The sequence below is a fragment of the Myotis myotis genome, unplaced genomic scaffold (genome assembly GCF_014108235.1).
Source record: "Myotis myotis isolate mMyoMyo1 unplaced genomic scaffold, mMyoMyo1.p scaffold_m19_p_10, whole genome shotgun sequence".
Taxonomy (NCBI): domain Eukaryota; kingdom Metazoa; phylum Chordata; class Mammalia; order Chiroptera; family Vespertilionidae; genus Myotis; species Myotis myotis.
Window position 1 is genome coordinate 46,483,511 of NW_023416314.1, and position 132,237 is coordinate 46,615,747.

General features: G+C 39.8%; 2 protein-coding genes and 1 non-coding gene across 11 annotated transcripts; all 3 read left to right on the top strand.

Annotated features, from left to right (window-relative positions):
- The first annotated feature begins 19,136 nt into the window (after nucleotides 1-19,136).
- Nucleotides 19,137-82,321, top strand: IPO7 (importin 7). Of its 6 annotated transcripts, none has more exons than XM_036325333.1 (25): nucleotides 19,137-19,370; nucleotides 37,916-37,997; nucleotides 43,557-43,710; nucleotides 44,170-44,328; nucleotides 47,475-47,631; nucleotides 49,041-49,130; nucleotides 51,509-51,603; nucleotides 51,708-51,792; nucleotides 54,998-55,132; nucleotides 55,758-55,857; nucleotides 57,108-57,184; nucleotides 57,549-57,665; nucleotides 63,214-63,303; nucleotides 64,333-64,498; nucleotides 64,926-65,086; nucleotides 71,541-71,669; nucleotides 73,414-73,480; nucleotides 73,564-73,689; nucleotides 74,132-74,229; nucleotides 75,550-75,645; nucleotides 76,934-77,154; nucleotides 77,248-77,453; nucleotides 78,396-78,602; nucleotides 79,194-79,310; nucleotides 80,485-82,321. In XM_036325333.1, the coding sequence occupies exons 1-25, from the start codon at nucleotides 19,287-19,289 to the stop codon at nucleotides 80,580-80,582; spliced, it is 3,117 nt and encodes a 1,038-aa protein (XP_036181226.1). In that variant the 5' UTR covers nucleotides 19,137-19,286; the 3' UTR covers nucleotides 80,583-82,321. The 6 variants fall into 6 exon arrangements, with proteins under 6 accessions (XP_036181226.1, XP_036181228.1, XP_036181225.1 ...); XM_036325332.1 differs by lacking the exon at nucleotides 19,137-19,370 and adding an exon at nucleotides 27,690-27,836; XM_036325335.1 differs by lacking the exon at nucleotides 37,916-37,997 and having other exon boundaries at nucleotides 19,144-19,370.
- LOC118665554 lies at nucleotides 64,073-64,257 on the top strand. The gene has a single exon (XR_004970663.1). It is a non-coding gene; the product is annotated as a small nucleolar RNA SNORA23 (small nucleolar RNA).
- An 11,363-nt stretch (nucleotides 82,322-93,684) lies between the features above and the next one.
- Nucleotides 93,685-126,676, top strand: ZNF143 (zinc finger protein 143). 4 transcript variants are annotated; one of them, XM_036325338.1, is made up of 16 exons: nucleotides 93,685-94,070; nucleotides 100,165-100,283; nucleotides 100,608-100,700; nucleotides 101,834-101,917; nucleotides 102,494-102,577; nucleotides 104,421-104,617; nucleotides 105,163-105,237; nucleotides 106,508-106,627; nucleotides 108,084-108,159; nucleotides 109,243-109,368; nucleotides 112,273-112,452; nucleotides 114,844-115,071; nucleotides 117,163-117,311; nucleotides 120,599-120,760; nucleotides 125,085-125,231; nucleotides 125,940-126,676. In XM_036325338.1, exons 2-16 carry the CDS (start codon nucleotides 100,172-100,174, stop codon nucleotides 126,021-126,023), a joined length of 1,917 nt encoding a protein of 638 aa, XP_036181231.1. In that variant the 5' UTR covers nucleotides 93,685-94,070; nucleotides 100,165-100,171; the 3' UTR covers nucleotides 126,024-126,676. The 4 variants fall into 4 exon arrangements, with proteins under 4 accessions (XP_036181231.1, XP_036181233.1, XP_036181234.1 ...); XM_036325340.1 differs by having other exon boundaries at nucleotides 102,497-102,577; XM_036325339.1 differs by lacking the exon at nucleotides 93,685-94,070 and adding an exon at nucleotides 96,920-97,399.
- Nucleotides 126,677-132,237: the final 5,561 nt, after the last annotated feature.

Here is a 132,237-nt window from a genome sequence, read left to right on the forward strand (position 1 = left end):
TGGGTCACGACCCCTTTGGTGGTCGAACGACCCTTTCACAGGGATCGCCTACGACCATCCTGCATATCAGATATTTACATTACGATTCATAACAGTAGTAACATTACAGTTATGAAGTAGCAACGAAAATAATTTTATGGTTGGGTCACAACATGAGGAACTGTATTTAAAGGGCCAGAAGGTTGAGAACTACTGCTTTAGGAGATACCTTCTAGACTTTTATTTGGAGTGTACTTATTATTTACTAGTAGCCCGGTGCACAAAATTCGTGCACATTAAAAGGGAATTAATTGCCCTAACCGGTTTGGCTCAGTGGATAGAGCACCGGCCTGCAGACTCAAGGGTCCCAGGTTTGATTCTGGTCAAGGGCATGTACCTGGGTTGTGGGCACATCCCCGGTGGGGAGTGTGCAGGAGGCAGCTGATCGATGTTTCTCGCTCATCGATGTTTCTAACTCTCAATCCCTCTCCCTTCCTCTCTGTTAAAAATCAATAAAATATATTTTTTAATAAAAGGGAATTAATTAGCAGAGATATTTTAATATTGCTATTTGCCCTTTCTCTATAATAGAAGTGTGAGAGATGAAAGGAAATTAGTAAAATGTATATGAAAATAATATATAAATTTATTAATAAATAAACAGTAACAAAAGGATATAACAACAACAGAGGCATGATATAAAAACCACAAAAACATGATATGAAAACAACAAAAACATGATATAAAAACAACAGTGATGCAAACAATGACTGATAAAGTGATTAAACTTATTCTAATATCTCCCTGTACACCACATTAAGAGTGAAAACACTTTCAGAGTGCTTGACTAATTTCCCTTGTGATGAAGTATTTAAACTTTAACTGTAATGTCACACGCTCTTCAAACTCGAGAGAAAGCAACATATAACTGACCATGTGCAAAAATGGGTTCAGGTAGGAATATACCTACTTTGTCTAGAGTTTGTCCTTGTGATTTATTAACAGTCATCACAAATGCTAGCATCACGGGAAACGGCCGTCGAATCAATTTAAATGGGAGGCCAGTGTCAGATGGGGACAAATTAATTTTTGGAATCAGAACAATCTCTCCCTCTGCAGATCCTGTTAATACTTCAGCTTCCATAATGTTAGGTCATAATCTTTTGATAATAAATCTGGTACCATTACAAAGACCCCATTTACTATTGAGATTTCTCAATAGCATGATGATTGCACCCACTTTCAATTTTAATTTATGACACGGCATTCCCGAAGGAGTAATACTATTAAGAAATTTGATGGGAAAATTTTCCTTTTCAGCATCATCTGTGGAATCAATGGAATCATCACAAATATGTGTGAAAACCTCCATCGAATATATCCAAATTTTCTTCATTTAATTTTTGAACATGCTCATTTTTTGGACAAAGAATTGCATGTTTAGATATATTTTTTTTTTGTTTCTTTTTTTAGATATATTTTTAATATTATCTATAGCAGTGGTTCTGAACCTTGGCTGCACATTAGAACCACCTGGGAATCTTTTTAAAATCCTGATTCCCGCCGAAACCGGTTTGGCTCAGTGGATAGAGCATCGGCCTGCGGACTGAAAGGTCCCAGGTTCGATTCCGGTCAAGGGCATGTACCTGGGTTGCGGGCACATCTTCAGTAGGAGATGTGCAGGAGGCAGCTGATCGATGTTTCTCTCTCATCAATGTTTCTAACTCTCTATCTCTCTCCCTTCCTCTCTGTAAAAAATCAATAAAATATATTTAAAAAAAAAAAAATCCTGATTCCGACTGTCAAGGGCGGGGGGGAAAAAAGGACACATGTGTAATACCCTTTGTAATACTTTAAGCAATAAAAAAAAAAATCCTGATTCCTGGGCCTCATCTTCCGGAAATTGTTTCTTTGTTATGGGGTGGGGCCACAACTTAGTAACAAAGAAACAGAATTAAAACTTTATTGCGGGGAGCTGCTACAGTGTTTTGGACAGGTTCAAGCCTTGGACTGATGAGAGGGCACAGTCCTCTCATTGCCACGTGCAAGTCCCAGCTTGGAGGGCAGGGCCCACCCAGCACAATTATAGCCAACAGCTGTAGTTGTAAGCTTGAACCTCTGGTCAGAACATGTGGCCCCATGTGCCTGAGTGATGTGGGCTTGATAGAGTTCAGGTGCATGTAGTTGAGTAGGATTGAAACCCAGGAGAATATTGTAAACATCTTGGTCACGCCCTTACTTTGCCTCATAGCATCTGCTATAAAATAAAGGCATGGCTGTGGGCGTGGTCACTGTCTCTCAGAAAAGCAGCATCCCACCGAGACGGGGCTTTCATTCTGTTGTCTGTCTTTTCTAAGCCTTTCAGCCGCCCCCACTCAGGTTCACCCTTGGCTGTGCTGGCGAAACACACTTTAGAAAGATATGCCTCCAAGCTCCCAGGGCGGGTTCCTGCCTCAAACCCCGCCCTTACAGGAAACAGCTCCTGGAAACAGCTCGGGGGAGGGCACAGCCGTTGCCAAGACAACCGCTGCAGGACTGACTTCCTTCCACTTGGTCACAGCAGTTGAGATCCTGATGAACACCACCCATGGTTTTTATATAAGTAGATTTGTTTGTTTGTTTATTGTTAATTCTTACCCGAGGATATTTTTCCATTGATTTTTAGGAAGAGTGGAAGAGAGAGGGAAAGACAGAGAGAAACATCGATGTGAGAGAAACAAATCGATTGGTTGCCTCCTGCAGGAGCCCCAACCAGGGCCCCAGGCCGGGGAGGAGCCTGCAACTAAGGCAGCGGTTCTCAACCTGTGGGTCGTGACACCTTTGGGGGTCGAACGACCCTTTCACAGGGGTCACCTAAGACCATCGGAAAACACACATATAATTACATATTGTTTTTGTGATTAATCACTATGCTTTAATTATGTTCAATTTGTAACAATGAAATTGGAGGTCACCACAACATGAGGAACTGTATTAAAGGGTCGCGGCATTAGGAAGGTTGAGAACCACTGAACTAAGGTACATGCCCTTGACCGGAATCAATCTGGGACCCTTTGGTCCGCAGGCCGATGCTCTGTCCACTGAGCCAAACCAGCTAGGGGTGAAGTGTACTTACTATTTAAAATTTTTATTATAAAGAATGGCATATTTGGTGTAAAATTAGGAGATTACAAAAATATACAAAATATATATTTAAAAAATCACCTTTTGTTGTAGATAGAAATGCACTGGTCAGATTCCCCTTCAGGAAAGGACTTACTGCCCAGCTGCAGGGAGTATGGCCAGCTGACAACCTTCCACAGTTAATCTCTTGGCCATCCTCAGCTTTTCAGCCAAATTCACTCTCTTCTCAAAGTGGGCCCAAGGCAATGACTGTGGAAATTGGTACAAAGGCCTGGCTATTTCCATCCATACAGTAGCCAATCTTTGCTCCAAAACTCCCTGTTAAGATGGCAGAAAGTTTGTATAATGTCCGACCACTCCATCTGCCCAGTCCTGCTTCCTCTCCTTTCTTTTCAAAGATGTAACTTCCCAACAAACTTTTTTTTTATTCCTAACTTCAATTCAGCATTTGCTTCCTAGAGAACCCAACTGGCACTCTTAACTCTATCATCCTAATTCCCAGAGGGAAACACCACAGCCATTCTGAAGTACTTCTTTCCAGTCTGTTTACTATGAATATATGTACTTTGGGACTGCTTTTATTTTCACTCATTTTTAAATTAGCATTGTAATATGAAATGAAATAATTCTCAAAAATATGATTTTAAAAAGCATCATGTGGAAGCAATTTTTAAAAATTGTTGCATTGTTAGACATCTACTTCATTGCCTGTTTTTGCTTCTAAATAAATAATCCTGCAATTACTGTTGTATTTTGTCCACATCTGTAACTATCACTTTAGACTATACACATAGAAATGAAATTACTAGGCAACAGGTTGGTATGCTTTTTATTTATTTATTTTAACTCTTGTGAGTTTATTTGAGCCAAAATGTCAACAATTGTCAGGAAGCAAAATCTCAAGGGATTGAGATAATGCTCTAGTATGCTTTTATTTTTTGCCGTATAAAAATGAATGAAGTTTTAAAATATTTTATTGAAAATACTTTTTAAAATATTGAAAAATGTTTTTAATACTTCAATATCACTACAAAATGTATAATGAAAAACAGTAGTCTTCTGCCTCATTCCTCTGCATAGCCCTAAGACAACTATTTTCCATTTTTCACTGTTGCTTCGGATATTTGCCTTCATATTTCAAAATGATGTGTTTGTTTTTATGTCCTCATGTATCTGCGTTAAACATGCTCCATTGCCTTCCTGCTGTGGTCGATGCGGATGTAGCACTCTTACAAATGTACCACATTCCCAACCCATTTCTCCTTGCCCATCCTCCCAAAGTAGTTAAACCATAATTTTGGCTTATATCAATAACCAATATTTGTGAACAGTATGAATATTTTTCACAGGTGAGTTGAAAAGTGTAATCTGACTCCTTTCTTGTGAATAAGAAGCCCATTTTACTTCATCAGCACTGACCCTGGGTAACGACTTTTAAAAAGTGTTTCCTTTTCTGATATTAAAAGTAAGACATGATCACGATGGAAAATCTATTTAATTCAAAAACATAAAAAGAAAGACATAGACATTAACTGTAATCACAGTCCTTGTTTGAACTGCTGCTCTTGCCACTTCTTTGATCCCCTGTCTTCTCTCCAGATACCCATGCCAATGCTACCTGGGCCGTCTACAGAGTGTCACTGAGAAGCCCTTGACCTCTTGGAGCGTCTGCTCCCTGCTACTGATACTTTGAACCTGTCCCTGCCAACTTGCAGACCTCCACTACCCACCTCTCTCTAGTCAGTAGGCATGGCTGTTTCTCATGCACAATTCTCTTTAGCAGGGACCCTGAAGCAGTGTGTGCTGGGTTCATAATAATTCCGTTCCTTCAGTATACCACCTAGAAGAGTACCTGGGCCCCTGGTAAGTCAGTGTTTCCATTTTAGTACACAGCCTTCTCTTTTCCAGTGCAGCTTTATCAAATCCTCACAAACATTATTTTCTCTAACACTCAGACACTGTGGCCAGTGGAGATTTCTTCCTCAGTGAGGGACTTTCCCCTTTAGGAATCCATTATTCCTTCCTACAATCTGTCTTTCATCATGTTCATTTTTAAAAAAATATATGTTTTTATTGATTTCAGAGAGGAAAGGAGAGGGAGAGAGAGATAGAAACATCAATGATGAGAGAGAATCATTGATTGGCTGCCTCTTGCACATCCCCCACTGGGGATCCAGCCTCAACCTGGGCATGTGCCCTTGATTGGAATCCAACCCCGGACCCTTCAGTCCGCAGGCCGACACTCTCCACTGAGTCAAACCTGCCAGGGCTCATGTTCATTTTTAAATCCAAATTTTATCTCCCATAGTACTTCTGGACCCCCAAAAAATCAAGGGAAAGGGAAAGAAGTTCTGGCAATAGTCCAGAGCCCGCATGACCTCGGGGTTCTCCACAAACCAGAACACTGAGCTATACACCATCTATGAGAGTTCTGGTAAACTCCTACTCATCTATCAAGCCACCCACCCTCCTTTCCTCTTCCCTCTCTATTCACTTAGTTGTTCCCTCTCCTGTTCATACTTAGATCAGAGCCTGTATTACGCAGTATTATAATTATGTGCTTATGAGTTAATCTCTTCGGTATCTCCCCACCCCGTCCCCAGCTCCCAGAGGGCAGAAATCTATGTACCACAATGTAAGACGAAGAATAGGCATAAAATATTTATGGGAGGGATGGGGGTGTGGATGAGCCGGACTGTGCTGAAGTGCTTTAAATACCAGCAAAAGAACTCAAACCAAAAGACAAGAGGGAGGTGTTACATTTTGAGCAGCACGATGGCTTGAAGAACACAGTGTACAGTAAAAATGTGCCAGGTCATTGTGTGAGAGTTGGATGGGAATGCGGCTAAACCAGTTAGGAGCTCACTGCGGCGACCTGCACTGGTGTTAGGAGTACAAGCTGGTTGCAGTGGCATGGACAGGAACAACTACACCTTCTATTTGTTCAATCGAAGTAATAAAAACAGATTTGCTGTGTTCCTTCATCTCCTAAGCTGTGCCAACACCACCCAGGTGGGTATGGAATCACCCCCATTTCACCCATGGGCAGAGTGAGATTGGGCCAGAGTAAGAGACTCGCTGGGAGCCTCAGACCCGGCAAGTGGCAGGTGCTGAGTTTCCAACATCCATCTCTCCAGACCCCGGGTGCCCCAGGCCTCAGCGGTCTATCCCCTCTCGGCACTGCGGTGAGGACTATTTTCCCGAGCGGAGGCCTCAACCAATGTAAGGTGAAGGGCGGTTCAGGGGCTCTTTACGAAGCTCCCAAGCCCTTCCGAGGACCTTCCAGACCCGCACCCAAGGGCAGATGGAGGCGCGTCACGGTGGCGAGCGGAAGCCGCTGAGTCACCGCGGGGCAGGGACACAGCCTGTGAGGGAGCCGGCGGGAACCACCGCTGCCGGTGACCGGAAGGCTGAGTCAGCGCCGGCGACGCTGCGAAGGCGGACGGGGAGGGCGGACGCGCGGCTCCCGGGCCCAGGCGCACCCGGCCCCCTGCGCCGCGCCGACCCGTCAGCGCGCAGGCATTAGGCAGCTCAGCGATTAGGCGCAGTTTTGCAGGATCCCCACCGGGGACTGGAATCTGAGATTACAATGTGAAATCTTAAAGTGGCCGCAAGCAACAGGTACTGTCATGCAGGTGTCAGTGGAAGCTGCTGCTCTTGTGAAAGGAGACATGCAATGTCCCAAAGACTGGGTAGATTTTGAAGATCAAAGGGACTTGCCCTAGACCGAACTTTATTTGCCTGACTCAGTTCCAAAATGCAGTAAATAATAATTAAAACACTCACACATAGCCCTGACCCGTGGAATAGTGGTTAGAGCACCGTCCCTTACGTGTGGGAGGCAATCAGTGGATGTGTCTCTCTCAATAAATGTCTCTCTCTCTCACCCCTCCTTGCTCCCTTCCATTCTCTCTGGAAAAGCAATGTAAAAATAATATGCTCAGGTGAGGATTAACAAAAACAAACAAAACACTTATACATAATTATTGTTTAACTAGAGGCCCAATGCACGAAATTCCTGCAAGAGTAGGCCTTCGGCCCTAATCGGTTTGACTCAGTGGATAGAGCGTCAGCCTGTGGACTGAAAGGTCCCAGGTTCGATTCCGGTCAAGGGCATGTACCTTGGTTCGGGACACATCCCCATTAGGGGTGTGCAGGAGGCAGCTGATCGATGTCTCTCTCTATCCCTCTCCCTTCCTCTCTGTAAAAAAAATCAAATATATATATATATATATATATATATATATATATATATGCGCCTTCACAGCCTCAGCGGCTGCCTCCATCCCCTGGCTGCAGTACAGGCTTCCTTGGGAAGGGCCTCCGGTCTAATTAGCATACTACGCTTTTATTATTATAGATGCAAGAGCAAAACTTCTAGAACTCCAAGAGAAAATAAACCTTGGTTCTAAGATAAAGTGCTAACAAGATGGGAGCATTGCAGGGGGACTTTCTGGAGGTTCTGGATTAACTTGATTCAAAGGTGTTCTCCAGTTTCTCCCCACTCCTACACTATTGAGACCAGAACCCATTTTTGTATAGTGATGCTTTGTTGTTTTTGTTCAAGTTTCTTTTTTAGTCAAAAGAAATTTAGAGGGAGGGAGAGGACTATCACCTACTAGTAATTACAGTCCCTAAACCAGAAACCACGATTTCTTTTGCTTCTCTCCTTACAGTTTTGTTCACAAGAACTTTTTATATAAAGTTTTTATATTATAGAGCTATAATTTTCTATTTCACTGTTTTCAGGAATGTCATATAAGCATTTGCCCATGTGTCAGAGATCTTCAGGATCATGATTTTAAATAACTGCATTATGCTCACAATATAAGCTACTAAAATAGCCTTCTGTTGCTGTGCTTGTAGGTTGTTTATTGTTTGGAGTTGCTCTTGTTTCTAATTGCCAGCCCTTGTCCTCCATCAGGAGAGGTTCTCACTGGGCAAAATGGTGGAACCTTATGAGGAAAAGTGGCTGCCAACCTGGTACTACAGCAAAGCTTCTTTTCTTTTTAAGAGTTGTCATCATTTCCCCAGATATTCTTTTTTTAAAGAATATTTTTATTGATTTTAGAGAGGAAGGGAGAGGGAGAGAGATAGAAACATCAATGATTAGAGATAATCATTGATCAGCTGTCCCTGCACACCTACACTGGGAATGGAGTCTGCAAGCCAGGCATGTGCCCTGACTGGGAATCGAACCATGACCACCTGGTTCATAGGTCGACATTTAACCACTGACCCACACTAGCCAGGCTCCCCAGAAATTCTTTTGATATTTTATCCCACTTGGACAACCACAGTCTTTTTTTTTTTTTTTAATGCTATAACTGATTGTGGTAGTACACATTGAAAAGGACTAGACCTCTGTCAGGAGTCTGACAGAAGTGGCATTCAGAGTTGTGTCTGAGACACTTTCAGATTTTCATCAAGCAGTTTGTGTTCAAGTGCGTCTGTGTACTGTCTTCTCTGTGACTCAGAATAAGTTACTTAAACTAGCTCAGTTTCAGTTTTCTCATATGAAAAATGGGGATGATAATAATAGGCCACACTTAATAAACTGTGGCAAATTGAGGTCATATTTGTAAAGTGAGTGCTTAGAATGATTGCACATAGGGCTCAGTAAATGTTTACTTATAAATAAACATTATGGTATTGTTGCTATTAAAAAGAACATTAGCTCTGTACAAAGTAATGATAGCCACATCTGCCATGGCCACCAAGGCTTAAACAGTAGAAGTATTTCTTATAAACTCTCCCCATTTGAAAATTAACTTAATGTGTAATTCTGCTTACCCCGATTAGTAATTTCATAGTTAGAGAAAATGGATAAAGCTGAAAATAGATATAATGTCACAAGATCTTTTAAAAACAATGTTTTGTTTTTTTATTGATTTAGAGAAGCAAGGAGAGGGAGTGAGAGAGAGAAACATCAATGATAAGAGAGAATCATTGATCAGCTGCCTTCTGCATGACCCTTACTGGGGATTGAGCCCGTAATCTGGGTAGGGGCACTGACTGTGAATCGAACCTGGACTTCCTGGCTCATTGGTTATTGGTTGATGCTCAACCTCTGAGCCACACCAGCTGGGAAATGTCATAAGATCATTTGGAAAAGGTTTTATATTTGGAAACTTGGACCTCTCTGGGGCAATAGGAGTGAAGTGGTGGTGGGGGGGCGGCGCGGGGGGCGGGGGGACTGGGGTGGCGAGGAGGAGGAGATCAAGAAATGGTTGCTTTTCAATTTAAGCTGTTTTGCATTACTTTGTAACCATACACACATATTCTTTACTTTTGCTTTGCTTATTGTTGTTGTTTGTTTGCTTGTTGTTTTGGATGTGTAACCTGAGTAATTGCTTTTGAGTCCGCTTGCTTGATGATTCTTCAAATTGAAAACAGTCCCAGATCTGGTTCTGGTGTAATACAAACTAGAGATTTGTTTTTTCATTGTTCTGTCTTAGGCACTGTTTTCAACTGCTACTATTCATCCAATTCAACACATATGTATTAAGTGGACTATTATCTGCTAGGCATTATGCTAGGTACTGAAGACATTCTTCAAACAGCCAACCCGAATTTGAAACATGGTGTGCACCAGCTACATAGAATGGATTTTTGTTATAGACTTCTGTGATTGTGGGTCTGTGGGCATGTTAGCGAATCTTGAGATGATGTAATAGAATGCAGTTTTCTTTGCAACAGAGCTGGACCTAGAACATTCTATTTCAAATTCCAGAGGCCGGCACATGTGAAATAAAGATAGGGCTGCCTTTGGGCCCTGGGGTAAGGAAGTCTCTTCCACTAAATACTGCTTTTCTGGAGCTCTGCCTGAAGATAATGTTATACCAAAGGGCCCTGTGGGCACTTTGCTGGAGAAATTATTTGATTCAAATCAATTCAATTCAAAATTATATATTGAGTGTCTACTACTTATAAGCACTGAGGTAGGAGTGGGAGATGAGCCAAAGATGAAAACAACCCAGACCTTGAAACTCATCATCTCTTAGGAGACTTAAAATTTGTTCTTATCCAGACACTTGTCTTTTTAAAATCTTTAATGGGTCTCTTTTGCTTTCAGATTTTTTTTCATCTAAAAAAGCCCTCACTAAATTTAAATATGTACCATGCTAGGGATTGAGGATACCATTTCAAAGAATTACATTACTGATTGAAATGTCATTTATGGCATCTGACTCATCAACACAACACACTTATTAGTCTGCATTTGTGGCTGTAACATTATAATTTTGCTATGTATAGTTGCAAGCATCTGACTAATTGCTTTATACCTTCTAGTATAGTTGTCCATGAGCAATTGCATACTGAAATACATATTATTATAAATCATTTCCTTTTATTTTTTCCTTGGGTTACATTTAAAGCATTATATTGATTTTTTAAAAAATATGTGTATGTATTTAGACTATAGTATGTATGGAACTCATTTAAGAATAGTAGAGAGGCCCTGGCTGATGTTTCTCAGTGGTTAAAGCATTGGCCTGCACACCTAAGGGTCGTGGGTTCGATCCCCGTTCAAGAGCATGTATCTGGGTTGCAGGTTCCATCTCTAGCCCCAACCAGGGCCACATGTAGGAGGCGATCAATTGATTTGTCTCTTTCACATTGATGTTTCTCTCTCCCTCTCCCTCTCCCTCTCCCTCTCCCTCTCTCTCTCTCTCCCTCTCCCTCTCCCTCTCCCTCTCCCTCTCCCTCTCCCTCTCCCTCTCCCTCTCCCTCTCCCTCTTCCTCTCCCTCTCCCTCTCCCTTTCTCTTTCTCCCCTTCCCTCGCTTCCACTGTCTCTAAAAATCAATGGGAAAATATCCTTTGGTGAGGATTACTTAAAAAAAACAAAACAGTAGAGAGGGAAAAAGAAAAGGAAATAAAAAGAATAACAGAGAGGCCCTGGATGGTATGGTTCAGTTAGTTGGAGTGTTGTCCCATACACAAAGGTGGTGGGTTCAATTCTTGGTCAGGGCACATAGGCAGGTTTGGGGTTCAATCCCCAGTCAAGGTGTGTATGGGAGGCAACTGATGATATTTCTCTTGCTCGATGTTTCTCTCATTCCTCCCTCTCTCTCTCTTCCTTCCTCTCCTTAAGAACAATTTTAAAAAGAAGAAGAGCCCTGCCCATGTGGCTCAGTGGTTGAGTGTCGATCAATGAACCAGCTGGTCACAGTATGATTCCTGATCAGGGCACATGCTGGGGTTGCGTGAAGGAGGCAGCCGAGCAATGATTCTCTCTCATCATTGATGTTTCTATTTCTCTTTCCCTCTCCCTTCCTCTCTGAAATCAATAAAAACATATTTTAAAAAAGACATTTGGCTTTTAAAAAGAATAGTAGAGAGGGCTTTACAAAAAGAGGTCTGATAGGGCTGAGAACTACTAGCCTAGTCAAAGAAACAGAAATGACTTATCCTGGCATTTATGGCCATCATTGTCTTGTCTCAGGTTTATTTCTCTTTGCTATACCTAAGATTAGGCCTAGTTGTTTACTTGCTATTCCAAGTATTGGAGCAGTGCTTTCTACTCCCACAACTCTGAGGTCACCTTGTTCTATACCATAGGACTCTGTCACCTGTGACACATCTAATTGACCAATCTATTCAGAGTCTGTCAAATTGCCCAAGAGAGTTGTTCAATAGGAATGATAATAATTAACCAGGTCAATCAAATTTTCTCTTGCAAAGATTGAATTTGAGACCTAGACAGTAAAATTGTTAATAGCAGAGTCAGAAGCACACAGAGAAATGTCACTAGAAGTTATGACACAACAGAAGCCAGGAGTCTTGAGTATGCAGACACATAACAAGAAGTGGTAGTAGCATGCGCAGTAAATGCAGAAAGAGCTTCCCTATTTAGTGACAAACCATATAAAGGGATCCAGACAAAATACCTAATCCTTAAAAGCTGCCTTATATACAGTATCGCCTCCCAGTTCCCAAAATGAATTTAATCCCCCATGAGGCCTCAGCTCTACATGATTGAGATTCTTGTCTTCATTTTCCCACATAGCCCTGGAAGAAATCTTTATCACTTACAGTAATGTGATCTTTGCAACCAAAGATCCTAACTCCCACATTCTTCAAACCACGCTCTCTCATTTCTGTGCCTTTGGCATCTCCTCTACTTGCAGTGTTCTGCCTTCATAGTCTTGGAATTATCTAGAGTTCGGTTCAGACGTCACCTCCTCCATCCACCCACCCTGATATTTCAGCTGCAACTTATGACTCCCTATCTCCTCAAAGTTCATATTTCTATTTCTTTTAAGAGTGTGTCTCACTTACAACTCTGTATAATGTAAAAAGATCATCACTACTGGAGTATTAGTATCTTAAAGTAAATACAATGACAATTTCATGTTTTTTTTTTAATCTTTATTGTTGAAAGTATTACATATGTCCCCTTCCTTCCCCCATCGACCCCCTCCAGACCACCCTTACCCCACGCCCAGGCCCTCACCACCTCACTGTCTGCGTCCACGGGTTATGCTTATATGCTGTACAAGGTCTTCGGTGGTTTACCTCCCACCCACCCACCCTCCACTGCCTTACCTCTGAGATTCCACACTCTATGTCTTCTCTGTTTCCTTCATAGTAGAGCTAAGCATGGGGCCATGAACAGAATAGGTGCTTAATTATTTACTGCTACTTCTATTGATATGTTGCCTATCTTCTCCCATTTCTCAGGTATTAATTCTTTCGTGGTGCCAGTTATCTTTAAGAACATAGCATTGAGGCACTCCCCCTCCAGGGAGCACACCTGTGTCATTCCCTAACCCTTCTCCTTTCCCCACAGGCCCTTAGCCCCTAACCTCGAAGGGACCCCATGAGACTTGCAACCATGGGAGCAATGGTCCTTGTTTCACTGTCCTAAGTATGTTTTTGCTGCATTCAATAAATTCTTGCTTGTTTTTGTACCAAAAAAAAAAGAAAAAAGAACATGGCATCGAACCAAAACTGATTTGCACACAGAAGGATTTCAATACATGTTTGCTGAATGGAAGATCTAACTTTCACTTGATATCTAGGTAAGCATCATGTCCTATGCCCTGGGCATCACAAGAATATACCCAAATATTTCAAATTAAATGTTTTCAGTAGTAAACATCTCCCACTGTATTGCGTGAAGGAGGCAGCCGAGCAATGATTCTCTCTCATCATTGATGTTTCTGTTTCTCATGGCTTTACCACCCTCCAAGTCACTCAGGCTTAAAAACTTTAGGTTGTCTTGATTCCACATCTAAAATTCCCTGGTCATAGTCTGGGTTTCCCCAAAAGTAGAACCTGAGATATAATGCCAATAGTTTATCGGGAGGTATAATTCCAAAGAGCAGAAGTGAGAAGTGAAAATAGGAAGGAGAAAGTGCTAACACAAGGAAAGACTTTTAGTTGTCTACTACTACGGGAAACTGTCCTATAGAACTGAAGATTTATGAAATGTATTTCAGGGCCATCTGACCAAGAGAAGGGAGAGAAGACTCAGCAATCATTGCCCAATGGTCAAGGGTTGCCTCACGGACTATTAACTTCCACAAACTTTCAGGTTGCACATGCATAAGAGCTAAACATATTTTTTTGGGCATTCTGCATATGGCATCAGAGAAACCCTGAGGTAGAAAGTGAGAGGCCTGTGGCTCAGGCCTGAGGTGAGGCTCAGTCACAAACAGGTTGCATGGGTATATGTAAAGAACTGTAGTTGCAAGCCATAATTCATGGATGCTGACAGAAGGTATGAGACTCTTAGGTCAGAGACAAAGGACTTGTTACTCAGGAAACATCAGTTTCATGTTTGTATCAGTACTCCATTTCTTGAGTAGTTGTCAATACTAGTAAGAACTAATTGCTGCCCTCCAGGGAGAAAGGGTTTTGATATAATCAATCTGCCACTAAGTATCTGGTTGGTCTCAATGGATGGAATAATACAGAGGGCATAGCATCCATCTCTTCTACTAACAGGTTGGGCATTCATTCAGTACAGTAGCCAGATCTGTTTTGTGAGTACGCAAAATAGGGTTTCTTCTTGAATTATTATTTATTAATTATTGTATTATTTTCCATAGGAACAACTGTTCACCTACCTTTGTACTTTGTTAGTTCCTTTTCTCTCAGGGATTATAGCCTTACACTATCATTTTCTTTTCCTTTACCTGAAAATGGATACTTCATATATTTTGTCCAGTTTTATAGTTGTTTACAGTCAGGGGGGTTTTGTAGTTACTCCATTATGGTCAGAAGTAGCATGTGTATGGGTTTGTAATTTATATCAATGTCATTATGTTATAAATTTAATTAAGGTGCTTCCGTTTTCACACAACATTGTTTTCTAGATCTGTTCATATTGTTATAGGGATATAAGGGTTGTTGCTTTTAATTGTAGCACAATGTTCCAAGGTTGGAATTTGTTACTTTTATATTTCTACTAGAGGCCCAGTGCACAAAATTCGTGCACTGGTAGGGTTCCTAGTAGCTGCCAGCTGCCGGCCGGGGCCTCCCACCCTTCTCCCGGCCACCCACCCCCTAGTCGAACTCCTGGACAACTCCGGTCAAGGGGACAATTTGCATACTACGCTTTTATTATATAAGATTGCCCTAAAAATAGATATCTGGGATGCTTTCTACTTTCCTCTATAATAACAAAAAGCTATGAGCCCTAGCCAGTTTTGCTCAGTGGAGAGAGCATCGGCCCATGGACTGAAGGGTCCTGGGATCAATACCAGTCAAGGGCATGTACCTCAGTTGCAGGCTTGATCCCTGACCCTGGTTGGGGCACATGTGGGAGGCAATCAAGTGATGTGTCTCTCTCACATCGATGTTTCTCTGTCTCTCCCCCTCCCTTCCACTCTCTCTCTGAAAATCAATGGAAAAATATTCTCAGGTGAAGATTAATAACAACAAAAAAGCTATGAAGACTATACTCTGTAATACAGACCTAAAACTGGGAGTACTGTGTTACAGTGTGTAAGCATTATTTGGTTTTGCTAAGTACTTCAGATCATTTTTCAAATACTTGAATCAGTTTATACTCTTGTGAACAGTGCACAAGGGTGCTAATATTTCCAAATACTTGTAAATACTTTGTATTTTGTAACTTTATCTTTTTTTGTTACTCCAATGAAATAAAAATGGTGTTTTATTGTCTTATGCTTCATAAATTATTCATTTCATTATGTCCCACTTAGTAATTCAAGCTTTCCTTTCTATGAATGCATTATAATAATATATTTCCATTTTTATTTGGGATCTTATTTATACTGATTTGCAGAAATTCCATATATATACTTGATAATAATCCTCTGTGGTTTTTAGGTGTGGTAAACATATGTACAGAGTCTGTGTCTGTCTATTAACTCTATCTATGTTATCTTTTATTGGACAGAAACATTTTTGGTTTTCAGCTTTAAAAGCCTTTCCCTTCCTCCAAGTAAAAACAAATAAACAAACAAAACCTCTCTTACACTTCTTCTCTTCTATTTCACAACTAGCTTTATAGTTGTTCTTTTCAAAATTATATCTTTAATCTATCTGGAATCCACTTGTGTATATAGTGTGAAGTAAGGATCCAGTCTTATTTTTCTACTTATAAAGAGACAGTTTTTCCAAAACTATCCCTTAAATACCTGCATTTTCCCCATTACTTTTGGGTGTCACCTTTGTCATAAATGAAATTCCCATTTATATGAGGGTCTACTTTATAACTTTTGGTTCTGTTCCATTTTCAGAATTGTCTGTTTCTGAGCGAGTGAAAAACATGTATGTGCCCTTCACTGGAATTGAACCCAGGACCCTTCAGTTTGCAGGCCGATGCTCTATCACTGAGCCAAGCCGCTAGGGCAATAATGCTATATTATTAAATAAAGTCCATAGTCTACATTACAGATTACTCTTTGTGTTGTACATTCTATGGGTTTTGATAAAAGTATAATGACATATAGCCCTTATTACAGTATCCTGTGGAATAGTTTCATCACCTAAAAATCCTCTGTGCTCTTTTCATAATGGCTTTTTTCACTTAGCAATATGCACTTAAGGTTCCCAAGGTTTTTGTGGTTTGATAGCTCATTTCTTTTGTTGTTGTTGTTAATCGTCAATTGAGGATATTTTTCATTGATTTCTAAAGAGAGTGGAAAGGAGAGAGGGGAAGAGAGAGAGTGAACAAGCAAGAGAGAAACATCGATCTGAGAGAGACACATTACTTGGTTGCCTCCTGCACGTGCTCTGACGGGGGCCAGGAGATCAAATCTGCAATCCAGGTATGTGCCCTTGACCAGGAATCGAACCTGAGATCTTTCTGTGTGTGGGCTGACACTCTAACCACTTAGCAACACCAGCCAGGGCTCATTGAATTTTATTGCTGAGTAACATTCCATAGTATGGATGTACCATGGTTTGTTTATACATTTAGCTATTGAAAGCATATTGGTTGCTTCCAAGTTTTGTCAATTATGAAGTAACAGCTGCAGTAAACACATAGATCCCCAGTAAAGCTGCAGTAACATCCGTGTATAGATTTTAGTATGGACATTAGTTTTTAAATCATTTGGGTAACTAAATACCAAAGAGTGCAACTGCTGGATCATATGGTAAGAACTGTTTAGTTTTGTAAGAAATTGCCAAATTGCCTTCCAGAAGAGCTGTACCATTTTGCATTGTCACCAGCAGTGAGTGAGAGTTTCTGTTGTTCCACATTTTTGTGAACATTTGGTGTCAGTGTCTTGGGTTTTAGCCATTCATAATGGTATCTCATTGATTTGTGTAAATTTGTAATCCCCTAAGGCAGCGGTTCTCAACCTGTGAGTTGCGACCCCTTTGGCGGTCGAACGACCTTTCACAGGGATCGCCTAAGACAATCCTGCATATCAGATATTTACATTATGATTCATAACAGTAGCAACATTACAGTTATGAAGTAGCAACGAAAATAATTTTATGGTTGGGTCACAACATGAGGAACTGTATTTAAAGGGCCAGAAGGTTGAGAACCACTGCCCTAAAGAAATATGATGTGGAGCATTTTTTCATATGTTTATTTGCCATCTGTGCATCTTCTTTGGTGAAGTGTCTGTTCAAATGACCATTTATTGAGTTAATTGTACTCTGGGTACTATGTATGCAGGGCCTGCTTGATATACTCTACATGATTTTACATCAACCTCATCATAGGATTGCTGTTGTTTCTATTATATAGAAGAGAAAATGAAGGCCCTCAGTCTTGTCAAGTCTAGGAAGTTATGGAGTCAAGATTCAATCCACATCTGTTTGAATTTGAGGCTAATGCTCCTTCTACTAAACCATTATGGTATTGGGGATCTATGTGTTTCTGAGTCAGCTCGCAATTAGATTGCCTTCCTAGAAAAATGAAGACTACCAAATATCCACAGACCTCCTTCCTGGGAAATGGGGTAATCAGACAGATCTCAGGTTAGAATTTTTGGGATATTGTGGCCTAAAGCTACCTCATATATATTCTGACTTTTTATTCCTTTCAGATTCTGTTGCACTGACTCTGCATATTAAAAAAAACAAAACTATTAAATATATCTGACATATTAAAGGACAAAGTAAGTAGCATATCTCCTCCACATTATGAGTGGGCAGATAAAAGGAAATTTTCTGTTGTGAGTTAAAAGAATAATTCTGATATGTGATTTATTTTTTGATCCTCATGGCTACCCTGAATACTTCAGGTGATAAAGAGAGTATCTACCTGTGCATAGTAGCTAAAAATTTCAGAGTATCTTTTGATTCCACCCATGGTATAGTAACAGTGAACACCCATGTTGTAAACAAGTAGGACTTAATATGTGAAACAACTGTTTTTAGACTTCAAATAAGAAGCAGATTAGAATTGTGGTCCCTGAGAGAAAGAAAACAAGTAAACCAAATAGTTTCCTCAGTTTTGTGTCTGAAGGTACAATCTAGACCATATGGCAAGAAAGGGTTCCCATAAAAAGCACTGTGGTCTCACTGAGTCAAGGAGACAGAGTTTAGAGGGTTTAGGGAGGCCAAAATGGTTAGAGATAGCAAAGTAGGGTTCCTGTATTGTTTGACATTTCTTTCTCTCTCTTTTTTTAATTCAATGTATTTTAATTTTTATATTATTTTTTATTGATTTCAGGGAGGAAGGGAGAGGGAGAGAGAGAGATAGAAACATCAATAAGAGAGAATCATTGATCAGCTGCCTCCTGAACACCCCACACTGGGGATCGAGCCCACAACTTGGGCATGTGCCCTGACCAGGAATCCAACCATGACCTCCTGGACATGACCTCCTGGTTCATAGGTCTACACTCAATCACTGAGCCACGCAGGCCAGGTCGACATTTATCTGGAGAGGCAGAGTAATTCAATGGAATGAAAACTTTGAAAACAGAAATGTCCTAGGTTTGATATCCTAGGTGAACCTCTTAATATCTAAGTGACCTTGGGCAAGTTATTTAACCTTTCTGAAACTGTTTAACTGTTTTAAAGAAGGTGGGTTTTAATAGGAATTATGCTTTTGTTCTGAATTTAGATGTGGTTTATATAAAGTTCCTGACAAAATTTGGATGCTCAATAAAAAGCCATAATTTTAGTATTTCGTGATTATAATAAATATGCAATGTGATAAATACCTTTCACATGTAAGGCTCATTTACTCTTTTGTGTTATTTCCTTAGGAAAGTCTCATAAATGGGATTACTGGGGTCAAACTTTTTTTTTTTTACTTGGGTATAAACATTTTTATGGCATATAGAAACACTGTCTCAAAATGCTTTTGAAAAGGTTTCCTTCAATTACACAGCTACTAACAATGGATTGCATCCCTTACTGTATCAGATACATCTTATAGTCACCATAAGTATACTATAATGTGAAATATTTTTAACTGTTTTAAATTTCTTTCTGTGCAGTCTGGACATTTTTCCTTTTTGATTTGTATGAGAGACAGCTCAGGACCACGTGGGTTGCGGACTGCACTCGCGGACTACACATCCCAAGGTGCTCCGCGGCGGACTGACAGGAAATCTCCGGAGCATCTCCCGCCTCCACGCCGAGGCGAAGAGGTTCTATCCGGGGCTTTGGCGCTTCTCTTTCCTTTCGCGCCGGTTGCCGCTGCGGAGCGCGGCGGGTCCATGTGCGCAGTGAGCGGTGCTGTTCCTGGCTCAGAAGCACCCGAGCCTTGGGGTTTTAGCAAGTCCGCGCTGCGATGGACCCCAACACCATTATCGAGGCCCTGCGGGGCACCATGGATCCTGCCCTGCGGGAGGCCGCGGAGCGCCAGCTTAATGAAGTAAGGACGCCGGGCTGGCGGCGGCGGGCGGTCGGGCGGACTGTGTGGCAGGCCGATCCCGCCGGGCCTGGCTAGGGACGCGGACAGCGTCGCTTAGGGGCTCAACTGGAGAGGTGGGGCGGGGACCTGACGGCGAGTGCCACGCCGGGACACCGCGGGCTGCTGCGGTGGCGGCGGCGGCCCAGACAGCCTTTGCGTCGGGTCCCGAGCTGGGCCTCTGGCTGCGGTCGAGGCACGAGGAACCGGCTGTGGCGAGGCGGGCGTGACGGGCTGGACACATGGCTGGGTCGGGTGGCCGTCTGTCCTCTGGCTCCTTCCCCGGTCGTTCCTCGCGCCCAGGAGGGGGCGAAACTCCCTGGGAGGTTTTTCAGACGTTTCCGGGAGCAGTCTCGCTGGCGCCGGGTTCGGAGGGGCTCCTGGGAATGCAGGACGGTTCCTTTGGGAGCTGCGCCTGTCAGCATGTCACTTTCCTGGGCCGATCGGTGACCCGCACAACTTTCTCCCCCAGGTTGACCTGCTACCGAAAGCTTTCACCCGCCCCTAGCAGATTGAGGATAGTGCGGGAGTCTGATTCGCTCTACCTCTGGCGGCAGGGCGGGCAGGACGGTGTAGTGGAAAGTGTCAGGTGAAGTGCACCCTTCTAGGTAGAGCTGCAACACTAACTTCTTGACTGACCTTGGGCAAGTCGCACCTTTTGATGCAGAGTTTTTTCCATTCATAAAATTAGGCCACAAGTGAGAGTGCTTGAAACTTGCCAAATTCCCTGTCAACTCCCAGAGGATGGTGTTCTTTCCCCCCCATACTTTTTGGGGACCACTCCTTGGAAAACAGACTTAGGTGGACATTTTACTAGGTTCTATCCTTAGTTTCATTCTTTGTTTCTAAATTTCTGCAACTTTTTATATATGTGTGTATGTATATATTTATCCTCACTAGAGGATAGATGTTTATTGATTTTAAGAGAGAGAGGAAGGAAGAGAGAGAGAGAGAGAAAGAAAGAAAGAAAGAAAGAAACATGAGGGATTGTCTTTCGTACTCACCGAACTAGGGATCAAACCCGTAACCTAGGTATGTGCCCTGATTGGAATGGAACTCTTAAAAATTATGAACATTGACTTAATAGAAGCTTCAGGACTATTTCTAATTGAACATCTTAAGTGTACAATGCTGTTTTAGAGATCCCTGCCCTTAAGGGACTTCTATTTTAAGAATACCACCCACAGAGTTAGACAAATTAAGTCTAAAATTTTTTTTTTAATGAATTCTTTTTTATTTTTTAATCCTCACCCAAGGACATGTTTTTTATAGATTATTAGAAAGAGTGAAAAAAGAAGGATGCTCCAACCAACTGAGCCACCAGGTGAGGTCAAAGTAAAACTATTTTACAAGTGAGACCATCATTAGATCATACTGGGAGTGATACCCTAATTCTTAGGCTTCAAGTAACCTTGGGAGGAGCTTAGATTTCTTTTGGGTACAAAAAAATGAGCTGAAACAAATTCCCAATTTGGACCATTAGTAAACTATAGATGGGAGTTATGGATCACTTTATTTTATTAATATATTTTTACTGATTTCAGAGAGGAAGGGAGATGGGGAGAGAGAGAAACATCAATGATACAAATCATTGATCAACTGCCTCCTGCACGCTCCCTACAGGGGATGGAGCCTGCAACCTAGGCATGTGCCCTGACCAGGAATCAAACATGACCTCTTGGTTCATAGGCAATCATTGAGCGATACTGCAGGGGCTGGATCACTTTATTTTGGATTTGTTTTATGATAGGTTAAAATGAACATTTTGATTATGACAATGTATTTATAAGCCTACACACTCTAAAAGTTGTCATAGTTATATCTACCATGACGTTACTCTAATAACATTAACATACTTGCATATAATTATTAATTTTATTTTTATTTTTTAAAATATATTTTTATTGATTTCAGAGGGGAAGGGAGAGGAAGATAGAAATATCAATGATGAGAGGGAATCGTTGATTGGCTGCCTCCTGCACGCCTCCTACTGGGGACTGAGCCCGCAACTTGGGCATATGCCCTTGACCGGAATCAAACCTGGGACCCTTGAGTCCGCAGGCCGACACTCTATACACTGAGCCAAACTGGCTAGGACTAATAATTAATTTTAAAAAGTGTTATTTGGAAGAAAAAGTTGGTTCCCTTGTAGAAAATTGGATAAATACTACTTCCTGCAAATTTGAAATTTATCCCTCAAACAGGTATTGAATGTCTAGTTCTGTGTTCTAACATCTTGTAATAGAGACCTGGGTTAAGTATTTCACAGCTAGTTTTTGGAAGATAAATAATCAAAACAGTATTCAAAGCATTTTTTTTTTTTTAATTGAACTGCTAAGTTGCTGTTAGGGTTTTGGAATACTGTGGAACAGCCAATTCTGTTTATCCTGTCAAAGAAAATTTGGTATCTGGCCTGCATTTTTGTGATAGCTAGCTATTTATGTTTTGTAAATTTCTTTCAGTTACTATACCTAGATTTTTTAGCATTTTCTTAAGATAACCTCTCAGAATATTTATTCTCATCTCCAATCTTCACTTTAATGAAGTGCTTTCATTTGAATCCTTTTTTGATTAATTTTCTGTGGCAGAACTTTGATTTAGGAAATAGATTCCAGATAAATCTTGAAGAAGCTTGACTAGTAAAAATGAGGAAGTCATATTTTATTTCTGGCAGGCTCTTCTTGCTGGGCTAAGATAGGATGAACCAATCATTCCATGATGTCTCAACTAAAGCTATATTTTGGTTCATTTAGTTAAAAGAAAAAGATCGTTGACATTTGAATGAATCTCTTCAGCTAAGTGAAGTAATCACTAACTGTAAAAATTATAAATGTTATCAAAGTATTATAGTGCAAATAGTTATTTTTAAAAAGTGCTCCTGCCTCAGAAAGATTGCACTTAATGATTCCATCTGCTTGGAGCCCCTATTACTCAGTTATCTCCTAGACTTGTTCTCTCAATTCACTTTATCACTGTTCAACTGTCTCCATGTCACTAAGGAGTTCTCAGACTACCATACTCCCTATCTCCCTTCGCCTGTTTATTTTCTCTATAGAACTGATTTATCATATATCATAAAATTTTTTAGTTTCCTGAGGTCTGAAATTTTTCTTTTGTTACTGCAGTTCTTTGTTAATGTTAAGCTTTATTGACTTATTATAATAACAACATAGGTTTTAGTATGTTAAACCACCTCTTCCTCAAGGATTTTTGAGGTATTTATAAATTTTTTTATATTACATACAGATTAAATTAAGAAAGCCATTAGACTGTTAGAGGCCATAGTAAGAATTGTTTGGCAGATATTTTTAAGATATTTAGTATTCCCCACTGACTTACTCTACAGTATGTTATATAATTTTTTTTGAGCTGCTATTATAATTATAACAAACTTGGCTTCAAAGATTGGAGAAAACCATTTGTACAAATAATATTGTAAATATAATTAAAAACCACCTTATCTTTAAGAATAAAACCTGAAGAATTCTGTACTAGCTGGGGTATCCTGGGAAAGTTATTTAATCTCAAAGTGTCGTTTTCCCAGTTTATGAAATGAAAGAAGTTAGAGTATGTATGTCATTGTGTTATGTGGGTTGAGTGAGATGATGGCATGTAAAAAATTGCAGAAAGTGTTCAGCATTTACTAAGTTCTCCAGATTATTTGAACTGCCAGTTGATTAACCAATCCAACATACCATACTTTTTATTTCCTATTTTACTCTTAACTAAGTAATACATCTCATTGGAAAATCATCAGCACTAATCTCAAAAAAAGACAAGTAAATGTTCTTTGGACACTGAGATCACTAAGTAGATAGCATTACTGTAACATGAAAATTGGCACAATTATAAGCACGCTGCCCTGGCACATTATAGTCTCTCAGTAAGTATTTCTCTTGCATTCAGCAAATAAGAACTTGAATAATAGTCAGAAATGTTAAGAGCACTCATCTTTGAATCTTTAAAGTAGATTTGTGTTACCGGGACCTGTTGCTTCTCATTTAAATTCTGAACTTTGAGGGCAATCTGCTTGGATCCCCTCTCTGTAACAGGGAGCTTTTATATAATAAAATTCTGCTTTTGCAAAACAAACAAACAAACAAAAAAACCATGACACTTTGAGATTAATTGACTTCTGTATACCTAGAAGTGCAACTTTTAAAAACTTGTATCTAAAATATGACATTTGCTGAAACCAGTTTGGCTCAGTGGATAGAGCATCGGCCTGCGGACTGAAAGGTCCCAGGTTCGATTCCGGTCAAGGGCATGAACCTGGGTTGCGGGCACATCCCCAGTGGGAGATGTGCAGGAGGCAGCTGAACGATGTTTCTCTCTCATCATGTTTCTAACTCTATCTCTCTCCCTTCCTCTCTGTGAAAAATCAATAAAATATATTTTAAAAAAATAAAATAAAATACGACATTTGATATTCATCCAGCATTGTTTATTATGTTCCAGAGACTATTTGCTCTGGGTGATACAGAGACTCTTCTTTATGTACATACACACACACACACGTATATATTATACAGGCCCTGACAAAAACTTGGTTCTTCACTTAAGAGACATATGAAACATCTCTGAAGGTTTTTGACAGATTATTTTAATAAACAGCACTCTTTGCTCTCTTCCTGCCAGTGTTCTTTAGTGAAAGACTTTCTAAGCCTTTACTTACGCAGCTCATCCCTCCTGTTAAGCTCTTATCACCCAAAACTAAAATGTTTCCCATCCATAAGTCTGATGAATCTCATTTTATTTTTTTTTAAATATATTTTATTGATTTTTTACAGAGAGGAAGGGAGAGGGATAGAGAGCTAGAAACATCTGTGAGAAACATTGATCAGCTGCCTCCTGCACGCCCCCTACTGGGGATGTGCCCACAACCAAGGTACAGTGGGGCCTTGACTTACGAGTTTAATTCGTTCAGAGACCGAGCTCGTTAAGGAGTTTGACTCAAATTACTCTATCAACTCAATGCAAAAAATCGGCCGAGGGACACTCGTAAGTCAAGGCCCCACTGTACATGCCCTTGACCGGAATTGAACCCGGGACCCTTCAGTCCTCAGGCCGACGCTCTATCCACTGAGCCAAACCAGTCAGGGCATGAATCTCATTTTAAATGCCATCTTTCCCCACTCTGATCTTTTGTGCTAGTGTAAACTAGAAATTTGTCTTTGTTTAACACTAGAAAGACGGAAATTTAGTATATACCTATATTGCCCAAAAGCAGTCAAAATGACTGCATTGTGAAAGAATAATATCGGAGCACTCTTCACTTATGTTCCTTAGCTTTTCCAATAACTCACTTCTGTTCGACATTTCTTTCATGAATTTAGGGCGCAAAAGAAATAAAATAAACAACTTATTAGAACAAGTATCACTGCGTAAAGATTCGAATAACAAGTACTAGTTTAGCTTATTGAGCAACTGCAGCTTATCAAGTATCGACAATTTATCATGTACGGTAATCGAAAAAAAATGAAAACTGTTATTTCAATACAGAGCCGAACTGGTCATATAAGAAATTTACTCAATTCAATAATAAGAGTCATTTGATTATTTAAAATTTCCCAAGCAGTCAAAATGACTGCTTTTGGGCAATATAGGTATAACATATATATATATATATATATATATATATATATATATATATATACCGGAAATGAAGGAGGGGGAGGTAACTATAATTATTAATAAACGCATTTATATGTTGTACAAAAAGTCACAAAATTCTAAGACATTGTGTCCTTATATACATAATTGTTTTTCTAACTGAAATTAAAAAGCAGTCAAAATGACTTCCTTGGGCAATCTAGTGTTAAACATCTAATTTTGTATATTCTTCCTTATATTTTAATTTTATTTAAACTAGGTGATTGCTGTCCCTTCTACTATAAAGTTCATTGGCCTGCAGATTCAAGGGTCCCAGGTTCGATTCCGGTCAAGGGCATGTACCTTGGTTGCGGGCACATTCCCAGTGGGGAGTGTGCAGGAGGCAGCGGATCGATGTTTCTCTCTCATCGATGTTTCTAATTCTCTATCCCTCTCCCTTCCTCTCTGTAAAAAATCAATAATATATATATATATATATATATATATATATATAAAAATTTTATCTCCAGTAGGAATTAAATCTTTAGGTAAAAAAATAATTTTTTTAGATCCTAAAGTATTAGATGAGAGTAGATACTCAACAAATAATTGTTTCTGTTATTTAACATATATTTGAGTGCCTGTCATGTGGCAAATACTGTCTTTGGTGTTGGTGATCCAATAATGTACATAAAGTCATGGTTGTCATGTAGCTCACATTTGAACTGAAGTGGTTTTTTTTTTAATATATTTTTATTGATTTCAGAGAGGAAGGAAGAGGGAGAGAGAGATAGAAACATCAGTGATGAGCGAGAATCATTGATTGGCTGCCTCTTGCACGCCCCCCACTGGGGATTAATCCTGCAACCCGGGCATGTGCCCTTGACTGGAATCGAACCTGGGACCCTTCAGTCCACAGGCTGACGCTCTATCCATCGAGTCAAATGGGCTAGGGCTGAACTGAAGGTTTAAAAAAATACATTTGTATTGATTTCAGAGAGGAAGGAAGAGAGAGAGATAGAAACATCAATGATGCTCTAGCCCCGTGGTCGTCAAACTGCGGCTCGAGAGCCACATGCGACTCTTTCGCCCCTTGAGTGTGGCTCTTCCACAAAATACCACGTGTGGGTGCGCATGCGGTGCGATTGAAACTTCGTGGCCCATGCGCAGAAGTCGGTTTTCTGCCTGGGTGAGTCTATTTTGAAGAAGTACTGTTGATATTTAGCTCTGTTGACTAATGAGTTTGCCGACCACTGCAGAGTCCAGCCAGTTTGGCTCAGTGGTAGAACGTCGGCCTGCAGACTGAAAGGTCCCAGGTTCTATTCCAGTCAAGGGCACATCCCCAAGTTGTGGGCTGATTCCCAGTAAGGGGCCTACAGGAGGCAGCCAATCAGTGATTCTCATCATTGATGCTTCTCTCACTCTCTCTCTCTCTCTCATTTCCTCTCTGAAATAAAAAAATATATGTATTTAAAAAAAGAAAAGAAACATCAGTGAGAGAATCATTGAGTGGCTACCTCCTACACACCTGACATTGGTGATCGAGCCCACAACCCGGGCATTTTCCCTGACTAGGAATCGAACCATGACCTCCTGGTTCGTAAGGCAACTCTCAACACTGAGCCACACCAGCTGGGCTGAACTGAAGCTTTAAATGTAATGTTAGGAAACAATTTTTTGAAATATTTATTTTGAATGACAATTTCCAGTCTGGTTCATTTAATAGCAATGTCTCTGTACTAAGCACTGAGCTAAGTTGTAGATATAAAGAAATTCATGATTCCTGCCTTTCTGGAGCTCCATAGTCAACACAGCCCTCATATGTGGTCAGGGTTATAATAGAGCTATGTGTAAGTTTTAGATGAGGAGGATATTAAATTTGACTTTGGTTAAGGCAGATATGATCTCAGCATCAATATTCCCTCATACTTGCAGCCAAGAAAAATGCCCTAAGTGGAATTAGAAGGCTTACCCAGGAGCCTTTTAAACCATCTATTTCTAAAGCTTAGTGTTCTAAAAAATGATTATGTAGGCAGAAATCTTCTTTTTCACATTCTTTATGTGAAAAAGTAAGTGGCTTAGCTTTGATTAGTTTCTTGGTATTTTATGTTTATTATTAAATTTATAAACTACCCTGAGTCTCTTCTGGGATCTTCACACATGGTGACTATTATTACTGTAAGTTATATATTTTATTTATAAACTAGAGGCCCAGTGCACGAATTTGTGCACCATTGGGGCCCCTCGGCCTGGCCTATGGGGTCGGGCTGAAACTGGCTCTCTGACATCCCTGAGGGGTCCCGGATTGTGAGAGGGTGCAGGCCAGGCCGAGGGACCCCACTGATGCACGATCGGGTCTGGCCCATCTCGCTCAGTCCCAATTTAATTTAATTTTCCACAAAAGTGCAAAAGGTATATATAATTTTGAAGACAGTATGTAGTCTGAGCAGGTAACATTCTTTAATTAAGAATATTGCTAAGACCTGGCCAGGTGACTCAGTGGATTGGAGCATCCTCCTGTATACCAAAAGGTGGCAGGTTCGATTCCTGGTCAGGACACATATCCAGGTTGTGGGTTTGATCCCTGGTTGGGAAGCAACTGATTAATGTTTCTCTCTCACCTCCCTCTCTCTCTGTCTCTCTCTTCCTCTCTCTCTTAAAATCAATACACATTGTTGGGTGAAGATTTAAACAACAAGAAGAAGAATGTTGCTAAGTGGATACTGTTTTGAATTTGGGAGAGACAATGTCCCTGGATACTTTGGCTGTTGGACTGGAAGTTATTCAGTGACACAGCACATTAAAGATCTGAAAGAAGAAAGTACTATATTAATATTTGTAAGAAAATAATTTTATTTTTCAGATATATTAGGTGTATATATCATTTTACTTATTATTTGTTCCTGTCAGTGGGACATTAATGATAAGTTTGGTTTAAAATGGGATTTTCTTTTGGTCACTAATATAATGTAAAAGTTTTTAAAAACTCTTTAGTTGGAAAGCATTTGAGTATCACTATTTAATGAAAGACAGGAGGACACAGTAAAGAACCTTAGACTTGATTTACCACTATGATGATTTAACCTCACTGTGTCTCATATTTCATCTAGGCAAGATAAAGTATTTGCCTTTGTCAAATTCTTCAGTAAAGCAGAAAGGTTAGAAATCCCCCCACTGTTGAAATTATCTGGTTGTATTTATTTTATGTAAATTCCTATGTCACAGCGCCCTTAAAGCCTCTCTCTCTGCCCTAACCGGTTTGGCTCAGTGGATAGGGCATTGGCCTGCGGACTGAAGGGTCCCGGGTTCGATTCCCGTCAAGGGCATGTACCTTGGTTGCGGGCATATCCCCAGTAGGGGGTGTGCAGGAGGCAGCTGATGGATGTTTATAACTCCTTATCCCTCTCTCTTCCTTTCTGTAAAAAATCAATAGCATATATTTTTTTAAAAAAGTGCAAATTGCAAAAATCTATTAAAAAAAAAAGCCTCTCTTATATTTTATTGTTTTTTTACAGAGAGGAAGGGAGAGGGATAGAGAGTTAGAAACATCCATGAGAGAGAAACATCGATCAACTGCCTCCTGCACACTCCCTGCTGGGGATGTGCCCGCAGCCAAGGTGCATGCCTGTGATCGGAATCGAACCTGGGACCCTTCAGTCCGTAGGCCGACGCTCTATCCACTGAGCCAACCAAACCAGGGCGCCTCTCTCTCTTACACATTAAAGCCTCTCTCGCTCTCATACATGGGTGTTAAAGTATAGTAGCTAATTGAAGGCCTGTTTGATTGCATTCCAATGGAGAGAAATAATTAAAAGTAATCGCTTCAAGAGTAAGCATTAAAAGAGCGATAGTCCTGGCCAGTGTGGCTCAGTCGGTTGGGCATTATCCCGTGCACAGAGAAGTGGTTCTGCTGCCAGTTGAATTCTGGCCAGGGCACATGCCTGGGTTTGGGACTCAATCCTCATTAAGGGGCGTGCAGGAGGCAGCTGACCCATGCTTCAATATCACATTGATGTTTCTATCCCTTCCTCTCTCTCTCTAAAATTCAATTAAAATATTTTTTAAAAAAATAGCGACATTAGGTGTGCATTGGAAAATGTGGGTCTAGAGGGGAAACTGATATTGGAGAAAACAAGACTTAATTTTTAAGTCTAGTTTGATGTGCTGGTAATCATCCAGGATAAAATGTCTGGTAGGTAGTTAGAAATGTGGGATTGAAGTTTAGGCGAGAAAGCATCAGTGGAAAATTAAATTTTTTTCTGCAGGTGAATTGAGAGAAAGGAAGTATGATCCAGAGATGTGGGGTGGACTGAAGGGCTATACTTTGGGCCCTGCCCATTTTGGGGACTTTGAGAGACATAGGAAAAAGGAGACTGGAGAATTGTGCATAAAAGTAGAAGAAAGCCAATAAAAGGAATTTTAAATAAGAAGGTTGGTTGTGGGCAATTTAGTTTCCTTTTTCCTTAAACGAATTTCATAAATTTTCTGCCAGTAAACATGAATTACTTTAGTAATAAGTAAAAGGCTATTAGGGGAAGGAAAGGGTTGTTGACATTTCAGACAGAGAGGTTAAAGTAAAATGACTTTTCAGGGAGAAAGCTTTTAAAATACATATTGTAAACTTGGAAAAAGCAAGTAACCCTGATTACAGGGTTACTGAGTAGAATGTTAGCAAGGGAGTAGGGAAAAGATTGTAGGTTAAAAGGGTTGTAGGGTCAGGGGAGTGATTATGTGGATAGATGTGTTTTTCCATATATTTTTTTCTTTTGTAAAGTTAGACTTTATATGGGGAGGGGGAGCAGGGAAAGCTGCCTGTGGAGTAGTTTTTCAGGCCTATTATGGCCTGTTATAACAATAATAGTGTCCTACCTGTAATGTTTTATAGTCACCTATCTTATTACATTCTTTACACTGCTTCAAGACCTTATCTTCCTACAGCATAGATCTGATCATGTAAAAACTTTCCCCAAAAAATTCACACTTACTAGATCTTGATGTGGGTATAATTTGCCCATTCATTTTTGCCGTTCACTATTCTCTTTTGTTCTCCTAATAATCTCTTTAACACAACCCATACTTCTTTTCCTTTTAAAAATCCTTTTGCCTGTTTCTATGGGTTTAAGTCCTTTAGCGTCTAACTCAAAATTTTACCTGGTAGTCCAATTGGAATTTATTTCCCAACCTACCTTGTAGTGATCTTTTATCTCTGTGGTGTCTTGCACTTAAGTACAAGTAGATGGAGTGGAGTTCAAAGAGATGGAGTTGGAACCCTTGGAGAATTTTGATTAGATGAATTGAGGGTGAATGTTGAATTATCTGGGCGGATGATAAATAATGACAAGATAAGAAATTGTCTAGAAAGGTTTTTGTGTTATGATTAGTAGCTTTTAAGCTTGAGTGTTGGTAGTTTTAGCTCTGTTTAATGATGTTTAATGGCCAATTTGTTTCTATAGTTCTGGAGTCTGTAATTAGTGCCAGCACTCAGAAGTTACATTCATACATTGACACAATATGTTTATTGTAGCATTTTCTGAGGACTATATCAAAGTTTGCCAAGCAGTTGAGAATAATACCATAATTATTCAAATTTTAAAGAGTTTTTTGTGATATTGATGCTAGTGATATTTTACTTATTTTTTTATATTACCATAAAAAATAAAGATTTTTTAATATATGATAATACATATAATAATAGTTAATATGTGATAGAAATTCTTTTAAATATGTGATAGTTTGCTATACCCAATAATGCCAGAAAGTTGTTGATCATCCAATGACTAGAAAAATGATTTTTCGCCGAAACCGGTTTGGCTCAGTGGATAGAGCGTCGGCCTGCGGACTGAGGGGTCCCGGGTTCGATTCCGGTCAAGGGCATGTACCTGGGTTGCGGGCACATCCCCGGTGGGGGATGTGCAGGAGGCGGCTGGTCGATGTTTCTCTCTCATCGATGTTTCTGACTCTCTATCTCTCTCCCTTCCTCTCTGTAAAAAAATCAATAAAATATATTTTAAAAAAAAGAAGAAAAAAAAAAGAAAAATGATTTTTCTAAATTTGAACATTTAATGTATGACTTACTTGATTTGTGTTTTATAATGGTCTTTTTATTTTTTAAGTTTTATTGAGGTATAATTTACATTTCATAAAATTCACCTGTTTTAAATGTTGAAAATTAGTGAGTTTAGTAGACTTACAACTATTAACCACAATCCAGTTTTGGAACATTTTCATTACCCCAATAATTACTTAATCCCCTATCCCAGTCCCAGACAGTTGCTATCTATTTTCTGTCTCAATTTTCTTGGAAATCTGGTGTCTGATATTCAGTTTTACATTAAGTACATTTATTACCTTCTTTGGGAAAATTACAAGACTTCCTGCGTTAGGCATTTCAACGGCATGGAAATGAATATGGGACAGGTAAGTAGATGTCCCAGGTTGAGTTTGTTAAATTGTGCCATTCTCCCTGACTGAAATAATCCTTTCTTTCTTAACCTTAGTCTATTTAAGCTCAGTTGTCTGAAAGAAATACTTTTTGTCAGTTTCATTTTTAGATTTATCCTGTATTTTGAAGGCAAAGTAACAAAAATAAAGTAATTAAATTATTTTCATAGTTTAGTTGTAAAAAATAATTTTATTGAGTTCAGCCACATAAAGGATCCAGTTTAGTGGGTTTTAATATATTCAGAGTTATGCAGTCATCACCACAAACTTCAAACTGTTTTTTCCTATACCTTCTGTTCTTGGCTATTTTCTGTCTGTATAGATTTATCTTTTCTATACATTTCATATAAATGAAATCATATGATACGTCTTTGGTGACTGGCTTCCTTCATATAGCATAATGGTTTTAAGGTTCATACATGTTGTTTCATGTATCAGTATCTCATTTATTCTTTTTACTGCCAAATGATATTCCATTCTATACACACGTATGCCATATCTTGCTTACTTATTCATCAATTGATGAACATGTGGGTTGTTTCCATTTTTGGGCTATTATGAATAACTAGAGGCCCAGTGCACAAAAATTTGTGCACTCGGGGTGGGGAGAGGAGGTCCCTCAGCCCGGCCTGTGCCCTCTCACAGTCTGGGACCCATCGGGAGATAACAACCTCCTGGCTTAGGCCTGCTCCCGGGTGGCAGAGGGCATGCCTAATCCCTAGGTGCAGCCCCTGGTCGGGCTCAGAGCAGGGCCGATTGGGGAGTTGGGGCACCACCCCCTGTCCTGCACAGAGCAGGGCAGATCGGGAGGTTGCGATGCCACCCTCAGTCACGCTCAGGGTAGGGCCGATTGGGGGGTTGGGGCACTGCCCCCTGTCACACTCAAGGCAGGGTCAATGGGGAGGTTGCAGCGCCACCCCCTGTCACACACAGAGCAGGGCCCATCAGGGGGGTTGGGGCTCTGCACCCTGTCACACCCAGAGCCCGCAGGGCGATCAAGGGTTTGGTCGCTGCCCCCTGTCACACTGATCCCGGTGCTGGGAGGCCTCGCTGCTCCGCTGATCCCAGGACTGGGAGGCCTCTCGGCTCCTCTGATCCTGGGCCAGGAGGCCTCTCAGCTCTGCTGATCCGGGGGCCGGGAGGCCTCTCGGCTCCGCTGATCCCGGGCCAGGAGGCCTCTCGGCTCCGCTGATCCCGGGCCGGGAGGCCTCTCAGCTCCGCTGATAACCGTGGCCGGGAGGCCTCTCGGCTCCGCTGATCCCAGGGTCCTGAGGCCTCTCGGCTCCGCTGATCGCGGGGCTGGGTCGCCTCTCGGCTCCGCTGATCCGGGGGCCGGGAGGCCTCTTGGCTCTGCTGATCCCGGGGCCGGGATGCCTCGCTGCTCCGCTGATCCAGGGGCCAGGACGCCTCTCGGCTCCGCTGATCCCGGGGCCAGGACACCTCTCGGCTCCGCTGATCCCAGGGTCCTGAGGCCTGTCGGCTCTGCTGATCCCGGCCGGGAGGCCTCTCGGCTCCACTGAGCCCAGGGTCCTGAGGCCTCTTGGCTCCGCTGATAACGGGGCGGGGAGGCCTCTCGGTTCCGCTGATCCCAGGGTCCTGAGGCCTCTTGGCTCCGCTGATCCCAGGGTCCTGAGGCCTCTCTGCCCTGCTGCTTCAGGGCTCTTTGGCTTCCCTCTGCTTGGAGCCTGAGTATGCAAATTAACCGCCATCTTTTAGCTTCTATAATTGAAACATTGTATCTTTTGGAGTTGTTGCTTCAGGAGCTCAGAGCCCCGCAGCTGCAGACGGGGAACCTTGGCTTCCTCCATCGCTGGGGCAACCAAGCCTCCTGTTCTCAGCTGCCTGGCTGCCGGCCGCCATCTTGGCTGACAGTTAATTTGCATATCTCGCTGATTAGCCAATGGGAAGGGTAGCGGTCGTACGCCAATTATCATGTTTCTCTTTTATTAGTGTAAATACTGCTGTGAATGTTCAGGCAAAGGCAGTTCTGTTGAAATTTTTTTAATTGAGGGATAATTTACATGTAGTACAAAGCTCAAAAATATATACAGCTTTGTCAATTTTTACCTAGATAACCACCATCCAGATCAAGATATATATAAACATATATATATAAAATATTAAAATAAAAAATAAAATGAAAAGAAAAAGATGTGTGTGTGTGAGAGAGAGAGAGAGAGAGAGAGAGAGTGAGATTTCTATTTCCTTTAGACTCTTCTCAATCAGTACCTTTCCTCCTTTAGGTTACCATTATTCTGACTTTTGTTAGCTATAGATTAGATTTGCCTGTCATTGATCTTCATGTACATATAAGAGAATGCCATTGTACCCAGGTAGATTGACTTCATAATATGTTTTTTTGTTTTAGAACTGTATGGCTTAATTCTGTAGGTTGGTTTTATTTTTTTAAGTTGTATAGTATTTCCTTGTATGGATTGTGCCACAGTTTGTTTATAAATTCACCTGTCAATGGACAGGTATTATTGTGGGCATAAGCACTTATTTCTCTTGGATACATAAAGTTGAAATTGCTTGGTTATAAAGTAGATGCATGTTAGAAACTGCCAGTTTTCCAGTATGGTTAATATATATATATATATATTGCAAATTAGCTGGGCATCATGACTGGCTCAGGGGGAGGCTGCATCACGACCGCTCAGGAGGAGCTGCACACGCAGATGGGCAGGAGGGGACTGCGTGCCACCCCCAGCCCCAGCAGACACACCAGGGATGGGAGCGTGCTCCGAGCGGCTGCAGTGCGACTCAGAGCACGCCCCCAGTGGGTGGCGGCAGCGGCCGGAGCGAAGCAGCCCCAGTCCCAGATGCCTGCAGAGGCTGGAGCAAAGCAGTCTGGGCCCCGAGTGCCTGGCAGTGGCAGGAGCAAAGCAGCCTGAGTTCTGGTGGGTGACAGTGTCAGCTGGAGTGAAGCAGCCCAGGTACCGGAGGGAAGCTGGTGCTGGCAGCCAGGGGAAGGAAGGCTTTTTATTGCACGAATCTTTGTGCATCGGGCCTCTAGTCCTATATAATAAAGAGCTAATATGCAAATGGCCGTCACACCATAATGGCTCAGACACAACCTTAGGGAGAGAGGAATGGGACTAGCCAGGCTGTGGCCCGGGAGAGGGACAAGCCTCCCGCCCTGCAGTCCCAGGCGCCAGCGACTGTGCCTGCAGCCCGGGATAGGGACAAGCCACCTGCCCCGCAGTCCTGGGCGGCTGTGGCTGTGGCTGGGACGAAGCCTCCTGCCCATGGTCCCCTGCGGCTGCAGCGGGCCAGAGGGAGGGAATCCTGGGTCCCAGGTGCGGGGCGAGGCAGAGGCAGTTAGGCCAGCAGGAGAGCAGTTAGGGGCTATCAGGCAGGCAGGCAAAAGGGTTAGGGGTGATCAGCCAGGCAGGCAGGCAAGTGGTTAGAAGCCAGCGGTCCCAGATTGTGAGAGGCAGTCAGACATCCCCAAAGGGGTCCCAGATTGGAGAGGGTGCAGGCCAGGCTGAGGGGACCCCCCCCCCTCCTTTGCACAAATTTCGTGCACCGGGCCTCTAGTTTTATACATCTACCAACACTATGAGTTCCATTTTTTTTTACATGCTCATCAGCACTTTGGTGTATTGCATATATTGTTTTGAGGTAGGGCTTCCCTGTCCACTTATACTAAATCTTTTGTAATTTGCTGGTATATATTTGCTTAATCTTTTTTTCTTTTTGGAGTGATTAACTCTTGCTCTGATGTTCCAGATGTTTTCATTTCCTTTTACATTGTTTATACTCGTGGGGGAGGGGCATATGGCTCAGTTGGTGGCATTGTCCCTTACACCAAAAGATTGTGGGTTTAATCCCTGGTTGGGGCACATATGGGAGGCAATGGATCAATGTCTCTTAAAAGTGCCATAGTCATAGTATGGATAGTAGTGTCCTTTGTGGGCTAATCTGTCTACCCCTTAAATATAAATACCCTTTTTCACTCTACAGTGCCTCTGGATGATCACAACTGCTTCCAAGGCATTTTTTGTTTATTGTTTCATATAATAATTTAAAAAATATATTTTAAATGCCAACCTTCATGAGGTACTGGGCATACAAACAGTATAGTCCCTACTGTCACTGAAGCTTAAACTCTAATTAATAGGAGAGGGAGGTGTAAAGCCAGGACTAGGTTGGTGTTGATGGGAATGGAGAAAGTGGATATATTAATTATATAAGCATTTTGGGTATTGGGTTGATAGGGCCTGATGCATTGAAGAGGGAAGTATTAAAGATGACATTCAGGTTTCAGACATGAATAACTGAGGATAGTGATGAGATAGTGCAAGGAAATAAGAGTCACAGCTTTAGGGGAAAAGATAGTTTGACATTTTGTTTAAAGATGGGTTGGATGAAATTGCCTAGGAGTGGAAAAGACTTCCTATGACTGAGTCCTGGCACCAAGTTCTAGCATTTATATATTAAATAGAATGAGAAACTAGCAAAAGCGTCTGAGAAAGGGACAGGAAAAGTGGTGTATGAATTGCATAGATTAAAGGGTGTTTCAAGAAACTAACAGTCATTAACTGTGTTCAGATCTATTTAGAGCACTGAAAGGGGCAAATACCTCACCTTCATCCACTTAATTACTCCTGTTCAGTTCTTGAATTTAAGCATTACTTCTCTGAATTAGGAGAATCTCCTTTTGATTCTTCCATTATTCCTCAACTTCTTCATTGTACTTTACTGCAATTACCTGTTTACTTTGTTTTTCTTCATTAAACTCTTAAATTTCCATGAGGTCACGGAGCCTCATTTGTTCTGTTCAAACCTATATTTACAGCTCCTGGCAATTGTGTCTTGCACCAATAACACCTACATAAATAAATTTTGGCCCGACCAGCGTGGCTCAGTGGTTGAGTGTCGACCTGTGAACCAGAAGGTCACGGTTCGATTCCTGGTCAGAGCACATGCCCAGATTGCTGGCTCAATCCCCATTGTGGGGCATGCAGGAGGCAGCCGATCAATGATGCTCTCTTATCATTAATATTTCTATCTCTCCCTCTCCCTTCATCTCTGAAATCAATAAAAATATTTAAAAAATAAAAATAAATTTTGGAGTGACTGAATAAAGTATCATTCTGTGTTCTAATGTGGAAGAAATTTTTTATATCGAAAAGAACATTTTGTTTTGAAGAATATTTGTGGGAGATAAGGATGAAGGAGGAAACAAATAAAAATTACTGTTCATGCCCTGACCGGTTTGGCTCAGTGGATAGAGCGTCGGCCTGCGGACTGAAGGGTCCCAGGTTCGATTCTGGTCAATGGCATGTACCTGAGTTGCAGGCACATGCGGGGGGTTGGGGGGGGGGTGCAGGAGGCAGCTGATTGATGTTTCTCTCTCATCGATGTTTCTGGCTCCCTATCCCTCTCCCTTCTGCTCTGTAAAGAGTCAATAAAATATATTTTTTAAAAAATCACTTCATGTAAACGTGTGCAGAAGAATACTAAACCATGGGTTGGAAGGAGGAGATGAACTTCTACGTGGTAGTTAAATCTGGGAGAGGGAGTGAAACAATACATACAAGAAGGGATTTAACTTGAAGGTTAAGTTCTTTTTTTAAAAGTTGGGAGCAAATATGACAGATTTAGGAATCATAAAGTAACTTTTTTGTACTGTTAATGAAAGTGACCCAGGTTCCCAGTATAAGATTTGGAAAACAAAATATATCAAAAATAGCTCCTTGCTCGGCTGTTTGTGGCTCAGTGGTTGAGCATCAGCCCATGAACCAGGAGGTCCTGATTCAATTCCTGGTCAGGGCACACGCCTGAGTTTTTGGGCTTGATCCCCAGTGGGGGCCATGCAGAAGACAGCCAATCAGTGATTCTCTCTCATCATTGATGTTTCTAACTCCCAGTTTCTCTCTCTGAAATCAATAAAAACGTGTTTTTTTTAAAAAGAATAGCCCCTCTATAATCCCACTATCCCAGAGATAATTAACATCTCGATGTATTTTGTTTCCTATATATGTTGCAATGCATATGCTTATAAAATATTTATTAAATTATTGTCATAGTTTGTATTCTACTTTTATTGAATGTTCAAAATGTTTTTTAATTTTTCTATTGAAATATAACATGCATATAGAAAAGTGATCATTAGGATACTGTTGATTGATTTTTACAAGCTGAACATAACAACGTTTCTATGGAGAAATTATTACTGAATTGGGGAAATAGGTGTCATAGAGGATATTGATTTTGAGCTGCTGACACCAGTGTAGGCTAAGAATGCTAACTGGGGTAAATGGGAAATGCAGTAGAATGCAGGCAAATGCAAACACCTCAAATGTTTTAGGAGTTAGGATGTTAATTTTTTTTTTGAGTTATTATAGGTGAGTGGCAGAAAATAACACTGGAACCAGTTTACAGAGAGCCTTTTGTGACAGCCAAACAGTGGGATAGAGTACTGAGAATATTTGTTTGCTGAAATTTAAAATGTATGTTTTTGTTTATAGGCACACAAGTCTCTGAATTTTGTTTCGACACTGCTTCAGATTACTATGTCAGAACAACTGGATTTACCTGTGAGACAAGCAGGCAAGTTTCCTGAATTATTTTCTTGAGTGTATGTAAATATCTTGTTTAAAAGGTTTACAGTTGAATAGCAGAAATGTCCTGGATGGCCCATCAGTGATTTTCTTCCCTGAAAATTGGTTTACCCTTATGTGTTTACTACAAACAGCAGGTGCTTTGATATTTGGTGGCAGAGTTTAATTTAAAGGAATGTAGTATTTCATTGCATTAAAAGAGAAGTGGGAAAGAGAAATGGATGGGGTTTATTAAAAGACTATTTGCTGCCTTAGCTGGTTTGGCTCAGTGGATAGAGCATCAGCCTGTGGACTAAAGGAACCCTGGTTCGATTCTGGTTAAGGGCACCTTGTTTGCAGGCTCCATCCCCAACCAATTGATGTGTCTCTCTCATATTGATATTTCTCTGTCTCCCCTCTCCCAGTCTCTCTAAAAACACCAATGGAGAAAATATCCTCAGGTGAGGATTAACAACAACACAAAAAGAGTCTTTGTTTATGTGATTGTACCTTACAGCTACTTGCTTTTACTGTTTATTACAACATTTAAAAAAGTACTATTTCTTAGCTCAGATTTTAGCGAGATATTGAGCAATTCCTTCAGTATCAAAGTCTGAAAATGTGGCACACTACTTCTGATATTATCTGTTAGTCTGCAAAATAATGGATTTGTATGTTCATGTTTTATTTACTTGCAGATATATAAATGTCATAGGAAATATAAAATACCAATAATTTTGTCATTCTAGAAAAACAATTTATAATTTATATTCTGGTGTTATTTCTTACCGTTTTTCCATTACACCAATTGTGGTTTTTTTAAAAAAAAGGGTGCTTTTTTTCTTTCTTTAGTGCAGGGGTGGGAAACCTTTTTTCTGCCAAGGGATGTTTAGATATTTATAACATCATTCATACAGGCTATACAGAATTACCAACTTAAAAATTAGCCTGCTATATTTGGTCAAAAATTTAATTAACTCACCCCTAATGCCTTGACAGGGCCAGACCAAATGATTTCTCGGCCTTTTATGGCTCGATGGCCAGACATCCCACACCCCTGCTTTAAGTGTATAGTAAGCATTTGCCTTTTCTTACATAATGTTAGTCTTAAAAGTTGTATTCACCGTAATGTGCTATATGCAGTAAACTATTTCTCAATTTATAGGATTTGATCTCAGGTCTGTTCATTAACAGATGAATTTCCAGTGCCTAAAATATTGCCTGACACATTGAGGATACTCAGTAAATAAATGAATGAATATAATGTAATTGCTTTATGGTTAAAAAAAAATAAGTTGGTATATAAGTTACACAATAATGGAACCTTTTTTAAAATATATTTTTATTGATTTCAGAGAGGAAGGGGGAGGGGGAGAGAGAAATAGAAACATCAGTGATGAGAGAGAATCATTGCTTGGCTGCTTCCTGCATGCCCCCTACTGGAGATCGAACCTGCAACCCTGGTATGTGCCCTTGACTGGAATCGAACCTGCGGCCCTTCAGTCTGCAGGCCGACGCTCTATTCACTGAGCCAAACCAGCTAGGGCAATGGAACCTTTTTTGTACCTAGAAAATATAGTAATTAACTGGGTCCTGATCAGCAATGAATCTTTTTTTTTTTTAATATTTTTTATTGATTTCAGAGAGAAAGAGAGTGATAGAAATATCAGTTATGGCAGAGAATCATTGATTGGCTGCCTCCTGCACACCTCTCCACTGGGGATCCAACCTGCAACCTGGGCATGTGTCCTGACCAGGAATCGAACCAGAAACCTCCTGGTTCATAGGTTGATGCTCAACCATTGAGCAACACCAGCTGGGCCAGTGAATCTTTTTATAAATTTCTAATTAAATAGAAAAATGTTGCTTTGATTATTTTAACTGTCATTTCTTTGTTTTGCTAACAAAGTTGACATTTTTCCCATTTGGTTATTTTTTTATATAAGAATCTTTTTCTTTAAATCTCAGTTTTTATTAATATGTTGGAAGTGTTTGGCATTTAGGGGGATCTTAACACATATTAGAGACTTCATTGTGTTAGTGTGTGTTATGTGGCTTTGATTCCTGGTCACCCTATGAACAAGGGAGGTACACAATATCCCATCCTCAACAGCCCTTGCACAGTTCATATAGAATTGTGCCTATGGCTTCTTTTATGGAATCAATCCATCTCATATTTATTCTTCCTTTTTTCTTGGTGCCTCATATTTTTCCCAGCATTATTATCTTTTCCAGTGAACCATGCCTTCTTATGATGTGCCAAAAGTAGAACAGCTTCAGTTTTGTCATTTTTGTCTCCAGTGATGTTTCAGGCTTAATTTGCTCTAGGATTCACTTGTCTTTCTGGTAGTCCAGGGTATCTGTAGAATAAAATTAAATGTTACTAGGAAGGTTTTTGTTTAGTATTACAAAAACAGAAGCAACAAAACTATGGAATCGGTAAAATACATAATCATTCTTTGTTGTTGTTGTTTTTGTTTGTTTAAAGTATTACATATGTCTCATTTTTCCCCAATTGACCCTCCCCAGCCACTCCCACCCCCGAGGGCAAGCCCCCAGTGTCTGTGTCCATTGGTTATGCTAACATGCATGTGTGCAAGTCCTTTGGTTGATCTCTAAACGCCCCCCCTCCCTTGCCCCTTGTCTCTGGATCTATTTTTGTTCATCAGTTTATGTTGATCATTATATCCCACATATGCATAAGATCATGTGATATTTATCTTAGACTGGCTTATTTCGCTTAGCATAATGCTCTCCAGTTCCATCCATGCTGTCGCAAATGGTAAAAGTTCCTTCTTTTTTTATAGCAGTGTAGTATTCCATTGTGTCGATCTTCCACAGTTTTTTTAATCCATTCATCTGCTGATGGGCACTTAGGCTGTTTCCAGATCTTAGCTATTGTAAATTGTGCTGCTATGATCAGAGGGGTGCATATATCCTTTCTGATTGGTGTTTCTGTTTTCTTGGGATATATTCCTAGAAGTGGGATCACAGGGTCAAATGGGAGTTCCATTTTTAACCGTTTGAGGAAACTCCATACTGTCTTCCATAGTGGCTGCACCAGTCTGCATTCCCACCAGCAGTGCATGAGTGTTCCTTTTTCTCCGCATCCTCCCCAGCACTTGTCGTTTGTTGATTTGTTGATGATAGCCATTCTGACAGGTGTGAGATGGTACTTCATTGTTGTTTTGATTTGCATCTCTTGGGTGATGAGTGACTTTGAGCTCGTTTTCATATGTGTTGGCCTTTTGTATGTCCTCTTTCGAAAAGTGTCTATTTAGGTCCTTTGCCCATTTTTATTGGATTGTTCATAGGCATTCTTTTAAAAGTTACATCATTGTAATAATTGAATAATACTCTGTAGTGTGTGGTACTTTGTAGTTTCATCTACTAGACTTTGAAAGATTCTGTCTTTATAGTTGTAGTGTAGTTCTTACATTCTGGATGGAGTAGCCCAGTGGTTCTCAACCTTCTGACCCTTTAAATACAGTTCCTCATGTTGTGACCCAACCATAAAATTATTTTCATTGCTACTGTTATGAATCTTAATGTAAATATCTGATATGCAGGATGGTCTTAGGCGACCCCTATGAAAGGGTCGTTCGACCGCCAAAAGGGTCGCAACCCACAGGTTGAGAACCGCTGGAGTGGACTGAATCATGAGATTTTTTGCAGTGCAGTTCTCACTTGTTGGACCAGTCAACTTTTAATATACCAAATCAACACGTTTTACAAATAAGTATCTATACCCCATTCCTTTGTGCATAACAGTAGAAGGAAATATTGTATCAAACTCTTATTTTGGTCTGTGTTCTGTTTTGGAGCTAAAGAATCAAAATTCTAGTAGTAGTATTAATCTGAAATATATCAGTACCAAATACTGAGTCAGTGTTTACTGTAGATGTATTTTACCTTATAACTTTTGTTGAAGGGTATTTTAATATGTATTCTTAAACTTTTTAAAAATATTATAACGTGTATTTTAATTTCCTTTTCCTATACATTTGTGATTGAGGGTTCCTTCTCCCTGTTCATCCACTCTACTCCCTTCATTTCGGGGGGGGGGGGGGATAAAAAGAGTGCTGGATAAAAAGCATTGTTAGCGGTCTAGTTTATTCAAGTTAATTAGCAATGAACATTATAGCAGTTTGCTAGCTGACAGAAATAATATGTAATTTTGAACACAGCAAATTCTCCCATAAAAGTAACATGAATTTGAAGCAGTGTGATTGTGGTGTGTGATTGAAGTGCTTAGATTTGTAGACTAAGATTCTTTACATACTATAATTTTTCTATGATAAAAATAACCTTTGTGTGTGTCTTAGTTGGGCTGCTGTAACAGAATACCATACACAGGGTGGCTTATAAATGGAAATTTCTTTCTCACAGTTCTGCAGGCTGAGAAGTCCGAAGATTAAGGCACTGGCATATTTGGTGTCTGCTGAGGATCCACTTTCTGGTTCATAGAACCTCAGATAGTAGGAGAGGGGAGCAAGTTCTCTAGGGTCTCTATTATTAAGAGCATTAATCTCATTCATGAGGACAGAGCCCCCAGTCATGTACCAAAGTGCTGGGGTCCAACTCCAGCAGGTCCAGGGGACCAAAGACCTTAATGGCATCACATTGGGGATTAGGATTTCAATCTGAATTTTGGGGGCCACAAACATTAACTCTGTAGCAGTGATACTAGTTGTAGAAGCGCTATTGGTGTGTATAGGTGGTTTTATCTTTAGAGACTTCAATTATCAAACTAATTTGTTAAAATTAATCTAAATAGCTTTCCTACAGAAATTAGGATAAAAATTGTTATGAATAAATGTGATGTAAAAGGTCTTAACAGTTTAATTTATATTGTGTTTACTTGCAAAGTTATCTTAGTCTTTGTTTGATAAAAACATAGATGACTACTGTAGCTAATTATTAAATTTGTGTTTATTATCAACTTTTAAAATAAATGTGTTTTATTTTTGAAAGGATAGTGTTACAACAATGGTTGGTCTGAAAGAAAAAAATGGAAGTGTGGACATTTATAAGGGATATTCTCAGTGCTTTCATAGTAAATACTCCTTTGTCAAATTAATCTCTACCCCTGGCTAGATAACTCGGTTGATTAGAACATTGTCCTGATACACCAAGATTGTGGGTTCAGTCCCTGACCAGGGAACATACAAGAATTAACCAGTGAATGCACAGATAAGTGGGAAAAGAAATCATTGTTTTTCTCTTCTCTCTCTCTCTCTCTCTCTCTCTCTCTCTCTCTCTCTCTCTCTCTAATAATTTTTATTATTTTGTTGTTGTTGTTAATCCTCACCTAAGGATTTCCATTGAATTTTTAGAGAGAGTGGAAGAGAGTGGGAAAGACAGAGAGAAACATCAATGTGAGAGAAATACATCTATTGGTTGCCTCTTGCACAAACCCTGACCAGGTCCTGGGCCGGGGAGGAGCCTGCAACCAGGTACATGCCCTTGACCGGAATCGAACACGGGACCCTTCGGTCTGCAGTGTTCTATCCACTGAGCCAAACCGGCTAGGGCTCAAATCATTTTAAAAAATTAATCTATATTTTAGGTGTTATCTATTTGAAGAATATGATAACGCAGTATTGGCCAGATCGCGAGACAGCACCACGGGATATATCCCCTTATACTATTCCAGAAGAAGATCGACATTGTATTCGAGAAAATATTGTAGAGGCCATTATCCACTCTCCTGAGCTCATCAGGTATTTATCTATCTATCTACCTATCTATCTATATATACATATACATACATTTGTATTTTTTAAAGCTTATCCATTTTTGCAGGTATATAATTTGTGGGGTTTTGGCAGGGGGAAGAAGGTAGGGGAGTCATTTCAGAAAACTTTAACAAATGTTATTACAGGAGAATTTGTTTTATTTTTGTATTGCGATTAAATTTTATATTTATAAGATCAATAACTTAAACTTCATGTAAAACTTGAAACACGTGATCAGATGAAAGGAGGTAAAGAAAACTATAGAATGTTGTCATGTAATTTATATCATAGTCTTTTGATCTTTGAAATAGTAGGAACTGTTAAGTTTTTGCTCAGTAACTAATTTTTGTCTAAACAGACAAAAAGTTGTGGGGGTTTTTTAGTTAATAAAATTTTATCTAGGTAGCATTTCTTCCTTCTTATTGTTTATTTTTTGACTTTTAGGGTACAGCTTACTACGTGCATTCATCATATCATCAAACATGATTACCCAAGCCGCTGGACTGCCATTGTGGACAAAATTGGCTTTTATCTTCAGTCTGATAACAGTGCTTGTTGGCTAGGAATTCTTCTTTGCCTTTATCAGCTTGTGAAAAATTATGAGTAAGTGTCTCTTTCAATTCCTATATAGTTTTGAGAAGTGGGCAGGTTTGGAAATTTTATACATTAAAATTAGTGAATTATGTTATTTGAATTCAGTATTTTCTTTTTGAAATAGCATTCTTATTTTATTTCTGTAGTATCCTCTGTTCGTTCAACTAATAAACTACTTGTGCCCTTTTTTCTTAATCATATGTCTCCTTGTTCATTTTTTAAAATATGTTTTTATTTCAGAGAAGGGAGAGGGAGAGATAGAAACATCAATAATGAGGGAGAATCATTGATTGGCTGCCTCCTGCATGCCCCTGACTGGGGATCGAGCCTGCAACCTGGGCATGTGCCCTGGCCAGGAATTGAACTGGGACCACCTGGTTCATAGGTTGATGCTCAACCACTGAGCCAAGCCAGGCGGGCTTGTTTCCTATTCAAAAACTGAGCGCTAACTCTTCAATATGGGCAGATAAAGGCTTTTTTAAAATGTGAAGTGAATCAGAGTACATTGAGCATTAGAGCTCTATTCTGGCTTTCTGTGAATCTTTATCTTAATTTAGGATCTTGATAACTTACAAGAACCTACCTCTAATTCTTTAAGAAGAATATGTTGGAATTTCATATGACTAGTTTTAATTATTGTGTTTTGAGGGAATCACAATCACCTATTTCAGTGGTTGCATATTTGAGCAAATTATAGTTCCTATCAGTATCAGTAAGACATTCTTTTAGACCAAGGAATCATCTTAGATCTGGGTTTAGGGATCAGGAAAAAAAAAGTCTAACCGTGGAAGTTGAGGTATATAGCACTAAAAGTAGTAAGTCCAATGTAAAAGGGGTTTTCTCTAGTGGTGTGGTGAAAATAATGAAATTGATAGGCACATTAAAGTTTCGACATTAGAAAATTATGAGGAAGGATTGAAGGACACTTACACCATGACGGTGGCTTTATTTCCAGTCCTAAAAGCTACACAGATGCCATTGTGAGCCCTTTAATTCTGGGGCTTGTATTTAGCCTACGATACCCTTTTGGGTCTCAATTCAAAGTAGCTCATGAACTGCTGCTTTTGTTCTGAGCAGGAGAGAAATATACCATTTACAGCATTGGTACTGGTGTTTTCTTGTGTTTCCACCAGCTACCCATCTTTCTGCTAAGGAATGTTCCAGCTGTTGCTCCAACCTCTGTCAGAGTGCCAGTTGTAGTTCTGGTAAGTGAGTGACTAAAATGAGAGAGAATAACAATAATAAGCTGTCGTTGTCTGAGGAAGTTCAAGTCTCTCCTATCCTATAATTATAGCAGGAGAGAATTTGACAGGGATTTTTAAAAATGGGAGACAGGAGGCTGCTGCAATATTGGATTTCCAGTTCATTTTCAGCTAGTGTTTGATTGTGGAGCACAAGGTGTTCACAAGGGATCTGTGTGGACTGAAGCAGTTCTAAGAAAATTCATGGAGAAATTGGAAGTTGTGGTGGCCTTCAGGAGCATAGATCCTCAGGAAAAACTTGTCAGTTGAAGGAGCACAGAAGGAGCATTTGAAGAGGAAGGCATGTCATACTATATGGAATAGTGTGAACAAAAAGAAAGGTACAGAGGTGGAAATGAGATACTGTCTTTAGTGGGTAGTTAGGAGACTACTATGGTATGGATACTTTCTGTTGAGAATTTGGGGGTAGTTTTGGACTTGTAAATTGGAACTGTGTTAAAGAGGGTTTTGAATGTCATGATGGGAAATTTGTATGTGATATTTTAGATACTGATGAACCATTGAAGGTTTTGTATTTTATTTTTTTAACAAAAGTTATGAGCTAGTATTTAAGTATTTTCTATCAACATAGCTCACCAGATGGACACACTGTAGCCTTGTAGTCGGCTTTTATTGGTGTCACATATTCAGGAACTTTGGGGTCTTATGGAAAGTGCAAATGGCTTCCTTTTATATAAATTGTTATATTGACTCAGAAATGGAGGGATAACTTTTCAATTGTGTTCTCAGCAGATAATCGGTCAGTTTTATTGTTTAACAGTCTCAGTCATTATTTGTGTGAACATTTCTCTTGGTATTTTTTATTCTTGGCAATTGACCTCAGTTCTCATTTTCCCCAATAAATAGCTAAAAAAATCTAGCCTTTTAAGAGTGTCTACCTTTACCTTTTAAAAAGGTGCTCAGATATGCAATTCTTAAATACATTTCCCTTCTTCAAAAAGTCTACCAGTAGATAAAACGATTCTGGTAAAAGAAAGCCTATTTAAAGCCTTTTAAATAACCTAATTTAAATATTCGATGTTTCAAATTTCTTTTTTGAAATAAAGCATCAAACTTTTTAACAATACAGTTAAAATGCTAAAGAATCTGTATGTGAAAATATCTTAGTTAGGTCAGCAATGCTTTACACATGATCTTGGGAGCAAAAAGTGATTCAGAATTCAGGATTTTTTTGGATTTTAGAAAGATTCACATAATAAATGTTATGTAATGTTCCTATTGAAATCTGTACTAGCACTCAATAGTATTATTAATGTATTAGCAATGAAGTATGTGAAAAGTCTCTCCAAATGGAATAAATGAAATCATAAATAGCCTGTTGAGGTCGGTTTTTGTTGCCAGATGAGTTATTTTAAAAAAATTTTTGGTTTATAACGCTTTTAGAGTATTTTTGCATTATAGATGCCACTCTGTGTTAATACTCTTGGTATATAAATTACTTAAGGATGATAATAATATGATTGCTTTTATATCTATCAACTGTTAAGTTTAAAAGCAAACCATTGTACCTCCTCAGTTATACAGTATTCAGAATTAGAAATAGCATAGTGAAGTGGTTAACAGTACAAACCCTGGTTCTTGACTGTTAAGGTTCATACCTAGATGTGTATACTGGGAAACATATCTAACTTGTCTATGCCTCAGTTTCTTCAGCTATAGAAAAGAGGATACTAATGGGGCCTTAAAGATTAGACCTCATGATAATGCTGAGTAAATTTTAGATATCCTATTATTATTTGAGGTTTTTCTAAAGTTGCTTTTGGTTGCATAGTAAGTTTTTCTTCTATTTGCTTATATTTGTGTGAACAAACCAGTAGTTTAAATTGATATGTTATCTATAAATAAAATTGTAAAATAAATTCTTATAGAAATAGTTTGTATTCTTACCTAAAGGTACAAGAAACCAGAGGAACGGACTCCATTGGTAGCAGCAATGCAGCATTTCCTGCCAGTGCTAAAGGACCGTTTTATTCAGCTTCTTTCTGATCAGTCTGATCAGTCTGTTCTCATTCAGAAACAAATTTTTAAGATCTTCTATGCTCTTGTTCAGGTAATTTTTATAAAGCAGTTTTTAACTATAAAAAGTCAGTGTATCTAGATTAAGAGAATGATTTGCTAGTCAAATATAAGTTGCCAAAATTATAAATATGTTAAAAGTTCTAACCAAGCATACTTACCCAAATATACAAACAAATCTAATAAATCTTAAATTATAAGTGATCAATCTTAAGTTGTCTTAAACCATCCAACACTATTTACAAAATTAGTAAATTTTTCTTGTACCTTTTACAAGTTTGAAAATAAGTTACTTGATTATAGTTTACATCTAACAAGTACTCTGATAATCCACATATACATAGATTGTCCCAATAACTACAAAATCTATTCTTAAGCTTATGTTACACAAAAATACTAACTGTGGGCTTGACTGGCACATAATGAGCCTCATTATTTTTGTATTTTGTCCTAATAAATCTTTTTGGGACAATGTTATAAGCTAAGGAAATGGTTGTGTCTGTATTCTCAGTGGCGGGTAATTAGTTAAGAAACAGTTTTTATCAGGATTAAAATTCTTGTTCTTTTTATGCCATATAGCCATAAAAGGATTCATTTCATCTACCAGGACTTTTTGTTCAATTCATGCCTTCCTTACTTTTTAAATTGCATTTAAATATACCTATGACTTTACCTTCACTGAAATTATAACTGTCTCATTCCATTGTTTGGTTGGATTTTGCACGTCTTTGCGAGATCTTTAAAGACAATATCTAAAACCTAAGGGCACTTTAATACCACCATTCCATTTGACTCCTTATGCAATTTTTTTTAAGTGATTTAAATAGACAATGTTAGTACTGCTTCTATTCCCCATCTTTTAGATTAAAAATAAGTTCTTTTTGTAAATTATTTTAGGGCATAGGACAGAATGTTTATCATTGCAATGAATTTTTTGAGATTTAGCATACCATGTATAGAAGTTGAGCCCCTTCTTACTTTGGAAAATGTCCTAAAATCCTAAATAGGATATTGATTTTATAAGCCTATTAAGAGAGAGGATTTATTCCAGGAATGCAAGAATGTATTAACAGTAAGAAATCAATTTTGTGGTTAATTCTTATATGGAAAGAGGATGTCATTCCTGGTTTAAGTAAAATTCTAAGAATCCTGGAATCAAAATTTCCTTGACTTGATGAAAAAATGTTCACTAGAAATCCACAATAAATATCATACCTTATGGTGAAAATAGAATATATTCCCAGTAATTTGGCAGTAAGACAAGGATGCCACTGTCATTGCCACAATTTCCCAGCGTAGGTAACTAATCAAATTTGCCTATGTACAAAAAACAAGAAATATGTATTGAAGGAAATACTTTTTGTAGGTTTTGTGAAGAATAAAAGGAAGTGAAATTCTCTTTTGTAAGGATTTTAAATATAATTAATTTTGATTTTAATTTAGTATACACTACCACTGGAGCTGATAAACCAACAGAACCTGACAGAATGGATAGAAATTTTAAAGACTGTTGTAAACAGAGATGTACCTAATGTAAGTCTGTGTCCTCTTATATTACTAAAAATAAATATTTAGTTATCTTTTGAGAATTTTAACTGCCATTTCCTGTAACATTCTTTATAAGCTTACATAATTGACTATGCAAATTTTTCGAGATAGACAAAACTTAATTGTTTACATATGTGCATATACAAAGTAAAAATTTGTAAAGGGTTATTTTATATATTGTTTAAATGTTTATATACCTGTTAATTTCATCCTAATTCTTCTGTTTCTTATCTTCTCGGTCTTGAATTAAGAGCTTATAACATGTATCACCTCACATAGTTATAAATTTTTTATGTAAACTTTTAAGATCTCTGCTCTTAGCAACCTTCACATATATAATACAATATTGTTAACTATCATCATCATGCTATACATTACATTTCCAGAACTTATAACTGGAAATTTGTGCCTTTTGACCACCTTCCTAATGATTACTGTGGTAATCGTTTCACAATATATACATACATGGTGTCCCCCCAAAATGTATATACACTGAATGATTATAAAATCAGTGTTTATTGACATACAGTTCATTTTCAAACTTCAAAAAGAATCTACAGAAATGAATAATTTTTTTGGTTAGTGCCTCTTTTCAAACTGATGATCATTCATTGGTCCAGGCACTGCTAATACTGTGAAGCAGTGGAATCTCAGACTTGAAGATTCCTTTAGTTGGGCATTTGTGCACCCTTAATTTTTATATATATATATATTTATTGATTTTTACAGAGAGGAAGGGAGAGAGATAGAGAGTTAGAAACATCGATGAGAGAGAAACATCGATCAGCTGCCTCCTGCACATCCCCCACTGGGGATGTGCCCGCAACCCAGGAACATGCCCTTGACCGGAATCGAACCTGGGACCCCTCAGTCCACAGGCCAATGCTCCATCCACTGAGCCAAACCGGCTCCGGTGCACCCTTAATTTTTTAACTGTTTACAGTTTTGTACCTAAACTTTATCTTTTATGTATTCCCTTAAAAGTCTAGTGGTCTTTAGGATAAATTTTCTTTGTTCAAAGCTTAGTCTGGCTTTGCCCATTATTTCAAATCAGTTATACCTGAAAAGGAGTGAAAATTGAGTTATCAGCTGTTAAAGGGTGTATACTTTTTTTGGAACAACCTATATATATATATCAAATCATTATGTTATATACCTTAAACTAATACAATGTTACATATAAATTATATATATTTTTAAAGTCCATAGCTAAATTTTTAGCTTAATAATTTGCAGACATCTGTGAACGGGGAAGAATTTATAAGCTGAAAGTAATTGTTTTGTATGTACCTTCTTTGGCTTAATTTATTTATTGTCTAAAGCAGCCGTGGGCAAACTACGGCCCGCAGGCCGGATCCGGCCCGTTTGAAATGAATAAAACTATTGGGGGAAAAAAGACCGTACCCTTTTATGTAATGATGTTTACTTTGAATTTATATTAGTTCACACAAACACTCCATCCATGCTTTTGTTCCGGCCCTCCGGTCCAGTTTAAGAACCCATTGTGGCCCTCGAGTCAAAAAGTTTGCCCACCCCTGGTCTAAAGTTTTATATATGTCTCCTTTTTCCCCAGTGGTCCCCCCGCCCCCATGTTCCTTTTTATTGCTAAGTAGTATTCCATTATATGGATGTACTATCATTTATATGCAAGTTGGATATACTAGTTGATGGACATCTTAGTGGTTTCAGAATTTTAGTATTAGTTAAAGCTGCTATGAATGGTCTTACACAAGTCTTTGCAATCACACATATATATATGTAATTATCTTTGTGTATTTATACTAATATTTCTGAAATTAGAGGTCTGAAATGGAGTTTCTTGTGCCTTTTGATTTGAACTATGCAGGTTTTGATTAAGCAACTTGTCATGACCTTGACTTTATTTGGGTCTTGACTAAAATGGACTTAAGCTTTTAAAAAACTTTTTTTCCCCACCCCAACTTATGAGAGAAAGTATGGAGGTAGTAGAAGTGAGCCATCTGGGCTGAGTAGGCTCAGGAAACAAGTTACAGAAACAAAAGAAGTTTTCTTGGAACTTAAGAGAGGGAAAGGCAAAGGTGATGCAGCGGTGGGGAGGGTGGGGGGGAAAGGAGGAGAAAGGGGTAGGCATGACCTCAAGAGGGAGGGCACCTAACAGAATTTTAAAAAGCATATCCTTCATAAATAGGTAGTTGAAGCACTGGAAGTGCCTCTTATATTTAAATAAGGGTTAGTACTTTTTCAAATCTACCTTTTTAATATGAAAGGCCAACATTAGAGGAGAATTCATGTTTTTGAGAATCTGTTCTCGCCTCATATTATTTCTCTTAGAATGTATCATCTCTTACTATAGCCATCATTAAATAAATGTCTCTTTAAATAAGGAAACACTTCAAGTTGAAGAAGATGATAGACCTGAGTTACCATGGTGGAAATGTAAGAAGTGGGCTTTACATATTTTAGCACGGCTTTTTGAAAGGTAAGCTCCCAGATACATGATGATTTATTTTTCAGGCTTTTGGTTTTATAAGTGTTGATATAAAGTATTATAAAGAAACAATCAACATTTTAATGTTCTTTTAGATATGGAAGCCCTGGCAATGTTTCCAAGGAGTATAATGAATTTGCTGAAGTATTTCTGAAAGCTTTTGCTGTTGGTGTCCAGCAAGTAAGTCTAAGATAATTTTTCTAAGTAGAAACATGTCATTATTAGATTAATTTCAGACATGCTTTTCTTTTTTTTAAAATATATTTTATTGATTTTTTTACAGAGAGGAAGGGAGAGGGATAGATAGAAACATCGATGAGAGAGAAACATCGATCAGCTGCCTCCTGCACACCTCCCACTGGGGATGTGCCCGCAACCAAGGTACATGCCCTTGACTGGAATCAAACCTGGGGTCTTTCAGTCCGTAGGCTGATGCTCTATCCACTGAGCCAAACCGGCTGGGGCCATGCTTATTTTCTTAGAAAATAAAATAAAATTATAAAGCTCTGGCCAATGTGGCTCAGTTGATTGGAGCATTGTCCCTTGCACCGAAGGGTTGAAGGTTTAATTCCCGGTCAGGGCATGTGTGGGAGGGAACCAATCAGTATCTCACATTGATGTTTCACTCTCCCCCTCTCCCTTCCTCTCTATCTAAAATCAATTAAAAAGCAAAAAGAAAAAACATGTCCTGGTGTAAGGCTTTAATAAAGAGTAAAAATGCCCTAGCTGGTTTGGCTCAGTGGATAGAGCATCAGCATGCGGACTGAAGGGTCCTGGGTTTGATTCCGGTCAAGAGCACATGCCTGGGTTGGCTCGATCCCCAGTGTGGGGTGTGCAGGAGGCTGCCTATCAATGATTCTCTCTCATCATTGATGTTTCTATATCTCTCCCCTTCTCCCTTCCTCTCTGAAATCAATGAAAATATATTTTTTTAAAAAGAGTAAAAACAATAATAAAATGATAAACCTATTAACTTTTTTTGTTGTTTTGTTAATCCTCACCCAAGGATATTTTTTCCATTGGTTTTTTTTAGAGAAAGTGGAAAGGAAGGGGGGAGAGAGTGAAAAAAACATCGATGTAAGAGAGACCCTTTGATTAGTTGCCTTGCATGAGTCCCAACCAGGGCTAGGGATCAAAACTGCAACCAAGGTGCATGCCCTGGACCAGAATTGAACCCGATCCCTTTAGTTGCGGGCCAGTGCTCTCTCCAAACCGGCTAGGACCCAAAGGTGTAGTTTCTTTTTTTCTATACTTTTAGAGGTTTGAGAGAGAGAGAAGAGAGAGAGAAACATCAGTGATGAATGAGAATCATTGATCGGCTGCCTCCTGCATCCCCCACACTGGGATCGAGTCTGCAACCCAGGGATATGCCCTGACCAGGAATTGAACCGTGACCTCCTGGTTCATAGGTCGATGCTCTACCACTGAGCCATGCTGGCTGGGCTGTTTTGTTCATTTTTTGAGAAAAAAGAAATATGCCATACACTCAGTCTAAATAACCATATTTAGTTTATTAGTTTTTCTTTCAAGTATATGATAGTATTTGATGGAAGAAGCTACTATTTCAGCTTTTCTTCTAACAATTTTTAATATTTCTTGTTCATTAAGAACTTTTTTTTAAAAGGACATTCTTAAGGAAAGCGTGTTCTGTAATTATATGGCTGTAAAGAATATGATGACTGCTAATACACTTCAGTGCCACTTCCTTTATTCATGTTAGGTACAGAAAGTTTGCTGCCAATACTTTTGTACCATGATTTAGGTTTTTTAAAAAATCCTCACTCAAGAATATGTTTTCCATTGATTCTCAAATGTAGTGGAAGAGAGGGAGGAGGAGGTGGGGGAAGGGAGAAACATTGACTTGAGAGTGACACAAAAATTAGTTGCCTCTCACACGGACCCCAAAGTGGGAGGAGGATTGAACCTTGGGTCTGCAGGCCAAATCCATCAGGGCTTGCATTCTTACCCTTTGAAAGGTTGGTGACCCAGATTTTGACAATCGCTTTTCTAAAATGTGAAGTAGAATAAAAACTATTGCCAGAAATTAAATAGGTAGGTGATTAGTTTGGGTAAGGTTTTTCTAGAGGGTGATTTTAACAATATAGGGAGGGATGTTTCACAGTATTGTGGTATGTTCATTAAGTAGCATATGGTTTTCCCTTCTTTTTTATTTAATCAGAAACTAGTCCTTTGACATATTATTACTTCAGTTTGTTTATTTAAATGCCTATAAATGTGGTTCTCCAATATATAATTTAAAAGATTGTTTTATTCACCTTGGCCGGTGTGGCTCAGTTATTTGGAGCATTATCCCGTACACCAAAAAGTGGCAGGTTTGATTCTTGGTCAGGGCACATACCCAGGTTGCTTGTTCAGTTAAAAAAATAAAATAAGAATTACTTTCTTCTTTAAATTATATGCTTACTAGAGGCCCGGTGCACAAAATTCATGTGGGGGTGGGGGAGGCTGCAGGGTGTCCCTCACCCAGCCTGCACCCTTTCCAATCTGAGACCCCTCAGGGGGATGTCTGACTGCCAATTTAGGCCCGATCTCACAGAGGGATCGGGCCTAAACTGGCAGTCAAACATCCCTCTCACAATCAGGGACTGCTGGCTCCTAACCGCTCGCCTGCCTGATTGCCCCTAACCGCTTCTGCCTACCATCCTGATCACCCCCTAACCGCTCCTCTGCCGGCCTGATTAACACCTAACTGCTCTTCTGCTGGCCTGATCTCACCCTCAATTGGCTTCCTCTGCTGCCTGATCTCGTCCCCAGCCGCCTACCCCTGCAGGCCTGATCTCCACCCCCAACTGCTCTCACCTACAGGTCTGATCTCCTCCCCAAGTGCCCTCTTCTGCTGGCCGATTTGGTTCTGATTGGTTGGTTTCTATGCCAGTCAGTGCCAAAAGCTCCACCTCTAAGGCAGCCATTGGCTCCTCACAGTTCATCTGGATTTGGTTCTGATTGGTGAGTTTGTATCCCAGTCAGCATCTCTGGGCCTATCAAGGGGGCCTGATCAGAAAAGCACGGCTGCTGGAGAGGAAGAGCAAGGCAAGTGCTGATTAACAGCTACCACAGAGGCTACGGATCAGACCCTGCTTCTCTCTTCAGGCCTCTCTCGGGCTTGATTCGCAGCACCCTCAGCAATCAGTGCTGGGTCACCGAGCCTACAGCCCTAACAGTCAGTGCTGGGTCGCCAGGGCAACCCAGCGCTGACTGCAGAAATGACTTCCGGTTAGTCGAGCCTCCGGTTGTGAGGGATCCAGGGTTTTTATGTATTAGGATGATTTTGTGATGGTTACCTGGATATTAAGGTAAGTGTCAGATGATTTTGCTGGCTTTTAAGTTGTTAATTTTCTATTTAAATTTTGTTTTTTGTTAAAAGGTTTTATTGAAGGTATTATATCAGTACAAGGAGAAGCAATATATGGCTCCTCGAGTTTTGCAACAGACATTAAATTATATTAATCAAGGAGTTTCTCATGCTCTCACCTGGAAGAACCTGAAGCCTCATATACAAGTAATAATTTTCTATCTGAAATATTTTCTAGAAAATATAATGGAAATAACATTAATTATCATAAGGGTTTAACATGCATTTTTTGTTGACTTGTGTTGCTTATTGTAATTCTGGTCATTGTTTTTAGAGTAGATTAGGAAAACGAGATAAAACACCTTGCATAAATTTATAAAAGGGATTTTGTTAATATTCATAATATCTTTTCATCTAAAACTGTTCTTACTGTTGGATTATGATTAGTTAATATTTTATATATGTAATTTGGAACAAGCAAAGGACTATTTTGCCGGGTTAATTGTGAGGATAATTGGCTTACATATTTTTATGAGTGATTTTTTTTTGCTTTAGAACTGTAGGATTTCATGGACTAAAATTTCATGTTGTATTGTCTCAGAATACTTAATTGTTATCTATATTCATGTTTTATTTCATAATTACTTGTTGCATAGAAGGAAAAATATGTACATTGATAGTTGATCTGAGAATGTAAAGTTTGATACTAAGCTTTTAAAAAACACATATTATAGATTATAAGGTTACTTTTTTTTATCACTTAACAGAAATTTGAAGGCTTAAATTTCAGTACTAACTCCAGGTTGTTACTTTCTTAACTTTTAAATTACAGGGCATTATCCAAGATGTTATTTTTCCATTGATGTGCTATACAGATGCTGATGAAGAACTTTGGCAAGAAGACCCTTATGAATATATACGCATGAAGTTTGGTAAGGAATTTTTACTTTTTTAAGAAATTAAATGTCAGTTAAGGTTGTATATAGTAAACCTAGGTGGTATCAAGGCCTCTTACCTTTTGCACTAAAAAATCTTTGGTGTTTCAGTATAATCTATTCATTGGTTAGACCAGAGATTTTCAGCTTTTCTCATCTCATGGCACACATAAATTAATTACTAAAATTATGTGGCACTCCTTAATATATATTTTTTACCGATCTGCCCAAAAAACAGGTATAATTTTGATTCATTTACACCAGATGCCTATTGTTGTGTTGGCTACTATCATTTTTTTATTTGACAATATAAGGGAAAAGAATTCGGGTATTTAATATTTCAAAAATTATTGCGGCACCGCGGTTACAAATAACTGCTTTAGACCTTTGAGAGGGGGGCTATGCATTAATTATGGCATTTGATAATTTTTAGCAGAGAAATACAGTAGTGTTAAATTACTAGATGTGCTTCTAGCACATTCCAAAACTATTAAAAATTCAAGATTATACCTTAACATTGAGTGTCTAAACCAGCAGTCTCCAACCGGTGGTCCGCAGACCACTGATGGTCCGTGAGGACTGAAAAGTTTGCCATCGCTGGTCTAAACTATACTTTTGGATCCCATGTCAGTTAATCATATATGTGCGAATTGAGAAGATGCGTACTGGAAGCTAGGGTCACAGGAAGTCTCCATGGAACTAAAGATTGTAATTTGACTAATTTGAGTATTAGTCCTTCTTCCTAGCAAAATCTTATTTTTTTGTGTTGTGTTTTTTTATTGGCTTAAAATAACACATTAATTATCTGTTTCTGGGAGTCAGGAATCTGGGCATGGCTTAGAAGAATTCTCTGCTTCCAGATCTCTTATGAAGTTGCAATCAAAGAATCTTAAGTACTTTTAGTAGTTTGTATTTTTGTGACCCTATTGTGAATTCTCATAGTAGTAGTTTGTAAAAGAAAATAATCATTAGTATAAATTGATGGATTAATATCATTTATCTTGTACAGAAATGACATGGAATTAGGCTTTCACACAATTATATTGGTAATTGGGTTCATTTTCAAGTTCACTTTGTGTCAAAATATAGCAAAATTTTAAGGTCCCCCACCCTCCTCTTGTGGGTTTTTGTTTTGTTTTGTTTTGTTTTGTTTTGTTTTGTTTTACCAACATCATTTATAAATTATGTGGCAGTGTTTGTTGAAGAAATTGAAATTACTGTTTTCTGTATTTAAATTTATTCTCTAGATGTCTTTGAAGATTTCATTTCTCCTACCACTGCTGCCCAGACACTTTTGTTTACTGCATGTAGTAAGAGAAAAGAGGTAGGTTATTTAATGTGTGGAATGCTTTTGCTTTTATGAATTTTAATATTTAAAATTTGTTCAGATACACTGCTTTTTTTATATTAATGTGTTTGGTTTTTTTAAATATGTTTAATTGGTTTTTGAGAGGAAGGGTGAGAGAGATAGAAACATCAATGATGAGAATCATTGATTGGCTGCCTCCTGCACCCTCCACACTGGGATTCAGCCAGCAACCCGAGCATGTGCCCTGATCGGAAATCGAACTGTGTGACATTCTGGTTCATAGGTTTATGCTCAAACCAGATATCCTGCTTTTAATGTTAGCCGTATATAAGTCATTTTTGTCATTAATGTTTTTTAAGATTTTCTCTTTTTAATTTAGGTACTGCAAAAGACTATGGGATTTTGCTACCAGATTCTTACAGAACCAAATGCTGATCCTCGAAAAAAAGATGGAGCCCTGCATATGATTGGCTCTTTAGCTGAAATACTTCTAAAGGTATTTCTTTTTGTGGGTGTGTACACAGTTTAATAATAGTTTTATTAAGATACAATTCACATACCATAAAATTGTCCCATTTAAAGTTTACAGTTCAGTGGTTTTCTTATATTCACAGAATTCTAAAAAGGAATCTTATTAGCAGTTACTCTCCATTTTCTCTGAGACCTCCCGACCCTAAGATACGGCTAACCTATTTTATGTCTTCTCTATGAATTTTGCCCACTCTGGACATTCATGTAAATGGAGTGATTCAACATTTGGTCCTTTATGAGTGGCTTTTTAAACTTAGCATGAATATTTTCAAAGTTCATATTGTGACAGGTCACAGTACTTCTGTTCCTTTTTATTGCCAAATAATATCCCAGGAGTTGTATTGACATACCCCATTTTACTTACTTGCTTATCGTTTGATGTACCTTTACATTGTTTCCACTTTTGACTGAACAATGGAGCTATAAACATTTGTGTACCCATTTGTGTGTGTGTGTGTGTGTGTGTGTGTGTGTGTATACATTTGTGTGTGGACGTATGTTTTTATTTCATTTGGGTAATACAAACCTAGAAGTCAAATTGCAGGTCATATTTTGAGAAATTACCACTTTTCCAAAGTGTCTGGCTATATCATTTTGTATTTTCACCAGCAGTGTATGAGGTTCCCAGTTGCTAAGTCCTCACCAATACTTATTATCTGTCCTTTTTTTTTTATAGCCATCCCAGTTGGTGTCTGATGTTTTCTCATTATGCTTTTAATTTACATTACCCTGATGGCTAATTTATAATAATAAAAGCGTAATATATTAACTGGACCGGCCGTCCTTGGGGTGAAGCTGGGGCTGATTCTGCGAAGGCTGGAGCTCGGCCCTTGGAGCCCTTTGCACGAATTTCGTGCATTGAGCCTCTAGTGAATGGTAATTGAGAATCTTTAAATATATTTCTATTGATTTCAGAGAGGAAGGGGGAGAGAGAGAGAGATAGAAATATCAATAATGAGAGAGAATCATTGATTGGCTGCTTCCTGCATACTCCACATTGGGGATCGAGCCTGCAACCCGAGCATGTGCCCTTGACCGGAATAGAACCCAGGACCCTTCAGTCCACATGCTGGCGCTCTATCCACTGAACCAAACCAGCTAGGGCATAATTGAAAATCTTGCTTATTGGCCATTGTATATCTTTGGAGAAATGTCTATATAAATCTTTTGTCTAATTTTAATTAGGTTGTTGTTGAATTATAGAGTTCTCTACCTTTTTCATATATGTGATTTGTAAATATTTTCTGCCATTTTGTGGGTTACCTTTTTCACTTTCTTGATGGTGTCCTTTGAAGTATACATTTTATATGATTTTCAAATGATGTTCAATTTATATTTTCTTTTGTTGCATGAGCTAAAAGTACTTCTTTTAATGTGAGGTTTTTTGGTTTTTTTAATGTTGCAAGGTAATTGTAAAGTAGTGGACTTTTTTCTTCTCAAATAATTGACCTTTAAGGAAATTTATATACATGAATGCATTTGCAGTCGAGGAACATCATGCTTCTGTGACAAATTTTTTAGGAATGAATGACTGACAGGATTAGATTTATCTTTAGAATCTTCAACTTAATTGTACACATTATGTCTGACTTCTTCATAAATATGATCTGAAATTTGTTTTCATTTTAAAGTTAATAAATAATACCTATTCAAATTTTAAGTAAATACTTGGTCACAGTACACCCAACTCCTAGTAGCCTTGTTCCATATGGTGCTGTATTGAATTGATTAATTTATGGGTATATTTGTATATCTTTCAGCTTTACTATACCTGTCCAGACATCCTTCTCTTAGTTCATAAAGTAATTATTTGTATAAAAGGCTGAACTCTCAGATCAGATTTTTTGTTTTAACTTTATTATTAAACTAGAGGTCCGGTGCATGAGATTTGTGCATGGGTAGGGTCCCTAAGCCTGGTTGGTGATCAGAGGCAATCTTTGGGGCGACTGGCAGGGTGATCGAAAACCCCCACTGGCACCCGCCTTGGCTGGCCTGGGGCTTGTGGGCTGGGGGCAGCTCGGGCATTGAGCATCTACCCCCTGGTGGTCTGTGCACATCATAGTGACCGTTTGTTCTGCTGTTCAATTGATTTGCATATTAGGCTTTTATTATATACTAGAGGCCCGGTGCACAAAAATTTGTGCACTCGGGGGGAAGGGGGGGTCCCTCAGCCTGGCCTGTGCCCTCTCGCAGTCTGGGACCCCTCGGGAGATAACGACCTGCTGGCTTGGCCTGCTCCCGGGTGGCAGAGGGCAGGCCCAATCCCTAGGTGCAGCCCCTGGTCGGGCTCAGAGCAGGGCCAATTGGGGAGTTGGGGCACCGCCCCCTGTCATGCACAGAGCAGGGCGGATTGGGAGGTTGCGATGCCACCCTCAGTCACGCTCAGGGTAGGGCCAATTGGGGGGTTGGGGCACCGCCCCGTCACACTCAAGGCAGGGTCTATGGGGAGGTTGCGGCGCCACCCCCTGTTACGTACAGAGCAGGGCCAATCCAGGGGTTGGGGCACTGCCCCCTGTCACACACAGAGCAGGGCCCATCAGGGGGTTGGGGCACCGTACCCTGTCACACACAGAGCCGCAGGGCGATCAGGGGGTTGGGGAGCTCCCCCGTATCAGGCACAGAGCAGGGCTGATCAGGAGGTTGGGGCGCCTTCCCATGTAACGAACAGAGCAGGGCAGATAGGGAGGTTGTGGCCCTGCCCCCTGTCACACACAGAGCCGCAGGGCGATCAGGGGATTTGGGCGCTGCCCCCTGTCACGCTGATCCCGGTGCCGGGAGGCCTCTCGGCTCCGCGGATCCTGGTGCTGGGAGGCCTCGCGGCTCCATTGATCCCGGTGCTGGGAGGCATATTACCCTTTTACTATATAGGATAGAGGCCTGGTGCATGGGTGGGGCTGGCTGGTTTGCCCTGAAGGGTGTCCTGGATCAGGGTGGGGGACCCCACTGGGGTGCCTGGCCAGCCTGGGTGAGGGGATGATGGCTGTTTGCAGCTGGTCACACACCCTTCAGGGTGGGGGTCCCCACTGGGGTGCCTGGCCAGTCTGGGTGAGGGGCTGAGGGCTGAAGCTCCCAACTGCTCCTTTTTTTCTTTTTTTTTTAAATTCTGGGCCAGCTTTAGCGCTGGCTCCAGCTCTGAGGCCTCTGCTGCTGAAAGCAGGTATCTGGTTTGTTTGGGTTCTATAATCGAAACAATGTATAACTCTAGCTTTAAGATCCCGGCTCACTGAAAGCAGGTTTCTGGGGTTTTGTTTAGCTTCTATATTTGTTACAATGTTTCAAACTGCAGGCTCAGAGGCCGGCAAGGCAGGCGGGGAACGTTGGTTTCCTCCGTCACTAAAACAAACAAGCCTCATGTTAGTTTCAAACTGCCTGGCTGCCGGCCGCCATCTTGGCTGGCAGTTAAATTTGCATATCGCCCTGATTAGCCAATGGGAAGGGTAGCGGTTGTACGCTAATTACCATGTTTCTCTTTTATTAGATAGGACTCGTGGCCCAATGCATGGAGTGGGAGAGGGTTCCCTCAGCCCATCCTGCACCCTCTCGCTATCTGGGACCACTGGCTCCTAACTGCTCACCTGTCTGCCTGCCTGATCACCCCTAACTGTGTCTGCCTGCCTGATTGCCCCTAACCTCACTGCTTGTCTGCCTGATTACCCCTAACCTCTCTGCCTGCCTGCCTGATCACCCCTAATGGCCCTCCCCTGCCGGCCTGATCTCACCCCCAACTGCCTCTGCCTGCTTGATCACCCCTAACTGATCTCCCCTGCCGGCCTGCTCTCACCCCCAAGTGCCCTCCCCTGCTGGCCTGATCTCACCCTCAATGGCCCTACCCTGCCGACCTGATCTCACCCCCAACCGCGCTCCCCTGCCAGCCTGATTGCCCCAACCCCCTGCCAATCTGATCTCACCCCCAACTGCCCTCCCCTGCTGGCCTGATTGCCCCTAACTGCCTCTGCCTGGGCCCCCACCACCATGGCTTTGTCCAGAAGTAAGTCAGACGTCCCAAAGATGGCTGGTCGACCTGGTCTAATTAGCATATTACAGTTTTCTTAGTATAGATAGATTATATACGATAGGATTGCTTAAATGGTGGTGGGGTGGCAGAAGCCTTTTTTAGCAGGAGGAGATGCTCTTGGCAGACAAAAACACATAATCCCTATATCTGGAATGATAGCCAGCCATATGCACTATACTGCCAAACCGGTCATTAAAAAATTGAACTGCTTTCTTACACCTTACACCAAACAGCTGTTGCCCTTAAAACCCCTCCTCAACCCCCACCATAGGTTCTGTCTTTGTAGTTCACCCAGATTAGGTTCTGATTGGTTGGTTTCTATGCCAGTCAGCGTCAAAAGATCTGCCTCCTAAGCAGCCATTGGCTTCTCACACTTCACCCAGATTTGGTTCTGACTGGTTGGTTTCTATGCCATTCAGGGTCTCCAGGCCTATCTCTGGGCCTGATCAAGGAGGTGGGACTGATCAGCAGCCCCCCTGCAGAGGCCAGAGTAACAGAGGCTCGGCTGCTGGCGAAGCCTGGAGAGAAAGAGAGAGGCAATGGCTGATCAACAGCTGCCACTGAGGCTGCAGATGAGACCCTGCCTCTCTCTCTGCAGGCCTGATCTGCAGCCCCCTTTGCAGTCAGTGCTGGGTCGCTCTGCTGGCACCAGCTGCAGTCAGTGCTGGGTCACCAGTGCAACCCAGCACTGACTTCCAGTGTTCAGCTGAGCCTTCAGTTGTTGTGGACATTACGGACCCTGGCTTTTTATATATATAGATAGGATAATTTTAGATTTACAAAAAAATTGTAAAAATATTTCTCATTACTCTTCACCCAGCTTCCCCTAATGTTAACATCTTAGATAGCTATGCCATAATTCTCAAAACCCGGAAATTAATATTGATATTATAAACTAATCTACAGACCCGTTTCACATTTTATAAGATTTCCCACTAATGTCCTTTTGAGTCCATGATTCATCCCAGGATCCCACATTGCATTTAGTTCTCATGTCTCATTAGTCTTCTTAGGTTTATTAGTACTTATCAGTTTTAATATTAATTTAATATGCAATTCAATGAACTCTTCTTTAAAACATCTTACTCTTTAGAAAATACAAATATCTTTTTAGATATTCAGATTATTACCTTGAAAGAAGGATGTTTCTCAATGTATGTTATGTTCATTTAGAACCTTTCCAGGGATTTTTAAAAGTTTTATAAGGTAAGGAATAAAATTAACCACGCACCATTACTCAAATACCATTGCTGCTAAGACTTGTTGCGATTGCTTTCTTTAAACAAATAATGCAAAAAGGTTAAAAAACGTATTCTGTGTGTTTTTTATGGTAAAGTTTGAAAATAAGAAAATTGGATGTGGGTTTTGGGGTTCAAAGAACCAGAGTAAATATATGTTTTAACATCAGTAGTCATTTTTAACACTGAGCGTATCTATTAGGCATTTGAGATTATTAAATTTGGAACTCTTTAAAAATAATTTTTGTTTATATTTACAGAAAAAAATATATAAAGATCAGATGGAATACATGTTGCAGAATCATGTATTCCCTCTCTTCAGCAGTGAACTAGGCTACATGAGAGCAAGAGTAAGTTTTAATGCTGTATTAATTTATATAGTTATGTCTTATAATGAATGACTGCCTATGTGGACTTTTAAATGAAAACTTTTTAATGTTCATTTTAAAAGCCATATTTCATATTTTACCTCTGTATTATGTAAATTTTTTTCTTTCTGCTTTTACTTTTATTTATTTTATGCTGAATTTACTCTTGGACCATGAGTTTTTGTTTCTTCTGGGATATTTTTCCTTCTGTGCAAACTCCTCTTCTGGTTTGGGAACAATCTGCTCTTTTTCTGTGAGGATCACTCTATGTGGCAGGGAGAGCTCATGTATGGGTTAATCTACCCATGAGCTCTGTAAGTTCTACCCCGCATCTTGGAGCTTTGTTCACCTGGATGTGCTCAATGACCAGAGAATCTGCATCTAAACCCTTAAATTCAGCATTGCTCTCTGCATTTGTAAGCATGTGCAACAAAAATTCAGCCCTTTTTTTGGGCCACCAACCCTATGTCCGCCCCACTGTTTTGCCTGGGTACACCTACCAATTCTACCATTGTAATGATGGAATGGTACACACTGTTTCTTTAAAATGACATCCTTCAGATACTTGGTGGCTTTCGAATATACATACCTTTGATGGCCTGGGCGGTTTCATGAGTGTTCTTAAAGTGAACACAGAGATTTGAGCCTCTTGATTTGCATGATATTGTGGGGTTTTCTGATTTAAGTGATGAGCAAACCATTTTCAGAGGTCACCTCTGGCGGCTTTGGGGAAGAGCTTATGTAAATGGCTGATGTAATGTGTGCATAGTTTTCATCTGTGTCTGATAGCAGTGTCTGTCTGTGTTTTGCATTCAGATCTTGCTATCCACACAAACATCATGCAGCCAAAGAGTAAGTTGGGATCATAGTACTGGTCTAGTGTTGTCTCATTGGACATAATTTACCACTGGCCAGCCTCCAAATTCCCATACAGAACTTTGGGAATAGAGATACTGTATAGCTTTTGGAAATTTAAGCTATCTATAATAACTCACTGCATTTTTTTTAAAGGCTTGCTGGGTCCTTCACTATTTCTGTGAAGTTAAGTTCAAAAGTGACCAGAACCTGAAAACAGCCTTAGAGCTGACACGAACATGTCTCATTGATGATAGGGAAATGCCTGTGAAAGTGGAAGCTGCCATTGCACTTCAGGTGTTAATCAGCAATCAAGAAAAAGGTAAAGGGTTTATATCTCAAATAATGCAGCATTTCTCCCTCGCCCACCCCCCTTCCCTCCATAACTGCACAAGGCATAATCCTAGATACTTGACACATAATCTTTCTTTTATTTTTTTTAAATATATTTTATTGATTTTTTACAGAGAGGAAGGGAGAGGGGATAGAGAGTTAGAAACATCGATGAGAGAGAAACATCGATCAGCTGCCTCCTGCACACCCCCCACTGGGGATGTGCCGGCAACCAAGGTACATGCCCTTGACCGGAATCGAACCTGGGACCCTTCAGTCGCAGGCTGACGCTCTATCCACTGAGCCAAACCGGTTAGGGCTAATCTTTCTTTTATGTGAAAGTGTCTTTTTTACCATTTGGTGCATGTTGTATCAGGTTTTATCCTAAAATATTTTTCTTTTTTCAACTCTTACAGCTAAAGAATACATCACACCATTCATCAGACCTGTAATGCAAGCTCTTCTTCATATTATAAGAGAAACAGAAAATGATGATCTTACAAATGTAATTCAGAAAATGATCTGCGAGTATAGTGAAGAAGTTACTCCTATTGCAGTAGAAATGACACAGCATTTGGTATGTTATTTGAACCAATCATTCATGCATTACTTACCTTATAGAAAGCATTTTCACAGAGCTTACTGTATGCCAGATAACACTGTAAGCCCTTGATAGGGCTTGCCCATAACTAGAATGAGCGGGGCTAAAATTCACATCTGAGCTGTATGTCTTTACATTGCACATCCCTTTTTCAAAAAAATAAATCAAAACATTTTATTGATTTCAGAGATGAAAGCAGAGAGAGAGATCAAGAAATATCAATGATGAGAGAGAATCATTGATTGGCTGCTTCCTGCCCCCTACTGGGGATCAGTCCCACAACCCAGGCATGTGCCCTTGACTGAAATCAAACCTGGGACCCTTCAGTCCACAGTCCGATGCTCTATCTGCTGAGCCAAATCGGCTAGGGCTTTTTTGTTATTGTTGTTGTTTTTATGTTTTTTATTGATTTTAGAGGGAGAGAAACCAGAGGGATAGGAAGATAGAAACATCTGTCGACTACCTCCTCCATGCCCCACACTGGGGATCGAACCCAAAACCCAGGCATGTGACCTTCTGGTTCATAGGTCAACGCTCAACCACTAAGCCACACCAGCTGGGCATGATTCACATTTAACTGCTACCTCACACTGCATTATGATTGCCTGTTTTACTGGGATATTTTGGACCAACTTAAAGATGAAGTAGACATACTAGTTTTTAAAATGAAATTTGTTGAAACAATTTATACATGGCCTGTATAGCCCCAATCTTCTGAGAAGTAAGTAAATTATTTAAGGGTAGTAATAATAAGTATGAACATATGCCCAACAATTACCCATCCCTTTTCCCTGTACAAAGGTTTATTTAATGCAGTTTATATTTCTAAGTATTAAGGTTTCAAGAATGTAACTCATGATATTTGTAGTTGATTTAAGTAAAGGAAAAGTTTTATGAATCCAGGACCCATTTATGCTTAAAAAAACAAAAATAAATTCAGCAATGTGGAAATAGAGGGAACATACCTCAACATAATAAAGGCCATATATAATAAACCCACAACCAACATCATATTCAGTGGACAAAATTAAAACCATTTTCCCAGGATCAAGATAGGGATGTCTGCTGTCACCACTCTTATTCAACATAGTACTAGAATTCCTAGCCACAGTGATCACACAAGAAGAAGAGATAAAAGGCATCCAACTTGGAAAGGAAGAAGTAAAATTGTCATTATATACAGATTACATGTTACTGCATATTGAGAAGCCTAAATATTCAGCCAAAAAACAGGAACTGGTAAATAAATTCAGTAAAGTAGCAGGATACAAAATGTCCAGAAATCGGTTTCATTTTTGTATACTAATAATGAACTATCAGAAAGGGACATTAAGAAAACAATCCCATTTACAATTGCATTAAAAACAAAAAACAAAAAACACACCTAGGAATAAATTTAACCAAGGATATAAATGGACCTGTTCTTGGAAAATTATTAGATAATGAAGAAAGAAACTGTAGAAGATGCCGTAACCGGTTTGGCTCAGTGGAAAGAGCATTGGCCTTCGGACTGAAGGGTCCCAGGTTTGATTCCGGTCAAGGGCATGTACATTGGTTGCGGGCACATCCCCAGGAGGAAGCTGATCGATGTTTCTCTCTCATCGATGCTTCTATCTCTCTATCCCTCTCCCTTCCTCTCTGTAAAAAATCAATAAAATATATCTTAAAAAAAAAAAGAAATTGTAGAAGATACGAATAAATGGAAGCATATGCTGTGTCCATAGGTAGGAAGGATTAACATTATTAAAATGTCCATATTACTGAAAGCATTCTATAGATTCAATGCAGTTCCTATCAAGATACCAATGGCATATTTTATAGAACTAGAACAAATATTCCAAAATTTTGTATGGAACCACAAAAGACCCTGAATAGTGACAGCAATCTTGAGAAAGAACAACATTGGAGAAATCATGCTACCTGATAATAAAACTATGCTATAAGGCCATAGTAATCAAAATAGCATAGTACTCGCATAAAACAACACAGATAGAGCAATAGAACAGACTAGAGAGCCCAGAAAGAAATCCACATCTTCTTTGTAATACTTTAAGCAATAAAAAAAAAAAAAAAGAAAGAAAGAAAAGAAAAGAAATCCACATCTTTATGGTCAATTAGTATATGACAAAGGAGGCAAGAACATACAATGGGGTAAAGATAAGCCTATTCAATAAATGGTGCTTGCAAAATTGGACAGATACATACAAAAAAATGAAAATTGACTACCTTCTCACACCAAGTATAACCTCAAAATGAATTAAAAACTTAAATGTAAGACTTAAAACCATAAAACTCTTAGAAGAAAACATAAGTGGTAAAGTCTCTGACATTTCTCTTAGCAATATTTTTTCTGATATATTTCTTTGGGCAAAGGAAACAAGGAGAAAAGTTTTAAAATGGGACTACATCAAACTAAAAGGTTCGTTGTTTTTTTAAATATGTTTTCATTGATTTCAGAGAGGAAGTGGAGGGGAGAGAAACATCAATGATGAGAATCATTGATTGGCTGCCTCCAGCATGCCCCCCACTGAGGATTAAGCTTGTAACCTGGGCATGTGCCCTGACTGGGAATCAAACCATGACCTCCTGGTTCATGAGGTGATGCTCAATCACCGAGCCACGCTTGCTGGGCTAGGTTTTTGCACAACAAAGGAAACCATTAACAAAAAGAAAAGGATAACGTATTTATCAATGATACATCTGATAAAGGGTTAATATACAAAATTTATAAAGAATTAATACAACTCAACACAAAAGAAACAACCCAATTAAAAAATGGGCATAGGACCTGAATAGACACTTCTTGAAAAAGGACATACAGGTGGCCAGTATACATATGAAAAGACTAGAGGCCCTCAGCCTGGCCTGTGCCCTCTCGCAATCCAGGACCCCTCGGGAGATAACGGACTGCCGGTTTCGGCCCGATCCCCAACAGTTCAGCATCCCCCAAGATGAAGTAGTGCACGAAGCGCCTGGGGAGGAGCCTGAGTTGGGCGCTGTGCCTTCCCGCTCATCCCAGCCCTGCAGGGCCTGCTGCCGCACCATGGAAGCAGGAGAGGCTGTGCTTGCCAGCCGTGAGCCTGCTAGTAGCATTGAGAGTCTACCCTCTGGTGGTCAGTGCACATCATAGCGACCGGTCATTCGGTCACTTAGGCTTTTATATATATATATATATATATATATGCTACAGGCCCGTTGCAGGAAAATTCCTGCAAGAAATAGGGCTTCCTCGGGCCTATTCCTACAAGAAAAGGGCTTCCTGAGGCCAGAGCAAAGCAGAGAAGGGAACGAAGCCCGCTGAGATGGGCTTCACTCCCTTCTCCGCTGCTTTGGCTCCCTCCCTTCTCCACCACATCGCTCCCTCCTGTCTCCGCCGCTTCCCTCCCTTCTCCACTGCTTTGCTGCCTCACTCCCTCCCGTCCGCTGCCTTGGCTCCATTCCCTTGTCCGCCACTTCGCTCCCTTCTACAGCGCTTGGCTTCCTTCTGCACTGTCTTCAGTCTTCGCTCCGTGTCTGTGTATGCAAATTAACTGCCAATTTTGTTGGGTTGATTTGCATATCGCTCTGATTGGCTGGTGGGCATAGCGGAGGGATGGTCAGTTTGCATGTTTCTCTTTTATCAGTGTAGATAGTCTAGACTCTAGAGGCCCAGTGTGTGAAATTCATGCACAGCGGGGGGGGGGGGTAACCGTCAGCCTGGCTTGCACCCTCTCCAATCCAAGACCCCTCGGGGGATGTCCGACTACCGGTTTAGGCCCATCCCTAACTGCCTGTGCCTCTGCCTCAGACCCCGCACCGTGGCTTTGTCTGGATGGATGTCCGGAATATGTCCTGTCTAATTAGCATATTACCCTTTTATTATATAGATGCTTAAGGTCACTAATCATCAGAGAAATGCAAATGAAAACCACCATGAGATATAACCTCACACTTGTCAGAATGGCTATCATCAAGTCAATAAACAAGTGTTAGCAGGGATATGGAGAAAAGTGAACCCTTGTGCACTGTTGGTGGGGATGCAGATCAGTATAGTCTCTGTGGAAAGCAGTATGGAGTTGAAAAATTGAAAATGGAACTGCCTGTGACCCAGAAATTCCACTTCTGGGAATTTATCTAAAGAAACTCAATACTAAATTGAAAGAATATATGCACCCCTATGTTCACTGCAGCTTTATTTACAATAGTTAAGATTTGGAAGTAGCCCAAGTGCCCATCAGTAAATGAGTGCATAAAAAGCTATGGTACATTTACACAGTGGAATATTACTCGGCTGTAAGAAAGAAGGAAATGGATGGACTGGGAGAAGATTATGCTAAGTGAAATAAACCAGTCAGAGAAAGACTTATGTAGAAATGTAGAATCTACTGAACAAACTAAACAAAATAGAAACAGAGTCATAGATACAGAAAACAGATTGACACACCTGTCAGGGAGGGAGTTGGAGATCTAGGTAAAAAGGGTAAAGGGATTTAGCAAAAACCATGTAAACACAGACAACACTTATTCTCCTATATAATAAAAGGGTAATATGCAAATTGACCCTAACAGCAGAGCCACTGGGAATGACTGGTTACTATGACACACACTGACCACCAGGGGGCAGACGCTTAATGCAGGAGCTGCCCCCTGGTGGTCAGTGCGCTCCCACAGGGGGACCTCTGCTCAGCCACAAGCTAGGCTGATGGCTGCCAGTACAGCGGTGGTGGTGGGAGCCTCTCCTGCCTCCTCAGCAGCGCTAAGGATGTCCAACTGCAGCATAGGCCTGCTCCCCACTGGCAAGTGGACATCCCCTGGGGAGCGGGCTAAGCCAGCAGGTGGTCATCCCCCAAGGGGTCCCAGACTGCAAGAGGGCACAGGCCGGGCTAAGGGACTGCCCCCTGAATGCACAAATTTTTGTGCACCGGGCCTCTAGTAGTGATTATAAGAGGGAAAGGGTGGTGGAGAAGAAGGTAGGCAAGGGTAAAAGGGGGATAAATTGTGATGGAAAGAGACTTGACTGACGTTGAATGGGGAACACACTACAATATACAGATGTGTATTATAGAACTGTACACCTGAAACATAATTTTATTAACCAATGTTACCCTAACAAATTCAGTAAAAACAAAATTTTAGAAATAGTTTCCTGGAAAATTGTACATTTTTAAAGTTTACCCCTTTTTTGGTTTTTAGATAGAGAGCGAGGAAGAGAGAGAGAGAGAAACATTGATAGTAGAGGGAAATATTGATTGGTTGCCTACTGCACACCCCCTACTGGGGAATAAGCCCAAAACCTGGGTATGTGGCCTAACTGGGAATCAAACTGGCAACCTTTTAGGTTCATAGACGATGCTTAACCAACTGAGCCACTTCAGGCAGGGTTGGAAAATTATATATATATTTTCCAAATATATTTTATTGATTTTTCACAGAGAAGAGAGAGAGATAGTTAGAAACATTTATGAGAGAGAAACATCGATCAGCTGCCTCTTGCACACCTCCTACTGGGGATGTGCCCACAACCAAGGCACATGCCCTTGGCCGGAATTGAACCTGGGACCTTTCAGCCCGCAGGCCAATGCTCTATCCACTGAGCCAAACCAGTCAGGGCAGAAAATTATATTCTTTTTTTTTATATATATATATTTTATTGATTTTTTACAGAGAGGAAGGGAGAGAGATAGAGAGTCAGAAACATCGATGAGAGAGAAACATCGATCAGCTGCCTCCTACACATCCCCCACTAGGGATGTGCCCGCAACCCAGGTACATGCCCTTGACCGGAATCGAACCTGGGACCCTTCAGTCCGCAGGCCGACGCTCTAACCACTGAGCCAAACCGGTTTCGGCGGAAAATTATATTCTTAACAGCTAATTTTTCCATGTATGAGGACATTTGAATAAATGTAATATCATTCATTATGTATGTATATTGCATTTATAATATGTTGGTCTTATTATTAGTTATGACTCAGAAATTTGTTTCAAATAGTTGAATATTGCAATAACAAAACCTTGATGGTTAATATACCTGATACCTGTATTTGGGCATTATCAGCAATTAGCCAGTAATATTAATAAAAATATTCATAGTAGGGGTGGGGGGCAATGGGAGCATAAGGACACATATGTAATAACTTAATCAATAAAGAAAAATATTCATAGTATTAAACAGTTTCTGTCCTTTGCCTCATTTATTTTCACAGTTTCTCTATGAAGTTCCCAAATGAGATGTCAGGAAACAGAGGTCAAATAAGTTGTTTAAGGTCCCCCAGAAATTCACAGAAAAGTACCATTTGATTATAGTGTCCAAGCTCTTAATTATTACTGATCAATTTGGAAACATTGCTTATGTTGTTCCAGTGAGAACATTTTAAAATTAAAATTTTTAGACCAAAAAATGTTTATGCTGTTTTAATGGCAAACCTAAATTATATTCTTTTTAATCTAGGCAATGACATTTAATCAAGTAATCCAGACTGGGCCAGATGAAGAAGGAAGTGATGACAAAGCTGTTACTGCTATGGGGATCTTGAATACTATTGACACACTTCTTAGTGTAGTTGAAGATCATAAAGAGGTAAGGGATTGATCTAGTGTAAAGGGTTTAGGTTATTTCAAGCCATTCCTTATCAATTATTCTATGTTTTTTGGATGGCTTTTACATAAAATTTTGGTCATTTTCTCATGCACCTTGATTCTGCCATCTTTTAAATAGTTCCCTATTATAAGCATAAGAGTACCTTGTTTTAGGTTCCTTACTACTAGAAGGAACACGATATTTATATTACCATATCTTTACCCCAAGGCTGAGGATTTTTGGCTCCCTCTTAGGTTACCTTTTCCAGATCCAAAAGTGTGGTGATTCCTAGGAAAATAATATGCTACTTGGTGTTTCTTATCGATAAAAAAAAAAATTTTTTTTACCTATGGTAGAATACACATAACATAAAATGACCATCTTAACTATTTTTACACGTATAGTTCAGTAATATATTCACATTGTTGTGCAACCATCATCATCATCTTTGTAGTTTTCATTTATTATTATCTTTTAAAAAAGGTGTGACCTGTAAATGAATTTTTTAAATGGAATTATTGAAAATATATACAGAAAAGAGAAATATACAGAGAAAAACTATACCCAAAACTCTTTAATCACCACCAAAATGTATTAGATTTTAACATTTTACAGTATATCCTTTAGATTTTATTTCTAGTAAGAAAAACAATTTCAAATTTATGTCATTAAAGTTCTTGGGTTACCATTTCCTAATCTCATTTCTTTATTTCCTTCCCTTTGAAGTAATCACTGTCCTGAACTTGCTGTTTTAATTCCAGTGTAGATATTTATATCCACAAATTGTGCTTTCAGAATATCTACAAATTGCCTTTTGCAACATCAGATTTTAATAAATTATTTTTTATTCTTGATAATAGTAGGTAGGTAGAAGCCATATAGTTAAGCTAACTTATGATTAGCAAGTCAATTGTTTACTATATTTGAAGAAAATGTATTAAGCATAATATGTATTTGAGATGGATGTTCTTTTTTTATATCTGATTAGTAAATTTTTATCTTATTTCCCCTTGCGCCTTTATAAACATCCTGATGCATTTCAGGTATTTGGGATCCAATTGAAGACCACACTAACAATAAAAAGAATTTGTATTTTCTGTCTTATATGATTAGGGGCCTGGTTCTCTATATCTACTATAATTATATAAGTGGAGGTGATTTAAGAATTATTGGAAGTGGTTAGAATAATGTTTTCTTTCAAATAATTGTTCTGTAAGTCACTGACAGTGACTTTTCAGTTATAGATATATGATATCTATAACTGAATTAATACTTATACACACAAAAATTTTTTTTTTTTTTAAAATATATTTTATTGATTTTTTACAGAGAGGAAGGGAGAGAGATAGAGAGTTAGAAACATCGATGAGAGAGGAACATCGATCAGCTGCCTCCTGAACATCTCCTACTGGGGATGTGCCCGCAACCCAGGTACATGCCCTTGACCGGAATCGAACCTGGGACCTTTCAGTCCGCAGGCCGATGCTCTATCCACTGAGCCAAACCGGTTTCGGCCACACAAAAATTTAAAGTCTGTCTACAGAATGTTTGTGGCTCCTTTAATTTTTGGGTAAACTACATATGTTATTCCTTGTGTTATGGTTCACAACATTGTAATATTATGAGTGAATCATTTCAGTGCAGAGACCTAAAATGTAATACACTGAATTACATTATACATTGCTCAGTAATTCATTCAGGTGCTGTGATTCCTCCATGTAATTTTTTTTCCCTTTTCTTTTAGATAACTCAGCAGCTTGAGGGAATCTGCTTACAGGTCATTGGAACTGTTTTACAACAGCATGTCTTAGGTATATACCTCTAGTTGTGGTAAGAATTTACTGCTATTTCACATCAGCAAGCATTATACTAATGTCTCCATGTTCTCTTTTAGAATTCTATGAGGAGATCTTCTCTTTAGCACATAGTTTGACATGTCAACAAGTGTCTCCACAGATGTGGCAGCTTCTACCTCTGGTATTTGAGGTTTTTCAACAAGATGGTTTTGATTACTTTACAGGTAAATCAGCATAGAAATACTGAAGATTTTTTTCCATTTTGATGTATATCAGTTGAACACGTACTTTTGAATATTCTAAGTGCATGATTTGTTTGGATATATTATTAGTACCAGTTAATGCTCAAGGATCCATAGCATTGATTTCCATTGTATATTTTGATTTAGTTATTTAGTGTTTTGTTTTGTTTTTCCTTTTAACACATGTTCTTACCCTCTGGCTCCCTGTCCATATTCTTTGTATAATCTTTGTGTTTTAACTACTAACTATAAAGGAATTCACTTTAATAATGGTTCACTCCTACATCTAATTATAAATATACCTTCATTAAAAGCAAATATTACAGAAAAACAACCTCAGATTTGCTTTCTTTTTCTAAGGAGATTTTTCCAAACCAAAGTATTTATATTAGTAAAGGTAATTAACTGGTGCTTTTTAATACAGATATGATGCCTCTGCTTCATAATTATGTGACAGTTGATACAGACACACTTCTATCTGATACCAAGTATCTTGAAATGATATACAGTATGTGCAAAAAGGTAGGTCATTTTTAATTAATAGAAGAACGTATGTCATGAAGCTGGTGCTATGAAAAGTATAAAATTGTTAAGTTACATCATACCACATTATGGCAAACAGATTATATGGGTCTAACAGAATAAGGCCTTTAAAAGTTTAAACTAAATAAGACCTTGATTTCTTAGATGCCACAGTAATGGCTTTGACAATTATTTTTCTTGTGTCTGCCCACTGACATTTAACTAAAGTTATAAATGTTTTTGATTTTCAGAGTGCTTGGAGCTTAACTTTAGCTTAGTTCTTTGCTAGACTTTGAGTCCATAGAAGGAAAGTATCTAAAACTTGAGATATTTTTGAAAGGATCAGGAATCATTACAGATATTTTATAAAGAAAATTCCTGGAGACAGTGGGTTTATGGAGACTATACACTAATTATTTAGTAAATAGCAAGATTGTAACATGTGAGGGTTTCTTATAAAGTCAAAAGTACTGTGCCATTTCTTGGGAAAAGTACAAGATAAATTTATGGTGAATGCTTTTTTAAAAAATGCTTTTCTTCAATTAGAGGGAATAAAATACTTGAATGGAGGCTCTTCAATATCAAAGTCACTATGATTGATAGCATTTAATTTTTTAAAAGTGCTTGTTGAGAGGCAAGCAGGCTGTTTAACATCAGGCATTTAAAAAATTATTTTGCTCCATGAAGTTTTTAGATGTGCTTGTCCTCATTTCCTTTCTGACAGCTTAGTCACAAAATAATCACCTACTTGTTATTTAATATTTATTGCCAGTACTATTATCATGTTAATACTCTGGGAATAGATATCTACACCATCATATTCCAGAACATTGTCATTAACATTTTCAGCCCTTTAGTACTAACTAGCACACCTACTCCATGTTTTTTATTATTTGTCCCAGGACATTTCTTGTCTGCCTCTTGCTTCCTCCTGTCCCACACAGTATTTTTTGAGACTTGTGTAGAGAAAAGATTTTAAACAATATCGGCTTAGTTTTTTTGTAGTTCTTTACATAAGAGCCAGATATCCCTGAGAAAGGTAGGGTCTTTTGGCATGTTTCTGTGAAAAGTAATGGTTGTCAAGGTGTTACTGTCTGGAATGGCACTATGGGGAGGTGCTTTGATTATGTAGACCAAGATCCAGATTGGTAGAATGTGACAAACAACTGCATCCTCCCAGGTGCATTAGATTATAATCTGAATATTGTAATCATTCATAGTTAGAGTATCTTAAATACTCCAGAGACTAAAGACAGGACAGAAATTCTCAGATTGGAAGGTTTCATGATGCCTCGCTTCAATTTGTATTGTGTTGATCAGGTTCTTACAGGGGTTGCAGGAGAAGATGCAGAGTGTCATGCAGCAAAATTATTAGAGGTCATCATTCTACAGTGCAAAGGGCGTGGCATTGACCAGGTCAGTAAGGCTAACTATTAATGATTTGTTTGTGAGGCTTCAGAGAGGAAATCTTCCCCTCCACTTTTTTCTTTTTGGCCATTTGTCATATATTCTGTACATTGTTGTTTATTATGACACCTAACTTGGTTTAAAATTTAGTAAATATATAATAATATTGTTTAATATACATGTGTTCAATATGACTGGCAAGTTTTATGGCTATTTGTTATCATGCAAGGTAAGTTTTGACTAGAATTTCTTATAGTATCCTATATAATAAAAGGGTAATATGCAAATTGACCCTAACAGCAGAACGGCTGGGAATGACTGGTCACTATGACACACACTGACCACCAGGGGGCAGACACTCAATGTAGGAGTTGCCCCCTGGTGGTCAGTGCACTCCCACAGGACCAGCTCTGCTCAGCCACTAGCCAGGCTGACGGCTGCCAGTACAGCGGTGGTGGTAGGAGCCTCTCCCGCCACCTCAGCAGCGCTAAGGATGTCTGACTGTAGCTTAGGCCTGCTCCCCGCTGGCAAGTGGACATCCCCCGAGGGCTCCCGGGCTGCCAGAGGGATGTCTGACTGCCAGCTTAGGCCCAATCCCCTGGCGAGGAGGCCTAAGCCAGCAGGTGGTCATCCCCCGAGAGATCCCAGACTGAGAGGGCACAGGTTGGCTGAGGCACACACACACACCCAGTGCACAAATTTTTGTGCACCAGGCCTCTAGTTGAAATAGAACATTGTATAAGTTGAAGATATACAATGTGATGAGTTGATACATGTATATATTGCAGAAATTATTGCCATGGTAAGGTTAGCCAGTTGGAGTATTGCGAATCCATGATAGCTATTGCTGGCAATGCTCTATCTTTCTTTTTTTTTTTTAAGGGGAGAATGATGATTTTGATTTTTATTTTTTAAAATATATTTTATTGATTTTTTACAGAGAGAAAGGGAGAGGGATAGAGAGTGAGAAACATCGATCAGCTGCCTCCTGCACACTCCCTACTGGGGATGTGCCCGAAACCAAGGTACTTGCCCTTGACCAGAATGGAACCTGGGACCCTTGAGTCTTCAGGCTGACACTGTATCCACTGAGCCAAACCACTTAGGGCGAGGCTCTATCTTGATGAAGACTTATCTCTCTCTAAAATTAGATTTCCCAGTGAAATGCCTCAACAAAAAGCTATTATATCATTTAATGGGGAAAGAGGGTGAAATGAGGGAACAAGTAAGTTAATATGGGTAGGATAATTAGATTGCTGTTAATTTGTAATTTTGGAATATTTTTCTTTCTTAATAGTGCATTCCCTCATTCGTGGAAGCAGCATTAGAGAGACTGACAAGAGAGGTGAAGACAAGTGAACTTCGAACAATGTGCCTGCAAGTTGCCATTGCAGCTTTGTATTATAATCCTCACCTCCTTCTTAACACCTTAGAAAATCTTCGCTTCCCTAATAACATTGAACCAGTTACAAATCATTTTATTACACAGTGGCTTAATGATGTTGATTGTTTCTTGGGGTGAGTGACATATATTGGATATTTATTTACTTAACTTTGTAAGGAACTTTACTTATTAAGAAAAAAAGAAAATATCTTTATTTTACTTTTTAGGCTACATGACAGAAAGATGTGTGTTCTGGGCCTGTGTGCTCTTATTGATATGGAACAGATACCACAAGTTTTAAATCAGGTTTCTGGACAGATTTTGCCAGCTTTTATCCTTTTATTTAACGGATTAAAAAGAGCATATGCCTGCCATGCAGAACATGAAAATGACAGTGATGATGATGATGAAGCTGATGATGATGATGAAACGGGTAAGGGATTTGGGACGGAGAAAGCCAAATTTACCTAGTTAGAAATATCACTAGACTTAACTTACTTATTAGCCCTTCTTCTAAAGTAGTGGTTCTCAACCTGTGGGTCGCGACCACTTTGGGGGTCAAATGACCCTTTCACAGGGGTTGCCTAAGACCATTGGAAAACACATATATAATTACATATTGTTTTTGTGATTAATCACTATGCTTTAATTATGTTCAATTTGTAACAATGAAATTGGGGGTCACTACAACATGAGGAACTATATTAAAGGGTCGCGGCATTAGTAAGGTTGAGAACCACTATTCTAAAAAAATGTGAAATCATAGCCAAATGTTTTCATTTCCATTATTCATAGAAAGACAGTCTTACCTTCCCATTAAGGTAAGGTCTAAGAAGGCAGGAACTCAGCTATATCTATAAAAGCACTTCTAGGCATTTATGTGTTGATCTATCATTTATTAGTGCTAAAATCTCAGCGTCCTAACTGTAAAATAAAATAAATTGGATGTTGCCTAGTATATTTCACCTACAAGACACTATAGACTATAAGAGTATAAATTAATAGAATGTTGGTTAAGAGAAATTATTATAATGGTTCCAAAATAAGGTTACAATTGCCATTTTTGTCTTTTATTAAAATGTGTGAACATTTTAATAGCCAGCCATTAAAAAGTCTTGCCAAACGAGTTCTGTGGATGTAATATAAACTACATAACTATTAGTGTTTGGTTTATTAAGAATTATAGTTGGGTTTCTTGCATTCCTTCGAGAAGTTTTTTCCTATTTATTGCTAAACACATACCTAAACACCAATTCCTGGAATTCTTCCCTGAATTTATTCAATTAGGATTTGTAGTTTACTGTTATTACTGTCAGTTGGTTGAGTAACAGAATATTGCAATATTAACAAAAGGGCCTATTTTTTGACTTGGCAGAGGAACTGGGGAGTGATGAAGATGACATTGATGAAGATGGTCAAGAATACTTAGAGATTCTGGCTAAACAAGCAGGTGAAGATGGAGATGATGACGAATGGGAAGAAAATGATGCTGAGGAGACTGCTTTGGAAGGCTATTCCACAATCATTGATGATGAAGATAACCCTGTTGATGAGTATCAAATATTTAAAGCTATATTTCAAAGTAAGTCACGTCATATGTAATTTATATACTTCTAATATGATCAATTTCCGTGAACCAATCTGTTCTTAGATCTGTCCCTTAAAGGGATTTGAGTATATCATACCCAATAGAATATGATTTAGGATTGTTAGGCAAAGTAACCAAAGTTATTTCTACTGTTGCCATAGTTTGAGAGGATTTTCTTTATCTTATTATTTTTATTTAGATTATAATTTTGAATCATGCATATTATAGGAAAATAGTGCGGTTCAAAAAGTTTATATGATGATAGTTCCTCTTTCCCACTTCTGATTTCTAGCCTCCCAGCTTACCCCAGAAGTATTCACTCTTGTGTTTATGTATCTTCCCAGCCAAATCCACACTTAGCTGTCTGAGAATTGGACACTATAAATTACTAGAGGCCCGATGCACGAAATTCGTGCAAGGAGTTTGGCCTCCACCACCGCGGCTTCATCCAGAAGGAAGGACTGTTGAGGGAATGTAAAATAGACCAGAATTTTAGTACTGGAGGAGGAGTTCAGGGGACAGACTAGAAAGGAGCTACCAGGTCTCTCACTATTTCCATTTCCCTGTTTTGTTTCTTTTTGATAGCTATACAAAATCGTAATCCTGTGTGGTATCAGACTCTGACTCATGGTCTTAATGAAGAACAAAGAAAACAGTTACAGGATATAGCAACTCTGGCTGATCAAAGAAGGGCAGCCCATGGTATGTTAATTTGACCACAACCCCTCTTGAATGCAGTTCATGATTTGATATAGGTTTAAAATTTTTTTTTTTTTTTAAATATATTTTATTGATTTTTCACAGAGAGGAAGGGACAGAGTTAGAAACATCGATGAGAGAGAAACATCGATCAGTTGCCTCTTGCACCTCCCCCACCGGGGATGTGCCCACAACCCAGGTACATGCCCTTGACCGGAATCGAACCCGGGACCTCTCAGTCCGCAGGCTGACGCTCTATCCACTGAGCCAAACCGGTTTCGGCTGGTTTAAAATTTTATATTAAATTATTTTTAGCTATGTAAATGCTCCAGTTGTTGTAGGTGATAGGAATCCACTCTAACCTGAAGGAATGAAATGAAATGAATTTTGTGTTTGGCTACTTTATTGATTTTAAGTGTAGCTGAAGACTACTTTCATTGTGCAGAAGTTTTTTGTTTTTGTTTTTTTTAAATATATTTTTTATTGATTTTTTACAGAGAGGAAGGGAGAGGGATAGAGAGTTAGAAACATCGATGAGAGAGAAACATCGACCAGCTGCCTCCTGCACACCTCCTACTGGGGATGTGCCCGCAACCAAGGTACATGCCCTTGACCAGAATCGAACCTGGGACCTTTCGGTCCGCAGGCTGATGCTCTATCCACTGAGCCAAACCGGTTTGGCTGTGCAGAAGTTTTAAGGTTGCTCAAGCACATGGTGATGGCTTGGTAGTTGAAAATCTTATTAAAAGTGTAAAAAAAAAAATTAAAAGTTATGGTAACAACTCTTTAGAATTATGGTAAAGAAAATCTCAGATATTACCTTATCTCTTTATCTTTAAACATTCTAGCTAGTATGCATTTCAAAAAAGGACATTTTTGCCCAGCCTGTAAGGCTCATCGGTTGAGCATTGACCTATGAACCATGAGGTCACAATTCGATTCCCTGCCGGGGCATATGCCTGGGTTGTGGACTCCATCCCCAGTGTGGGCTTGCAGGAGGCATTCGATCAATAATTCTCCTCATCATTGATGTTTCTATCTCTCCCTTCCTCTCTGAAATATATAATTTTTTTTTTTTAAGAACATTTTAGAGGATACTCTAGATTTGGAACTTAGTTCTCCAAAGCAAGTAAGATGATCACATGTTCTATTAAACTACCACTTATTTGTTTTCTAGAATCCAAAATGATTGAGAAGCATGGAGGATACAAATTCAGTGCTCCAGTTGTGCCAAGTTCTTTCAACTTTGGAGGCCCGGCACCAGGGATGAACTGAGTTACCACTGTCTTTCCTGCTGTGTGATTGTAGTGATGAGCTTGTGTTCCTCCTAGTAGCGGTTTCAGAACTGGTTCATGTTATCCACTCTAAACTAATTGATCAATAGATGGACAAAAAAAAAAAAAAAAAAAAAAAAAAAACCAAAAATACACACACAAAAAAACAGGAGGTCAGACCTGATCATGGAACTTGGCACTGAAAAAGAAACGAGAGGGATTTTGTGGGGGGGGGAGGGAGGCAACTTAGAGGGGTGTATTTCCTATTTTTTTGAAGAAAGTAAGATTCTGACTGAAAATTCAAGTGACACTGTGGAAATATGAAACAAGAGGGGATGTCATGAAGGCAGCTTTTCTTTTTCTAAGGAAAAAATAGGCATGGGCTACAGGACTATTTAAACTGTCTCATTTACAGTATAAGCTCAAAGGTAGATGTAATTTCTACGCCTATGAGTATTTGTCCGATTTCTGTCTCTTCCTCATCTTTGAGTATCTATTTTCCATATGTAAATAAGGTAATTGACAACCTTATTCCATCTTCTTCTTTTCACTCATCAAAGATTGTTCCTATGTAGATTGGACATTTATTGTAGCACTACATAACTGATTTTTTAAAATCTGTAAATGAATTAGCACTTTCATATTGAAACAAGCCTGCTAGCCTATGTATAAAATAGCAAATGTTTGCTGTTTATAAAAAGAAGGGATATAATGGGGTGGGGGGCATGGGTAATTCAAGTTATTAATTTAAAAATGAACTAGCAATTTTGTATCTGGTGACTTTGTGGTGCGCTCACCTCTGATAGTGACTTGAATTCGGTATGTTAAAAGGGGTTAATGATACTTCATTGCTGCTAAAAAATGGCAATTCCCTCTGTGTCCTGCTTTTCTTAAAGCTCTCAGTGTACAAGTGGATATTTGGATACAAGACCTTACTGTAATAAGAAAGGTGATATTTGAAGCATGTAAATTGGATATAAAGTTCTACTCTTAAAGAGTTATCAAGAGTTATGGCTAACCATCGATATATGCAATCTATTAAAATAACTTAATTCGGCTATTATGTCTTGATTTGATTGCAGTGTTTTCCTCATTATAAGAACTTTTTCCTTATTGGCCTGTTTTTATCCTGTACTTAGAAAGAGTGCAAAATGCACACTTTTAAAATTTGACATTCAATACATATCCTCCCCCCCTTACCCCTTTTGTGGTATCTGATCTTAAATAGATAGGCAGATGGCACAGGGTTCCCTCCAAAACCACTATTGATACCACTGCAAAAGTAAGCCAGCAACAGACAGTGTAGAGAGGTTGGCTTGCTTCCCTCTCTCCTAACTGCATGTTAAAAAATAAGCCTTTATTGATCTTAAACATCAGTCAGATGGGTCATACATTGGGTTATTTTTTATATACATGTATACAACAATATTTCAAATTGAAAGCAACATCTCAATGAATTCAAACTACTAAATGCTGTTATCTATAACAGATTAGAAAATTTATTGATATTTAAAATGCATAATGAAGAAAACTCATTGGTGTTGTGTTTTTCTTGTATGCCAATAATTAAGCCATTAATGTTGGCACTGTTTGGTTTTCTATTTTAACACTGAAAGGAGTGAAAGTATTTCCTATATTTATGAATTTACTATGAAAATCTTGCAAAAAAAAAAAAAAGAATTGTCTGTCTAAAGTGTGTGAGTGAAAACTGTTAATCAAGTATGTTTCTTTTTCCCCCAAGTTGGACACCATCTGTATACCCTAGGCAACTTAAGGGGATTTCACTATTAGATAAAATCAATAAAATGGAGTAGTTGTATATATGAAGCATTGTGTACAGAGGGGAGATATTGAATAGTATTAAACATTTTCGTCTTCCTTTATCTTTTATCCCCTACCCAATATTTAGTCTACTTTTTAAAATTTCAGACTTCACTGCTCTTTGAACTGATAGTTCCAATTTTCACGTTGTTATTGGAAAATCATATCTAATAAAAGTTTTAGTTATTCCAGTGCATAGTATGAAAATTCTCATTTGCTGAGCTTTTGTTTCAAGGAAATGTATTGGTATGTCTTTGAGAACAAGTTTTATTGTTTTCTTTGTCAGACAATCCAAACTAATTTCCACTTATGGATTTTAACTGAAATTAAAGACCTTAAAATTAAACTATATTTAATATTATAATAGTGTTTAAATGGTAGTTTCTAATGCATCTAATATATACCTCAATTTTTTTCAGTATTTCCTTAAACATTATAGTTTCTTATAGATTATGAGTCTTGATATATCCATGTTTTTAGGTAAGGTTGTAGAACTTTTGAAGACTTAGAGTATTTACAAACATGTATTTAGTTGCATGTAGATTTTAACATAGTCTTTCCCACAATTTCACTAACCTATAACATTTTCTAATTTATAGAATTCTGATTTTGTATGGGTTTCAGTATTTGTCTTTTTTAGAGGTTGACATTAGTGTATAGTCTTGATTTTGTAAACTTAAGCTATCCATCTTTTTAAATTATTCATTTATCAGTATTAAATAAAGGAAGTTTGTTTCTCTGCAGGTTATCAAATGGTGACTGTATGTTCACCTCCAGAAGAGACTATAGAGCAGGGTTGATCCACCTTGGCCAGTGTGGCTCACTGGGGGTTGTCCTGTGCACAGAAAGGTCGTTGGTTGAATTTCTGGGTCAGGGCACATGCCTGGGTTTCAGGTTTGATTGCCATTTGAGGCACATGCAGAAGGCAGCCAATTGATATTCTGCTCTCATGTCGATGTTTCTCCTCTAAAAAACAACAAAAAACAGGATTGATCAAACAGCCCTATCCTTTATAATAAAAGGGTAATATGCAAATAGACAAAACAGCAGAACAACCAATCAAAGCATAAAATGCTAATGATATGCTAAGGCGGGTCAACTGCTTGCTATGATGTGCACTGATCACCAGGGGGCAGATGCTCCAACTGGTAGGTTAGCTTGCTGATGGGGTTGGCTGATCGGGACTGAACGTGATGGGCCGGATATGCCCTGGAGCCCTCCTGTGGTCCCTCCCTGGCCTGATCGTGCATTGGTGGGGTACCTCAGCCTGTCCTGTGCCCTGGCAATCCAGGTCAAGGGACACACACACACACCCGCCCTGAGTGCACCAGGCTTTTAGTTGGTTATATGCTGCTATTCACCCCCAGATATAGTCCCTGGGGCAAGCATGAAGAAAAAGTCATTGAGAATTGTATTAATATGAATCTGGGACAATCTGGCATAATGCCTTAAGCATATAGTAGGCATTCCAAAGTTTGTAAGATGAATGACCTAAAACTACATTAAAACATCAGTCATAAAAATGTCAGCTCTGTTCTACATGTTTGTTGATGATTATCTGTGACTATTAATATCCCATCTGAATTTTAGCTTTTGCAAAACCTTGATGAAGTTAGCTGCCCTTGCAATAATGCTTTGGTACATGTATTTCTTACAAAGGGAAACTAGGTCCCAGCTAGATTTTTATCACTATGGGAGGAATAGATATCTTTTAAGTAATTTTTTTTTTTTGTCTGAGGGAATTATCCAGATTTCATTAAAGTATGCATGTTAATTCCTTTATATATTAGATCTTACATGTATAGATTGAAAGTCACCAGTTACATTCTATTTGAATTCTGTATTGAAATGCTTCCTATCAGTCTTGTAATATTTCTTTCAAAATCCTTTTAATAAACTCAAACCAAAATTACAGGGGAACTTCCTCAACCTCTGAAGAATGGCATCAACCCCAACTCTAAAAGTTTGATTCCAGGTCAGGGCACATGCCCAGGTTGTGGGCTCAATCCCCAGTGTGGGGCGTGCAGGAGGCAGCCAATCAAAGATTCTCTCTCATCATTGATGTTTCTATCTCTCCCTCTCCCTTCTTTGAAATCAATAAAAACAAAAAACTTAACCTTCCCCCTAAGATCAAGAAACAGACCTCGCCAGTTTCGCTCTGTGGTTAGAGCTTCAGCAGCTCATGGACTGAAGGGTTTCAGGTTTGATCGTGTTCAAGGACACACCTCATTTGCTGCTTGATCCCCAGTTGGGGCAAGTGCCGAAGGCAACCCATCGATGTTTCTGTCTCTCCCCCTCCCACTCTAGAAATCAATTGAGGGGGCAAGGGAGGGAAATCCCAGTGAAGATTAACAAAACCAGATGAGGATGCCCCCCTGTTGCCACTTTCATTCAACATTTGCATGAGGTTCTAGCCAGGGGAATTAGGCAAGAAGAGGAAATAAGATATCTAGATGGAAAAGGCAGAAGTGGGTTCACAGACGACAAATCTTACAGAAGACCCTAAGAAATCCATGCAAAAAGAACTAATGACTTGCCGAAACTGGTTTGGCTCAGTGGATAGGGCGTCGGCCTGCAGACTGAAAGGTCCCAGGTTCGATTCCGGTCAGGGGCATGTACCTGGGTTGCGGGCACATCCCCAGTGGGAGATGTGCAGGAGGCGGCTGATCCATGTTTCTCTCTCATGGATGTTTCTAATTCTTTATCCTTCTCCCTTCCTCTCTGTAAAAAGTCAATAAAATATATTAAAAAAAAAAAAAAAGAACTAATGACCATCAAGGTTGTAGGACACAAGACCAATACACAAAATCAGTTGTGCCCTGGCCAGTGTGGCTCGGGTGAGTGCTGTCCTGTGCATGGAAAGGCTGCCAGTTTGATTCCTTATCAGGGCACATGCCCAAGTTATGAGCTGGATTCCCAGTGGGGTGCCTAAAGGAGGCAGCCAATACAGGTTTCACTCTCATGAATGTTTCCCTCTCTAAAAATAAAAAAATCTTAATTAGTTGTACTATATAGCAATGAAATAAAGGAAACTCCATGTATAATAACATGAAAATGTACATATGGATATATTTAACAAAATGAAAAACAACACCATTGAAAGACCTAAAAATGAAATCCCACGTTCAAATATTCCCAAAGTTCATTTATAAATTCAGTGTAATTCCTATAAAATTCCAGCTACCTTTTTTGCAAGATTGACAAATGGATCCTAAAATCTGTATATGGAAATAAAAGGGATTTAGAATAGCCAAACAATCTTTTTTTTCTTTTGCCAAAACAATCTTAAATGGGAACATGATTTAGTAACTGACAGTGGTACTGGCATAGGACAGATATGCTGACCAATGAAATAAAATTTGAGTCCAGATATAAACTTAAAATTTGTGGTCTATTGAAGATAAGAATCTTTTCAACAAATGGTTCCACGACAGCTGTTTATTTACATGCTAAAGCCTGAAGTTGGATGGTTACCTCACACTATATACAAAAATTAAAGTGATTCAAAGATTTAATAAGATCTCAAAGTATAAAACTCAAGGGGAAAATGTAGGCAACAGTCTGTGACTATGAATTAGGCAATGCAATGGTTTTTTGGATAGCAAAGCAAAGCAGATGCAAATCCTAAGTATATAGGAACACATAACTCAATAGCAAAATACTTAAATGGGAAATAATCCAAGTAGACATATCTCCAAAGATAGACACATTAGAAAGGTGCTCAACATCACTAGTCATCAGAGAAATGCAAATTGGAATACAAATATTTCACACTTAGCTTGTCTACAATCAAGAATGTGGGTAATAGCCGAAACCAGTTTGGCTCAGTGGATAGAGCGTCAGCCTGCGGACTGAGGGGTCCCAGGTTCAATTCTGGTCGGGGGCATGTACCTGGGTTGCGGGCACATCCCCAGTGGGAGATGTGCAGGAGGCGGCTGATCGATGTTTCTCTCCCATCGATGTTTCTAGCTCTCTATCTCTCTCCCTTCCTCTCTGTAAAAAAATCCATAAAATATATTAAAAAAAAAAAAAGAATATGGGTAATTTACAAGTATTGGTGAAGATGTGGGGAAACTAGAAAGCTCATACACCACTAATATGTAAAACGGTTACCCGTTGTGGTGTGGAAAAGTTTGAAGTTGGCAGTTCCTCAGAAGATTCCATTCCTAGCTACACATATTCAAGAGAAATGGAAGCCATGTCCACATAAGAACTTGTACATGATTAATACTAGATTATAGCCAAATGTGGATATAACCCAAGTAGCTGTGAATTGAATAAACAAAATGTGGTGTATCTTTAAAATCAGATATTTAGCAATAAAAAGGAATGGAGTACTGTTACATACAACGTGGATAAGCCTTGAAAACAAAGTGAAAGAAGTCAGACAAAAGATTCCATTATATGAAATGTCTAGAATTGGCAAATCCATAGAAGCAAAAAGTGGGTTAATGGTTGCCAGGGGAAGAAATGAAGTGATTATTAGCCATTTGTATGCCATAAGCATCTATAGATGCAACCGGCGGAACTTTTTAAATTAAATTCAAAATATCGTGGCAGTTAACTGGTTAATGGGTACAGAATCTTTTGGGAATTAAAATATTTTTTATATTAACTAGAGGCCCTATGCACAAAGATTTGTGCAAGAATAGGCCTTCCCCTGGCTGCTGGCACCGGTTTCCCTCTGGCACCCAGAACCCAGGCCTTTTCTCTGGCCACCGCCATCTTTGTTGCATTAATTTGCATATTCCCTCCTTATTTGCTGTGGGTGCCGCCATTTTTGCCCTGAAATGACTATCAATTTGCATATTCCATCTTTATTAGATAGGCTAGTTCCACGGCCTGGTAAATATACTAAAAACTACTTAAGTGCCCACTTATAAGAGGGTAAATTTTTTTAAAATATATTTTATTCATTTTTTTACAGAGAGGAAGGGAGAGGGATAGAGAGTTAGAAACATCGACCAGCTGCCTCCTGCACACCCCCTACTGGGGATGTGCACGCAACCAAGGTACATGCCCTTGACCGGAATCAAACCTGGGACCTTTCAGTCCGTAGGCCGACGCTCTATCCACTGAGCCAAACCGGTTAGGGGAAGAGGGTAAATTTTATAGTATATGAGTATCTCAATTTTTAGTTTTGTTTAGAGCAAGTCTCAAATTTGGTTACAGTTCTCTAAAATGTAATATGAATTGTTTTATACAAATTAATAGTTTTATTCATGTTTATGTATCTGTCACCAAATTAGGGGGGAAATAGTCTTGTTTTTTAATTCTCATTACCCTATCAAACATTTTTATTGATTTCAGAGAGAAAAGGAGAGGTAGAGATAGAAACATCAACAATGATAGAGGCTGCCTCCTGCAAGCCCCACACTGGGGATTGGGCATGTGCCCTGACGGTGAATCGAACTGTGACCTTCTGGTTCATAGGTCAATGTTCAACCACTGAGCTGCTGGCCTGGCCTATTAAGTCTTTTAATGTACTACAAACCTTCCCCTCTCCCCCCAATTACAGCACTTACTGTTTTTCTATAAAACAATATCAGTCTTATTGCTTATTTGGAGACATGAGATTTAGCACAAAAACAAAAATGTTCTTTGTTTCAAAGAGTATGAGAAAAATGTTAAAAACAGTGGCTTCATTTATGTATTATGCACTATTTACCTCTACTGCCTAAATACTGTAGAAACTTGGTTTTCCTTGTTTGGGATGCTCTACTTTAGATTTAAATAAATGTAAATAGACGCCAAAATGAAGGTAGAATTTTGTGGAGGTAGACAGTTTCAAAGGGACACCTGGAATCTTCAGGGGCTTCGCAAGATTTACAATTTGTAAATTAAGAGTATATTTCCCTTATTTTGCCACTAAAATAAACCAATACACATTAACCACAATTAAATTTGGAGAACAGTACTGGGTGATTTTTCAAAGGTAGAATGAATGGGAGGGTTAACAAGTGGTCCAAGGGTAGAGTTGGTAAAATGGAAAACTTGCACTCATACTGGAATTATATCAGCTTGAAATAAGGGGAATCATGCAATTAGCCACTAACAAAACATTACCAGTTGTAGTATAGCAATGCTTGTCATCATCTATACAGAGAACCATTTATCTGAGATTGGAAAGGAGCATTTTAACCTAATCATACACTTCCATAATATATTCTAATTTTAATTAAGCCCTGATTAATGCTTTCAGTATAGAAGCTTGATGAGATTAACTGAATGAGTTTAGTCTACAGGCCAAGGACTCCCGGGAGCCCTATGAAACTACAAACTTTTTAGCATATTTTTCATCAGCATCTCAAAGGGACTGTATCAAAGTGCTTAAGAATTGCTATAGAGGCCATTAAAGTGAAAACTGAAGGAAGATGGGCTAACATATATTAAGTACAAATTTAGTGTCTTGTTAATTAAATAGTCAAACCTGGTTTCTCAAACATTTTCCACCTGGAACAATTCCATTCTTGACCAAGTTGTTGACAGAAAAAATGTCTCCAGTGTCAATGAAAACTTGTTTCGACCTGTTAACCTTTTCATGCTGATATATCCAGGCAACAAAGAAGAGATGCTTTTGTTGCAGATGAAATCGATGATTAGCACAATTATAAAACATAAAGAGTGCTAATGTTGCTAAGGGTGTGAAAGTGTTCACAAAACAACAATCACTGGCAATTTAATAGGTAGCAAAACTGTTGTTGATTTGATAAATGAAAAGTGGTTAGCCAAGGATAATATTTTGGAAGCAGTGATATATGAGAATTTTGTTTAAGACTAGTAGGAAGTGGTTTGATAAATTTAAGAAAAGAAGTGTTTATTTATAGATTAAACAGTACATAAGAAAGGTTAAAACAAGGAATCATTTGGAGGTCTTGAAAGGATTAATTCAATTTACATTATTTCTAATGGGGAAAAATGATTAGTTTTCAAATAAATCACTTCTTGAACAGCCTTCCCAAACGAATTAAGTTCGAAAACTGAGGTTCCATTGTACTTGAGCATATCTCTGATAGGCACTGAGCTGCATTTGTTCACCTGCATTCTCAGATATCCTGCCAATCACACCATGCCTAAGCGGTTTTATCTTACAGAAGAGGCAACAGATTCTGAGACAAGTGACACACTTACAGCCACATCTACCTATGCAGAGCAAGCTACTAGTTTGGTTTAAAATTCTTGAGTGTTCACTCATATGTGGAATCTAATTAACAAAATAAACTGATGAACAGAGTAGATTCAGAAACATGGAAGCATGGGACAGAGTGGGGGAATCTCAGAGGGAAGGCAGGGGAGGATGGGAGGTGATCAGCCAAAGAACTTGTATGCATATATGAATAGCCCATGGAGACAGACAATAGGGTGGTGAAGGCCTGAGGCAGAGGTGGGCTGAAAGGGATCAATGGGAGAAAGAAGGGGACATATATAATACTTTCAGAAATAAAGATTTTTTTTTTTAATATATTTTATTGATTTTTTACAGAGAGGAAGGGAGAGAGATAGAGAGTTAGAAACATCGATGAGAGAGAAACATCGATCAGCTGCCTCCTGCACATCTCCCACTGGGGATATGCCCGCAACCCAGGTACATGCCCTTGACCGGAATCGAACCCGGGACCCCTCAGTCCGCAGGCCGACGCTCTATCCACTGAGCCAAACCGGTTTCGGCAAGAAATAAAGATTTTAATTAAAATAAAATTCTTCAGTGTTTAAAAATCTACAAATCCATGATTTAAAAATATTCAAATTTATTGCAAAAATAATTTAATAAACCCAAGTAATCCCAGAGATACTTTTAAGGATTTAATGCATTTATTTTTTCTACACATACTAGAGGCCTGGTTCACGAAATTCATACACAGGTAGGGTCCCTAGGCCTGTCCAGTGATCAGGGCTGATTGAGGCTTTCCGGCTGCCAGATGGGGCCTTCCTTCCCCAGCTGCTGGCTGCCGGCCAGGGCCTTTCTTCCCCAGCTGCTGGCTGCCGGCCAGGGCCTTCCTTCGCTTGGCACCGTCCTCTGGTGGTCAGCGCAAGTCATATAGAGCAATCAAACTCCCGAGGGGACACAGCATGTTAGCCTTTTATATAGATAACTAGAGGCCTGGTGCACAAAATTTGTGAACTGGGGGGGAGGGGTGGTGTCCCTTAGCCTGACCTGCGCCCTCTTGTAGTCTGGGAGCCCTCGGGGGATGTCCAACTGCAGCGGAGGCTGGAGACGCTCCCACCACCACCCCACCACCACTGTGCTGGCCAGCCGTGAGCCTGGCTTCTGGCTGAGGGGCACACCCCCTGTGGGAGCATACTGACCACCAGGGGGCAGCTCTTACGTTGAGCATCTGCCCCCTGGTGGTCAGTGCATGTCATAGGGACCGGTTGTTCTGCCGTTCGGTCAATCTGCATATTATCCTTTATAGGTATCATGGTAGAAATGTGCCAAATTCAACCAATTCTCCAGAAAGTTTTGTTACTGAAATGTTCTTAAAGACATGATGGTAATAGTGTTTAAAGCAGGCTAGTGATAAATTAGCCTACTGAGAAAATTGACCAAATGGTCCAGCTTTATTTAAGAGCCTGGACTCACATTGGTAGAAGTGAAATATTTCCAAGCCATTAAATCAAGATATAAGGGACAGGAAGTGATTTGGGGAAAATATGAAGCTTATGGATCACCCTGAATACTTTGTACATTTGAACTCTATAGTCACTGGTAAGTACTGTTAACACAAAGTTCCATTGCCTGTGACAAAATCAGAATTAAGATTTCTCTCTGAATCAGATTAGAATTACAGCATCCTATCCACCACCACCATTTAATTTTTACAACTACTCAGTTCTGGGGATACAAAGATGTCATGTAAGAAACAGACTCATAAAAAAAACAAAACAAAGAAAAAAAGAAACAGACCCATAGCCCGGCTGCAGTGGCTCAGTGGTTGAGCATCTGTCTATGAACCAAGAGGTCACAGTTCAATTCCTGGTCAGGACACCTGGGTTGTGCACTTGATCCCCTATGTGGGGTATGCAGGAGGCAGCCGATCAATGATTCTCTCTCATCATTGATGTTTCTCTCTCTCTCTCTCTCCCTCTCCCTTCCTCTCTGAAATCAATTTTTAAAAAAAGAAAAAGACTCATAGAAATAGAACAGATTCATGTTGCCATAAGGGAAAGGGGTTGAGGGATGCTGTAAAAGGTGGGAGGGATTGAGTACAAACTGGTAGTTACATAATAGTCATGAGGATGTCAAATACAGCATAGCAAATACAGTCAATAATAAATATAGCAATAACTACGCATGCTGCCAGTTGGGTAATGTAAATACCAGGAGAAACACTGTAAAGTATGATTGGCTAACCACTATGCTGTACACCTGAAACTAACACAAAATAATACTGAATGTAAACTGTAATTTTAAATTTTTTAAAAAGGGGGACTAAAAGAAAAAAAAAATGTCCTGTGACTGCAATCTGCAATTAAAGGGTAATATAAAAATTATTAGTGTTTTAAGGAATAGTCTATAGGCATGGGACTTGGTAATAAATAGCTGAACTGCATCAAATATTCTGATCCCTTTAATAACATTTCTTTTTTAACATTGATTTGTTGCTCCACACTTAGTTATGCATTCATTGGTAGCTTCTTGTATGTGCCCTGATGGGGGATGGAACAGCCAATCTTAGCGTTATCAGAACACTATCCAACTGAGCTACCCGCCCCCCACCAGGGTTTAGTAACATTTCTGATTACCAAATACAGTTATAACACCTGGAAGGCTCAGAAAATATAAATTAAAACACTTTTTTTAAAAGTACACCTTGTTTTTCATTTGAATTCTTATATTGTACTCCCATATGACAAAAGGAATCTATGCATTGGGTATGAAGCTGTTTTAAATGAGTCAATTCCTCCAGTTTAAATAACCTAGTCCAATTTTTGTCACATTTTTCATTTTTATAAGGGAGTAAAAAAAAAAAAAATAACTTCTTTCAATGTCTAAGTAATAGTATTCAAACGAAACTCAAAAATCCCTATTTTCCTTCGAATGGCGTTTGGGCATCAATTATGCCCCCCACGCTCCACCAAGAAATAAGGTACCAGTTAAATTCTCAAACTAGGTTCCACTGTCAATCAAGACATTTAAATTATCCTCACTTAGCTATTTTTAACTTCCTTTAGATTTACCCCTTTGGCCACTTCATAACCATCTGAAATGCCTGACACCAAGTCTAACATCATCCGGCTCTCTCCAATCTTTGCAGGCAGAACGCGCACCTCCGGTAACGGGGGCCTTCGCATTCTCGTAACTCAATTCTGCACCTGAATGCCGATGTAACAAACCTCGAGTCTTTGCACTTTCATCCCATTTTAACTCAGCCTGGCTGCCAAAGCAAATGAACTTCCTACATACTCCAAAAATGGCTAGTATTTTCGATAGTTTTTGTTTTTGGTGGTTTGTTTGTTTTTTTAGATCCTCACTCGAGGATACGTTTTAGAGAGGGAGGGAGACGGAGAGAAACAACTGATCGGTGGCCTCCGGTAGGCGCCGGGCAGTGTTCGACCACAACCTAGGTTTGCGAACTGACCGGGAACCAAACCCGCAACCTTTTGGTGAACCGGGGTCCAGGACGCTCCAACCGAGCCACCCGGGCAGTTTAAATTGGGGTGGAGACCTACAAATCATTGCCTAAACCTAACACGATGTATTCACTCTCACTACGTTCAGGGAACCCGAGGCAATGCTTTCCTTTAATTCGCGACACATACAAAAGATAAAGTGAAAAAGGAGCATTACGGACGACTTCAAATCCTGAACCTGAACAACACGGGAGCGATCAAAGATCCGCAGTATCTCCCAACGAAGTCCCAAACCATCTCCGGCTGCCAAGCTCCTCCGACGCTTCGGCAGGGGTAGGAGGCTCACCCTCCCGCCGGACTGTCGATGCCCCGGAGACTGGACAGGCGCGGAGAGGGTTGGCAGTCGCGAACTGGCATACGGCAGCTCTCAGAAAGCAAAGCCCTCATCCAGGCCCAAAGGCCTCAGCTGACACCGAGAGCCCCCAGGGAGCTGCTAGGCATCCATCCCATCCTGTCCCATCCCTCCCAACCCCTTCCCTCCCAACCGGGCGATGCTCGGCAATCGCTAGGCAAAGCGGAACCCGTCCCCAGAACGTGGTCCAGTAAGCCCACCGGGAGAGCCCAGATCACCCGCCAGCCCCTGTGGGGAAAATGGCGTCAGTCACCCCTTCTCCCTCCCGGCTAGTCACAAGGACCAGCCTCCCTCCCTCGCTACAAAATGGCGCCTCCCGCTGGGGCCCCGGAATCTGCATAATTCACTTGCCAGCGAGGCGGTGCCGATCTGGGATGAACGGTTCTGCTAACCACTCAGACACAGGAACTTCGATTCCGCATTTCAGGCAAGCCACTCCGGCACTGCTCTGACGGCATGACGTCACCAAAATGGGGCGGGGATAAGCTGGTCTCTCGCGTCGCCTAAATTTGAGCCAATGGCAAGCAGGAGCTGCCTCACGAGTGACGCAGTGTCAGCCCAATGGAAGCTGGGGGCGGGCTTCAGACTGGGTATGCGTGTTGCGGGGTTTGGGGGCCGGGCGGCTGTTTCCTGTCCTGGTGCATGGTGGTCGGACGAAGGAATTGTTGGAAAATTTTCTCGGAGGTTCGTATATAAATGTGTTTTTACCCAGTGTGCATTATTCTCCGCCCGGCCGCCGCCCTTAGCGCAGTGGCGCGGGCCCGCTCGGGCCCCGGGCCTGACTCCGGCTGCTCAGCCTCTGCCGAAGGCCCTTCTGATTTCACGGCCGGCCGCGGCACCGGCGCCCGGGCAGAAGCGGAGTTTATTAATAACCCGCGGCCGCCACTCTGAGGTGGCGGACCTTTTCTCGCCGAGGACGCCACCCCTCCCCCCCGTTGTCTTTGCGCGCCGCGCCCCGCCTGTTCCCCTCGGGGGACCGCCGCGGAGAGGGACGGGAGGGTGGAGACCTCTGGAGCCTGGCGGCGCCTTTCGGCCGGAGCTCCACGCGGAGCGGGTCCCCAGGCGCTCCCGCGGCGAGGCTCCGCCAGCTGGGACGGCGGGTCGCGGGCCGCACCGGGCCCCAGCTGTGGTGCCGGCGGCGGGACCGGCCGTGGGCCCGCTCGGACCCCGCCTGAACGTCGCACCTAGAATTTCCTCCCACCTAGATCGTGGGCAGATTCATTGTTTTTCTTCAGTTAAATAAAAAAGATATTTAGGTCACTGAGGCCTCGCACCAAATATTAGAAATTGTCAATTTTACCATTCCTCCTTTTTGTCGGTTTTGGTCAAAGAGTGAATGAGTCCTTGTTGCTTTGTAACATGTTATTGTGGAACGTGAACCAATTTATTCCCTCCTCTTACAGTATTTTAAACGTTCTTCCCCCAACCCACCCCCTCGGAATTAACGAAGTTAAGCAAAAAAAAAAAAAAAAAAAAAAAATAGGGGAAAAGAATACCATTGCTAAACCCATTATATATTTAAAATGAATTTAAGCCTTTGCTTTGGAAGTGTCTAATCAGCTGGTATAATCATTGTGGGATGTGGTGGAAAATTGTAGGTTGGAGATTGTGGTGAGCTTTGTCCTGCATCTTAATAAAAGATAAGTGGTTTGGCTGTAGCTGACAAAAATCTGTGCAATACTTAGTATTTCATTAAGTGTTTAGATGATAAGATGATCATCCAAACCCTGATGAGATGATCAGATTTGCAACTAATTCAGGTGTATGTTGGAAATTACCTAGCCTCTCCCACTTTTTTAAATAGCTTTATATAATTTTTTTATATAATAGCTTTTAATATAATTTTTATAGAATAGCTTTATATAATTCACATACCTTACAATTCACCCATTTAAAGTGTAATTATGTTGGTTTGGTGTATTGAGAGTTATGCCAACCCATCACCACCATCAATTTTATAACATGTTCTCTCCAAAAAGAAACTACCCATTAAGTTACTCCCCGTTCCCTTTAATCCTCCCACCCGTCCCTTCCCCAGCCACTCATCTACAGATTTGTCTATTTTGAACATTTCATATTAATCTTCAGGATGTGAACCTTTTTGATTGACTTTATCTTAGAATAGTATCTGCAAGTTTCCTTCATGTTACAGCATTATTGATGCTTCATTTCTTTCATGTATGGACATAGCATGTTCTATTTACCAACATCTGTTGATGGCCATATAGATTGTTTCCACCATTTGTCTCTTATATGTAATGTTGCTATGAATATTGTGTACAAGTTTTTGTGTGGACATATTTTCATTTTTCTTGGAGATTATATGTGTGTGTGTGTATATATATATATATATATATATATGCACATATACCTAGAAGTAGAATTTCTTGATCATATAGTTGGTAGCTACCAGTATATTTAACCTTTTGAGAAACTGTCAAATTGTTTTCCGAAGTATGAGAGTTCCCATTTCTTCATATCCTTGCCAGTACTTGTTATTATCAGTCTCTTTGATAAGTAGCCATTTTAGTGGGAATGAAGTGGTATCTCTTAGGGATTTTGATTTGCATTTCCCAATGGCTTATGGTATTGAGCATTTTTTTCATGTGTTTATTGGCCATTTGTATATCTTTTTTTTTTTTATTATTGATTTTTTACAGAGAGGAAGGGAGAGAGATAGAGAGTTAGAAACACTGATGAGAGAGAAACATCGGTCAGCTGCCTCCTGCACACCCCGTACTGGGGATGTGCCCGCAACCCAGGTACATGCCCTTGACCGGAATTGAACCCGGGACCCTTCAGTCCGCAGGCCGACGCTCTATCCACTGAGCCAAACCGGTTTCGGCCATTTGTATATCTTTAGAGAAATGTTGAGTTTGGTCCTTTCTCCTTTTTTAAAATTGGATTGCTTGTCTATTACTGAGTTGTAAGAGGTCTTTATATAAAAGTCCCTTATCAGATACAAGATTTGCAAAATGTTTGTAGCCATTGGCTGCAAGTGGAGATATTGCTGTGAAGTGAGGATTCATTGTGCTCCTCATAGAAAGATGACCTACCTGGCTTGGGGAATTGTACCTCTACTATTACTTCAGCTGTACCTCTACTATAATTATTTATAATGTACATGCAGTTTATGATCATGTGAGGAGAATTTTCTGAGTCCTGAGGTTTTCATCATTACTCAGTTTGGACATTTTTAATCTAATTTTTGCTTTTTTTGTTTTAACCTGAGGTTTCACTTAGTTCTGAGTCTTTTTGCTCCTTGCTTTATTTTAGGACAGTGACTTTTTAAGATTCGGGTTGCATGTGTCATTGCTCCTTTTTATGCTTAATTTGTGAGACAGTATTTTAAACTTTATGTGGTCCTGCCTGGGTAGCTCAGTTGGTTAGAGCTTCTTCCCCATACGTTAAGGTTGTGGGTTCAATCCCCAATCAAGGCACATACAAGAATCAACCAGCAAATGCATAAATAAATGGAACAAGTCATTGTGTTTCTCTCACTCGCTCTCCCTTTTCTTCTTTCTCAAATCAATAAAATTTTTAAAAAATAACAAACTTTCTTTTACTGTCAACCAAAGTTATTTTGTTTTTAAAGATGGATTTAGACTGAGAAATCGCCCTCATAGAAAAGAAAATTTTGAAAACAATAATAAACTTTTCTCCATACTTTTCCATGGATCTAATCCCATTTTAAAACTGGTATAGTGAGAACTCTGCACCCTGTGGAAATAATTTGTCGTTAATGTGTAGACATGGGCACTTAACTCCAAACTATGTTTGTTGTACTTAAAATACCACTTTACTCAGCACTTAACTTTGACTAGGCACTAAATTGAATAATTTATTGAGTGGTTTACAAATGTACATAAATGTATTACCTTCCCTATAAACTTAAGTCAAGTACTGGAGTTATCCCTATTTTGCAAGTGAGTCAACTGAGGTGAGAGTGACTTGTCCAGCTATTACACAGCAGAGCTGTGACTTGAAGAAAGCCCAGTCTATCAACCTACCAGGTACCCACCTCTTTAACTTTTAAAATACAATCTGTATTTCCTAGAATGATACGGTATTTTGAGTACTTAATATGCCATAGCATGTATGTTAATGTGCTGTTTGTACACATTTTTAAGTTAAATAATAATGAAAGCATTTGGCCTAGTATTATAAACACAGAGATTTATAAAATATGAAGTAATGGTCACAAGAAATTGGAATCATTAAAATGAATGACACTTTATACATGCTATATACACATAATACAGTGGCATATTGTGAAAAGTGAGACGCAATGAAAAGAGTATTGGAATAAAAAAAGACCTAATTTTTAATCCCATCAAGTTAATAGAGGACAATTTTAAAGCACTCTGCAACATGAGATATGTTAAACCCATTAGATATTTATTGAACATATAATCTTAGGAGTCAAAATTCCAGAGACTCAGAGGACACAGCACATACTTAGAAGGATATAGTCTAATGGGCAGAATGGATCAGGTAGTGAGGGGCTAGTGACAATTAAAGGCTGTTCCCTGTGTTTGGACTGCCCTTTATACTCTTCTACCCCTAGGAAATGCTTATTTATCTTTTTATGCCCAAACTTATATGTCCTAGTCTTTGTATCCCTGAGGCAAAGCTAGGTGTTGCTTTCTCTATTAATGCTTCTTTTTGTTTATAATAACTACTTTTAGTTTTTAAGATCATAGACATTATCATGGTGAAAATTTTTTTTTTAACTTACAGAAGATATACAGTAAATATTGAGTCCTTTCCCCACTCACCCTCAGTCTCCTAGTCCCATTTCTGGGAGGTAACCACTTGTATTTTTAAATGTAGATATTTATATATTTTAAAAAAAACCACATGAATTCTTAGTTACGGGGAAATAACAAACTTTCCTCTATCCTCAAAGTTCTTCGGGCTGGTTGAATAATCAAACAGACATGATACAGATTAGCAAGAGAAAAATAACCAAATTTAATACATACCCTCCCCCCCCCCCAAATATGAAAGAGTCAGAAACCCCCACATGATAGTGGTTCAGAGAGAGGAAGGGGAATTGAGGTATATAAGATAACCTGAGCTAGGAATGAGATCATGTACCTTGGGGGCTTCAAAGAGTTATTGCAGAATGATAAGAACACGTGTATTTTATAGAAGTTTGTATTTGCCAGCAATTTGTGTCCAGGAAATAGTTGTTTCTTCATCTTTCAGTTGGTATAGATTTTTTTTCCATTAGGATCAAAACTATAGATACTAAAGCCTTTCTGGAGAAATTTAATAGTTGACCAACTTTCAGACAAGAGAGAACTTTTATTTATTTCAGATATGTGAGCTACCTATTGATGCTATATATTAGAGTTATTTGGAGATTTGTAAATGAAAGAAAAGGACAAATGCTTACGTTATGATAAAAACTTAGACGTTTATTTTATTTTATTTTGAGAATACATTTATTAAAACTGAGGACAGTGAAACAAAGGAAGGACTTAAGGTAGAAGAAACAACAGGAGAGAGCGTGGTTCACAGATCAATGCTCAACCACTGAGTTACATCGGCCAGGCCATATTGTGCTTTTAAATATTGACGTTGAAAATCAGATCTTTAGATCTGTAAAGGTCCTCAAGAGATACCCTTGTCCAGTTCCCTGGCCCAGGGCAGCTAAATTATCCCAACTCCTGTTTGAGACCACTCAGAGTCCACATAGGTAAAGGAACCTAGAGATAGAAGGAAGGAAGGGGGTTATGGTGGTGATTGGTACAAGAGCCATTCATTCATCTATTTATTCTGCACCTATTGTATATCTTCTAAGTGCCAACTATTTATTAGGTACTTAAGTCAGCAGTGATCAAACAGATAAAAATCCCTATCTGTCCTAGTGAAGGGGGAAATAGACAAACAAAATAAAAAGTAAGTGCATGTAATATGTCAGTAATACTATGCAGAAATATGAAGGAGGCCAGAGGGGTAGGGATGTCATGGTTGGGGTAGGAGGTGCAGTTTGAATGAAATGAACAAGGAAGCTCTCATTGGAGTGGCATTGAACAAAGACTTGAAGAAGAGGGAATAATAATGAAAATGCTGGAAAGAATGTTTGAGGCAGAAGGAACATCAAATGTAAATGTCCTGAGGCAGCAGAACACCAAGTATGTTTGAGGAAAAGCAAGGACATCAATGTGGCTGAAATAGAAGGAATGAGATGAAGAGCAGCAGGAATTGAGGGGCAAGATCATTGGCCTTATAGGCTAGTATAAGGACTTTGGCTTTACTTTGAGAAGTCATCAGAAGGTTTTGAGCCTGCTGTATTGAGAGGAGATTGTGGGGAGGTCACAGCAGGAGCAGGGAGATAGTTAGGATGTTTTTGCAGTAATGTTGGTGAGGGATGGGAGTGGCTTGGATCAGGGAAGTAATGGTGAAAATTGTGAGAAGTGGCCAGATTCAGGATAGATTTCTGAAGACTGAGTCAACAGATTGCTAGTGGATTATAAGTGGGAATCTTCAATCATGTTAAACCCAAAGAACTCTAATTATGGGAATTTTAGACATGGTCCATAACTGATAGGCAAGACTTGTCAGTGTGTTCAATAATTCACTGGTGAATTATGAAAAGCATGCCTTGGACTTTGGGTTCATACTCTTACCCTGCATATTCAGTGAAATTTCAGCTTATTTCAAACATTGTTTACTTCTTAGCATTTTTTTAAGATTCATAAATATTCTTTTTAGCTTTTATTTCCTATGCATTGTTCTTTGTTCTCAAGTGTCTATATTTTTCTTCAAGGTAAAAAATGTTGTTAGCCCAAATAAATCGAGATTCTCAGGGAATGACAGAGTTTCCTGGAGGAGGAATGGAGGCTCAGCATGTTACCCTGTGCCTGACAGAGGCAGTAACTGTGGCAGGTGAGCAGTCTTGTTTGAAGGGATCGTGTGGGCTTGGAAATACCATTTATCTTAAGGGAAAATTAAAAATCACAACACTGTGTTTACTTCCCTCTTCTTGTTTATCTAAAGACAACCCAAAGCTAAGCCTTTGGGTGGCATTTTTATCTTCATGTGGATGCTGGGTATGGCAGGGCAGGGAAACGTTTTTGTAAGTACTAGAAAAAGTCCCATTTGAGTCTAAATTAATCAGTCTGCCTTTTGCCTAATTTTCATTTTTAAAAAATAATTTAAATAGCATATGCATATGATGTTATCTAAAGAAAATAACTCTTTTTATGATAGATGCTGATAATTTAGAAAATATGGAAGGTGTAAGCTTACAAGCAGTAACACTTGCAGATGGTTCTACCGCTTATATACAACACAATTCTAAAGGTATGTGCCTCATATATAACCCATTGGTTAATACCAGCAATGTATAATAACCTCAGAGTTGAGCACTTAGCAACTATACATGATCTTAACTTAGCAACTATACCCCTTCCTAATCCCTCCTAAAGATGCTGTATTGCATATGGTGATTTTCAGCAGTCTCAGTTTAACTTATTTTTTAAAATAAATATGTTTTTATGGATTTTTAGAGAGAAACATTGATTGGCTACCTCCTGCATGTCCTCCACTGGGGACTGAGCCCGCAACCTGAGCATATGCCCCAACCTCAAATCGAACCAGTGACCTCTTTTGTGCATGGGAGGACACTCAACCAACTGAGCCACACTGACTGAGCTCAGTTTAACTTAAATATTGTTTTAATTTGGGGACACCCTTTGAGATATTCAGAAGATACTGTGGAGAATCAAAATTAGTGAGGCAGGAAGGAGTGTCCCCAACCTAATTCTAGTAAGACCTTTCTTGCTTTTTAAATTCAAATTATTATTTATTTATTTATTTTGATTGATTTTCCACAGAGAAGAAGGGAGAGGGATAGAGAGCTAGAAACATCGATGAGAGAGAAACATCGACCAGTTGCCTCCTGCACGCCCCCCAGTGAGGATGTGCCCGCAACCAAGGCACATGCCCCCGACCGGAATCGAACCCGGGACCCTTGAGTCCGCAGGCCGACGCTCTATCCACTGAGCCAAACCGGTTCAGCTAATATTTTTAAGAAATATATTCAGGGATGAGAATGACAGCTGGCCTCACATACACGGACATATTGTCTATTCTTCCCAGCTCCAGCTTCCCCCTAGTCAGAGTACTGTTCCTAGGTGGCTCTGAAAGGCATATAGAGGTTATACTCATGTAGCCTGCTATAATGAGCCACTCTTCCTCTTGAACTTGTCTAATTGAAAATTGGAGGGGAGGAAGGATGGCTGAGGGAGGATTTTCTGCTTTCTGTAGGATCACTGGATGTGTTATTGAATTGCCTCAGAACATTGAGGGAAGAATCAAGATGAACATGATCTTAAGTAGTGTATGTTTTTATAGTTGATAATCATTTTGAAATTGTATAAAATTTAAAATTTTGTTTGTGCTAATTTGTTGGCTTAAATGTTTTTTTGTTCCAGATGGAAAACTCATAGATGGCCAGGTCATTCAGTTGGAAGACGGTTCTGCTGCCTATGTTCAACATGTACCCATACCTAAAAGTAGTAAGTATTTGATGCTACTTACCTTCCTGTTTTTCATACTGCAGTATTTGCTACCTCAAGCTCCTCTTACTACTTAAACTCAGTCCTGATCTCTAGTCCTCCTCTGAAAGGGAAGATCAGTAGATGTCACATAGAGCTTATAAAGACCATTTTAACTTGATTGAGACTTTGTCTCAAAATAATAGAAAAGCACTTACTGGACTGCACTCTGGAGATAAGTGTGCAACAGTCCTAATATTTCTATTATTTTAGCTATTTAGCTAAATCCTACATGTCTCTGATTTTTTCCCCTTTTTTCTTTTTCTTCTTTCAACTCTTCTAATCCCCTGGTACATATTCCTAATATAAGTAGGAATATCTTTTTTTTTTTTTTTTTTTTTTTAAGTAGGACTATCTTAATAGCTTTTTACCATTAAGCACTTATTCAGAGTAGCTTTACTGAAATTACTTAAATGTTCAAGAACCCATAGAGCAAGGGTAGTTTTTATAATGTGTTCAATGATTTATTTTACTTATTTTACTCTGTTGTTGAATGATCAGAAAACATGGGATCTAAATGTAAGCATTGTTCTCGAGCAGGGGACAGTTTACGTCTAGAGGATGGTCAAGCCGTGCAGTTAGAAGATGGAACTACAGCCTTTATTCACCATACCTCCAAAGGTAAAATAGTTTTGGATGTGTGAATAAAGTAAGGAAGAAATGGGGACGTGGGAAAAATAAGACCTGCCTTTAGTTACTGAAGTGGTGTTATGTAAAAGAAGAATTATACTTGTTCTTAAATACAAGATGGCAGATTTTGGCACAATGTAAGGAAAAATTTCTGATAATTTGAGCTATCTTATAACAATTCAGAATAGCAAACCCCTGTTCCCTGAAGGACTTCAAATAGAGGCTACTTTTAAAATATGAAATTAGCCCTGACTGGTCTTTCTCAGTGGTTAGAGCATTGGCCCAAGCACTGAAGGGTCATGGGTTCGATTCCCAGTCAAGGGCACATACCTCAGTTGCAGGTTTGATCCCCTCCCTGGTCGGGTTGTGTGCGGGAGGCAACCAATTGATGTGATTCTTTCACATGGATGTTTCTCTCTCTCCCCCCCCCCCCTTTCCCCTTCCGCCTCCACTCCTCCCACTCTCTCTAAAAAGCAATGGAAAAAATATCTTTTGATATTTTTGAAGATTAAAAATCCTATATAATAAAAGGGTAATATGCAAATCAACCTAATGGCTGAACCACCAATCACTATAACATGCACTGACCACTAGGGGGCAGACGCTCAATGCAGGAGCTGCCTCCTGGTGGTCAGTTTGCTCCCACAGGGGGAGCACTGCTCAGCCACAAGCTGGGTTCACGGCTGGCGAGTGCAGTGGCAGTGGTGGTAGCCTCTCCCGCCTCCACAGCAGCACTAGGACCCCTCAGGGATGTCTGATTGCCAGCTGGCAAGTGGACATCCCCCGAGAAGTCCTGGACTGTGAGAGGGCACAAGTCGGGCTAAGGGACACCCCCCTCCCCCCAGTGCATGTATGTCATGCACTGGGCCTCTAGTATATATATAAAATATTTTAAAGTTAAATTGTTGACTTTTTTCTCTCTTAAATAGAACTTCTTTGCCTATTGTGTTAAAACTAAATTAAAATATCTGAAACAAATAGAGCAAAATACTAACGTTTATTAACTTCATGTGGTGAGGACCAGGGCTTTGAGGTAGAATTCATAGGTATAATGAGCACAGCTCTGCAGCAAGATATCTGGGTTCAAATCCTGGTCAGCTATTCTTTAGCTGTGTGACTTTGAACAAATTACTTAACCAAAAATATTTTTTTTCTTTAGCAGTGGGAGTTAATCATGGGTTCATTTCTAGTTGGACAGATTTACTATTTCATAATGCTGTATACAGCTTTGTATGGTTCTTTAAGGGGGGGGGGGCGGGGGGAACCATGGCCTTTGGAGTCACATTGACATGAATCCAGATCCTTGTTTTTTGACATACTGATTTTGGCTATTAATTAATTTTATTTATTTCCTGGTTCCTACGGAAAGTGACTTTACTTCCCAAAACCTCAACTTCCCATTTGTACAGTGGGGGTGGTAAATATACCTGCCTCACAGAATCGTGAGGATTGACTGAAATAGCACATGTAAAGCACATGAGTCAGAGTTCAGTGTAACTACTCAGTAAAACTTCATTCCCTTCTTCTTTTATTTATTTATTTATTTTTTAATATATTTTTATTGATTTTTTACAGAGAGGAAGGGAGAGAGATAGAGAGCCAGAAACATCGATGAGAGAGAAACATCGATCAGCTGTCTCCTGCACATTTCCCACTGGGGATGTGCCCGCAACCCAGGCACACGCCCTTGACCGGAATCAAACCCGGGACCCTTCAGTCCGCAGGCCGACGCTCCATCCACTGAGCCAAACCGTTTTGGCCCCTTCTTCTTTTAAATATGTAACTGTTCATCAGACTACCTTTAATTTAATGCCATTCTCTTCCATTCCCTCAGATAGTTATGACCAGAGCGCATTACAGGCAGTTCAGCTGGAAGATGGCACAACGGCTTACATCCACCATGCAGTGCAAGTCCCACAGTCTGATACCATCCTAGCAATTCAGGCTGATGGTACCGTGGCAGGTCTGCATACTGGGGATGCCACAATTGATCCTGAAACCATCAGTGCTTTGGAACAGTATGCAGCAAAGGTACATCATTTTACAGTATCAAGAGCAACCTTCTTTATTTTTCATTAAAAGAAAAGAAAACAAAAAAGTATACTGTATCCGATAAGAAACTGACAATTCAGAGTCAGAATCAGACAGCATCAAGGAGAAGATCAGCATCTTAACAGAAGTGTGTAGAAAGAAATATTGGAAGAAAAATAAGGGACGGGATAAGAGCTTATAGAAAATAAGTGGGTGACAGGTAACGAATAGAAGTTATATTCGAGGATGAGTGAGTGCCATAAGAGAAATAATAAAGTGTAAGTAAAACTTATGAATTAAGAAGTAGAAATTAGAACTTTGGAAAAGGTGAAGGAACGTCTCAAGTTTTATATCAAAACGGCTGGGTTTTTTTCCCTGTATTGAATATATATTTTTCATATAGTTTAAAAGGTTACTTTCCCAGTTTTTATTGTGAAAATTTTCACACACAGAAATAAGCAATAATGAACCTTCATGAACTTATCACCCTGTCTAAATAATTATCAAAATGTAAAACTGTTTAAAGCTTTATTTTATTCCTATAGGTATCCATTGATGGAAGTGAAAGTATAACAGGTACTGGAATGATTGGAGAAAATGAGCAAGAGAAAAAAATGCAGGTATGTAAAGCTACTTTTTTATATAAGAATTTCATTCTCAGCATTATTGTGCCCTTTTATGTATGAAAGCAAAAATAGGGAACTTGCCCTGGCCAGTTTTCTCAGTGGTTAGAGTGTTGGCCAGTGGACTAAAGGATTGTGGGTTAGATTCCTGGTCAAGGGTATGTACCTCAGTTGCAGGTTTGATCCCTGGCTTGGGTGGGGTGTGTGCAGGAGGCAACCAATTGATGTATGTGTCTCTCTCACATCACATCGATATTTCTCTCTCTTCCCCCCCCCCCTAAAATATATATAAATATAGATACAGATATATCCCTTGAGTATGTTAAGGAATACATGCATACAATGGAGATGATACTTGGGGGTGTTTTTCTAGAGTGGCAACACAGCATTCCCCCCCTTACTAGCGGTTTCAGTTACCCACAAGCAACTGCAGTTTAGAAATATTAAATGGAAAACTTGAACAGTCATAAGTTTTAAATGTGTGTCATTCTGAGTAGCATGATGAAATCTCACACTTCCCTGCGTAGGATGTGAATTATTTTTCAGTCCGGTGTATCCTCACTGTGTATACCTTACCTGCCTGTTAGTCACTTAGTAGCTGTCTCCATTATCAAACAGACTGTCATTGTATTAGAGTACTTTTGTTCATGCACTTAATCATATTTTCAAGCACTTAATAATATTTTACTTAATAATGGCCCCAAAGCACAAAAGCAGTGATACTGGCAATTTAGATATGACAAAGAAAAGCCATAAAGTGCTTCCTTTAAGTGAAAGTTGAAAGTTCTCAACTTAATAAGGTACTTTATCATCTCATAACATCATCGTAAGAAGAATGATTACAGCACAATAAGATATTTAGAGAGACCGCATTCACATAACTTTATTACAGTATATTATACATGTTATATTAATTATTATTGTTCATCTCTTACTGTGCCTATTTTATAAATTAAACTTTATTACAAGTATGTAGATATAGAAGAAAACATAGTGCATATAGGGTCCCATCCAATCTGTGGTTTCAAGTCTCCACTGAGAGTCTTGTATCCCTGTGGATAAGGGGGGACTACTGAAGATCTGTGAGCTCTAGCCACTCCTCCTCATGGATCTCCTTTCGACTTCTTCCAGAGTCACTGACTTCAGCCATGGAATGGAATTAGCCTAACTGGCTCAGCATGATAAAATCTTCATAGAATGATAACAGTAATTTCATCTATTTTATCTCTGTGTAAACAATTTAAGTAATACTTTTTGTTTCATCTAGATTGTCTTACAAGGACATGCAGCAAGAGTGACTGCTAAATCTCAACAGAGTGGAGAGAAGGCGTTTCGATGTGAATATGATGGATGTGGAAAATTATATACAACAGCTCATCATCTTAAGGTATATATGAAGAAATGCTGGGTCTAGTTATGAGAATACCTAGGACATTAAATGCCAACATGATAAATTTGTAGCATTCAAATGCCTTCTTTTCCTTCATTTATCAAGGTATGGACCAGTGATGGCAAACCTTTTGAGCTCGGCGTGTCAGCATTTTGAAAAACCCTAACTTAACTCTGGTGCCGTGTCACATATAGAAATTTTTTGGTATTTGCAACCATAGTAAAACGAAGATTTGTATTTTTGATATTTATTTTATATATTTAAATGCCATTTAACAAAGAAAAATCAACCAAAAAAATGAGTTCACGTGTCACTTCTGACACGCGTGTCATAGGTTCGCCATCACTGGACTATAGACACACATTCACACTCACACTCAATCAAAGACACACAAAAGCCTATGCAGATTTTAGAAAATGTCAACTTTTTGAGGGCTTGGACTATGTTTACTTCATCTCTGTCTACATACTGGCACATGGTAAGTACTCTATATATTTGAATACATTTTTGTCAAATGTGAAATTTATAAAGTTATATCAGTAGTGTGTATAATCACTTTGTTAACAGTGATTTGCTGAAATCTAGCAAAAGTTGGTGTTAGTTTGTCCTGTCGTCCAAATATACAGGCCAAGTACTTTCATTGCAGCTAAACACGATATACCATGACTCAAAAATAATAGATCACAATAACTGAATAATTTACAGTGTGGCAGGAAGTGTGCATTTAGTATGTGTGAAGTAGCAACCTCAGAGCCCATCGTCACTACTTAGCAGTGTGTAACCTTAACATGTTACCTACCCGCTTAGTACCTTATTTTCCTTATCTATAAAATTGGATGATAAAATATATTCCCATAGAGTAGTTATGAGAATTAAATAAAACTATACATGTAAAGTATCAAAAAGAATGGCCTGGCATGTGGTAGAAGTTCAATAAATGTTGGCCACTGTCATGATCATTCATTTGTCACAGCAGCACCCTGTGGCAATACTGTTTATGTCCCCACTTTACAGAGAGCATTTAAGGCTACAGCAGGCAAGTGTCGTGGCCACACTGCTAGTCAGTGGTGAAGCCTTGCCTCAGATGGAGGCAAGCAGCAGCCTCTGTATCTTAACCTTCCATTGGGTAGCCTCTCCCTACACTCTGCTCCTGGCTCTCACCATGCAATGTTCCATACACACACCTTTGAGCACTCTAGAAAAATTCACACCTCCACTCTTCCTGTTTCTTATTTAAAATGAGTACTTCTTAACAGAATATTTTGGTCTATACTGAGAATTCCTGGACTGTAGTTTTTGAGAAAAGTTACCTTTTTGTGTGCATATGGTTTTTCCAAAGTAACATACAAATAACAAAATAATTCAGCAGTGAAAAAAAAAATAGGTCTGTGTTGACACCATCTACCTGAGAAATGCCTAAAGGAAATAGAATCATTTTGTGTTTTAATGACAGGTTCATGAAAGGTCACACACGGGAGACCGGCCTTATCAGTGTGAGCATCCTGGCTGTGGGAAAGCGTTTGCAACAGGTAAAAACATGAATTTGCTTCACTTAGGAGTCAAGCAGAGGCAGGCCTGAGGCAGTAACTGACCCCTTGCTTTTGTCTGAATTAGCAAGCACACAATGACCAGTTTTTCAGTCTGTACCTTAGCTACCTCTTATCCTACTTGCTCTATTCTCTCTCTCTTCCCATTTTTCTCCTCAGGCCTATTTTATTTCTGCCTACTTTGTTTGGTGTTTCACTCCACACCCTGCTTTATTTTAGCAGGAAAAATAAAAGCTGGCACAGAATTTAACATTAGGACAGACCTTAGGGGGAACCCTGGGGAACTGGGACAGATCCAGCAGGGCCAGGAGGAGTACCTCATTCCATGTCTTGAGTCCACTTCAGGTTTTTGGGTTATGAGTTATGAGCATCTAATAAGACGGGAACACTTTTTAAAAAGACACATCCTCTTCTAGACAGAGATGAAACAATTGAATTTCCAGCATGACAGTCCTGAGCTGTCATATTCTTGTACATTTTATTTTATTTTTTATTTCAGAGAGGAAGGGAGAGGGAGAGAGAGAAACATCAATGATGAAAGAGAATCATTGGCTGAAACCGGTTTGGTTCAGTGGATAGAGCGTCGGCCTGCAGACTGAAAGGTCCCAGGTTCGATTCCGGTCAAGGGCATGTACCTGGGTTGCGGGCACATCCCCAGTGGGAGATGTACAGGAGGCAGCTGATCGATGTTTCTCTCTCATCGATGTTTCTGACTCTCTATCTCTCTCCCTTTCTCTCTGTAAAAAATCAATAAAATATATTTTTAAAAAAAAAGGAAAGAGAATCATTGATCAGCTAGCTCCTGCATGCCCCCACAGTGGGGACTGAGCCCGCAAACCGGGCATGTGCCGACTGGGAATCGAACCGTCACCTCCTGGTTCATAGGTCCACGCTCAACCACTGAGCCATGCTGGCCAGGCCTCTTGTACATTTTCAATAGTTATTTTGTTGTGCTTGCCTAGTATTATAGCCTTGGTGTTTACTATATTTTTCAATAGTTTAATTTCAACAGGCATGGTTAGAGGGGTCTTGTGTAATTAAATTTCTTTTACATTTTTTTTAAAGGTTATGGATTAAAAAGTCATGTCAGAACTCATACAGGAGAAAAGCCATATCGGTGTTCAGAAGATAACTGTACTAAATCCTTTAAAACTTCAGGAGATCTACAGAAACATATCAGAACTCATACAGGTACAGTACTGGTGTGAACAAATCTGTCTAGGCCAGCAGTCGCCAACCGGTGGTCCATGAGGTCCGAAAGGTTCTCGACTGCTGCCCTAGACCACCAACTCTCAGTATCTAAAAGGGATTGTCTAAGTAACAGGCTTATTTACCTAGGATTACACACATACTTCGTAGACCAACTGAGACCAGAACCTAAGGCACCCAGTGGTTTCTCAACTTAGTATTGCTTCTCATGCATCAAGCTACTGCTAAAAAAAAGTGTTCGAGCCCCTAACAGCCTCACAGAAAGAAAGGCTTGCAGTTTCCTTGTGATCATCTCTCCTCCCCTTAAAATTTTCTTCTCTTTTTTTAAAACAGCATTTTGCCCTTATCTTCCCTCTCTTCTGCTCTCTTCCTTGTGTGTAGAATTGGTGTTATAAAGGTAATTATTTGCTTTGGATTAGAGCTGGAAGAATTTTAGAAACTGTTGATAAGAGATTCTATTATAAGCTGTTGACTAAGTGACATAGCATAAGAATTTCGTTTGAGATTTACTTCAGATGTTCTAAATATAGTGTAAGTTTGTCCCCAAATACCTCTAAGCATTCTGAAATAGTTTATCAGATTTTTCTGGAGGATTCTTCCAGTCATTAAAATTTAACTTTTAGTTCAAATATGATTTAAAATTGGCTTTGCTTTATAATGTTCAGGAACAAAGCTGTAGGTCTGTGCTTCTAGTTCATTCATGCACTTACTTTTATCCATTGTACCAAAAGCAAGTGTTTCCGAGCTCCTGCAAATTCTATTTGGATTTGCTATATGCTGCCAACTTTTCATATAAAGTTACATAAAACCATTAAACTAGTTCTATTAATATTTGGTCTAAACATCAGAATTGTGATTCCTTTGATAGTATTCATTTCGCACACCACATATTCATGTGGTTTTTAAATTATGAGTATTTTCATTGGTAAAATGTTAGATTGAGTAGGGGGTTTCAGAGACTTCTATTATAAACAAGTGATTTCAGTGGGAAAACAAAGAAAGGTGCTACAGAGTTAAAACATTTGAGCTGGGAAAACATTAGTGGTCATTTTTTGATCCAGAGAGGAGAAGAGATTTAACCAAGATAAACTCTTTATTCGCCTTAGGTTAATGTACTGAACAGAACCTCATTAAAGAAAGGATCAAGGATTCCTGCTCCTTTTTATTATTTTATTTTAAATATTTTTTATGTTTTTATGGATTTTAGGGAGAGGGAGGGAAAGGGAGAAAGAGAGAGAGAGAAACATTGATTGGCTGCCTCCTGCATGCCCCACACTGGGGATCAAGCCTGAAACCCTGGCATGTAGCCTGACCAGGAATCAAACCAATGACCTTTTGGTGCACGGGATGACGCTCAACCAACTGAGCAACTCGGCCGAGGCTCCTGCTCCTTTTTGTTTTTAATTAATTTATTATTATTTTTTAATCCTCACCAGAGGATATTTTTTTCCCATTGATTTTTTTTAAAAATATACTTTATTGATTTTTTACAGAGAGGAAGGGAGAGGGATAGAGAGTTAGGAACATCGATGAGAGAGAAACATTGGTCAGCTGCCTCCTGCACACCTCCCACTGGGGATGTGCCCGCAACCCATGTACATGCCCTTGACTGGAATCGAACCTGGGACCCTCCAGTCCGCAGACCGATGCTCTATCCACTGAGCCAAGCCAGTCACGGCTCCCATTGATTTTTGAAGAGAGTGGAAGGGAGGGAGGAGAGGGGGAGAGAGAGTGAAATATCCACCTGGAAGAGACACATGGATTGGTTGCCTCTGGCACTTGCCCAGAGAGGCCAGGGATCCGAACCTGCAAATGAGGTACATGCCCTTGGCTGGGAGTCAAACCCTTCGTTCATCTCTACACACACACACACACACACACACACACACACACATTTAGAGAGAGAGAGATTTTCTTTTTAATCCCAGAAGTTGTTTGCTTTATTTGAGCTCATTTAAGAAAAGGTCACATGGGAATCAAAAGCAAAGGCTGTTTTCTGATTGACGGTTTAAAGGCCCTTTGCGTTTTGATGTTGTATAAAGCCTATATGAAAAAAGGATTATAGCTGGCAAAGTAGACTTTTAAAGTAGACTTTTTCATAAGATTCGAATGAGAACAATAAAATATTCAGCAAGGATTTTTGAGGCATCTTATGTGCTAGAGTCCAGCCGTGGGCAAACTACGGCCCGCGGGCCGGATCCGACCCGTTTGAAATGAATAAAACTAAAAAAAAAAAAAAGACCGTACCCTTTTATGTAATGATGTTTACTTTGAATTTATATTAGTTCACACAAACACTCCATGCTTTTGTTCCGGCCCTCCGGTCCAGTTTAAGAACCCATTGTGGCCCTCGAGTCAAAAAGTTTGCCCACCCCTGTGCTAGACACTAGATTTTAAAACAACCAAAAATTATTTTTCTTCAAGGTATTATAGAATAAATAAAGTTGTGGAGAGGTTTGTAGGGAATTCTAGAGTTATTCTAACTGAATCTAGCATTGTTCTTAATCCTATTTTAACAGTGTGCGTGTGTGTGTGTGTGTGTGTGTGTGTGTGTGTGTGTGTGTTTCTTTATGACATTTCTTTCTTTGCTTTTCTCAGCTTATTTTTTAATATGCCCATCTAAATGATTCCATCTTGGGGAGTCATGTAATCAGTGATGAGTTTTGAATACTGTTCAGGTTTTCCTATGTAAATTTAAGTTTGGAGTAGAAGATGCTGTTTGGGGAGGCGGGGGGGCAGGGGGTGGAAAGGAACAATCTGAAAGGGAAGCTCACATACAAGAATTCTAGAACCTTGAGCATTACCCTAAGCAGAATTAAAGAATCAGACATTATGATTTTTTATGTATTTTTGTATCATTTACTTTATTCCCTTGTGTGTTTTCAGGAGAAAGACCCTTTAAATGTCATTTTGAAGGCTGTGGTCGGTCTTTTACAACATCAAATATCAGAAAAGTGCATATTAGGACACACACAGGAGAAAGACCTTATTACTGCACAGAACCAGGATGTGGAAGGGCATTTGCCAGTGCAACCAATTATAAAAACCATGTGAGGATACACACAGGTAACAGTCTCTGATTTTTTGGTCTTCTAACTTTTTCTTTTAAGAATAAACATCTTTCCCTGGCCGGTGTGGCTCAATTGGTTGGGCACCAGTTCGATTCCCAGTCAGGGAACATTGTCTGGGTTTCTGGCTCCATCCGAGGTGAGGGGCAGGCAGGAGGCAGCTGATCCATATTGTGCTCTTTCGTCATTGATGTTTCTATCTCTCCTTCTCCCTTCCTCTGTCTCTAAAAATCAATTTAAAAAAATAAACACCTTTATTACATGAACTAAGATAGGAGGGAAGAGGATGTATTTGCCTTTCTAGGCCTTGCCCTCTAGCACATAACCATCTGCCCGGCCACACTGGCCTGTCTGGAGTGACATGTACAAGAAATTTCCCCTGCTGGAACTGCGCCTCTAGAAGACTGTTGATTGTGGCATTCTTTTTCCTTTCATCATGTTTCTTAATTTTCTCTGATCATTTTTTGTTTAAAGTCTCTTCCTCCTCAGGAGTCAGTTTGGCCCATTTGTAGCACAAAGTTTGTAATTTTTTTTTTTTTTAAATATATTTTATTGATTTTTTACAGAGAGGAAGGGAGAGAGACAGAGAGTTAGAAACATCGATGAGAGAGAAACATCGATCAGCTGCCTCCTGCACACCCCCCACTGGGGATGTGCCCACAACCCAGGTACATGCCCTTGACCGGAATCGAACCTGGGACCCTTCAGTCCGCAGGCCGACGCTCTATCCACTGAGCCAAACCGGTTTCGGCAAAGTTTGTAATTTTGATGCTCCACATTGTGGACATATTTTTTGGTGGGTGGGAATGGAAAGGTGAATGGAATAGGAGAGTAGAGCAGAATGTGCATTAGTTTTACAAGAAATTTAAGATATTTTTATTACTGGTATTAAGAGTAAATTGTGATAACTCAAAATTAAAAGACATGTATACAGACTGAAGCTTCAGTTGCTTAAGTCAGTGTTTCTCAGGCTGCACTCAAAAACCCCTGGGTATTTCTGGATATATTTTCAGGGATCAACAACAATCCCTTTCTTTTGAACAATGTCATTAACTGCCAATATTGCTATGGGCAGAGGGGAAGCTTTAAGAGAATATAAAGAAAATTTGCTTTCTTAGAAAAAGAAATCACTCAGTCAATAATATAAAAAGAAATTAAAGGGACATGAGACCATAAGCAAAGAGACTGATCAAGGTCATTTAGAATATTTGAAGTGAGGTAGAGAGAGATACAAATGAAAGACATTTAAGAGGTATTGGCTAAGGACTTAGTAACCAGGATAGTCATGAGGAATAAAGAAGAACCAATCATTCTAGCTTGTGATAAAGTTGAATGATGCTAAGATGGGGAAGAGCAGGTTAGAAAGGAAGTGTAGTGGTGTCGCTTAGGAATATATAGGTCTCTAGGTACCCCTCAACACCTGAACTCTTACCATCTGTATATTTGGTATAATGATTTGCAAAATTTTTACTCACAATTGATGATCCAAATTGAAAACCACTATAATAAGTCTACTTGTGGGTGTATTTTTCTGTGAAAGGAAAAAAATATTAAGTTGCATGTGAGTCTCGATGAGAGAACAAACAGTATACTGGAGTCATATTTCTGATACAGTTATATCTTATGCTTGCATTGTGTGTTATATGTTATTGCTATTATTTTCCCTGCATAATTAAGTTAATGTATTTTCTAAGAAAGTGGAAAATTGCCTATAAAACCCTAAGAGGTCTAAAAAGGTGGCTGTAGGTTGGAAGAAAAATTATATTTTGATCATATAATTTGCATTCCTTTTATAGCTTTAATATTTTTCATTTTTGACCCCCGGCGTGGTTCAGTGGTTGAGCATCAATCTATGAACCAGGAGATCATGGTTTGATTTCCGGTTAGGGCACATGCCTAGGTTTCGGGCTCAATCCCCAGTAGGGGCCGTGCAGGAGACAGCTGGTCTATGATGTTTATAAAATCCTTACAGTAAACTGCATTAGTTATAATAATAATTGTATTTATTGTCATTATTAGTATGATATCATTAATCATATCTAGATTATCTAGTTATGGGTAGATTGCAATTTTACCAAAAAGGCTTAGAGTTGAACTGGGAAACATCTTCATCCTTAATTTTCTCATCCCTTGAAATTAAGGGGAAAGTGGTGTTCAGACACAGGATGACATTCAGGGTGCAGACTACCCTTTAACCAAATCAAAAGCATTGTTAGGGAGTCTTTTCTTGTGAGCTGCTCATGACAGGATAGAAAGGGATTTGGAAACTACTTCTTTTTGCCATTATAGCCCGTTTTCCTCCCCCTTCTCCCAAAGTATGGAATGATTATGCCTTCATGTGAAAAGTTTATTTATTTTGTTTTGTGTTTTTTTGCCTTTCTTTACTTAGGGGAAAAGCCATATGTTTGTACAGTCCCTGGGTGTGATAAAAGGTTTACAGAATATTCTAGTTTGTATAAACATCATGTTGTTCACACTCATTCCAAACCTTACAACTGTAACCACTGTGGGAAGACATATAAGCAGATCTCCACGCTGGCCATGCACAAACGGACCGCCCACAACGACACAGAGCCAATTGAGGAGGAGCAGGAAGCCTTCTTCGAGCCTCCCCCAGGTGAGGACTTTGTCTAGTGTCTCTGTGTTTGAGAATCAGCAGTAATTTATGATTTATAGTATTTTCTCAACTGATAGAGCTTCATTTAAATAATCACACAACCATACAATTTATAATTGTGGTAAGTGCTATCAAAGAAAGTACTTCAGGATGTATAAGAAGGGAACTTTCGCCCCGCCAGTTTGGCTCAGTGGATAGAGCGTCGGCCTGCAGACTGAAAGGTTCCAGGTTCGATTCCGGTCAAGGGCATGTACCTTGGTTTCAGGCACATCCCCAGTAAGGGGTATGCAGGAGGCAGCTGATTGGTGTTTCTCTCTCATCGATGTTTCTAACTCTCTATCCTTCTCCTTCCTCTCTGTAAAACATAAATAAAATATATTAAAAAAAAAAAGAAGGGAACTTTCGTCTAGTCTGGACATCAGAGAAAACTTCCCTGAGGAAGTGATTTTTGAGATCTAGAGTGTTAACTAGGTGGAGAGGTGGGAGGTGGGGGGAGGGGGGGGCAGAGCAAAGGCCAAAAGAAACATTTCAAATAGAGGGAATGGCACATGGAAAACCCCTGAGGTTGGAGAGAGCAAAGTAAATCGGAGACTGAGAGGAGCCTGGCCAGTGTGGCACTTCTACCTGGAAGGTGTCATCAAACGAGGCTGGAGAGCCAGGCAGGGGCAGCTGGGTTAGGGATGTGTTAAGGATGTTGATCTTAAGCATAAGAGCAGTGAAGCACTCCCAAATAACTTAATTGATTCATGTGCTGTTGGGTAGTGTTGTAGGAGACAAAAACATTCATTTCATTAAGAATAAACTATTGAAAAAATACTTTGGAAAACTACATTCTGTGGTCTTAGTTAAATAACTCAGCTTAGGTAAATAAGGAAAATGAATAGATTTTTCTAAAACAAAAACAACTTACAGATTATCTTAATGTTTCACTGAATACCTCCTAAGTGAGATAAATTTGAAAATTAAAAACACACACACACACACACAAAAACCTTTCCCATTCTTAACAACTGATGAAGCATTGAAAACATTTAGGTGGCCCTACAGGGTTTGGCTCAGTGGATAGACCATCGGCCTACAGACTGAAGGGTCCCGGGTTCAATTCCGCCAAGGGCACATGCCCTTGTGGATAGGTTGTGTCGGCCGATCCCTGCAGGCCAGACCAAGGGACCCCACCGGTGCATGAATCCATGCACCAGGCCTCTAGTGATATATAAATAGCTATGGAATAGGACAACAGGAAAAACAAAGTAATGACTGCCATGGAAATTATGCCAGGATGACTATGGCCATATGAGTGCATGCATCAACCACTAACTTTGAGAACTACTCTTAAATTAGCATATTATGTCCTTTGAAGGAAAAAAATGTACATTTACCCTATTCCTGCCTTTATTAGTGGTGGAAAAAGATAGAAGAAGAGAGGGTTCAGAAATCTTCCTGGTTGCCAAGTATTGCAGTAATGAACTGTTGAAATTTCTGTTTACTTGCTGGTTCTTTTTGAAATAAAGAAGTGGATGGTGGTTCCTATTCTGTCACTTATTAAATGATTAAGCTTACACCAGATAACATGCCATTACATCGTCTTTACACAATGATGTCATTGTGTACTGATGACTTGCAATCAATTTCCTATTCGTAGTTTGCATTTACACCCCATTCAGATTTGTGGTTAATGTTTATGAAGATTGTCTTATCATTTTTAACAGCTTTTTAAGTGACTGTAAGAAATTGCCATAGTGGAAGGATTATTTGCCAGTCAAGTCTTCCTGTTAGTTCCCCCACTCACTGCCCCAACATACATGTGTAGTATCAGTAATTACTCCAACTAAGAGAATAAGAGAAGTTTCCCAAAATTAGAACACTTAACTTTGATGTTGAAAGGTTTGGTTCAGTCTGCCTTGATTTGCTTTTACTTCGCAAAAATGGAGTTAGAAGAATTGGAAGGAGGTGCTGGAAACCATTTTCATTATGTAGACTATAATACATCTACTTTAATTTGTATAATATTTATTTAATATTTAAAATATCCTCTGTTTTCTAAGCATCTTGGTTGATTGGTCAAATAAATGATTCATTTGTTTTAAACAGGTCAAGGTGAAGATGTTCTTAAAGGGCCCCAGATCACATATGTCACAGGTGTAGAAGGGGATGATGTTGTGTCTACACAAGTAGCCACGGTAACCCAGTCTGGGTTGAGTCAACAGGTTACACTCATATCCCAGGATGGGACTCAGCATGTAAGTATGCACAAAAAGCCAAACAAGTTTAATAATATTTCTCTGAACCTGGGCTTGAAAGTCAGATTAGGTCCCACTTGAGGAAATCCTTGAATATCAGGGCATAAAGTTTGGACCTGAGCTTGTAGGCACTGCTAGCTTTCCTAAAGGTTTTTCAGTAGCATGCTGAGTCTACCTGCAGAAAGATTAGTAGAGAGAAGGTTTGTGACTCTAGAACTCAGATGGTATTACTGGTATAGTTCAAAGGCAAGGCGATGAAGGTCATTACCGCAGTGAAATTGAGGACTTGAAAAGTAATGGATGCATGTGAAACACAATTCAGAGAAGGTATAGGATTTGGTGGCTAAATAGGTCCAGGAGGTGAGATTAAGACATCAGCAGAGCCCTAGCCAGTTTGGCTCAGTGGATAGAATTTTGGCCTGCTGGCTGAAGAGTCCTGGGTTCGATTCTGGTCAAGGGCACATGCCCAGGTTGTGGGCTCAATCCCCAGTTGGGGGCATGCAGGAGGCAGCCAATCAATGATTCTCTGCCATCATTGATGTTTCTCTCTCTCTCTCTCCCTTCCTCTCTGAAATAAAAAAAAAAAAAAAAAACATATTAAAATAAAAAAAGAAATCACATAGCTTTGGCTGAGTGATGACGGCGTCATTAAAAGACCCTAGGAAGTCAGTGATGGGCAGACCTGTAAAATTTCCGAAGGATGGCACTCTCCCTGCTGGAGTCATGGGAGCTTCACATAATTAGTAGAACAGGTATCTTGATTCCCCCAGGAAAAGCAATGTAATAGTTGTTCTCCAATAGTCAGACTTGTTATTGTTTTTCTATATGCCACTAGCCTAAAACAATTCAGACTAGATTTTATTTTTAAGCTCTAGCTAAGATGGGCTTAGCGCCTGGTGGAAATAGGCATCTGGGATTCTTTACCTTCTATATCTGCCTTTTCCTTGGCAAACTCCCTCTTTACCTCTGTCTCTCAGAGCTTTACCTCCCATGATTAATCTGCCATTTGTGTTGGTAACTGTTAAGATGCTAGTGTTAGCTAGGAGGCAAAACGTAGTCAGGATTGGAAAATATGAAGCTCTTGTGCCATCCCATTTAACACCTCCTTACTTTTTTTCTTTTTTAAATTGATTTTGAGAGAGAGAGAGGAAAGGAAAGGGAGAGAGAGATAGAAACATCAAGGAGAGAGAAACATCAATCCTGCATGCCTCCCACCGGAGATGGAGCCCACAACCCAGACATGTGCCCTGACTGTGAATCGAACTTTCAAACTCTTGGTGCATGAGTCAGCACTCAACCACTGAGCCACACCAGCTGGGCCCTCCCCTTAACTTTTGACATCACTAATTCCACACAGACAAGGCCCTCTGGAGATCATTTGATCTAACCTCCCTCCCTCCCTACTATAGGAGAAATTCTCTCCAAAGCAGCCCTAAAATACATGAGGCAGTTTCTCTCTTAAGAGGCAGCCTGTTCCATTTTTGGATAATTACAGTTTTTATCACACAGCAACCTACTACCATGTCATCTACTTAGTGGCTCCTCTTTGACTATATAGAATGAGCTTAATCCCTCTTCACATGCTCCCAAACAGCTATTTTCCCCACTACAATGTTGTATTTTCTGGTAACCTTCCCATTCTCTTCAGGAATTAGGTTTCTGTTCCATTCCTTTAGTCAATTAAACAACAAACATTTATTGAACATCTATCCAGTGCTAGACATTTTGGTAGACTTAGTGTGGGGAGCACAGGAAGGAATTATCATAGTCTAATAGGAGAGAGACCTTCCTAAAATAAACAATCCTATATAATAAAAGGCTAATATGCAAATTGACCAAACGGTGGAACAACCGATCTCTTTGACACGCACTGACCACCAGGGGGCAGACACTCAATGCAGGAGCTGCTCCCTGGTGGTCACTGCACTCCCACAGGGAGAGTGCTGCTCAGCCAGAAGCCAGGCTCACTGCTGGCGAGTGCAGTGGTGGTGGCGGGAGCCTCTTCTGCCTCTGCGGCAGTACCAAGGATGTCCAACTAATGGCTTAGGCCTGCTCCAATTGGACATCCCCCGAGGGCTCCTGGACTGCGAGAGGGCGCAGGCTGGGCTAAAGGCCGCCCCCAAGTGCACAAATGTCGTGCACCAGGCCTCTAGAGTAGTGATGGCAAATCTTTTGAGCTTGGCATGTCAGCATTTTGAAAAACCCTAACTTAACTCTGGTGCCGTGTCACATATAGAAATTTTCTGATATTTGCAACCATAGTAAAACAAAGGTTTATATTTTTGATATTTATTTTATACATTTAAATGCCATTTAACAAAGAAAAATCAACCAAAAAAATGAGTTTGCATGTTACCTCTGACATGCGTGTCATAGGTTCGCCATCACTGCTCTAGAGGCTCATAAAGATGGGTATATAGTTGAGTGCTGTGGCAGTCTGGAGGAAGAAGTAAATGATTTTTCCTGAAGGAATCTTGGAGGCCCTTATAGAGAATGGCTATTCAGTTGGATCATGAAAAATATTCATGAGTGCCGTAACTGGTTTGGCTCAGTGGATGGAGCGTCAGCCTGTGGACTCAAGGGTCCCGGGTTCGATTCTGGTAAAGGGCACATACCTTGGTAGCGGGCACATCCCCAGTAGGGGGTGTGGAGGAGGCAGCTGATTGATGCTTCTCTCTCATCGATGTTTCTAACTCTCTATCCCTCTCCCTTCCTCTCTGTAAAAAAAAATCAATAAAATATATTTTTAAAAAATATTCATGAGTTTGCAAGGGAGAGATTGAAGGAAAGAGCAAAGTCATGAAGATATAATAGTCTGGGACTGCAAATGGTTAGTTGTGGTGGGAGTGCCAAGTGGTTGGTTTGGAAGTATTGGAAGAAGAGTCTGGAGAGGCTGTGAAAGGCCAATCATGAAAGGTCACAAATGCCGTGTAATGAACTGTAGTGATAGGGAGTCACTGGACATTTAAGCAGGGAGCATATTGAAATTTGTTTTTGTAGAAAGGTGTCAAGGCAGAGGGTGATTAGGGAGGGTTAGACTGGATACCTGGAAAGAAGTGGTGTTTGTGGGAAGTCAGATGAGAGAAAGGTAAGGGTCTAAATTGGCAGTAGAGATGAAGAGGAGAAAATGTATTTAAGAAATTTTCTGATAACCTCCTTCTAAAATAGAAGATGTTTATTTGCTCTCCTCAGAGTAGATTTATACAAGGGTTAGGCCTAGTCCTTCATAAAGATTGTCAAATATAACAAGAAACATTGACTGATTTGTAAAATGCATTGTATTGCAGGTCAACATATCTCAAGCTGACATGCAAGCCATTGGCAACACCATCACAATGGTAACGCAGGATGGCACTCCCATCACAGTCCCTGCTCACGATGCAGTCATCTCCTCAGCGGGGACACACTCAGTTGCTATGGTAACTGCCGAGGGTACAGAAGGGCAGCAGGTAATTGCTTTTTTTCTTCTTTTATATCAATCAAAACATGTCAATATCAAAATTGTTAATAGATGTACAGTGTGATATAGCAGTTAAGCACAGAAACTTCACATTGATCCCAGTTTTACAGTTTCTAAGTTACATAACCCTCTGAGTTTGTTTTCATCATCTGTAAAAATAGGAGTGTTGCATCTGGCCCATAAGACTGACATAAGGATTGATTGAGATAGTGCATTTAAACTACTCAGCCCATTAAGTGTTCATTAATGATAGCTCTTCCTGCAATCATCATCATCCTCAGACTCTTAGGGGAAAATTCATTTGCAAAATTTAGTTTATTTAATTTTTTGAATATATAATATATTCACATAGTTCAAAAATCAGAACGTATATACAGGTATGCATTGAAAAATCTTCCTTCTGGCACTCTCCCTCCCAGGAGTCCAGGAATACGCCCATGCCTTCCCCTTTCCCTCACGCCCCCCACCCTTCACCATTCGCTTCCTCACTCCCAAGTTCCAAATTCCCTTCCTTTACCTCCATAACTTCCTAAGCCCATTTCTTCTAGGAATTACTTTTTCTGCCTCTGTAATTTACCCAATATATGTTCTCTTACAAAAAAAAAGTCTTCCCACCCCTGCCTCCATCAACCTAGTTCTTGCCCCGTAGAGATAATCCACATTTATTGGTTTCTCGTGTATTCTTCCAATGATTCATGAAGCATATACAAACAAATACAGTCATTTTCCCCATTTCCTTTTTTTGATGGTAGTAAAGTGTTCTTTACCTTGTTGGTTTTTTAATTTACTAATATATCTAGAAAGTGTATTTCATTATATAGAGAGCTTCCTCATTCTTTTTTTAATCTATATTGTATTCCACTGTATGGGTATGCCATAATTCATTTGGTTTTTGCTGTTTCAAATAGCACATAACCTTGTGCACATGTGATTTTGCATGTGTATGAGTATATCTTGTAGGTAAATCCCTTGAGCGGAATTGGTGGGTAAAAAGATATATGGGTTTGCAATTGTAATGTGTTGCCCAACTTCCCTTCTAGGGTTGTGCCACTCTATATTCCTGCCGGCAGTGTTTGAGAGTGCCAAGCTACTCTTCCCTTTTTGTCCCTGTGGAAAAAAAATCCTTTTGGATTTTTGTCAATCTGATGTATCTCTTTGTAGTTCTAATTTTTTATTTTCATTAAAATACATGATATTGATTAATACATTTAAAAACTGTTCTTGTACAGTGCTGAAGGCAATGTTAAGTTTCACTGCAGTGAGAGTCTGTCTTAATTAGTAGCTCTCATTCTTTGTAAATTCATTTATAGATTTCAATACCGTCATAATGAAAATTTCAGCAGACTTTTTTTTATGATATAGATAATCCAATTCTAAAATTTACCTGAAAATGCAAAGGACCTATAAAAGCCAAAACAATATTGAAAAAAGAACAAAGTTGAAGTTCTTCTACACCTTGAAATACAAAACTCAGAATCTTAAAGCTTCTGGAGAATTGAGTATTTTTGCAGCCTTAGAAAAAAGATTTAAGATACAGAATGTACTAACAAAAGAGAAAACTGACCAATTGGACTTCATCAAAATTAATTCTGCTCACCAAAATATATCACTAAGAAAAAGTGCCAAACTGGGAAAAAGTTAGTCACAGTATTTATATATCTGACAGTGAACTTGTATTGGATATATATGAGAAACCCTCTACAAATCAATAATAAAAACATGAACAGCCCATTAAAAATGAGCAGAATAAATAAATAAAGTTTTTAAAAAGAGCACATTTGATTGCTTATTTAACAGACCCTTTACAAAAGAAGATGACTGGCAATAACACAAAAAGTACTTAACATCTTTAGTCATTAAAGAAGAGCAAATTAAAATCTCAGTGAGATACCTTTTCAGACACAGGAAAATGGCTAAAATAAAAGAAGACTTAAAACCAGATGTTGGCAAAGATGTGAAGTAACTGGAACATTCATATACACTAGTGGGAGTGTAAAATGATACCACCACTTAGAAGAACAGTTTAGCAGTTTCTTATAAAATCGAACATACCTCTGCTCTTTGACCCAGAAATTCCACTAGAATTCATACTGTATTGTTCCACTTGTACGAAATCCAAGAGCAGACAAAACAAATCCATGCGATAGAAATCAGAAAGTTCTGCTTGGCTTGGGAAGGACATTGATGGCAGGGAATATGGAGGAACTGTACTATATCTTGTTTTAGGTGCCAGTTTCACAGATTATCTGTCAAAACGCAATAGAGCACCTAAGATGGGTACTTATTTATTGCTTGCTAATTATACCTTATGCAAAAAACACACAAAACAACACAACTTTCAGGCTGTCTTATAGAATGGTCCCACCTAATCAGTTTGCAGCCATTTCCATGGCTCTAGAATACTTGGTTGGGTTTATAACTCAGCTTGGGTAAATATACCTTGTACTAATTATAGTTGCAGGTCTGGAAAGATAGTGACCCTAAAGCAAACATTCTTATGCAGCTTATCTGTAGCCTGTGGGCTAAGACAGTTCTCTGGAGAGATAGGAAAATTCTCAGAAGACAAGGCTTTGAGGGCTGGAATGAAATCAGTCTGCTTCCAGCACTAGGGATATCACAAGGGTGGGAGGTTTTACATGAGGACCAGCTACTGCCATTGCTTCTCTGCTGCAGCTGTAGGCCATTGTGCAGATGTTGATGATCTACTTGGGTGTTCAGACTCCACCTGTGGATTTATGAAGGGCAGGCTTTAGCATTATTTGTAGTCCAGACCCTCTAACTTGGCAGGATAGAAACTAAATGTTGTCTCTCCTGTAGTGAGTGTTGCTGAAATCTCCACTTTTTCAGACTTCCAGCTGCTGCTTTCTACCAGAATTATTGGAACTTACCGATACACTGGCAGTTCTGGGGTCTTAAGGAATTGGGGAGAGTTTATACACAGATTTGGGGGGGTCCCCCTCTGGTTTTCTCCTTTCTAGAATATTCCTCCCAATGTATGGCCATTCTGGCAGCCCTAGACTCCATTATCTCATACATTAAGTTGCCCTGTGCTGCGCAGACTGGGGAATGGTCTCAGTGAAAAAGCTATTTCAGCAGAGATGTGAACCAACATGGTTTCCTTTTTTGAGAATCCCCTGCAGTTTCTGCCTGCTTTTCCTCATTCTTCAATGCTTTCAACAGTTGCTTTTTTCTATTTTTGTCCACAGTTTATGATAGTTATCTGCAGGATGGGTTAGTCCGATATAAATCACTGCCCTTGCTGGGCCAAACTCTGTTACTAGATTATGAAACATTGCTGGGATTGATCCAGTTTAGCATTTTAGTGGACTAGTGGCCAAGAAAAACAGAAATTTTATTTTTTAATCTATTCTTCCTCTGAGTTTGGCTGAGCAAAATTTTAGAATATCATATAACAGAAGTAGTTGATGCCATTTTCCATGTTATCTACATAGGAAGAGTTACATTTGTGGTTTAAGAGCCATGAAAGCACTTTTAACCACTCTGGATAGATGCTTCAGCAACAATATGCAAAGATTCCATGGCATCTAAAATAGGAAATGAGTATAACAAGATATGTTGCTATTTGTCAGTAATGCTACTGGTCCTTTCAGTTTTCCTGGAGTCTAATGAAAAGGTAACGGGTAAACAGGAGAAAACAGTGTATTATCGACCACTGCTCCAAACTTGGAAATAGACATTTGATATTTGAATTATTCCACATGTGTAACTTTCCAAGCATCCACTTAGGGGTAATAGAACCCAGGCACAGTCATGTCTCCCCTGAGTAATAGAGTCTGTGATAGGGATCCACTTCTCCAGTATCCTCTACCCTGATATACCATTGCCTCACTCCATAATCTTGGATAAATCCCTTCTTTCTGAGCCTCGGTATTCTCAAAAGAGGAGTCCAGAGCAGACAATATATAAGGAAGGTCTCTTCAGCTTCAGGCTTCTGCAGCTCTGTGGTCAGAAGGGAGTTTTTCCTTTTGAATTTGAAGACAGTCCTTTTCTTTGAAAGGATTTTAACCTATTTAAATCATAATTTTTTTAGCCCTAGCTGGTTTGGCTCAGTGGATAGAGCATTGGCCTGCAGACTGAAGGGTCCCAGGTTCAATTCCAGTCAAGGGCATATGCCCAGGTTGCAGGCTCAATCCCCAGTAAGGGGTGTGCAGGAAGCAGCCAATCCATGATTCTCTCTCATTGATGTTTCTATCTCTCTCTTCCTCCCTCTCCCTTCCTCTCTGAAATTAATAAAAATATATATGTATTTTTTAAATCATAGTTTTAATTCTTTTGTGTATTTTTTGGTTAAGGTTGCAATTGTGGCTCAGGACTTGGCAGCATTCCACACTGCCTCATCAGAAATGGGGCACCAGCAGCACAGCCATCACTTAGTAACCACAGAAACCAGACCTCTGACCTTAGTGGCAACATCCAATGGTACCCAGATTGCAGTTCAGGTGAGTCCAGAGGCAGCTGTCTTCCCTAACTTTGCATATTCTAGGGGAATTTTTAGTGAGAAAAATAAAGCTTCTAGTATGTATCCCATATGCATCAAGCCAGCTATCTTAACTCTCAGAAAAAAAGTCTTATTAGGCCCTAGCTGGTTTGACTCAGTGGATAGAGCATCAGCCTGCAGACCAAAGGGTACTGGGTTCGATTCTGATCTAGGGCATGTACCTAGGTTGCAGGCTTCTCCCTGGCCCAGGCCCTGGTTGGGGCTCATGCAGGAGGCAACCAATCAATGCGTTTCTCTCACATCGACATTTCTCTCTGTCTTTCCCTCTCTTTAACTCTAAAAATCAATGGAAAAATATCCTCAGTTGAGGATTAAAAAAGAACACACTGATGAAAATTCCAGCCATTGGTTTTAATTTAGCTTATGGGCATAGAAGCTAAAGGCTCAGGAAGCGCTCTAAATTATCTCCCTTGGAAAAGATGGCTGTCTTTTGTCCCTTGCATGTGCAAAAGTTTACCAAAATCCTAAATAAAGAAACTGTATTATTTTCCCCTGTAAGAAGTGGGTTTGTTTTAGTTTTTACTTTCTCTTACTGATAGGATCAAGTGGAGGTTGTTTAACAAGCCCAGGTGCCAGAAATCCCACTTCTGGCATACAAGATTCCTTTGGCATTATCTTGATTGTGGGTTTGTGTATGTTCCTGTTTCAGCTTGGAGAACAGCCATCTCTGGAAGAAGCCATCAGAATAGCATCCAGGATCCAACAGGGAGAAACACCAGGGCTGGATGACTAATCCTGAGAGCAGTAAAGCCGGGGAGCCTTTCATCTTCAGGCAGCAGAGTTCCAGGAAGCCCGGGGCCCAGGAAAATGATAACTTTTCCATTCCTCAACACTGTACACGTTTTTATGCAAGAGTGGAGAACATTTTATTCTTGACACTTTTGTGCATATAATCCTTGGAATAGATTTCCAAATTGATTCATTGTGTACAAGGAAGTATGAAATTAGGGCAATCCAGTAAATTTTCACATTACTCTTTTATCACATTGCAGACTCCTAGAGTCTTTATATAAGACAGTGAAGTCTTACCGAGACTTAGGGTGGATTTTTAACTTACTGTGAAAAAAAACCACACAAATAAAGGCTATATCTAAAATATCAAAGGTTCTATATGTCACACAATCATAATTCCAAAAGCCATCATGGATAATAAAGAATGTAAAGCCTTCAAATATTTCCCCCGGTTAGTAGAGTGTCTGCAGCTTTTGTTCTACTGTATATTTGTCTGTTTTTATTTGTGTCTCATGGTTTGAAGACTGTTCATTAAGGCTTCCATTCCTGTTAATTACCAGCTCTTCAAGCTGAAATGCTAATTATATTAGCACTACATTGGATTATGTATAAAATTACAAAGTTTGGTTACTTAAAATTAAAAAGCTAAATCCAGTACTTTGGTTTTGTTAAAGACTTTACTTAGTGTTCATGTTTTTGTTACTGTTTTTAAAAAAAATAATGCACTATCAAAGTTTGACCACAATCTGGAGCCCAGATAACAGTGGCTTTACTCTGAAAATAAGGTTAGTGGGTTGGTGTAAATTATTTATTTTTTTGCTTATGTACTTTTGTTTTAAAGCTTATTTACCCTAAAGTTTATTATTTTGAATACAGCAATTTTTAAAATGTTACCTTTATATTTGTTTTATTAAATTGGTATGGGGGTGGGGGGAACTGTTACAGAAAATACCACGAATGTAATAGATTATAACCCAACACACATGATTGAGAGTATATTGTAGATCAAGCACCGAATAAGTACTATTCTATACATTTTTATGTACTCATAACAGTTTTGTGAGATATATGGAATTTACAATCCCATATTTGTACAGGAGGAAAGTGAAGTTCCAAAGAAGTTAAGTGTCTTACCCAGGTCTATGGCTGTGAAGGGGCAGAGCAAGGACTTGAGAACCCAGACTTTCTGACTCCCAAATCCAGTGTGTATTTCACCACGCCACAGCTGCCTTCTCAGATGATAATTTATGGCAAAGATTATCAAGATGAGCTTTGGTTTCTGGTTACCTAATAATCTGAGCACTTGGAAAACCATCTCTAATGTCAGAAATTCAGCTAAAGATTAAAAAAAAGGGGATGGGGGTGGAGGGTTGTCCTGCAACAATCACTTGGTCGCTGTCATTCTCCATGCTTTGTTTGCCAGAGAGCTGACATGTGGCTGGTTTTCCTTTCCAGCTTTACAATAAAAAAGGAAAAAATGTCAGGCTGTTTTATTTAATGCTGGAGGCCCTGTGCACAGACTCATGCACAGTGAAAGTAAATTAGAAGGTGGCCGGTGGAGCAGGACTGGGCAAGACAGGCCAGACACATCCTGGAGCCAACCTTCGGGGATCCCTCCCTAGCTGGTGCCAGGGCTCAAAGGGCGTCTGCGGAGTGAGCAGGGTCCCTTGGCCTGGTCTGCGGGGGTCCTGCAGAAACCAGCAGTCTGACATCCCCCGAGGGGTCCCAGAGTGGAAGAGGGCACTCGACAAAAGTTGCTGTGGCTCTGCAGCTCCAGGATTGAGTGCCTGCCCCTCTGGTGGTCAGTGCACATCATAGCTACCAGCTGGTCACTTGCTTAGACTTCTACATATATAGATGAGTGTTATCTTGGATCAGGTTCTTTGAAGTCTTAATGAAAAAGGGTCATGACTTAGTCATTTGAAATGGGAAACCTTTCCGAGTTGGGCAGGGCATTGGTGGCTTGCCCTTCAAAGCTGTTCGTAGATATATAACATTAGAAAAGGTCTTAGTCACCCGCAGATCCAGTCTTCATTCTTGACAGGGACATTTAAACATGCTGAGAACTCCCAGCTGAGGCCTGCTGAGGCTCAGACAGGGGCCTCAGGGGGTGAGCAGGAGAACAATCTGGAAAGTCCCAGGGCGGAGCACCAGCCTCCCAGTCCCTGTCCTGCCGATAGGGAGCCCCTGGGCTGGGCCCACCAGCCCTTCTGTGCTTCCCAAGACCCAAACCCAAGCTATCAGCTTCCCTGGGCCTCTCACAGCTCCTTTGCCGGCTGGACTCTGCTGGTGGACCTGATTATCCCTCAGCTCAAAGAAAATGCCTTCCTCAGGAGGGGGCAGGATTTCCCCAAGGACAAACCAGCCGATGTGCTGACAGTTGCTAGTTAGTGAGGCTGGTGTAGGTTTCACAGTGCAGGATGCCGGAAGGAGCCCTCTGAAGTTGAAGTCCCCCGAAGGCACTTGATGAAACAAGAGTACACTTTAGCAAAAGGAGCCGGTAGGAGAATAACTGCAGTACAATCCAGACAATGCTCAAGGCAAACCTTCCAGTCCAAGAAAAACACTCTATCCCAGACACAGCTCCGGGCCACTACAAAGGAAAGAATTTAGAAAATAGCACTAGCTGTTTTGGCTCAGTGGATAGAGCGTCGGCCTGCGGACTGAAGAGTCCCAGGTTTGGTTCCGGTCAAGGGCACATGCCTGGATTGCAGGCTCGATCCCCAATGGGGGACATGCAGGAGGCAGCCGATCAATGATTCTCTCTCATCATCGATGTATCTATCTCTCTCACCCTCTCCCTTCTCTAAAATCAATAAAAATACATTAAAAGAAAAAAGAGGAAATAGAATAAAATGAGGGATTGGCTTCCTTAATCCTCTACAGGTGGCAGCTGCCCAGGGGGCCACATCACTCCCTAACTACCCCCAACTCGGCCACCCTCCATCAGGAGCAAACTAACTGGACAATCTCTCATGCTGCTTTCCTGTGGGGCAGCCCTGGGACTGGGACTAGGTAAGTACCTTAGGAAACCAGGCACTAAGCACCGAAATAATCTAGATTTCCATGTATCATCCCAAGGAATTTTGGGTCTAGCATTTACTGGCTCAGATGTGATTGTAGACCAGTCAAGTGTCAGCAGACCCCAACAGTGAGAGGGGACAGTGAAAAGGAAAGGGCACAGCTGAAGTCTGTTGTCAGGAGGGAAAGGTAGAAAAGGCTGCCTCAGCCCCCTCTGCTGTAGCACTTTCTATACTTAGATTTCCTTTAGGGATGAGGAGATCTTTCAAAGAATACTATATATATATATATATATATATATATATATATATATATATATATATATTTTTTTTTTTTTTTTTTTTTTTTTTTTTTTTTTCCCAGAGAGGAAGGGAGAGGGAGAGAGAGAACCCTCAATGATGAGAATCATTGATCAGCTGCCTCCTGCATGCCCACACTGAGGATCAAGCCCACAACCCGGGCATGTGACCTGACCTGGAATCGAACTGTGGCCTCATGGTTCATGACTCAATGCTCAACCACTGAGACACACCGACAGGGACAAATACCCTCCTTTATTTTGCCTGAGGAACAGGGCTGGCGTCATGGACGTGTGACCAGTGCAGTTGAACAAGACCCTGCACTCTGGCCCTGACCAGTTTGGCTCAGTGGATAGAGCGTTGGCCTGCGGACTGAAGAGTCCCAGGTTCGATTCCAGTCAAGGGCATGTACCTTGGTTGCGGGCACATCCCCAGTGGGGGGTGTGCAGGAGGCAGCTGATCGATGTTTCTAACTCTCTATCCTCCCTTTCTCTCTGTAAAAAAATCAGTAAAATTTATTTAAAAAAAAAAAAAAAAAAAAAAAGACCCTGCACTTGGGAGTTAATGCACACTGGAGTTGAAGTCTTGAAATTCTTAATCATCTTATCTGTGAATCTGTGTTCTGTAAGTGAAGTCTCAAGGAACAATGAATGGAGCAGGAACTGGGGGCTTGGAGCCTGGACTTAGTCCCACCCCCTGTGGCCTGTCTCAATGAGTTCTCTTTTCCATGCTACTTCCCTGCCTGGCCTCCCCCTGCTTGCCCTCCCCCTGTGACTGCTGCTGTGCCTTCTGCCTTTGGCAGGGGCCTGGGTGCCAGTGCAGGAGGATCAGTGACAGGCGCATACACCCTGTGGAGGTTGGCGCCCATGGTGGTGACCATTTTTGCCCTAGGTTGGCAGTACCATAGTGTTCCTGGTGGGTGGCCAACTTTAGCTGAGTCTTGACAGGAGCAAGCCTCTTGCCTATCCCAGCTCTGAGTTTTGAAGATACCTGGGAGTAGCCCATTTACTGTGGGCTGGGGTGGCAGTCCTGTGGGAAGGGGTGAGGGGATTTGTCGGCCCAAGAGAGCGCCTGCCCCAAGCACCTTGAGGGCCCAGGTCCTCAGAAACTCTTTCCCCAAGCTTGTGCCAGGAGGACCCTCACTTCCTCCCTCTTCCTTTCTTGGGCCAGCTCCAGTTACCCTCCCTTCCTGGAATGAGCCACAGAATTCCAATTGCATCATTTCAGTGATCCCCAAATACAAGTTACACACTCTGATAGTTTCATTTAAAATTGGCATTGCATAATAGAAATATGAAGGATAACATTCATGCTGAAGTTCTTTAATTTTTCTTAGAATGATGTTAAATAGCAAATTAAAACACCATGAGAAGTAGTGTGTGTGTGTGTATATGTGCGCGCGCGCGTGGAGGGGTGTGAAGGGTTTTGAGTTCAGTGTCATTAAGTACGTTAACATTGTTGAGCAAATATCACTACTCACCAGCTAAAGAACTTTTTCAAACAATAACTCCCCATCACCCCTCCCCCGGCCCTGCAGCCACCTTTCCATTCTCTATGAATCTGCCAAGTACCTCATATAAATGTCTTTGTGTATCTGACTTTATGTATGCATTTAACCACACTTTTTGAGAGAGAGAGAGAGAGAGAGAGAGAGAGAGACATCAATCTGCTGTTCACTTATTTTTGCTTTCATTGGCTGTTTCTTGTATGTACCCTGACCAAGGATTGAGCCCACAATCATGGTGTATTAGGACAATGCTCCAAGCAGCCGAGCTACCCAGCCAGGACCTCACAGCACTGTTTTTCTTGCTTTTTGACCAAGAGGCCCCACATTTCCTTTTTGACTGAGCCTCACAGATTGTGTAGCCTGCCCTGCTGAAAAAAGCCCTTCTCGCCCTAACCAGTTTGGCTCAGTGGATAGAGCATAGGCCTGCAGACTAAAGAGTCCCAGGTTCGATTCCGGTCAAGGGCATGTACCTTGATTGCGGGCACATCCCCAGTGGGGGAAGGGGGGTGCAGGAGGCAGCTGATTGATGTTTCTCTCTCATTGATGTTTCTGACTCTCTATCCCTCTCCCTTCCTCTCTGTAAGAAGTCAATAACATTTTTTTTTTTTTAAAAGCCCTTCTCTTCTCACTGTCACACAGCAGGTGTGACTTGTGTTTCAGAAACATAGCATCTGCTTTTCCCTTTTAGATTGTGGGATCCCTTAGGATAAGGAAGAATTCCACTTCCCCATAACTCCTGGTGACCTGGCAGAACAGCAGGTCACCTCTAGCTGTTCCCTCTGACTCTAAACTCCCCTGGCTTGAGAGGTACAGAGAATCTCCATGCGGGATTTCATGTGTTTCCAGAGCACGGCTAAACTTGAAGGACAGGATGTCATGCTGAGAGTAGACTTACTCACGATTCAGGCTAATTGCATGAATAGCTAAAATGAGAATTATCTAGCAAAACACCCCCCCACCCCCCGACCCTACTTTCTACATTCAAGTGAAAGAAAATGGGATTCCTGTTCTAAAATCAATCCCAAATTTCTCCCTAGTTTGGCTCCCCTCCGCAGGGTTCCCCTGGACGCACAGCTGCTAGCACTTCACTAATCTGCCCCGAAGCCCTGGTTTAGATAGGAGCCTGAGAAAGGGATGTGAAAACAGCTCTAATCTGGATTACAGACTCAGTGGCAGCGCCGCCCAGACAAATTCTGCAATTTCTATGGAAAAAGCAAAAACTGAAATCTGCAGCAAGAGGGTTGCCTTATCTTTGTAAATAAGAAGCTTTTGCTCTAAGCCAGTGACAGGGCTTTGGGACAGGGCAATATGTCCCAGTTTGGAAGTAGCTCTTAAATTCACCAGATCTTTTTTTTTTTTTTAAATATATTTTATTGATTTTTTACAGA

Bases quoted from the DNA above. Each gene is read 5' to 3' on its own strand.
- IPO7 (XM_036325332.1), top strand. From the start codon at position 27,705: ATGTTGCTAAGTGGATACTGTTTTGAATTTGGGAGAGACAATGTCCCT. The intron at 37,998-43,556 runs GCAAGTTTCCTG...TCTATATTTTAG, and splicing joins TTTACCTGTGAGACAAGCAG to GTGTTATCTATTTGAAGAAT. The intron at 71,670-73,413 runs GTAAGGGATTGA...CTTTTCTTTTAG, and splicing joins TAGTTGAAGATCATAAAGAG to ATAACTCAGCAGCTTGAGGG.
- ZNF143 (XM_036325338.1), top strand. From the start codon at position 100,172: ATGTTGTTAGCCCAAATAAATCGAGATTCTCAGGGAATGACAGAGTTT. The intron at 100,701-101,833 runs GTATGTGCCTCA...TTTTTGTTCCAG, and splicing joins TATACAACACAATTCTAAAG to ATGGAAAACTCATAGATGGC. The intron at 104,618-105,162 runs GTACATCATTTT...TTATTCCTATAG, and splicing joins TGGAACAGTATGCAGCAAAG to GTATCCATTGATGGAAGTGA.